The sequence below is a fragment of the Chionomys nivalis genome, chromosome 7, assembly GCF_950005125.1.
Source record: "Chionomys nivalis chromosome 7, mChiNiv1.1, whole genome shotgun sequence".
Classification (NCBI taxonomy): domain Eukaryota; kingdom Metazoa; phylum Chordata; class Mammalia; order Rodentia; family Cricetidae; genus Chionomys; species Chionomys nivalis.
This window is the reverse complement of record NC_080092.1, coordinates 12,057,122-12,200,901: the sequence shown is the minus strand read 5'-3', so window position 1 is coordinate 12,200,901 and position 143,780 is coordinate 12,057,122. Positions and strand designations below refer to the sequence as shown.

General features: G+C 45.3%; 2 protein-coding genes across 8 annotated transcripts in view; one reads left to right on the top strand and one right to left on the bottom strand.

Moving 5' to 3' along the window:
• Positions 1-46,674, bottom strand: part of Abca3 (ATP binding cassette subfamily A member 3) — a 58,758-nt gene extending 12,084 nt beyond the window's left edge. Inside the window, exons 1-24 of one of the 7 annotated variants that reach the window (XM_057773650.1) lie at positions 46,268-46,674; positions 43,856-43,894; positions 37,586-37,787; positions 35,456-35,600; positions 34,118-34,208; positions 33,745-34,009; positions 32,335-32,462; positions 30,747-30,912; positions 26,007-26,266; positions 24,222-24,338; positions 23,866-23,986; positions 22,650-22,823; positions 18,605-18,786; positions 15,764-15,907; positions 15,210-15,339; positions 14,307-14,461; positions 13,902-14,057; positions 13,517-13,727; positions 12,299-12,449; positions 8,345-8,443; positions 4,836-5,022; positions 3,279-3,582; positions 2,102-2,375; positions 168-372 (exon numbers count right to left, since the gene is read on the bottom strand). In XM_057773650.1, coding sequence (XP_057629633.1) covers positions 168-372; positions 2,102-2,375; positions 3,279-3,582; positions 4,836-5,022; positions 8,345-8,443; positions 12,299-12,449; positions 13,517-13,727; positions 13,902-14,057; positions 14,307-14,461; positions 15,210-15,339; positions 15,764-15,907; positions 18,605-18,786; positions 22,650-22,823; positions 23,866-23,986; positions 24,222-24,338; positions 26,007-26,266; positions 30,747-30,912; positions 32,335-32,462; positions 33,745-34,009; positions 34,118-34,171 — 3,483 coding nt within the window. In that variant the 5' untranslated portion in view covers positions 34,172-34,208; positions 35,456-35,600; positions 37,586-37,787; positions 43,856-43,894; positions 46,268-46,674. The other 6 variants (XM_057773656.1, XM_057773652.1, XM_057773653.1 and 3 more) reach the window with 6 other exon arrangements.
• Positions 46,675-50,880: 4,206 nt separating this feature from the next.
• LOC130878014 (ATP-binding cassette sub-family A member 17-like) lies at positions 50,881-132,425 on the top strand. The gene is made up of 30 exons (XM_057775763.1): positions 50,881-50,934; positions 52,043-52,304; positions 60,012-60,139; positions 61,384-61,546; positions 65,692-65,951; positions 68,101-68,217; positions 70,629-70,746; positions 75,805-75,978; positions 78,347-78,519; positions 79,922-80,047; positions 82,368-82,497; positions 91,108-91,262; positions 99,737-99,892; positions 100,078-100,288; positions 101,316-101,466; positions 102,960-103,058; positions 109,476-109,638; positions 112,799-113,105; positions 115,109-115,382; positions 115,488-115,692; positions 116,456-116,675; positions 118,289-118,447; positions 123,698-123,876; positions 124,675-124,803; positions 126,431-126,625; positions 128,521-128,708; positions 130,950-131,120; positions 131,378-131,568; positions 131,679-131,752; positions 132,171-132,425. The coding sequence occupies exons 1-30, from the start codon at positions 50,881-50,883 to the stop codon at positions 132,423-132,425; spliced, it is 5,187 nt and encodes a 1,728-aa protein (XP_057631746.1).
• Positions 132,426-143,780: the final 11,355 nt, after the last annotated feature.

Below are 143,780 nucleotides of genomic sequence, written 5' to 3'. Positions count from 1 at the left end.
TCCCTGCCTATCAAAGGGCAGGGAAGAAAACACTTGGTGTTTCCAACTGTCCTCTTGATCAGAATTCAGCTGCTACATGGGCTTCTCTGCTGGTCCTGGTTTTGCAAGGGGACCCCAGGTGTGTTCCTTGGGTGTGCAGGGCAGGGACCGGCACACCCAGCACTCACCAGAAGTAGTAGACTGGGAATGAGGAAGGAGATGAGGTCCCACAGCAGAGCGGAAAGCCAGAAAGTAGCCACACGGACACCGCTCACAAACTGAATGTGCTTGGCCTGGACAGCCCTCTCACTGACTGCCAGGACAGAAAACGTGCTGGCCAGAAATGCCATGGCGATGAGCAAATTGAGGGCGATGTCAAATCCCTTCCGGCCCCTGGGGAGGGCAGAGCACAGTGCGTCTGGGTAGTGGGAAAGATTGAGCCCTTGGTCATTACCATCCAAATCCATGGACAGTAGCCAAACCACTCAAGGGGGATAAGGAAGAACCCACTCCCTGAGGACGGCTCCTCCTGGTGTCCCGAATGAACAAGGACAGAGTTCTCCCCTAGGCTTCTCTGTGAGTTTCTAAACCACTGTCTCTGTGCACTCAGGGACACTTGCCTTTCTGTTTGTCACTGTGACTGCTGGGAGCTCCTGCCCTGCTCTCTGATCACCTCTAGCTAGATCTCGCTGCTAAGTTCCTGGGTCCCTATGGTAAACAAATCCCCCTTCCTATTACATTCTGTGTCCTATAGCGAGTCAACAGCAACACCTTCTAGAACTGGGCTCTGAAAGCTTTACTTCAGGGTTAAAAATCTTCAGATCATCTCAATAAATGGTACTGGGATAAAGAGCAGGATTAAGCTGGGTATGGTGGCACACACTTTTAATCCCAGTACTGTGGAGGCAGAACCAGTGGATCTCTGTGAGTTTGAGGCCAGCCTGGTTTAAATAATGAGCTTCAAGACAGCAGAACTACACAGTGACACCCTGTCTCAAAAAAACAAAAACCAGCCAGGGACTAGCCTTTAATCCCAGCATTTGGGAGGCAGAGGCAGGTAGGTCTCTATGAATTCAAGGTCAGCCTGGTCTACAGAGTGAGTTCCAGGACAGTCAGGGACAACACATAGCGAAACCCAGTCTTTGAAAAGCAAAACAACCCCCCCCCCAACCCAAAAAGTGTTTGGCAAGGAAAACCAAGGGAAGGCAGGGGAAGGAGGAGCGGTAAGACCTGAACACGGACAAACCCTAGAAACACCATGCTGATAGGTCATGTGCTGTGGGATGATGCTCTTGTATTCTGTAAAGATTTGTCACTCGTATTGGTTTAATAAAACGCTGACTGGCCAGTAGCCAGTCAGGAAGTATAAGTGGGGTGACTAGACTAGGAGAATCCTGGGAAGAGGAAAGTCAGAGATGCAGTCACAAGCCAGAGAATGCCTCACTGAGAAAAGATACTAAACCAATTGGCTAAACATAGGTAAGAATTATGGATTATTTAAGTTGTAAGAGCTAGTTAATAACAAGCCTGAGCAACAGGCCAAATAGTTTACAATCAATACTAGCCTCTGTATGTTTCTTTGGGACTGAACGGCTATAGGCCTGGGCAGGACAGAAACTTCCATCTAGAGGGATGAGTGACTATTGGAGAGTTCAGGACTGTTTTGGGGACAATTTAACAAAATGACACTGAGGTGAAGGGGCCACCTCTGGTACACAAACAAGTGGCTGACTGCATATTGCATGCTGTGGGTGACATGTTCATGAACAACTGGTATCTTCTAAGATTCTGTGCCCCTTAGCCTGCTCTTTGGGCCTTCTAGATGTAGTCTAATGGGTGCAATTGCCTTTCTAAAGCTCTAAGCACAGTCCCTGCTCTACTACCAAGGACCCTGCCAGGAAGAGAAGGCAAAAATGCCCACTGGATCCTCCAACCACAGACCCTGTGGGACGGGTGTTTGGAATCTGATTTGCTGAGCAGCTGAAGTGACCTTGCCAAGAAGCAGCAACATCTAAGGTAAATACATCGTCATTCTGCGATACACAAAGCCTTATTTCTGACACTGTCCCAATGGTGGTCCTGGTGCGGGACACCTGAGTGGGTGTGTAAGCTGTACACGTACTCATTGAACTGGTCCTTGGCAACTTGCAGGGTGCTCCGAGGCTGGGGATAGTTGGAGATCTCAATGGAGGCCCGAGGGCCACACAGCAGCTTGAACAGAAGATTGTCCACAATGGCCAGGGCAGTGGCTGGGGAGTGGTATGCCTGGTTGTTGAACAAGGCAGTGACCACTGTCTGCTCTCCTACATCTTTGAAGGATGCTGCTACCAGGCACCGCTCATTAAAGCCACCCCCTTCCACTGAGGCCCTGAAAACCAGGAACTCCTCCAGGTCACCTGTGGAATAATGCAGTGTCAGGTACCAGGTGGGACAAATAGGAGCACCACCATCATCCCAGTGACTCTCGGGGATTCAGTACAGGCACAGGTGAGATGGAACACTGGGTTCTCCTGGGACCTCCACTGGGCCAGCAGTGCCCACCATGGTGCTGACAGCTTCTCAACTGCTGATATTACCAAGAAGAAACTGTCATTTTGTCATCAATCAGTCCACAGAACCTCAGGGTTGCTGGTCACAATGTGGGAGGGAGCAATAAAAGGAAAAAACCTGCCAGGACACTCCATTTAACCAGAACATGGCAGTTCTAAGCCTGGGGCAATCCTGATCTAGAGCTACCAGAGACTCAAGGCGGTTTTAAATTCCAAGGTGCTGGATGAAAGTACCACATCTCATGACGATGTACTATCAGCAGCCTAAACTACACACAAAGATGAGTTATACAGAGATCACTGGATGTCTCATTTTGTTTTGCTGCATGTATATCTGGGTGTGGGTGTTAGATCCCCTGGAACTGGAGTTAGACAGGTGTGAACTCCCACGTGGGTGCTGGGAATTGAACCTATGTCCTTTGGAAGAGCAGCCAGTGCTCTTAACTGCTGAGCCATTTCACCAGACCCTGTATTTTATTTATAAAAGGTTCCGAAGACTGGGTGTGTCCAAGTCCTAACTGTGCCTGTGCCTCTGGTATCCCAGGGATATTTCCCCTGATTTAGGAGCATGAGCTCTGGCCTATGGGACATCTGGTGATGCTCAAAGGCAAGTTTGACTGTCGTGATAGAGGTGGGCCATCCCAGGGAAGCTGCTGTTATGAAGGCAAAGGACAGTGAAGGACGACCCACCCTAGAGACAGTACCGACGCTGTCAGCACCACCGGACCCCACACCCCGGCTACTCCTTACCCAGCACTTCACGGTGCTCCTGGCCCTCAGCCTGCAGCATGTCTTTTAGATGCTCAGACAACTGCTGGTGCAGCTGAGAGCTGCTGGAGGCTGAGAAGGGCACAACTGTTCTGCCATACTCATCCAGGCCCAGTTTCAGGAGAGGGTCATCGAGGATCTCTGAGGTGTAGTTGATAGCCAGGAGGGCCAGGGTGATGCAGGTCAGGGGGACCAGGACCTGAGCCGCTACCATCTTCCATTCCCGCCAGCTGTATGCAGCCTTCTTCAGGAACATGGCCCAGAACTGCTGGCAGTGGAGGGCAAGCTGCGGAGGAAGAGAGGAGGCAGATGACTTGGCTGTACATGGGGGCTGGCCGCAGGCCAAGTGCTAACCCAAGCAGCACCACTCTGTGGAACTCTGGGTGACACTGCCCCAGGCAGCTACACCAAGAACAATTTGTGGTGATGCGGGGCCATGGGTGGAGCTCAAAAACTGAGAGGGCACATGGGTTTGTAAGGTCTCACTGCAGCCACAGAAGCTTGGCAGATACTTTTCTCAGAGTACTGAGGGTCTGGCTGGGGCTCCCTGCCTTTCACCACAGAGAAGACTTTGGTCTAGTTTATACACAGCAGACAGACAACTCCCCTCACTGCCTCCCTGGACTCCCCTGCGCTACATCTTTCCTTCTTGACCTCCTAAGTGCAGGTCTCAGGACCTAGGGATCAAGCTCCCAGGCCCAGGCTTTGCACATGCTGGGCTATTTGAATTTGGGTTAGACCATTCTGGTTTTTATTGTTGTTGTTTTGAGACAGGGTTTCTCTGTGCAACAGTCCTAGGTGATAGTTGTCCTGGAACTACCTCTTGTAGACTAAGCTGGCCTTGAACTCACAGAGATCCACCTGCCTCTGGGAGTGCTGGGATTAAAGGTGAGCGCCACCACCACCAGGCTTGGATTAGACTATTCTGACTCTAAAATGGGTGCAGAGTCCTCCCTGCTGCACTCTGACCTCATTAGATGACTATCAAGGCAGGTAGCACAGAGCCTGGCATAAGGCAGGCTTCCCCAACAGGGCAATTTCAATGTTAAAAGCAAACACAGTTTTCTGTGAGTGCCCAAGCTAGATCATCAAGACATTCAGCCGGAATGGCAGAGCACATCTGTAACCCCAGCCTTTGGAAGCAGAGCCAGGAAGATCACAGCTTGAGGCCAGCCCTGGCCTGTCAACTTGGACAACAGAGTGAGCTCTTTTCTCACAAAATATAAAAAAGCCATTTGAATGTTTTCTCTCCCTGTCGACCTACTAATCTGCCCTCAATTTTCTACTGGAACTCCTGCTGTGTGGATGGCCCCCTGCCATGTGGAGCACCCCTGCCGTGTGGTGTGGATGGGCCCCTGCCGTGTGGAGCACCCCTGCCATGTGGTGTGGACAGCCCCCTGCCATGTGATGTGGATGGCCCCCTGCCATGTGGAGCACCCCTGCCTTGTGGACTGCCCCCTGCTTCCCCTAAGACGAGGAGTTCAGAGAATGATAACCTTCCCGAGCTGGTCTTGTGTGGTCCCAGCTCCAGGTGCTCACCCCTGTGTTGAGCTTGAGCATGGCTTCTTCTTCCTCTATGAGGGCTCCAATGCCGTTCGTTGGGTCCATCACTCCACACAAGTTACTATCCAAAGCCCAGTCACTTGCCCGCCTCTCATGCTGGTACTGCAGCGCAGGAAGCTGGATGGCTTGAATGTCCATGCTAGTGTCTACCAGCTTACCAACCCTGCACCAGATACAGTCACCAGTCATAACTCAGCTCGTTGGTAGGGGATGAAGCTATTCTACCCAGCAACAGATACAGGAAGAGGACTTTTTATAAAGGCTCTGAAGCAGAGCAACGTCATCAGTTTGTGTGCTCACTTGCTCACCCACCCACCAACACGTATCTCCAGAACATCATCCCTGTGTAGCCAGATGTAATGCCCATGGGAAAGAGACAACCAGCTGGGGTTCCACTGCAAAGGGAACTGCCCAGCATTTGTGACCAGGGTGTTTAGGGGGTAGAGAAGGGATGTACAGCAACGTGGCTTCACCATGTATGAAGGCAGCTCATCACACAACCTGTGCTGGGTCCCAAGAAGACAAAGTTCAGGGACACTGTCGGCCAAAGCTAAGCTGGGAGGCAGACAACTGTGCTTCAGGGGGCATGGCAGGGATAGACACTGTAGAGGGAGGCAGGCGATGGGGTTGCAAGTCCTGCAGCAGGTACTTGGGGCTACACTGCAGCCTGCTCCAGGCTGTCACATGGTTCACAGGCACATTCTCTTTGGGCTCCAGTTAGGGATATGAGCTGTAGACAGTCTCCCCACACACTGGAAAGTTCTTGGAGGCAGGGCCCTCTCTGGTTCTTTTTCTCTTCTGGCATTTGTGTGGTAGTGCCCATGCTGTCCCTTGATAAGGGATTCTCCTCGGTATGCTATGAATATGTTTTATTATCATTGTTTATTAAAGAAGCTGTTTTGACCAGTGGCTTAGTAGAGTAAAGCCAGGTGGGAAATCCGAACAGAGATATAGAGAGAAAGTAGGTGGAAAGAAGTCGTGTAGCTGCCAAAGGAGAAAGATGCCAGCCAGAACCTTACCTGGTAAACCACAGCCTTGTGGCGATACACAGATTAATAGAACTGGGTTAATTCAGATGTAAGAGTTAACTAAAAATACGCCTAAGTCATTGGCCAAACAGTGCTGTAATTAATACAGTTTCTGTGTGATTATTTGGGTCTGAGTGCCTGTGAAGCGAATGGGCACTCCCTGCCTACAGCCCCTATCTAGTCACTAAGCAGAGAAATGACAGGACAAACTAATGAGTAAAAAAAATGAGTGAATGCGAACAGACGAACAAAAAGACCAGGAAGCCAACGACATTCTTTTCTGTTTTAGTGCTTCTGACAAAAACCTTTAAGTGACCGCTGTGTGTCCCTAATGGAGCCACAAAATGGCTGTATAATCCATTCCAGGCATTTATCCAAGAGGAATAAATGCATGTAACCACACAGAAACTTGTATACAAAATGTCCACAGAAACATGACCGGTAAAAGGAAAAAGAGAAAGAGCACACATGTCCTTCAACTGAAATGAATAAACAAAATGAAGGCTGCTCAGTCACGACAAGGAACAACGCTCTTCAGACACATGCTACAGCCTGGATGGACCTCAATGGAAGTGTGCTAAGTTGAAGATGAGACAAAATACCATACACTGTAAGATCAAATTTACATCAAACGTTCACGACAGGCAAAACTTTAATGACAGAAAGCAGGTCTATGGCTGCAATTGATGGCAAGAAGGACAGGGAGTGCTAATATGTGGGTTTTGAGGAGTGGGGCAGAGAATGTCTAAAACACCTTAAATTTAGTACAGTGAAGACTGAGAAACTGTGAGCACATAAAAACCATATCAAAAAGGTGACTTTTAAATGTTATATAAATCATTTTAGTAAAGCTGCCATTTAAAAACAGAGTGCCAGGGATGTAGCTGAGTACACAGCAGTAGCCTAGCATGTCCCTGGTAGGATTCTCAGCCCTGCAAAAACCCAGCCTAACCCAACCCTACAAGCAGTCCTTGATCAGGAACAAGTGAGCCACTGAGCGGCTGAGGGGCTTTCTGGTCTACCCCAAGCAAGCTCGTTTCTGCCTGGCTTTGTTCTCTGAAGCTTTCTTCAGGCCTTGCTCTGCTAGCCCCTGCCTAGGCCCTCCTTCACTGATTTTCCCAAGCCCATTTATTTTATTTTATTTTAAATTTTGATACAAGATATTACTATGTAGCCCTGGCTGTCCTGGAACTCATTCTGTAGACCAGGCTGACCTTAAATTCACAGAGATCCACTTGCCTCTGTTTCCTGAGTGCTAGGAATAAAGGTGTGCACCACCATGTCTGGCCTTTTAAAAAATGTGTGTGTGTGTGTGTGTGTGTGTGTGTGTGTTACATGCATGTATGTGTGGAAGTCAGGACTTCCCTGGGGAGTTTTTTTCCTCTTCCATTGTTAGATGGGTCTCAGGGACCAAACTCAGGCTGACAGGCTTGTGCTGAGTCATCCCTGGCCCCAGACCCATTTATTTTTCAGAGTCAAATCACAGATTTAAGATAGAGCCACCAAGCCGGGCGGTGGTGAATTAAGAACAGGCCACCCACCATCTGAGTGTCTGCAGCGCTGCCCATCCTTACTGCTAACAGGGTCCTGGGCAGGCTGGCAGAGACCCAAGGCATTTTTCTCCTGAGATGAGTTACTCAGATAAACCACTGGCCTAGAGCTGAGGAAAAATGACAAGGTCAGAAGCTGGATGGGGTGGCCAAGTGGACCGGGGACTAGACAGGCACTAAAGCCCAGGAAACACAGAGATGCAGAGGCTTACCCGATTTCTGAGAGTCACCTGGAATTGTGCCCTCAGGGACAGTTGGCAGCAGATTGGCAGGTGGCTCTTTTATTCAACTAAGACACACCAAAAGCTGCTGATTTTCCCTTCTTCTCTCCCCTGGCTGTTCTCTTTCAAGGAGCACAAACTCTTCCTGTGCCTGGCTGTACTCACTGGTTTCCCTGCAGCAATGCTGGCCTTTCCTGTTGGTCTCCACAGTCCCTGAGGTAGATGCCTTTAAGCATACAGCACAAGATCTTATAACTTAGGCTGCCTCCTCTGACCATGGTTTCCTCAAGAAAAAAAAATTATTTCACAAAAAAAATATTTTACTTCCAGCTATAAGCACTATACCAGCCAGAGAAGCATTTAAGACACTCCCAAGAAATATGGGAATGGTCTGGTACTCTAAGGATCTGAGAGCTAACCTACAACCTTTAGTATAGAAGCACAAATCCTGTGGGGTGACCCATGCTGGGCTGACCTGTGTGTGGGGAGACAGGCCAATCACACTCCTCACACTGAGGCCATGGCTACGTGAGTGTACAGGTTTCTGTGAGACAGCTGAACTCTGCCTCGGAGCACCTGCCCGGCCCTGCTCGCTCTCCACCTTCGACAGTGGCCTAGGGCAGAACCCTTAAAGAAAATCATCCCCAGTGAGGGTCTGGGACAGATGGAAGCCCACACTTACTGACCGAAGGAAGACTTCCTCCATGGTGGTGACAGAGGCTCCGAAGCTGGCGATGCCCAATTCCTTCTGCTTCTTCTCAAGTTTAGCAAACAGACTTTCAAACCTGAAAAAGTGATAAGGCTTTTGCAGACACTTTCTAAGTAATCGCCTCTGTATACAATGCCAAAAAGATAGGGTAGAACTGTCTCTTGCAATGCTATTTTTCCTTCTTTAAAGACGAGTTAAACACATATTTGGCGGCTGAACCTGCAGCCTCCCAGTGTTGTGCAAGTGCTGTCGAGAGACAGCCAAGCTGACAGAGTTCTTACTTTTCTTTTCTTTTTTTTTTTCAATTTTTGCTATTATTTATTGAAGTACTAGAACCCTATCAGAAAGTTCTTGCCTTATACCTTCATCTTGAAATCTTTATTTATTTATTTATTTTTTTAAGATTTCTGCCTCCTCCCCGCCACCGCCTCCCATTTCCCTCCCCCTCCCCCAACAAAGTCCCCCTCCCTCGTCAGCCTGAAGAGCAATCAGGGTTCCCTGCCCTGTGGGAAGTCCAAGGACCCCCCACCTCCATCCAAGTCTATTAAGGTGAGCATCCAAACTGCCTAGGCTCCCACAAAGCCAGTACGTGCAGTAGGATCAAAACCCAGTGCCATTGTTCTTGAGTTCTCAGTCAAGTTCTTACTTTTCTTAGAGAAGTTTTAGGTTCATGGAAAAATTAGAGGAGATAGAGATTTATTATGTCATCCTACACATTTTTCCCTTCTGAGCACATGGACTTGGGCTCTGAGACCACAAAGGAACCACAAAACAACCTGAAAAACAGACAGACAGACCGAACCCTTCTGATGACTATTACTTGACTGGAGGGCTTTAAGAATAACACTGAAGGGGGCTGGAGAGATGGCTCACTGCTTAAGAGCACTGGCTGCTCTTCCAGAGGACCTGGGTTCAATTCCCAGCACCCACATGGCAGCTCACCACTGTCTGTAACTCAAGTTCCAGGGGATCCAACACCCTCACACAGACATACATGCAGGCAAAACATCAATCAATAGCCGGGCGGTGGTGGCGCACGCCTTTAATCCCAGCACTCGGGAGGCAGAGGCAGGCGGATCTCTGTGAGTTCGAGACCAGCCTGGTCTACAAGAGCTAGTTCCAGGACAGGCTCCAAAACCACACAGAAACCCTGTCTTGAAAAACCAAAAAAAAAAAAAAAAAAAAAAAAATCAATCAATGTATACCAGATTTTAAAAAAAAAAAAGAATAACACTGGAAGAATCACAGCAGAACAGATGTAATGTACAAAACATACAATTTCTATAAAAAAAAACCCCCACAAAATCAAACACACACATAAACCATGTATATGAAAGTGGCAACAAAATGGTTGATATGATGGTTCTGGGGCCCAAACCCAGATAGATATGAAGATCTAAAAGTGATCCATAATAGAGTTAAAGATATTACCCAGAGGCAACACCCCTACCATTCTGACCCAGGCTGGCAGAATGGAGAGAGGTGATGATCAAGTATTTGTGAGCTTCCCAACCCATTCAATAAATACTGGAAAACAAACGAAAAACCTTACTCAAAGCAACCATGAGAGAGGTACACACTTTCAGCTGGGTGTGGTGGTGCACACCTCTGATCCCAGCACTCAGAAGGCAGAGGCAGGCGGATCTCTGTGAGTTTGAGGTCCGCCTGGTCTACAAGAGCTAATTCCAGGACAGGCACTAAAACTACAGAGAAACCTTGTCTCGGGAAAAAAAGAAAATATTTATTAAAAAAGTTTTGAAAATGTGAAATGAATAGTGGAGTTTTTAAACTATGGTACACTTGAGTTATAGATCATCATGTTACTATAAAACTGCACTACTGGACTGGAGAGATGGCTCAGAGGAGCAATTATTGCTTTTGCAGAGGGCCTCGGCTCAGTTCCCAGCACCCTCTTCTGACCTTTGTAGGCACTGAGGACATGTAATGCTTAGACATACATACAGGTAAATTATCCACACACAATATAAAAATAAAAATTAAGCCCACATTTCATGGGCTGTGGAGTGTAACTTAGTGGTAGAGCAGTTGTTTAGCGTGCATGAGGCCCTGGGTTTGAGCCCGTTACAAAAAATGAGCATTAGAAAAGTCTTCAAAACCTTACATATGCATTCCTGCTGTGCTAGCTAGTCTTAAGACAACTTCACACAAGCTGTAGACATCTGAGAGGAGGAGGGGACCTCAACTGAGAGAATGCCTCCACACGGTCAGGCTACAGACTTAAGTCATGTCCTTAATTAGTTATTGATGTGACAGGGCCCACACTGTGGGTGGGGTCACCCCAGCTGGTGGTCCTGGGTTCTATAAGAAAGCAGGCTGAGCAAGCCATGATGAGCAAGCCAGTAAGCAGCACCTCTCCATGACCTCTGCATCAGATCCTGCCTCCAGGATCCTACTGTTTGTGTTCCTGTCCTGACTTCCTTCAGTGATGAACAGCCGTGTGGAAGTGTAAGCCAAATAAACCCTTTCCTCCCCAACCTGCTTTTGGCCCTTTCACCACAGCAAGAGTAACCCTAAGTGGGACAGACATTGGTGCAAGGATTGTGGGGTACTGATGAGAGAGACCTGACCATGTGCTTTTCAGAGGATCGTGGAAAGGACTCTGGAGCTTTGGGCTAGAAAAGCCATTGAGTTCACATTATATGTGTTGGGAGAAATACAGATGAAAGGTGTTTGTCTTGTGACATTCCAGAGGGAAGTCTGAGTCACTTAAAGACTCAGAGTTAAGAATCTGTGGTTCTGGTCACTGGAATGAAGAATTAGCAGTGGTCAGTAAGATACCAGAACCACTAACGTGAAACCTTTTCTTTGTTGGGATAATCGATGCTGGTCAGCTGGAGCTGAGAAATTAGCGGTGATTAAGAGAGCAGCATCACTGAGGGAAATCTTCAGGGAAGTGTTTCCTGAGGGTCAGCACACAGAAGCTGTGGTCCAGGGGTGGCCACGGCTGTACCATACGCTGACAGTCAATAAGTCATGTGCAAGTGTTTCTCAGCTGGTACTGAAGGTATTAGGGGTCGTAGAGAGCAGCTGAGGCTTGGCACTGTGTGGCAGGGCTGGGAATTCTTTTTTTTTTAAATATTTATTTATTTATTTATTACATACACAATATTCTGTCTGTGTATATGTCTGCAGGCCAGAAGAGGGCGCCAGACATCATTACAGATGGTTGTGAGCCACCATGTGGTTGCCGGGAATTGAACTCAGGACCTTTGGAAGAGCAGGCAATGCTCTTAACCGCTGAGCCATCTCTCTAGCCTCAGGGCTGGGAATTCTTGAAGAGAGCCCAGGAGAAGCTGCTGGTGAAAGTACAGTCCAGTTGCAGTGAGGACCATGGGATGAACACCCAGGTCAGCAGCAATAGTGGCGTGGAGCCAGCCTGTCACTAGGAGACAATCTGTGTGTGCTGCAGAGGGTAGAGCCAGAGAAGAGGCCCAAGTCCTTTTGAGGAGGCCTTGAGTGGATCTCAGACATTGGACGCTGCCTTATTTACACAGGTGAAATTTGATTTTGCTTTGATTTGATTGTGACTGTACCCTGGTTCTTCCCTCTTGAAATAAGAAAGTATTTAGTGAAGCCAGGCAGTGGTGGTGCATGCCTTTAATCTTAGCACTTGGGAGGCAGACACGGGGAATCACTGTGAGTTCGAGGCCAGTCTGGTCCACAGAGTGAGTTCCTGGACAGGTTCCAAAGCTACAGAGAAACTTTGTCTCAGAAAAAAACCAATCAACCAACCAACCAATCAAACAACAACAACAACAAAAGAAATACCAGACCAGTGAATGCTTCAGAACTCCCATTCCTGGGCCAGAGGATGAGAGATACTCAAGCAGTCATAACAGAGAGGGCACAGAGCCCTCCCAGCCATGGGACCTTCCTGGGTCTGTATCTGTGCACTCTCTGGGACACGTACCTGTGTGTGCTTTCCTTGGGAAGAATAAAGGACAGCTCGGCCCCAGCATGGCTCTCCAGCATGGCATTGGGGACATGGTGGAGTACTAGCTGAGAGATACCTTCGGGATTGCAGTGTGGCTCCTTCACCAGTGTCATGTGGTAGCCAGCTCCTGGAACATACGGACCAAGTGTCAGGCCCTTTGGTGGCCCCACTGCTTCTGACAAGCCACATCCCTGTGGCTCAAATCAGACATCTGCACACTGGGTACAACTGGACCAGGACAGGGTCATCTTGGGCTCTTCCATATAGTGTCACCTCCCACAACCTATGTGGGGAAAAGTGCTAGGGAAGCTGGGTCACTGAACACAGCTAGGTGCACCTACTGGGAGCCAGAGCCTTCCTGAGGATAAAACCTCCAGCAATAATCTAAGCATGCGGTGCATCTGTCTAGTAGGATTCATGCAGATCATAGCTGCAAGGAGGAGACACAGCAGGAACTGTGGGGCTATACTGCACACGTTGAGCTCTGTCTGGCTTCTTGTCAATAATGCTTTTCAGGAAATGGCCCTTTCTTGTTCCCTTCAGAGACAAGGGTGTTGGACCCAGGACAATCAATGGCATGGCTAATTGGGCAAACAGGCAAGAAGGAACAAGCAAAACTCTCGAGGCCCTAGTAAAGATGGACAGAAGACACTCTTGGTAAAGATACCTCAGTATCTTCACTAGGCACATGGCCACTCAGGATGACAGGGCCCCTCTCTAGCCTTGCATAGACTGGGGACATCTAAGGGGTGGGTGCTTGGCACAGGAGAGGTGAGGTGAGAACGCTGGGGCGTTTTGTGGGGAGAAGTACTCTTGTATGAGGGGAGGAGACAGGTACCGTTAGACCAGGAGGTGACAACAGAAAGCCACACATTCCACACAGCAGGGGGCTGGCTCGTGACTCAGCCTGCTGGACTGGGCTGTGCAATGAACACTGCTCTTAGTGCGAGCAGCATGAAGGAAAGCACCCACGTCTACTCCCATGGATTCCTGCCCTGGGCAGTCCTGCTGTGGATTAAACAAGAGCCCTACCACTCAAGTACTCTGCCCTACTATCCCCACTGGATGGACAAGAGAAGAGAAAGCTCGAAGATGGCCTTGCCCAGCCACTATGGGGACCCTTCGCAGGGGGTAGTGGCACTGGCCCTATCATTAGATGGAAGCTGACCTCGACTCCTGCTGCCCGCTACTCACCGTATTTCTGCTTGAGGAACAGTGATGACCCACAGCACTGTAGCTCCCCCTTGGCCAAGATGGCGATGCGGTCCCCCAGCAGGTCAGCTTCGTCCATGAAGTGAGTGGTCAGCAGGATGGTGCGGTCACTCTTCTGCTGCTGAAGAAGGTCCCAGATGGCCCTCCTGGACACTGCATCCATGCCCGAGGTGGGCTCATCTAACATCAATACCTGGAGGGCAGAGGTGAAACCTTGTGACAGTGACAGAGCCATGTCTCAGGCTCAGGATGGCTGTGCTGTGTGGCCTTCTGCAGCTTGACTTGGGGGTTAGTAAGATGTCCTCACCACCCCTTGTGTAGGAGCCTGACTTGGCTGCATCAAGAGGCCAGACCCCCTGCTCTATACCTTGGAACCGGCTACGAGGGCGATGCCAATGGAGAGCTTGCGCTTCATCCCCCCACTCAGGAATTTGGACCGCAAGTCCCGCTTGTCCTCCAGACTGAGGATGTGCAACATCTGCTTGACTTCTTCAGGACACTTCTGGAGAGAGAGGCCTTTCAACTGAAAGGCGGGGAGGAGAAATATGAGTCAGGTGGCGATAACAGGTGCCAAACCCTCTAGCAGGTTCTCTGGCCTAAGAGATATCTTCCCTTGGCACGAATGGTCTCTGCTCATCTCCCTAGGATCAGCCTTGCTTTCATGGACTAGCTCCTCAGAACAGACTGCTGAGAGGCTAATGGAATACTGGGACAGCTGCAGAATCCTTGGTAGAACAGTCCCTACCCACACATTTCTGTCACCCTAACTCACCTGTGCATAGAAGTAGAGGTGTTCTGCAACTGTCAGGTTGTCAAACAGGACATCGTGCTGGGGACACAGGCCCAAACTCTTTCGGATTTGAGCCATGTCTTGGGAAATTTCATACCCATGAATATATGCATGTCCACTGGTAGGGGGAAAGAGACCTGCAGCCAAATCAAAGACCCCCAAGTTCATCATGAAAATCTTGTTCACTTGTGCAAGGTACAATGACCTCCTGACTCAGCTAACTCAACTGCCCCCATTTTACTGAGGACCGTATCCAGAAGACAGTACTGGACCCCTGCACTCGGCTACATTAGGCTCTGTCCGGCAGAGCAGTAGGAGACGAAGGATGGGACCTCAAGCTCTGTTGCAGGGCACATCACTCTGTCATAAACAAGAAACTCACTCTCATGCGCACAGTGCAGATACTGGCTCCAGCACTATCACAAGCCCCGCTCTCAACGTCAAGGTGTGTGCTACTGACAAGCACCTCAGTGCTTCAGGAAGATGAGGAATAGTTCCACATGGGTGAAGCATACAGGGAATGAAGAGTCCCCTCCTTTCCTCCTCGTATCCCTTACTCTTTCCCATGGGTACTGGCACTGAACGTAGGGCCCAATGAATGCCAGACAATCACTCCACACGGATGCACAGCTCTCTACAGTCCTGTGTGGCTGGAGAATTAGCCATTCTTGTCTTTACTGACCCCACCAGGTTTGGGCATTCATAGACAGGCTGAGATCAGGGTGGGAACCATTTAAAGGTTCCCGTACGTTCCTCTGGGTCATGGGCCTAAAACTTTACTGGGTATGAATGAAAGTGATTTGAGAAAACAAATCCATGGCTGATGGGAAGTAGCCAGAGGGGAGGGGCCTGCCTATCACAGATGGACATGGAGCTACCTCTCACCTGTTAGCATGGACATGGTTGTGGTCTTGCCAGCACCGTTGTGGCCCAGTAGGACTGTTATCTGTCCTTCATACAGGTTCAGGTTCAGGTCTCTGATGCCCATCTTGTCCTTATTACCCACTTGGAACACCTGTAGGTAAGGCAGAGAGCTGCCTGACTTCCTGTGGCTCTCAGGGTCTTCCTTTCCCTTTAGGCCTAGTATCTCAGGACACTAAAGCAGGCACCATGAACCAACACCCAGAACAGAATTGTGGGGCGAGGCTACATGCCTCTGTTAGTCCCTACATGACTTTCTTCTTGTTACTGTGCATCCAGTGTAGCCTGTACTGAGTAGTTAGTGCAAGGAACACCCAGGACTAGGTGGTCACAATGCCACAACACCACAACGCTAGCCAACCTGGGGCCAAATGTGGAGGGATGGTCTGTACCCTGGAGAGTGGGTCAAGAGCAACTGTGGGGATCCCATCCTCCTCTTTCAGGTGTTCAGGATAGCTGGAGGGAGCCAGGCCTGGAGAGAGCACCTCTAGCTGACTGGTTTGCCTTCAAGGCCTCACCTTAGACAGATGCTTGATTTTGATCCCAGCTACCAGGTCCTCTGGCTCGGCTTCAAAGTACTCAGTTCTGAGAGCCTTTTCGGGGTCACTGTCTTCTTCTTCTTTCCCTACGACAGTCCTTGGGTTTCCGCACCAGTAGGAGGGCTGGGATGCAGGCACGTGGGTATCATAGTCATTAGTGTCAGTTCATTTTATTTGTGAGCAACAAAGTAACTACCAATGACACACTAAAGACGTGCAACAACGTGACGTCACTGCACCTTCACAGGGTGTATGGCTGAGGAAACAACACCATCTTTATACTGAGTCCCTGCATGTTTTCTGATTTGACTATACCTGGGAAAGCTCTATTTCTTGCCTTCCTAATCTCGTAAATGGGCACAAGAGTGGACTGCTGTGAAATTCAGATTTAACAAAGAAAAGGGAATTTGTCATTGTTCTGAAGAGACATCACTGAGCAGCCCTGTCCAGAGCACTATCAGAGCCTAAGAAGAACGGGGTTGTATCTCTGCCCTCTCTGTTCAGCAGTGACAAGCTCCCTGTGGATGGAGGAGGGGGAGTGGGAGACTAGAGGATGTGATGTCTGCTGAGGATCTGTTAGTTCTGTCCTCAGTTCTGATGGGCACATGGTACTGGTACCAGACACATCTCGTATGGAAAGTGACTGTGACGTCAGAATGGATTTCACATAACAAAAGCCCATAATTCAATGGCATTTTCCCTCCATAGCTATGGCCGGGTGGTGGTGGTGCATGCCTTTAATACCAGCACTCCAGAGGCAGAGGCAGAGGCAGAGGCAGAGGCAGAGGCAGAGGCAGAGGCAGAGGCAGAGGCAGAGGCAGAGGCAGAGAGGCAGAGGCAGAGAGGCAGAGGCAGAGGCAGAGGCAGAGGCAGAGGCAGAGGCAGAGGCAGAGGCAGAGGCAGAGGCAGAGGCAGAGGCAGAGGCAGAGGCAGAGGCAGAGGCAGAGGCAGAGGCAGAGGCAGAGGCAGAGGCAGAGGCAGAGGCAGAGGCAGAGGCAGAGGCAGAGGCAGAGGCAGAGAGGCAGAGAGGCAGAGAGGCAGAGAGGCAGAGAGGCAGAGAGGCAGAGAGGCAGAGAGGCAGAGGCAGAGGCAGAGGCAGAGGCAGAGGCAGAGGCAGAGGCAGAGGCAGGTGAATCTCAGTGAGTTCCAGGCCAGCCTGGTCTACAGAGCGAGTTCTAGACAGACTCCAAAGTTACAGAGAAACTCTGTCTTGAAAAACACTAAAAAAAAAAAAAAAAGAAAAAAAAAGAGTAATAATGTCTGTCTTCTCTAACAACAGGCGTCACCCTGCATTTGATGGAATACAATAGCCGACACTTGACAAATACTTACTGAATCAAAAAAAAAAAAAAAATCAAAAAGAACTGGACCTAACTATCAATTGGAAGTTGCTAGTGGATGATGGTGAACCCTGGCCTGGGGATGCTGTGTCACCACTACAAATGAAGTTCACTCATTAAAAACGCTATATATTTAAGTAGAAATACGCTTCCAAACTAACAATAAACTTATAAATACGGCTAAATAAAAGTCTAAGAACTATAAATAGATGCTCAGGCATATGCATTCAAAATAACAAAACACTGTTATAATAAAAAGCACATTTTAGGTCTGGTTTATAATATGGTTCACTTTTATCAAGCAAATTGTCTGCAAGAGTCAGGCAGGGGGCGCTGGAGAGATGGCTCAGAGGTTAAGAGCATCGCCTGCTCTTCCAAAGGTTCTGAGTTCAATTCCCAGCAACCACATGGTGGCTCACAACCATCTGTTACGGGGTCTGGTGCCCTCTTCTGGCCATCAGGCATACACACAGACAGAATATTGTATACATAATAAATAAATATTTAAAAAAAAAGAAAACATAAAAAAAAAGAGTCAGGCAGGAAGTACACAGGACAAATGTGCAAAGGCTATGAAGACTAGTACTGTCAAGCCAACAGTGTCTAGAATCACACAGGAGACAACCTTCTGGGCGTGTCTGTGAGCGAGTGGGAAGACTCACATTATACATAGGTTTCATCGTTCATTCATGACTGAAGGGAAAGGAGAAAATGAACGGAGCACCAGCATTCAGGATGTCTACTTCCTGAATAGAGACGCTATGTGACATTGTGTTCCTGCTGCCATGTCTTCCCTGAAAATGAACGAAATTTATGCCCTGGCAATGTTGAACTCAGGACCTTTGGAAGAGCAGGCAGTGCTCTTAATCGCGGAGCCATCTCTCCAGCCCCTCAACAGAATGTATCTTCCCTGCCCCAAACTGTACCCAGAATAAACCCATCTTTCCTTAAGATGCTTTTATTAGGTGTTTGTCAATGAGAAAAGCATTACAAAGGCACAACCAGGCATCAACAGTGCTCCTTTCTAGTAGTGGGAAGGGCTATCTATTTCAAAAGTGTGGTTCCCATCCCCACAAAAAAAGCTTCATTGTTTTGTAGGCAGAACAGTAAGTTATTTGTTTTTAATGCTGCAGACAGACCTCAGTGTTTATAGGTGAGGTCCCGGGCTTAAACCTTGACATTATTTCTAAAAATTAAAAGATTTTTCATGAACAAGGAAGTGCGTTTGGGGGCACCAGCGGCTGTGTGCATCAGTGTTCGTGTGCCTGCATCTCAGACCCTGGGGATAAAGTCTGTCTTTATCCTATGAACAAATTATAAGGGCCCTCGGGACAGAAAGAAACGCACAGGTCAGAGTTCCCTAAGCCAGCCCTACACAGGTGTCATGCACTGGAACTGGAAGGGGTCCCGTGTGAGTGCTGGGGACACCTCTGTCCCCCAAAGAAGTGACCTGCTTGAAGAACAGGGCATCAGCACTCACCATAAGGAAGAAGTACCAGGGCTGGGGCACGCCAAACTGGCCTGGGAAGACAGCCTCCACGTACCAGGTCACCAGGCCGTAGAGCACCGAGTCTAGCAGCAGCATCCCCAGCACTTGTCCAAAGCAGAAATCGTCATCCACGTTGACAGGGTTCAGGAGGTCACGCCACTGGATGCCAGTGCCTAAGGATGCACCAGGAGTAGTCCATAACCGTCTTGGCTACACCTCCCACGTGCTGGTATTACAAGTGTGTATCACCACACTCAGCTTATGCTGAGTTAGGGACTGAATCCTAGGTAGACACAACCAGCTGAGCTACATCCCACTCCTAGACAACTTCCTTCAAGTCTTGAAGACAGCAGTAAGTTTTAAAAATTAGTAAATTGGAATACTATCAAAAGCTCATGAACTTTTGGCTCAGAACTGAAGAGCAACGGTACTTCTTCCAGAGGATCTGGGTTTGATGCCTAGCACCATTTTGGTGACTAACAACCCTCTGTAATTCCAGTTCCAGGGTATCCAGCTCCCTCTTCTGGCCTCTGCAGGTAATGCATGTATAGAGCGCACAGAAGCAAATGCAGGCAACTCTCTCTAATAACATCTTTAGTTTTTTAAATTTATTTTTATTTTTTTAGATTTTCAAGACAGGGTTTCTCTGTGTATCCCTGACTGTCCTGGAACTCACTCTGCAGACCAGGCTGGCCTTGAACTCAGAGATTTGCCTAACTCTGCTTCCCAAATGCTGGGATTAAAGGCGTGTGCCACCAATCTTCTAAATTTTTAAAAGCTCATAAACTTTGCACTTTATTGGTTACATGTTTATATACACATACATATATGCATATGTATATACTTAGGTACACAAATGCATGCACACATGAGATCTGGTCAGCGTGAACCAATAAAACCGAGCAAACTTAGGACTATTATGAAGCTCTACAAAGCTCATTGGTGAGGAGCTACAAGGCACATCAGTGTCATAGCCCTGAAAGCCCGGACCTAAGCATCTAACAGTCTTCCGTTGGCCAGAGGACCCTGAATGAAATGTTTGCTCCACAGCCTTGGTGAATATGTACCCTCAAACAGCTAGAGTTGTCTGTTTTAAGGAAAGTCACATGCATAATGTGACAGTTGTGTAGCTTGGTTCTTGTGGGACTCTTAACAGAGGGAACAGGGGCTGTCTCTGACTCTTTTACTGGCTTTTGGGACCTTTTTCCTCCTACTGGATTGCCTTGCCCAGCCTTAATACAAGGGGAGATTTTTAGTCTTACTGTTTTGTTGGTATTATGAGAGGCCTGACCTTTTCTGAATAGAATTTGAGGAGGAGAAGTGGATGGGAGGCAGCAGAGGGGAGGTGGTGGGGAAGTACTGGAAGGAGAGGAGGGAGGGGAAACTGTAGTCAGGATGTAAAATAAATACGTTAATTAATTAATTAAAAAGAGAAAAGTCACTACACAACTTTGAAAAAAGGTGTCATACATTGAGATTCTTCTATGGAAATGATTTATTTTTATTATTTTTTTAAAAAGATTTTATTTATTTATTATGTATACGGTGTTCTACCTGCATGCATGCCAGGATACCTTATCTCATTATAGATGGTTATGAACTACCATGTGGTTGCTGGGAATTGAACTCAGGACCTCTGGAAGAGCAACCAGGGCTCTTAATCTCTGAGCCATCTCTCTAGCCCCATGCTTTTATTATTTTTAAATTATGTGTAGGTAGATGTTTGTGGCTGCATGTGGGTATATGTGTGAGTTCAGGTGCCAGAGGAGGTCAGAGGAGTCAGATCGCCTGTACCTGGAGTTAGACAGTTGTGAGCTGCCTGATGTGGGCTGGGAGTGAACCCCCCCGATCCTCTGAAAGATCAGTAGGTGCTCTTAAATAATGAGCCATTTCTTCTACCATTTTTTCCTTTTTTGTTTTTGTTTTTCGAGACAGGGTTTCTCTGTAGCTTTGGAGCCTGTCCTGGAACTAGCTCTTGTAGACCAGGTTGGCCTCGAACTCACAGAGATCCACCTACCTCTGCCTCCCGAGTGCTGGGATTAAAGGTGTGCGCCACCACTGCCCGATTCTGTAAAAGGCCTTTTAAAAAGTACTAGAGGGGGCTGGAGACATGGCTCAGTGATTAAGAACATTGCCTACTCTTCCAAAGGTCCTGAGTTCAATTCCCACCAACCACATGGTGGCTCACAACCATCTGAATAAGGTCTAGTGCCCTTTTCTGGCCTGCAGGGATACATGTAGATAAAATACTGTATACATAATAAATAAATAAATAAATAAATATTTTTTAAAAAGTACTAGAGGCCTTGGAAGTTTCTGCTATTTTACGACGTCTACACTCTATCAATAGGCTACTAATGATAGAAACACAGGTGTTCTGTTTTGACCTCTTGAACTCCCTGCCCCCACCTCCTTGGTGCTGGGATTACAGACATAAAGCACCACCTTGTCTGGCTTTATTCAGTGCTAGGCAACAACCCAGACCCTCATAAAAGGTAGTTGTTTTGTTCATGTTTGTTTGCTTGTTTTGTTTTATAAGACAGAGTTTCACTCTAGCCCATGTATGGAACTCACTATGTTTCCTGGGTGGCCTCAAATTTACAACAATCCTGCTGTGACTTTCTTAGTGCTAGGATTACCTTGTTCAGTGGTATGGTTTGAATACATGGCCTTATATTCATCTGTTCCCAGTTAACAGTGTGAGAGACAGCCCTCATAAACGAACCAAAGCGGCTGGGCTGTAGTGGCACACACCTTTAATCCCAGCACTCAGGAGGCAGAGGCATGCGAATCTCTGTGAATTTGAGGCCAGCCTGGTCTATAAAGAGAATTCCAGGACAGCCAGGACTACACAGGGAAAACCAGTCTTTGTTGTTGTTTTTGTTTTTTGAGACAGGATTTCTCTGTGAAACAGCATTGGCTGTCCTGGAACTCAATCTGTAGACCAGGCTGACCTCAAACTCACCTCTGTGAGTCCCCCTGCCTCTGCCTCCTGAGTGCTGGGATTAAAGAAAAGCCCTGTTATGAAAAACCAAAAATGAACAAACAAAAGCACCCCTCCAACACAACACAACACAACACAAAACAAAACAAACAGCAAAAGGACCAAAGCTATCATAAAAAGGTCGTAAGGAATGGTTTTCCCTTTCGGTCTCCTGCTCTGAGAAACTACATCCATGATACCGTCTTGGAAACAGGTGTCCCATCTCCAGACCTCCCAGCCTCCAGAGCTGTGAGAACACATCTGACCAGAAGGGCCTCATGCAGTGAAGGGAGAGAATGACTCCCAACAGCTGTCTGCTGACCACCACACATGCTCTGGGGCACATGGATGCTCCTGTGTGCACACATGTTCACAATAAAAAAAGTAGTAAAAAAGTTTCTAAAGGGAATGGTGAGACGGATTAAGAGTATTCGCTGCTCTCGCAGAGGACTGGAGTTGGATTCCTGCACCCACATCAGGCGATTCACAACCCTTGTAACTCCAGTTCCAGGGGACCTGATACTTTCTTCTAAATCTGTGAGACCTTCACTCACATGTGCACACCCCTTACACACACACACAGAGTTGAAAATAAAAATACACTTAGAAGGCCGGGCAGTGGTGGTGCACGCCTTTAATCTCAGCACTTGGGAGGCAGAGGCAGGCGGATTTCTGTGAATTTGAGGCTAGCCTGGTCTACAAGAGCTAGCTCCAGGACAGGCTCTAAAACTACAGTGAAACTCTGTCTCGGAAAAAAAAATACACTTAGAAAACTTTCAAATACAGAAGGAGGAAGAGAATCAAGCTAATTGGTAAAATCTAGTCACTGGCCAGAGCAGGTGGGGTGACCGACACCTCTTGTGTTGTGTTTGGCTCCTAGTGGCCTTATCTGAGTTTAGGGTCAAGCTAAACACCCTAGCGCAGGTGCTCCAATCAGTTTGCTTTCCACCTGATGTGAGTCTAACTGTTAGAAACACTTTTGGCAAGACGCTTTTTACAAAGCTGCAAGAATCAGCAAGGCATGACTTGACAACTTTTGAGGACAAGACTTACCTTTGGCTTCAAATTTTCCTATGAGCTGGGCTCCCATTGCCATGGCAACATTAGATAGGAGACAGGATAAGAGCTTTTGGCTCAGGGTCATCCAGTTGTACCGAGGAGCCACGAAAAAGTAGGGGATGAAGGTGAAGTAGTACAGGAAGCCACCCACGGCAGCTGCTATGTTGGCTGTGGGGAGAAGGAGGATGGGTGCCATGAACTTGCCAAGACACTTGCGTGAGCAACAGTGGTCAGACCCCACCCCACCCAAACCCAGCACGGGGACTACAGTGTCTTCTGCAGTATTAGCCCCTCATGCAGATCTTTACCCACCTGCAGCAGTACATACACAGAAATGTGTACACATAAAACACGCTGGCAACAGCTTGAATGTAAAATAGTAACCAAGCTACTATTTTGCATATTTTTTTAAAATATTTATTTATTTATTATGTGTACAGCATTCCTTCCATGTGTGCCCGCAAGCCAGAAGGGGGCGCCAGGTCTCATTATAGATCGCTGTGAGCCACCATGTGGTTGCTGGAAATTGAACTCAGGACCTCTGGAAGAGCAGTCAGTGCTCTTAACCACTGAGCCATCTCTCCAGCCCCTTGCATATGTTTTTTTAAAAACAATAAAATGACTTAATAGGGAGCTTGGGAATTCACAGTGTGGTATGCACTGACCTGAGACATACTCATTTTTCAGAAAAATTTAAAAGCATTTAAGCTTAAAATTAAGAATAATTACTAGGAGAAATGTAGTTTGTATATTACAAGCCATCAGACAGCCCAAAACTATTGTAAACTTTTTCTGTCCAACAGAAGTCAACAAGGAAGAACACATAAGCACAAAATGACAAGAAGTTGAACCTAAAATTCAGAGAGCAGAAACGACTTGAGGTTACAGGCAGGCAAAGCTTTTATTGCTAGTATCTCAGCAGTCCACACAGTCAGACTTGCCTTCTGTCAACTTCCTTTTCCCTGTAACATCCTGCCACTCCTCTCTGGCGCATGCTCTCTGCCCTCTACCCATCATCTGGCTCCTTCCTGGGGGATTCTAGGAGGTTCTGCTATGGCCTTTATTGTATTCCTTTCTGCCTTCCTCTCAAACTCAGCCTTGGGGTCATCAAAATACATCCCTTTGACCCTGTGACCATGCATAAACCCCCTTGTTTCCATAGACCTGCATGACTCCAGTCCTCTGGACTAAGGGGAACAACAGGACTCACCTTTACTGAAGAAGGTACTGACCATGAAGCTGAAGGAGATGGAGGAGGTTGCAAAGCACAGCAGGAAGACCAGCACCAGGGAGGGGTCGCTGTTCGAAAGGACTGCTATGTCCTTCTTTACCTGTAGAAGCCAGAGTGGCAGGGTGAGGCAGGGAAGGCAGAAATGAACAAGGAGGGGCCTAAATTTCCGGGTCTCAGGGACACTGCTGGATGGGAAGGGAGTCTTGTCTCAGCCAGTGGGAAGCCCTGCTTCTTTTCCCCTGGGGTCAGTGGCCATGAATGTTCTACGGCCTAAGTGCTGGGATCTCTGCACCCTCCCTTCTTCTTGCCAAAGTCCTCACAGAAACCACACTTACTTTGACACAGAACAGCAGGGTCATGAAAGAGACCATGATGAGGAAGAACAGGAAGAACATGAGGAACCACGCACTCCAGTGCAGCCAGCTGCTGAGCCCCATCATGCGCATGTACTCCTGTGAACGGGAGACGGCATCACAGAGTCAGGTTATTATCCTGTCTGCACGCTAGCAGCTTTTCCCCACAGTCCCATGTGTGCCAGTCTGCTTATAAAAACACAGTGCCATCTACAGAGGAGGGGGCAGACCAGCACACCTGTGCTGTACGCATAGGCAGGAATTACCCAGCATACGTGGTCTGTCATGCTAGTGCCTGTCCAACAGTTCTTATCCCTGCGGTGAGAATCTAGCTCTTTTCTGCATTTCATCAGTGTTACACACCACCCATCCGGGAGGCTACCCGACAGTCAAATCAGCATTAATTGCCCTTTCCTAAGTCACGATGGTCTGCCCCACTCCCTAGCCCACCACGTAATGTGGCCTGGTCTGTTCTGCGTCATGAGAGCTAAGACCATTGGGCCCACTAAGTTCTGTCATGCCGAGAAACCCCCTTCTCTGCTTGTGCCTCATTCAGGCGTGACACAGGTACCCAACAGATGTTAAGCTGGTGAATTCTCTGCGTCCCTCAGGGATGCCTTGTATGTCGTGGAGCACCCCACACTCCCAAGTCTGCAGGGATGTCCTGTATGCCGTGGGGCACCCCACACTCCCAAGGGACACTCCCACGTCTTCATATTACTTGAGCTGATTCTGAGAAGCCAGGAGTGTCAGCTGGCATTAAGATCCAGAGTCACCCAGTCTGGTCCCCTCCTAAGGTTGGCAGACTCTGTAGGCCACTGACCACACTGACAGTGTGAGCCTTGACCAGTTTGTGGCCAAGGACACACATTAAAAGACCTAGGCATCTGCTCATTTGCCTTCCCACTTTGAAGGAGAACCCCAAAACCCTTTTAGGGAAAGGTGCATCCTGTCTCTGTGGAAGAATAGGGTTAGGTGACCTACAGCAGCTCTGACCAGGTCTTTCATTCTGGCCTGTTTATCAAGCCGTCGGGAGCAGCTCCTCCACTGATCAATGCTGCCTATGGGTTCTGGGAATCTAAAGCTGCACAGAGGCGGAGTAAAGTGAAAATTCAGCTCTTGGCTGGCAGTGTTGCTCAGTGGTAGGGTGCTTGCATTCTTGAGATCCTGAGCTCCATCTCAACACTGACAACAGAAGCAAAACCAAACAGAACAAAACAAAAACACCAGGAGGGCCTTGGAGAGGTCAGGTAAGGGGGAAAATATTATCAAAATATATGAAAAGAACTTTTTTGAAATAAAAAGTTATAAAGATAATGTAACAATTAAAAGAAAAGGAAAGGAAAGAAAAAGAGATGTGATACACACTTTTAATCCCAGCATTCAGGAGGCAGAGGCAGGTGGATCTGTGAGCTCGAGGCCTGTCTGGTCTACAGAGTGAGTTCCAGGACAGCCAGAGAAACTCTATCTCAAAAACAAAAACAAAACAAAACAACAACAACCAAGCCAAACTAAACAACAAACTAAAACCCAAAGCAAACAAAACCTCCTTTAGTGCTGCACGGAGATTACAGGCAGAGGGCATGCCCACGCTCAGAATCTCAGCATTTCAAAGAGCTTGGACCATAGGGTGTCTACACTGCATCCAAGAGGGAGCCCTGGCTGACAGCAGCAGCCTTGAGACAGGCCAACTCTTCTGAGGAGTCTCCGGACCCACCACTGAGGCTGTGCCATTCTCAAACCGACCTGTCGCACACAGAGGGTTACCTTCAGCTTTCTCTCTTTCTCCTGCACCACTGCCCGGATGATGCTGAGGGAGGTGTAGGTGAAGCTCAGCATGACCAGCAGAGGAAGCTGGTACTGGATGGCGATGAGGAATGGGTCAGAGATGTACGGTGGGAACGGGAACCTCTTGGTGATCACGCTGAGCTTCTGGAACAGCTGATGTGCAGAGGCGTTGGCATGGTAATGCATGATGGCTTTGTCTACAGCATGTTGCACTGCCAGGAAGCCCTCACGGATGTACCCTGAGTCCAAAAGCAGAGGAACGCTGTGTCATGGCGCTGCTCACTAGAGAGGGATGTGCTTTAAACAGATAGGACTTTTCTGGGTCCACAGAGGTAGGGTCAAGGAGGCAAAGGGTAACTGATACCCCACTCTGCGGACCACTAACAGCATCCGACACCATTCAGAAATTCCCAGGGAAAAGAGAATGTTTGTCACATATTGCCAGGTGATACTTCTATTTCATAACTAACACAACCCACACATAATCACAAACATGATCATAGTTTAAAAATAGCTTAATAGCCGGGCAGTGGTGGTGCAAGCCTTTAATCCCAGCACTCGGGAGGCAGAGGCAGGTGGATCTCTGTGAGTTCGAGACCAGCCTGTTCCAGGACAGAGAAACTCTGTCTCAAAAAAACCAAAAAAAAAAAAAAAAAAAAAAAAAGCTTAATATAGGACTAGGGAGACAGTTTAGTAGGTGAGAGCACTTGTTACGTAAGCATAAGAACCTGAGCCGGGCGGTGGTGGCACGCACTTTTAATCCCAGTACTTGGGAGGCAGAGGCAGGCGGATCTCTGTCAGTTTGAGGTCAGGCTGGTCTACAAGAGCTAGTTCTAGTACAGGCTCCAAAGCTACAGAGAAACTCTGTCCTGAAACCTCCTCCCTCACCCCCAAAAAAAGAGAACCTGGGTTTGGATCCCCAGAACCCTCATAAAAGCCTACCATGTACACGCTAACTGTACGGGGAAAGGGCCAGCCAAAGAAACCCACCCTGGCCCTAAAACCAGAGCTAGTGAAAGAAACATGCTTTAGCCCTGAAGCCAGAACCAAAGAAATATACCCCGATTCTGAAACCAGGGTCAAAGATACACACTTTGGCCCTAGAACCAGAGCCAGTGAAAGAAACATGCCCTGGTCCCGAAACAAGGGCCGGAAAGGCTAGAAAGGGCCGGTGAAAGAAAACCAGTTTGTCTCTGAAACCAGAGCCAAATCTGTCCCTGAAAACCAACCAGATCTGAGCTCAAGGGACTGAAATCTGACCAAGTCCCACTCTGAAAATCTTCTCCCTGGAAAAACTCCACCCCTAAGAAGTCCTATATGAGCCCTGTGCCTGTTCAGTTTGTGGCTGCCCCTTTTCCACCCTGGCAGAGGCAGCCACTCTCCTGAATTCTTCCCTCCCAGTAAATCTGAGCTGAGAGGGAGTGAGAGGAGCAGGGCTGTGTAATGGCAGATCTCACTGGGGAAGCCCTTCCCCTAGCAGAACAGAGCTGTTGCTCTTATGCTCCAGAGCTTTGTAACAACTCAACTGGGAACCCCTCTCCTGCTGGAGCAGAGCTGTTACATTGGGGAAACCTTCCCTAGAGCAGAGCTGTCGGCTGCCATGCTTACTGTGACCTGTACTATTTCCTGGCTCCCAACTGCCAGAATATTCTCCCATCTGAGCTGTAGCACCAGGATTCCCTGGCCCCCGACTGCCAGGATCCCTTTCCGTCCGAGCTGCAAAGCTTACACTAACCACGCCCGTGGCACAGGTCACCAAGTGCTGCCATTCTTCTGTCTCTGGTTTTATGACTGTAACGTCACTGATAAGTGTCAAGGCCAGTGCTGGCGGAGCAATAATTCTCATCCTTACAAGGACACTTCACAGCAGCGAATGCTGTCCTCATTGGAGAGACAGACAGGCCCAGGAAGCCACAGAGCTGGTGAGGGTTTCAGGTGAGCATGGGACACCATAAACTTTGTCTTCGAAGTCAAGCTTAGTCACCACGACAGTACGGTTTTCCCCACACATAACTGCCTGCTACTTGCTGGCGTATTGTTTCCTCAGGAGACTACCAAGTGATGCAGCCATTTTTATCATTACAACTTTGTGGGGACTTGATAGTCTAAGTAGTGGTTCTTCACGGTCCACAGCCACTTTGTTGGGGTCACACGTCAGATATCTCGAATATCAGATATTCACACTGTGATTCATTAACAGTAGCAAAATTACAGTTATGAGTAGCAATGAAGTAATTTTATGGTTGGGGTCACCACATGAGGAACTGTATTAAAGGGATGCAGCACCAGGGAGGTTGAGAACCACTGGTTTAAGGCATGAAGCCATCACTCTGCAATCTAATCTACCACTTTCCCACTGGAGGAATGTTGTGGGTTACCTTGTTCTTTCAGAGTATTCTGGGCACAGCCTTTAATTTAATTTTTTTTTAATGAGAATGGGTATTTGGGAGATATATGTCTATGTACCACATACACGCCTGGTCAACTGAAACAGGAGTTACATAAGGTTGTTAGCTGCCATGTGGGTACTGGGAATCAAATATGGGTCTTCCGGAAGAACAGTCAGCGCTCTTCACTTTAGCCATCTCATCACCCCTGGGGACACACACTTATCAGGATGACGTTAGTGAGTCTGAGGCATGGACATCTGGGACAAAAGTGAGATTAGAACTGACCTGCCGACACCAACGTTGTAACCTTCCTACCTACTTCTGTGGCTTTTACAAACTCCTAAACAACTCGGGGAAGTCTTTCAAGGGTTTGAACAACCACATCTGGCTGACATTTTCCCTTTGTCAACTGCTGCAGTTATTTTTCCGAGTCTTCTATTAGTGATTGGGCTTTTTCTTCTGGGGGCAATTTTTTGAGATTGCACTCATTGATATCTGTCAGCCTTTCCTCTAAGATTTAAATTTTTACTTTTTAAAAAAATTTTTTCTTGCCGGGCGGTGGTGGCGCACGCCTTTAATCCCAGCACTCGGGAGGCAGAGGCAGGCGGATCTCTGTGAGTTCGAGACCAGCCTGGTCTACAAGAGCTAGTTCCAGGACAGGCTCCAAAACCACAGAGAAACCCTGTCTTGAAAAACCAAAAAAAAGAAAAAAAAAATTTTTTTTTCTTAAAGATTACTTTATGTATTTGGATGTTTTGCCTGCACGCCTGTCTGTGCATCACATGATTGCTCGGTATCTGCAGAGGCCAGAGGACACTGGAGCTACAGTTATCAGACATCATGTGGGTGCTGGGAATTTACCCAGGGCTTTCACCTCTGAGCCATCTCTTTAGCCCTAGGCTTTTATTTTGTTTTGTTTTTGAGAGAGGATCTCTTAGTTGTCCTGGAACTTACTATGTAGATCAAGCTGACCTCGGACTCAGAAATCTGCTTGTCTCTGCCTCCCAAGTACTTGGATCTGAGGTGTGTGCCACCATCCCTGGTTTAAAGAGATATTTCCTACTGCTTTCAAGAAACAAGACAGAAACAAACAAACAAACAAGACAGGCTTGAGGAGCTACACGGTAGCATCTGTCAGCCAGCGTGTCCAGCTGGTTGACATGGCAACTGATGTGGTAGCTGGCTGCAGCTTCTCCTGAGCTCCAGGTCTACTCACTGGTGTAGAACCTCTCTCTATCGCTCCTTGTTCATTTTAGTTCATTTTCCAGATTTAAGACCCCAACTCAGAGTGTTAGCCTTAGGATGGGTCCTAGAACCAGTGAGAGGTGTCTCTAAATGCTGCTGGTCGGATGCCTCCTGCCTGCCAGGTGTACATTCTGAGTCCTGTTCCCCGGAGAGACTTGCAGGAGACAGTGTTCTCCAGAACTTCTGGACATCTGCCAATCTTGGTCAGACTCAGCTATATTTCACCTTGGATCACTGGTCCTAGCCACCTCTTACCTCTCTCTAGCTTGGGTCCAAGATGTTCCTGTGCTTCAGAACAGACAGACCTATGAACAACAGAAAGCTCCACCACACAGACCACAGTATGCATAGACAGGGAACTGGAATAATCAACATGAACTTCTATGCAAGTTACTGAGTTAAATCAAGAACCTGCAGCCTTTCAAAATGTTATAAAATCCAACACAGAGAAGGCCAGGGAAGGGACACAAAAAACAAGCCTGAAAAGTTGGTTAAAATGAGGCTTTTAAAAACCTGAGTGAAAGCTGGGTGGTGGTGGCACATGCCTTAATCCAGCACATGGGAGGCAGAGGCAGGGGGATCTCCGTGAGTTTGAGGCCAGCCTGGTCTATAGAGTGAGTTCCCGGACAACCAAGGCTACCTAAAGAAACTCTGTCTCGAAAAACACAAGACACAAAAACCCGAGTGATGAATGTCTCACTCAAGGACCCTTGTCTTCTGAAGTGGGGCGGGATGCTAATCTTTCTAAGGCTTGGACTTGGCTCCTTTAGGAGCCAGCCTTATTGACTGTTTTTCCTTTCACAATTGAGAAGTTTATAAAAATAATTTCCTGGCTGGGCAGCGGTGATACACGCCTTTAATCCCAGCATTCAGGAGGCAGAGGCAGGCAGATCTCTGTGAGTTCAAGGCCAGCCTGGCCTACAGAGTAAGCTCCCGGATAACCAGGGCTACATGGAGAAACCCTGTCTCACCACCCCAACCCCCCAATTTTTTTCTGTAGAGAAGGTGAGGTGGTTTGGACTCCTTAGAGTGATCAGGAGTTAGCAACCTGGGGTTAGAACTATGGTCCCTAAGTGTCTCTCACCTGGCTCACCGCCATCAGGTGACGACGGTTCCCTTGGCCCCGGGCTTGGGAAAAGTGGAAAAAGAGAAGTGGTGTGCCAGCCTTCACTCTCTCTTAGGAAAACACTTCCTGTCTGGGTCCACATGTAATTTCTTCGTGTGTAACTGAAGCGTAGGTGGTATTTTACCTGTGAAAACAGAAGAGAAAATCAACCATTCTGAAGGATTCATCTGGAAGAGTAGACGCCAGAGTGCCCCGTGGGTGTGTTTCCTCACTAGGATGGTGTCACCAGGAGCTTATCATGCCCTGCCCTGCAATTACCCCAACTGCCTCAAAACATCAGAGGGAGACATTCTTTATTTTTTTTTCTCTCTTCTTGAGATAGGATTTCTCAGTAGCTACAGAGCCAGTCTTGGAACTCACTCAGTAGACCAGGCTGGCCTCAAACTCAAAGAGATCCACCTGTCTCTGCCTCCCAAATGCTGGGATTAAAGGCCTGTGCCACTACCTACATTCTTTTTTTTTTCATGATTATTTATTTTTATTTAATGTGCACTGGCTTTTGCCTGCATGTATGTCTGTGTGAGGGTGTTGTGTCCCCTGGAACTGTAGTTACAGACAGTTGTAAGTTGTCATGTGGGTGCTGGTAATTGAACCTGGGTCCCCCAGAAGAGCAGCCAGTGCTCTTACTGATGAGCTCTCTCTCCAGCCCCAGAGGCAGTTATTCCTCCCAGCAGGGACACAGGGATACACAGGGTACTTATGCGATATTGTAGCCACTTCTCTTCCGTTACTTAGCAACACAAATACTTTTTTTCTTTTTTAGACAGGGTCTCACTGTGTATCTCTGGCTGGCCTAGAACTTGCTATGTAGACCAGGATGGTCTTGAACTCACGGAGATCCATCTGCCTCTGTCTCTCAAGTGCTGGAATTAAAGGCATGCACCACTATGCCCAGCAATATCACATTTTCAATGCTACATATGCAGGGACAATGGCCGGGCACCACCATCGTGTGAGAGAGTTGCTCAGTTTTGTTTTCCTGAGGCAGGATTTCTTTGTGTAGCCTTGGCTGCCCTGGAACCTGCTTTGTAGACCAGGCTGGCCTCGAACTCACAGAGATCCACCTTTCTCTGCCTCCCGAGTGCTAGGGTTAAAGGTGTGAGCCACCACTGCCCAGTCAGTTTGCTCAGTTCTAAAACCGTCTAGAAAGCAAAAAGCTTCCTTCATTTTTTTTTTAGCTATTTTTTTTTTATATTTAAGTCCAAAACACCTATTTTCTTCCTTATCCTAGTTGGTTTTTATCTAAAGAGGCCCAGAGACCTTTTATAAAATGCAAAAGTTAAGTGATTGTCCATGGGCTGGCAGATTTTTTTAAAATTGTTCTGGACTGACAGGTTAACATCACCAAGCTCCCTCAGAGGGACTGAGTACCACGGTTCCCAGTGACAGCTTAAGGTTGACTTTTAGGCAGGGGGCAGTTGAGGAAAAGCATCCTTATTTGTAAGCATAGTGAGTAGTGAGGGGAAATGAGGCTCAGCACAGTGTGTGTGTGTGTGTGTGTGTGTGTGTGTGTGTGTGTGTGTGTGGAGGGGAATCAAAGTCTCACCGCCAGCGGCAGGGGGTCCTTGCTGTGGTTGAAGGTGTGCTCAAATACCACAGCTGCCAGCACGTTGGAGGAGCGGTTGTCGTACCGAATGTAGTCCTCAAAGTCATCCTCAGAAGAAAAGCCGTGCACTGTGGACAAAGCAGCAAACCACACATTGCCTAATCATCCCTCTCCTTGAGAAGCCTGGGAAGACCAGGACACTTCAGATAAAAGACAGCACACTGACAAGGCTGTCCAAAGCTGTGGGAACCCTCAAGACTAGAGTGGCTTTTGTCTTGGCAGAGATTTAGGCTGCTACAGACAGTAGAACTGCTCAGTCATAGAAGCCCTGGTAGCATTTAGTCTTCCTGCTGCAGTCTGAATCAGGCTGGGATACCAGGCCAGCAGCAGGGCCAAGTCACAGAAACCTATAACAAAACAGGGTCAGGGGCTGCAGTCTATGGCAACAACCCCACTTACTCCCCCAATCACGGCAAGTCTTATTTTATTCATTCATTCATTCATTTATTTATTTTTAAATATTTATTTATTTATTATGTATACAACACTCTGTCTGTGTGTATGCCTGCAGGCCAGAAGAGGGTACCAGACCTCATTACAGATGGTTGTGAGCCACCATGTGGTTGCTGGGAATTGAACTCAGGACCTTTGGAAGAGCAGGCAATGCCCCATTTATTTATTGTTTAAGACAGGGTTTCTCTGTGTAACTCTGTCCTGGAACTTACTCTGTAGACCAGGCTGGCCTTGAACTCACAGATCCACTTGCCTCTGCCTTCCAAGTGCCGGATTTGAAGGCATGCGCCACCATGACCAGCCATGGCAAGCTTTAAAAATTGGAGGTGCTCAAATGACCTCTGTCCCCTGACTCTCCTTTTAAGTACAGAGCTTTGTTGTAATCCTTTGGTGGGGTGAAACAAGCTATAGGCAGTCTGTGCCAACAGGAAGAGGGAAAGGGACAACAGCTTTATCTTGAAAGCAAAGATACAGAAAAGAAGGCTAGCACACATTACCCGGGTGGCTCCCTCCACAGGCCTCCTGTGACTTAATTCAGAGCTGTCCCCTGAAACCCACCCCAGGAAGGTTGTTGGTTCCATGTACTCAAACCATGCTCTGCTCTCTCAGAATTAAATGGCTTTCCTGGACTGGGTCCACCCAGCTGCTCGCTATCACTAGGTGTGACCGTTGAGCCAGATATGACCAACACTACCACACGTTTCTTCATTGGTCCCCTCTGTCCAATGCTGAGGGGCTCTTGAACCTCATTTTGTACTGAGATAAGGTAGTCCAGGGATTAATAAAGGTATTTAGCCAACATGACGAGTTTCTGAGTGTGGACTCAGCTTTTCCTGTGCCCTGGAGGAGGCAACACTGTCACAAAGGCCCAAACCACAAGCCCCTCCCAGGTCTCACCTTTCATGCTGATCACTAGCTCCCTTTGCACAGTCTCCGCGATGGTCTTGGCAGCATCACTGTGGGAAGGGATGTAGGCGAGCTCCCAGCTCCCGCCAGGTGGATGGAATGTGAAGAACAGGGGCAGCTGCTGGATGGACTGGCCCGGGTAAACTGTGGCATTGGGCACATTCTCTGACTGGATTTTCAAGCGTAGCCAAATCAGGATCCCGGAAAACAGCAGGGGCAGGAAGAGTTCTAAGACTGTCACTAGAACTTTCCGCTTCTACAAGAGAAACGACCACCCTGTGGACCGCGGCAGATGTTCCGTCCTTGAGGGCTTTCCCTGGGCATCAAATGGACGATGGCCACCCTTCCTCGGGGCTGGACTCACCTTCAGAGTATAGTTCTTCCAGAGTAGGAGCGCCAGCTGCCGCAGCACTGCCATCTTCCTGCAGGCACAGGGCCAACACCAAGATGGAAAACTAAAGCGCCATGGAAACACAGACCAATCACCTTGGGAACTGCTACAAGCTCTTTTCCTCCGCATTTTCTCACCTTCCTTTCTGCCACCTTAATCCCAAACACTCCCTTGGAAGGAAGCATGCCATCCTGATGCTCCAGACACACCATATCCAGAGACAATGCACATGCTTTGGGGCAACTGCCATGTTTTTCAACAACATGCTTTACTAATTCTATTTATTCACTTTTGTGTGTATGCACATCCAAGTGCCATGGTGTATGTGTGGAGGTCAGAGAACAACTTGTCAGAGTCTGTTCTCTCTTTTCCTCCATGCAAGGCTGGAGGATCAAAATCAGGTCCTCAGGTTTGGAGCCAAACTGCTCTCCCCACTGGGCTCTTGCCCACCCAACGACGAGCTTTTTATGTGCTCTCCACTGCTGCTGCGCTTTATCATTGTTCCAATGCTTTGTTTACCATGCATGTCCCATTTAATCGCAAAATAATGCCTTTTCATTAACCAATGTAGAATCAGTAAAAGGAAATTCAAGGCTGGAGAGGGGGCTAGCAGGTAGAAGTGCTTGCAGCCAAGCTTGGCACCGGGTCACTGGGACACAGGTGAAGGTGGAAGGAGAGAACTGATTCCCACACATGTGCCATGCCATGTGTGTACACAGGCACTAAGTTAATCAACTAAAAAGAAAACTTGGTGTCCTGGCTACAGGTAGTTTTTAGGACTTGAAAGGACTGTGAGGAGGAAGAGAAAAGCAGAGGCCTAGGACTGGGGCCTTCAGTGGCTTTGCTGACCCAGGAGCCCAAAGGGTCAGGAGCTGTGTAAGTCAGTCATTCTCTCTTGAATCTAAGGCCAGTTTTTCCTATTGTTATTAGAAATACTGGAGTCCAAGGTTTCACTGTGCATGGCCCCTCCCTCACACCCCCCTTATGAGACAGGGTCTTGCTCTGTAGCTCACGCTGGTCTCACTAGGTAGCCCCAGGCTGCTGTTGACTCATAGTGATTCTCTGTCTCAGTCTCCTGACAGAATTATAGACACATGCCATCACACCAGCCATAAGAAATTCATCCTAAAAGTACCTCTTCTACATTAAACATAAATCGAACATAATCCTGGCACCCACAACCAGAGGAAAAGTCTACAAAGAGTTTATCAAACACAGGCAACAGCAAAAACAACATTTATGAAGGTTGTCAACTTAAGACAAATTTTACTGCATTTCAGCTACCAGAAGCAGAGACATTGAGCTGCTAACCTGGAAAAGTAGGTGGTCCGAGTAAACTCAGGTAAGGCTGGCAACACCCAGTCAGGAGGATCCCATTCAGCAAACTGAAGGCATGGAGGTCCAGATGTGAAGACCCGCAGGAAGGGAAGGAAGGGAGCAGCAGGGCTCCTGAGAGCTGCAAGCAGAGAGAAGCACTTCCCAGCCTAAGTCTCCAAGTGGGGAAAAGCCTTGGTGACTCACAGTGGGGACTTTAGTTCAGTTAATGAGCTCTATGGGCATGGCTAATACTAACCAAACACCAACTCTTAGTCAGATGAGGGCAAAACAGGGTTTATTGATAATTCCTGAGTCACTCACTAGTGATCAAAAGCTAACATGCGTCTAATATGAATAGCTGCAGATTATAAAATATATGGGATAAAGAGGTTTTTTGTTTGTTTTAAAGAAGCCCTAGCTGGGCAGTGGTGGCGCACACCTTTAATCCCAGCACTCAGGAGGCAGAGGCAAGAGGATCTCTATGAACTCCAGGCCAGCCTGGTCTACAAAGCATGTTCCAGAACAGCCAAGGTTACACAGAAAAACCCTGTCTCAAAACAAACAAACTCCCCAAAACCAAAACAAAACAAAACAAAAATCCTTATTTTTACTTTTACAGTTAAATATTTCCATAAAGATCTTTCCAGGGCTGGAGAGATGGCCTGGAGGCTAAGACTGCATGCTGCTCTTGGAGAGGTCAAATTCGATCCCCAGCATGTACTCTGGACTCCAGTATGGGGATCCAGTACCCGGGGCCTCCGTGGGCACCGGTACTCTAGTGATACTCTCACAGATACACACACACATAATTTAAAAAAGAGAGGGAAATCTAAAAAAACCTTTATTTTAAAAACTAAAAATCTTACCTTTTTTAAACAGATATTAAATGGCACTAAATATCTTGCCTTAAAACATAAATTCAAAATTCATGCATTAAAGGTAGTAGAGAAATTTCACAAATTAATTTAAAATGGAATTGTTTTTGAGACAGAGTCCTGCAGTTAGCTAAGGTTGGCCTCAGAATAGTGGTTATCAGCCTTCTGACTGAGGCATGAGCTGCCACACCCACTTTAAAAATATGACTTTTAATGACAAAAAAACCTATAACAACTAACCATCCAAACCTAAACAACAGCAAGTAAAACCTCCTATCAATAATGTCTTAAAAACAGTTATGATGATTGATAAAGGAGCAGCAATTTAATGACATTTGTTAAGGCCCGTAGTAACTTTTAAATTTTTAATGTTAACACATTTTTAGTTATTTATTGTGTGTGTGTGTGTGTGTGTGTGTGTGTGTTGTTTGTGGGTGTAGGTCAGAAGACAACTTAGAGGAACAATTCTTTCCTTCTATGCCAGCTCTAGAGATCAAACTCAGGTCACAGTGTTTAACAGCAGCGCCTTTCCCCGCTGAGAATTCCACCACCCCAGATTGGTGTTATGAAAGGTTTTCATAACAGTCCATCTGGAAGGGAGACCAGATGGCTCTGGTCAAAGCTAATCCAGACCAGCAGCTAGCTTAACCTAGATGAACTTTCTCCCTCCACCAGAGAGGAATATGAAAAGGTCACAGTTCAGAAAGGTTTTGGGGCTCAGGATGCAGCTTGGTTACCTGCCTATGGGCTCAATCCCACGCACTGTATAAACTCAGCGTGATGGCAAATACCTGTAATCTTAGCTCCTGGTAGGCAGGATGATCAAAAGCTCAAATTCAATCTCCTCCACCAAACTGTAAGTACAAGGCCAGTATGAGCTACATCCGACCTCGTTTCAAAAAGGAAATAAAATGATCTTCTGGTAAAGAAGTAGATGGTTAGCCGGGCGGTGGTGGCGCACGCCATTAATCCTAGCACTCAGGAGGCAGAGGCAGGCGGATCTCTATGAGTTCGAGGCCAGCTTGGTCTACAAGAGCTAGTTCCAGGACAGGCTCCAAAGCTAGAAAAACCCTGTCTTGAAAAACAAAAACAAAAAACAAGAACAATAACAAAAAAGTTTTGCTTTTTGACTATTGTTCAAGAATATATAACACTCTCTTGCTATTCCCACCCCTTTCAGGTCCAGAGCAGCAAAGCCCACACAGTTTAGACACATAGGCAAACTGCAGAGGCAGCACCAGAAACTGACCTTAGTCCCAGGCAAGGCTGGCTGAAGGTGTTGCTCCAAGGCTACAGGTGAAGTGGCCTGTTGGCAGCAGTGCTACACACACAACTCTGGGGTGGAGCCAGTGGGTCCCCAGAGAGAAGCAGTAGCCCTAGGGAGCAGGAATGATGAGATCTCGAGGGACATCTGGAGGAACCTGGGGCTCACAGGCATGACTCTCTGGCACCTTTGGGTAGATGAAGGGTGTTTAAGTTTAATTTGAAAAATAACCACAAAACAGCTACTAAGTTAGAAAGTAAGAGAGCAAAATGTGTTCCGAGGATGTTTCTCAGGGACTAGGGAGCGCAGATCAGTGGCTAGCACTTGCCTGACAGTCACCAGACACACCGAACAGGATAGTGCTAAAACAGAGCAGCTGGATAACGGAGAGGTGCAGATTTACACACACATATCCACAGCAGTGCCTGGCACTTTATGCTGATGGCCTCCTAATGTGGCCCCGGTTCCTAGTATTATCATCCTTCACAGACCGAGACCAAAAGGAAGTACTGGCCAAGACCAAACTGTAAGTAAAGCTGTGTCAGCACTTGAACCTCAGCCTGTCTTGACAGCCTCGAAATCTGAGCTCCTAGGCCCTGCATGCCTCTATCCTTTATACACAGGGTATATACCATGTATATGTTACACATTTATATATAAAGTATATATATCTTCTATATTCTAGTCACGGTGAGCATCCTTCTAACATCTTCATCTATCGCTCCTAGAATGTAGCATTAGTCAGCCCACCACCTCTTTAGTGCTTTAATTTGTTCCCATTCCCCTCAATACCCTGTTTACTGCTTTGCCCTTGCTAAGCCTTATCTGAAGTCTCAGTGAAGGCTACATTCACACTTGTGCATGTTCTGTTTGAGCAAAGGCATTTAAAGGAGGAGATCCTGGAATTACAAAATCTGGAACACTTTCTGGTTACGAAAACCAATGCACGCAAGAGAAGGAAGTTAAAGTTCCTCAACGCACTTATTAACACTTGAGTGGCACTGGAGATACTCAGAAGTGGTGATGGCTGAGAGCTGAGACTAACCTCAGGGGAGGAAACAACTGCCAGCTACTCTAAGGCAAACACCAAGAGCTGGTCACTTTAGCCTCCCCACCCCCTGCAAGAATCCTCTAAGAAGGTCCCACTGAAGAGGGCTCAGCCTGATCCTGAGGAAACAATGAGAAAGAAAAGGCAGCCCCCACCCTGGCAAAGGCTTGTTTGCTTCCAGTTAAAGTATCAAACATTGCACAAGGCAATGAGTATTTCAATGTTTGTATTAAAGTGAACAATCAAATGGTTATGTATAAAGCAAATGCTGATTTCTGAGAACTCTGCGGGCAGACCGTAGGACTCCTGTAAAATGGTCTTTCTCACAATTGCTCTTAGCTTAGGGACTATGGGTTGTGACAGTCCCTGCGCACTATGGTGCCCCTAATCAGCAGCATCTAGAGGAGTCCCAGCCAGTGCCAGGGGTAAAACTAGTGCCTCATTCGTACCAGGCAAGAACTCTACCACTAAGCCACCATGGCAGCTACACTGAACCCCATCATCTGGTTTCTTTGTTCCACATGAATATCTGCAAGCACAGAGCAGGGCAGGGCCAGTGCTTCGGAGAGGGTGCTAAGGGGCCTTCGAAACCAGTAAATCACGACAGGGACCTGGTATCAAGCAGAAAACCCTTTGCGCCATGTGTCTGTCATGTCCCCAGAACTGGTGCATCTCCCTCCATGGAGTCACAGGCCTCGAGAAGAAAGGAACCCTAATAAGGCCACAAATAGGCTGCTGAGGTTGCTCAGAGAAAGCTGATGACCATGGTGCTTCATATGCTACACAGGTGTGTGACACAGAGGTGTCCTGGTGGGCAGCGCTGGCCACACTTCGTGTTCTTCCTTCAACTTGAGGAATTGCTTTGCCCTACTTGAGATGCTTTTAGGAAAGCATTTTATTACCAGAGCTAGAGAATTTCCAGCAGCCAGCCAGGACCAAAGGTCTGTGTGTGTACATAGAGAGTGCTGACAGACTCTGTGGCTTTTTAAGACACACAAAGCAGAAAACATTAATTCATTCAACAAACATTTGCCAAATGCTTACTGTGATGTGTATTTGTACAACATGCTAAGGATTTACTAATGGACACATAATGTTCTTACAGTTTACAGTCTGTAATACTTCTCTCTCTTGTAACTGTTGAAATTAAGCTAAGGCAGGTAAGTTGCTGTGAAGAGATACCATAACTATGGCAACTCTTATAACAAAAAAACATTTAATTGGGGCTGTTTTTTTTTTTTTTGGTTTTTCGAGACAGGGTTTCTCTGTGGCTTTGGAGCCTGTCCTGGAACTAGCTCTTGTAGACCAGGCTGGTCTCGAACTCACAGAGATCCGCCTGCCTCTGCCTCCCGAGTGCTGGGATTAAAGGCGTGCGCCACCATCGCCCGGCTTGGGGCTGATTTTCAGTTCAGAGGTTTAGACCATTCCATCATGGTGGCACGGACATGGTGCTGGAGAAGAAGCCAAGAATTCCACATCTGGACCAGCAGGTAGAAGACATAGTGACCCACTGGGCCTGGCTTGAGCTTCTGAAACCTCAAAGTACACCCACTTCCTCCAGCAAGGCCAACCTATTCCATTAAGGCCACATGTCCTAGTCCTTTCAAATAATGCCACTCCCTATAAGCCATTTTCATTTAGACCACCAGAGATAATATCACACAATCCTGGAGAAGACAGGAATTAATTGTACGTATGTTGACAGATGGAGGGCTGGGTGACCACGGTGCTCCGGCTGTTTCATCCTGTGGAATTACCGGAGGATCCCGAAGAAATGGAAGGATATTGGTGGAAGAGTCACCCTAAAACTGAACATGAGCCTGACAGCAGCGAACAAGGAGACACAGATGAAAACAGACCCCAAGGCTTAAATTCTTAAAATTAAAAAAAAAAATTCTTTTCAAAGATAGGGTCTGTCTAGTATGTAATCCTGGTTGTTATAACTCAGTCTGTAGACCAGGCTGGCCTCAAATTCACAGAGATCCACCTGCTTCTGCCTTCCAAGTGCCAGCATTAAGCCATGTGCTACCATGCCTAACATACACAAAGCTTTGGATTCTGCCCCAAGAAAGCATTGACGGGCACATGTATGTATGTGAGCTAAAGCACACATAGCTTACGTCTGCTCTGACTTTGTTCAGTCTTTCTCTGAGGCTATTTAAATACTGGGAAATGTCAAAGGCAATGGATTCTGCAGACGGAAACCGCAACATGAATTAAAGGGAGAAGAAGAGGCACATTTTTAGGATACGGCCCTCATCTGTGAAGCTCACCAGCTGTTTTCGAGTCGGGTGAACAAGACAGTACATGACAGTGGAGGGGTAGTGAGCAATTTCCTTGTATTCCCTAAAATAAGAAAAAAGCTTCCTGAGTATTTAATACATGACGGACTCTGGTTTTGTCAGTTGTGAGGCAGTGACTGTGGGTCCTGATAGTGAGCCTGTAACATGGGTGGTGGTGGGGTCTCTCTCAGGAGTTTATTTAAGCATCTCAGACATAAAGTGTATATGTTTCAAGATATCATTTTTAAAATTATCTATATGGCGCTCTGTCTCCATGTATGCCTGCAGGCCAGAAGAGGGCACCAGATCTCATTACAGATGGTTGTGAGCCACTATGTGGTTGCTGGGAATTGAACTCAGGACCTCTGAAAGAGCAGCCAGTGCTCATAACCTCTCAGTTATCTCTTCAGCCTTCAAGATATCATTAAAAAAAAAGGGTATCATGGATAACGTTTTTAAAAAGAGGGCCAGAGAAATGGCACAGTATATAAAGGTTCTTGCTCTAACCCTGGTGACCTGCCCAATCCTTAGACAAGAAAGATGGAATCAACTCTCATAAGTTGTCTGTCCTTTGATCTTCGCATACATATGCACATATGTGCACACATACACATTAACGAATGTAATAAACGTTTAACAGAGACTACCCAAAGGTTTCCAAAGTTTTGTAGCTATCTGGGAAGTGTCGACAAGCACCTCCAGGGTTCACTGGTTAGCGCGGGACTTACTGGAAAATTTAAAGAATGGTATAGAGTTCTTTGATAAAATTTCTAGTCCTAGATAGCTTTAAAGTTTTTAAATAACAAGTGACTGCAACAGTGCATGAAACTGCCTAAGCGAGGAGAGGGCAGAAAGATGCTTCAGCAATGAAGAGTACTGCCTTCTCTTGCAGAGGACCAGGTTCAGGTCCCAGCACCCATGGGGCAGCTCACAATGTTCTGTAATGCAATGTTCTCTAGTTCTAGGGGGTCTGATGTCTTCTGCTGGCTTCTGTGGGCACCAGGTCTACACACAGTGCACATACATACAGACAGACAAACATTCATACGTATAAAATAAAAATATTTAAAAAAGCAATAAACATACACAGGCCGAGGAGATGTTATTGGGTAAACTGCCTGTTATGTAAGCAGAAGAACCTGAGTTCAGACCCAGCACCTATGTGAAAAGCTGGGCATTGGAACGTGTCTGTAACCCCAGCACCGGAATGGGAGCCAGGGCAGGAGGGGGTGCAGGGACAGGAAACTGCTGGAGCTTGCTGGCCAGCCAACCCAGCCAAATTAATGTGCTCCAGGTTCAATGAAAATAAGGTGGAAAGCAACAGAAGAAGATACGTCTGGCCTGCACACACACACACACACACACACACACACACACACACCTATGGATATACCCTCCTTGAAAAAAACACTCTCCCTCAGAAAAACCCCACACGCAAACCTGTCTCTTCAAGGAAAAGATGACAAGATATGAGAATCATAACTATCAAACAATTCATGCTAAGAATAGAAATCTAGTGAATATGAATCTCTGAACACAGATGTGTGGTGGATCTTGTGTGTCCCCTGAAGGCTCATATGTTAAAAGCTGAGTTCCAAGCTTGATACTATTGGCAGAAACTTTAATAGGTGGGGCCTGGCAGGAGGTCTACATCACCAGAACATCTGTGAGAACTCTTTCTGGACACAACCATGTGTGCGGTTTTCATTTGCCACCATGGTGTGCGGCCTTACTATAGGCCGCAAGGCTATGGTCAATTATCATAGGCTGAAACCTCTAACACTATGAGTCAAAGCAAGTCTTTTTCAAAAAAGCTGCCTCAAGAATTTGTAATAGAGCCGGGCGGTGGTGGCGCACGCCTTTAATCCCAGCACTCGGGAGGCAGAGACAGGTGAATCTCTGTGAGTTCGAGACCAGCCTGGTCTACAAGAGCTAGTTCCAGGACAGGCTCCAAAGCCACAAAGAAACCCTGTCTCGAAAAACCAAAAAAAAAAAAAAAAAAAAAAAAAAAAAAAAAAAAGAATTTGTAATAGCAATAAAAAGCTGATAAGCGTAAGACAGTTCAAAATCACAAGATATTGCTACAGCTGCTATATGAGTGCCACATATAAAGGTATATACCACAAAACATTCAAGACCAGAATTTGCATCTTTCCTTTTACCTGTAAACATGCACCAACCCAAATCTGCCCAGAGCATTTGTGTGGCAGGTAAATGAGCTCAGACCCAGAAGCACAGCATCTGTGCCTACACAAGGTTTATCATGCTCACGTAAGCTCAACAAGACCTGGTTCCTGAAATGAACAGACCAAGAACAAGCATGTTCACGCGCTAGGACATGAGTTTCACTTCAGCGATCTGAGTCTGATCTCATGGCTTTTCCTGTACAAGGCATGTTTATACTATAATTTTTTTTCTGTTACTACATTGGAAATGTTTTCATCACGTTAACTTTACCTTTATCTCTTTGCTTTTTTATTTTTTGAGACACAATTTCTCTGTGTAGCCCTGGCTGTCCTGGAATTTGTTCTATAGACCAGGCTGGCCTCAAACTCAAAGATCCACCTCCCTCTGCCTCTCAAGTGCTGGGATTAAAGGTGTGTGCTACCACAGCCTGGCCTCACCTTGTATCTCTCTAAAAAAATCCCTATTCATCTATAATTCTGGATTTATTTGTTAGGATTTATTATTTGACTATATATATATATATATGGACACTCTCAAATTCTTTTCTATATAGCAGTACACATGGAAAGTGTATGGGGATGATTTGCTTACACAGTGGTCCTTATGCAAATGAGGTGATCATGGCCTACAAGCCAGAACCTGTGTCTTAGAGCTGTAGGAAGCCAAGTCTGAGACTGGGTGATTCGTTCTGCAGGCCCAGGTAGATAGACGACTGTACTTTCTGGAACAAACACTCACCATTATCTGGTCTATCCAGAGCTGGTGGCAGTGGTCTCCCTAGAAGAGGAAGCTCTTGGTGAGAACTGACAGGGTATAATTTAGGACAAATATATGACCTATAGAAAGTTCTCTGAAGAGAATTCCACAAAACTTATACTGTTGCTTGCTTTCCTGCCTGATTCCCATGCTGCAGCCTTGGTTTCATTCCCTGGATAGCTAGCTTTTCTGCCTTTTTAGGCATGGGAAATGAGGTAATGAAGCAACAGGAGTCCCCAGAGAGGTAACCATGGATCTTCCATAATAAGCAAAGCAGCAAGGAGAGCATTATGGTCTCTGTGAAGGTGATCACAACCTGCTGACTCCAGGCCTTGTGCCATTCAAGGGGAATGGGCATCAATGCATGGATGGGCCCCACGCCCCTCTTTCCACACCCAGAATGGGCCTTCAGCACTTCACCCAACATATTGCTCTACCTGGTGAAACCCTACCATTTCCTGGCCTACTCCGATATCAGGCCCTCTGTAACGGTCTCTGGAAAGCAGGAGCTTGTCATCTTAGCTGCAAAGCAGAATCTTCTAGGGCTGTTTTCTGACAGACACTGAAGCTGAGGCTCACCCATGAAGACTGTGGGCTCTGGTCTGAGCAGTTCTAACACGCAGCCTTGGTTCAGATCTCCTGCTCCTAATTGAAACCACTCCCCTGGACACCTGTGGCACTTATTCTGGATGTGCCATGTGCCAGCCACCTCGTCCTTTAATAAAAATACATTATTTATTATTTGTGCCGTGGCAGGGGGATGCTTGCACTATGGTGTCTGTATGGAGGTCAAGGACAGCTTGAAGAAGTTGGTTCTCCCAGTCTGCCAGTTGGGTTGTAGGGATCTAACTCAACCTATCAGATGGGACTGTCAAACGCCTTTACCACTGGTCCAAAACTGTTTCTGCTTTTTGCCAGCTTTTTTTTTCTTTTTTCTTTCTTTCTTTTTTTTTTTTTTTGTAAATCAGTGCCATTCTAAGATCTCTAAGACCAGGGACAACCCCTAGTGACTCAGAATCATGCCTGGAGCCTGGCCCATTTGAAGAATGATAGGCATACCTAAGAGTTCTAGAATGTAGCTCTAGACAGACTCAGTAGCAAAGGAGCCTCCTGCCAATTGCCAAAAGCAGGGCTGGCGGAGAAACCATAGACTCCATAAAGGCCAAATCAAGCCTTTTCAGTTAAGACTAAGTCAAATAGTTTCCATGGGACTACCTGGACAATATAATATGGAAAGCTAGTGACTTGCTAAAACAATTACAACTACCTTGTCGTGCTCCAAAAGGCTGTTCGCTCAGACTGGGGGTACAGCATCTTAGAGGAAGATGATGTTCTGTTTGCAAGGGCTCAATTCAAACCAATGTGGGTGAGGGAGATTCCCATGGCATCCATTTTTATTCACTTTTCCTCTCCCTTCCCTCTTCACTTCCCATGAGGCAAGTTTTCTAAAATGGTTTCAGTCTTTTCAAGCTTAATAACGGCAACACCAAAACTTTCTGAACGAAATAAGGCTGCTTAGGAGTCAAGGGTGGAATTCATTTCCTTAAACTCTGCCTGGGTCTCCACATTGTTACTACAGAGCCAACATCATTCATTCTGGAACATTTCCCGAGGGCTCCTGATGTGCAAACACTAAGTCCCTAAACCAGAATTCAAGAACCTTCCGGGCCTGGAGACAAGGGGCCAGACAGAAATACCTTCTAAGACAAGGCCCAGAAGGGCCACACACAGGGAAAGCGGGGTCTCTCAAGCATGCAGCACCAGGGAACACCTGCCCTGGACCCGGCTCCGAAGGCGACCCTAGCCCTCAGGTGCTGGTTGAAGTCCAGAGCACCAGCCCCGAGACACCTGACCCTAGGCACAGTGCTGCAGGAACATAGCCCACACCGATGAGTCTCCCTTCCCTGTCTTGTCCTGCACACTGGGGGCTTCGCCAACTTCAACCCCTATGGAAGCACCCCTTGAACCTTACGCTGAAGTTCGTGAAAATAAAGAGGGTGGGGCTTGAAGGACTCTGATTCGGGAGGAATCTCATCCCGCACCAGTACTGGCTGTGTGCGCCTGGAGCACTCCACCTGCCCGCTACCCCGTAGCCAAGAACGCACCGAAGGGCGGCGGCTGTCTGTCCACTTGCTGGGCCCGCATAACGACCCTGGTTGTCTGAGCAGGTTCCTGCGCGCCCAGCGGTCCTGCTATAGCGGGGACACACCCAGTCTCGCCGTCGCCGCGAAAGCGACACCTGCGGCAACACACACGGACTGTCCGGGAGCCGGCGGGGACTTGGAGGCCCCGGGCTGGGGCGCTGCCCGCAGGCAAAGCGGAGACACGGGCAAGGACGAGCAAACTCAGACGCCGGCGCTAGCACGCGAGGGGACCGGTCCTAGTGGCACTCACCGACCCCCAACGCCAGAGTGGCGGCGCTCGGCGCGGCTCTCTCGCCAGGTTCCCTCCCTTAGATTCCCGGTTCCGCTCCAGCCTCGCAGGGGCGGCTGCGGCCGGCGCTGACAGCTGAGGCCGCCCCGCAGGGAGGAAGCACCGGAGACCGGCGGGGTTGGGAGAACGCACCAGGAAGCTCCGGCTCCTCCAGGGGGCGCGGCGGATCGCGCGTGCGCAGTGGGCCGCCCCTGCAGGTGCCCGGGGTTTGCTCCCGGCCGGCTTAGCCTCGCCTAAGCTCCGGCTTCAGCGTCTGCGCAGTGCCTCGCACATGTTGCCCGGCTCTGACAGAGGGCTCTCCGCGTCGCCCGCGCGTGCACCCGCTCCTAGGTCAACATTCCGGACCGTGCGTCTGCGCAGTACTTCACGGAGGGCGCACCTCCTGCAGGCGCGTGCGCGAGTGCGGGTGGGGTGGGGCGGGGCCGTACTGCGCGTGCGTGATGGGTTGCCCCTGCGGGTTTTGGGCCGCACTCAGGCGACCGAGAGTGCGGCGCCCCCTGGTCCGTTGTCCAGCAGAGGGCGTTAGTCTGGGGTTCTGCTTCGCCGAATGAGCGTGCGATGCCAGGGGACAGAGCCCCGGGGCCGTGGGCCTGAAGCTTGTCTCAGCACAAATGTGTTTCAAAGCAACTGAGGCTGGAATATTAAGTATTTCACTTTCGCGGCGGGTTTTACTATTTCAAGTTCCTCTTTCTCCCCAGGGCTCTCGCTCCATCTCACTCCCGTCACCAAGGGAACGTGCTACTTTCCCGCTCCTGCCTGAGCAGAAGAAACCCAAGCCCTGGGGAGGTTAGGTTGAGGAACCTGACAGCGTCGACAGCAGGCAGCGAGTAAAGCGAGAGTCACGACCCAGCCCAACAGCATCGAGAACGGAATCGGAGTAGCCGGGTGGGGTGGGGCTAGGAGGAGGGAATCAGGGTTCTGGGTCCCCTCTAGGAGGGAATGGCGGTGAGATCGTAAGTTCCTGGATCCAGGTCTGTGCAGCCGCGCGGCTGGCCCGTGGGTCACTGGGTGGAGCGTGGGCGACTTCGCCGCGGGGCCAACAGTCGCCGCGGGTGGTCCGGCGGGTCCCTGAATGCCCGCGGCCACTGGCTGGGTGCGGGCGGTGAGTGAGGCTCAGCCTTCCCCGGCATCCGGGCTGCAGAGGTGCCTAAGGTAACCCGGGACTTCCGAGTCGAGATGCCAGTTTCACTGTGGTCACGACCTCTAGCTCTCTGAGGTCCAATATGGTTACCCCAGAAGGTGGGCTCCCAGGGAAAGAGCCCTTGCCTGGCACACAGTCAATCCCCTGGGATCCTAGAACACCTTCCACAGAGAGAGCGCTGGCCAAGTTTGCCGGATAAAGGAGTCACTGAGACCTGACTTCAGGCCTTGAGTTCTTCAGTAGTGTAGTCAAGTCATTTTACTCTTTGGAATCTTAATTTCCAACTCCTAAAATTGAAATGGTAACAATAACAAATTTAAAGGTTGTTGTTCCCTCCCACTCCTCGCCCTTTTTGAAAGTGAAATGAGAAAAAAAAGCATATTTAAGTGATTATAATGCCTGGCACTTAAATTCCAATTAAATGGTAGTATGATGCATGCCTATAATAATAAGCATGCGGCGGGGCAATTAATGGAAGGCGGGGATTTGGATTATTAGTGTGCTGCAAGCATCTCCATCATTCCTCCAAACAAAATGTCTTTCCCATTCTCTACTTCACGCCAGAAAAGTGTGTGAGCCTGACTGACTATAACTTTAGCCTGCTTCTTCCTTAATTACTTTTCTTTCAAACCAGTACTTGTCATTTCCAGCTTAAATTGATTAAAGCTTGCAACTCTTTAGTCTTTTCCAAACCGAATCCTAGTTCTGCAGAGCTAAATCTAGGAACAGAGCTGGATGACTTAAAATTTCCCTTACGTAAACGAGGCTGGGAGTATTGATGAAAAACGTTCCTCAGCATCTCACAAAATAGGCGTCTTGTGTTAAATTTACATTTTTATTGTGTGCTGACTGCACAAATACAACTGGAAATGTAAGTATTAAAACACCCACTTAACAAAATTCAGAGTCCTCAACAAAGTATCGTTAGACTAGTGAAGCTATTGTAATTTGAAAATAATATAAGGCCAAGCGGTGGTGGCGCACACCTTTAATCCCAGCACTCGGGAGGCAGAGGCAGGTGGATCTCTGTGAGTTCGAAGCCAGTCTGGTCTACAAGAGCTAGTTCCAGGACAGGCTCCAAAGCTACAGACAAACCCTGTCTTGAAATTCATCCCACCCCCCAAAAAGAGAGAGAGAAAAAAAAACCCAATGTAATGATTTTGTGTGTTTATTTATTTTTGCAACCATAATTATGCTCTCAGTAATTTAATTTTTTCCCTCACAGCCATTAATCAATTTTTTTTAATGTAGGTGTAGCTGGTTATGGTGGTACCTTCTAAGTACTGCATCATATTTTTTTAATTTGTTTATTATGTGCAGTGTTCTGCCTGCATGTACAGCTGCAGGCCAGAAGAGGGCACCAGATCTCATTACAAATGGTTATGAGCCACCATGTGGTTACCGGGAATTGAACTCAGGACCTTTGAAGAGCAGTCAATGCTCTTAACCCCTGAGCCATCTCTCCAGGCCCTGCATCATTTTTTAATAGTTATTTTATAATTATATGTATTTGTATGTCTGGCTCAGTCTTTCTGTCAATCCTCCCCCCCCCCCGTGTGTGTGTGTGTGTGTGTGTGTGTGTATTCGTGCACGTGCGTGAGTGCCTGTGGAAGCCAGAAGAGCACATCAGATCTTCTGGAGCTGGAATTGCAGGCAATTGTCAACTGCCCCGTGTGGCTGCTAGGAACTAAACCTGGGTCCTCTGGAAAGTAGGATGGACTCTTAAATGCTAAGCCAGTTCTCCAGCCCATGCATCTTATTTTTTTAAAAAATATTTATTTATTATGTATACAATATTCTTTCTGCGTGTATGCCTGAAGTCCAGAAGAGGGCACCAGACCTCATTACAGATGGTTGTGAGCTACCATGTGGTTGCCGGGAATTGAACTCAGGACCTTTGGAAGAGCAGGCAATGCTCTTAACCGCTGAGCCATCTCTCCAGCCCCGCATCTTATTTTTTTTAAGGCAGGGTCTATCACTGAACTTGGAGCTCAGTGTTTCAGGTCAACTACCTGGCCAGTGAGCCCCCAAGATCTAGCTACCTCTCTGCTCAGCCAGTGCTAGGGTTACAGGCATGTGCCGCCATGCCTGACTTTACATGAGTATTGGGGACGGAACTCAGGTCCTGCGAGCATTTTGTGCAGCAAATATTTTACCCACTGAGCCATTTCTTGATCCATCTCCCCAGTCCTGAAGTAAAGAACATTCCTTTACTTAAATATGCTAAGAAGAAAACCATGAAAAGTAGATATGGATGTTCCAAGAGACTGAAATTTTATTTAGAATGGTAATGAAAAGCTCACTGGGAAAGTAACTTCTGAATAAATATCCAAAAGAAACTGTAGAGTTATCCATGTAAAGACATGAAGGATTTGTGTACTTGGCAAAGGAAACCCAAATGTTGATGCAGTGTGGGTTTATTGTGTTTTGGAACAGTAGTTAGGCCTGTGATGTTGTAGTAGGAACAGTAAAGTAGACGGGTAGCTGATGAAATAACAGGAACTATCTACTGCAGGACTTTGTAGGTCATTATAAAGCGCAGCTTTTTCTTGGAGATTTTATGGTGGAAGGGTCATCTGGCTTCAACCGGCTGTTCTTGTTAGCTCGTAGGAGTGCGTTGTAAGGTGACAAGATCAGATGCAGTGTCTGTACTGCTGCGGCTAACCCTAACCGTCAAATGTCAGGAGAGGTGAGGGCTGATAAGAACTGGGGTGGTGGAAGGTGCCAAATTCTGGGACTGTTCTAAAGTCTGAACCAGCAGTCTTGTGACAGTCTGCGTTTCAGAAGAAAAGGCAGTAAAAGGCCTTTATCTCAAGAGTGGAGCTGACAGGACCGGAGGTGAAGGAGACCCCAGGGCAAGTTGTTTCAGGAGAGCCACAAACAGGCCGGGCCAGTTTTGAGCTAAAGCACAGTGGGGCAGGGGCAGGCAGCCTTCAGTTGGACATTTGGGAAAAGTCCAGACTAGAGAAATCCAAGGAGACATTGTCTGAGTGCCTGTGGATCCGCCATGGCTGTGTGAGGTCATGTGCTGCTATGAAAAGGAGTCCAGAGACTGAGCCTGTAGCACCTTCATGTTTGCAGGCTGTGGAGAGGAGGAGGCAGCGGCCCAAAGAGCCGGGGAAGGGGTGACAGTGAAAGGACAGTGTTCCGAGCACCCCAAGAGCAACGTTTTCAAGGATGAAAAGAATACTTCTGTTTTTGTTTGTTTTTCTCAGGGCAGGGTCTCACTATGTAGCCCCAGCTGTCCTGGAACTCACTTTGTAGACCAGGGTGGCCTTGAGCTCACAGAGATCCTCCTGCCCAAGTGCTAAAATCAAAGGTGTGTGCCATTACACCTGACTGAAAATACTTCTTGGCATATTTGTGTTATACATCCTGTTTTCTCAACCTGTTTCTTGACTAGTGGTGAGCGTCTTTTTCAACTGGGGGGAAAATGGCAGTGTTCAAGAAACTAAAGCTTCTCCTCTGGAAGAATTTCGTCTTAAAGGTACGGATATGCTTATCCATGGGGGAAGATGTGGGTCCTCTGGAGCAGCTGCGTGTTTGAGTTAAATAAGTTACAATCTTAGCTTCTCTTCCTGTGGTAAGTCACCTTGACAGAAGCAGCTCAAGGGAGAAGGGGTTTATTCTGGCTCACAGCTTAAAGGTGGGGACATCATTGTGCCAGCTTGAAGCACATGGTCACATCACATCCACGGTAAGGAGCAGAGGACAGTGGGTGTTATTCCGTCCCATTTTCCGCTTACACAGTCCGAGATCCTAGCTACAGAGTGGCCCCGCTCATGCTGAGCCAGTCTTCCCCCACAGGCATTCCCAGAGGCCTGTCTCTAGGTGATTTTAGATTCTGTCAAGTTGAAGTTACAATCACTACTAATGAGTTGAAGAACAATTAAGAATTTCATTTCTAGCCGGGTGGTAGTGACCGCACACCTTTAATCCCAGCACTCAGAGGCAGAGGCAGGCGGATCTCTGTGAGTTCAAGGCCAGTCTAGTCTACAAAGCAAGTTCCAGGATAGCCAGGGCTATTACACAGAGAAGCCCTGTCTTGAAAAACAAAACAAACAAACAAACAAAAAAAGAATTTCATTTCTATAAGTTCACACTCCCACAGTAATTCTGTGAGGTCTCATTATGAAACACAACTCTTGTTTATTTCTAACTCTTCATGGTTTAGAAACAGTATTAAATGGAGATGCCTAGCTAGCTCTTATTCTGTCTTTTACCTTTTTTGTGTGTGTTTTGTATAGGAAGGCTAGAAGAAATGAAAGAGGTCTTTTTTTGTTTGTTTGTTTTTGTTTGTGTACTTGTTTTGAGACAGGGTCTCAATGGTATATCAACGGGTGGGCTCAAACTTCCTAAGTAGCCAAGGGTGACCTTGAATTTCTGATGGGTCTGCCTTTAAACCTCTTGAGTGCTAGGATTACAGATGTGAATTGCTACATTTGGGTTATTAAATACTGGGGATCATGCTTCATGTATGCTAAGAAAATACTTAGAAGGTTTCTCCAGCTTTCTAAGTAGAAGAATGCTTACCCCATAGAAATCACACTTGAGTTTCATCTGGGATTGACATGCAGCTGTTGTTTCTGTTTCAGAAGCGGAAGACTCTGATAACAGTTCTCGAAATCCTGATGCCGTTACTGTTTTCTGCAATTGTACTGTATCTTCGTTTCAGTAGTATGCCAAAACATGTGTCGACTACTCAGTACCCAGCATTTGATATCAGTTTTCTGCCAATATATTTTCATTATTATCCGGTGAGAAATAAATATCAGTTGGCCTATATCCCTTCCAAAAGCGAGACTTTGAAAGCCGTTACTGAAATGGTGGACCAAGCCTTCACTGTTGGCTTCGAAGGTCAGATATAAGATGGAGTAGGGAGGGCATTTCACTTTTCCTTGGGGCACTAAAATGTTTTATTACACTGATTTGTTGTGGGTGTGAGCAGAGGTGCGTGTATGTGTGCATTCTGTGACGCACAAAGTGGAAGTCAGAGCCCTCCCTGTGGGCCCTGGGGATTGAACTCAGGCTATCGGGTCTGCTGGAGACATTGTGCCGTCACCACGCCGTCCTGGAGGGCATTTTTATAGTGTAGTTTGAAGGTGGCTTTTTTTTTTAATTTTTCCTGAGAGTTCTTACAAAAGTGATGCAAAATCTGGAATCTCCAAGTGTTTGCGGTGGTAGTTGAAGGAAAGCCGTCCTCCATGTGTTCTTATTATTTTACAGACTGCACTGAAGGCTTGCATTCTTGTATCACAAGGTTTAAATGCTAATTAAAGTGTTAAATACATTTTTTGTTTGTTTGTTTGTTTGTTTGTTTGTTTTTTAAGTCAGGGTTTTGCTGTGTAGCTTTGGAGCCTGTCCTGGAACTAGCTCTTGTAGATCAGACTGGTCTTGAACTCACAGTGATCCTCCTGCCTCTGCCTCCCAAGTGCTGAAATTAAAGGCGTGTGCTACCACCGCCTGGTCCTAACTGCTCCTATAATTTAAATTAACCCATATTCTTAGATCTACGTTCTTTCACGTGCGTATTTTCTCATCTCCATTATGCCCATTCTGGTTCTTCCAAGGCAACTTTGCCTTTCTTCTTCCCAGCGTCCTCCCTTCCCCAAAATCCTCCCTAGCTATTGGCCATCGGCTTTTTATTGAACCAGTCAGAATGACACATCTTCACAGTGTACAAAAAAGATTATTCCACAACATGCTCATAGGTTTCTCTGCTTCTCTTTTCGTATTGTAACCCAGTCTCCAGACAGAGGCAGAAAGATAACTCAAATGGTCATTAGGATTTTGCCCATGCCCTGCTTACACCCTTCTATGGTTTCCCAATACACAGACTTCCTAGACTATGCCCCTGCTGTTTCCTCTCTAGCTTCCTCTGTCAGTACTTTTCTCTGTTTTCTTCAGTACCCTATTCATGTGGGTCACTTTGTGCCAGCCATTCCTATGCCAGTCTGTCTTGCTTTTAGGAAGGCAGCTAAATAAATAGGTTGAGTTTCTCTCTACTGCCTTATTCTCCTTTACAAAGTCCAGTTTGCCATTTTATCAGTATTTTCATTAAGTGTCTTAATTACACATTTATTAGCTTTCTGTGTATTGTCTACTTTCCCCCACTGTGCTCAGGGCAGAGGACCATGTCTGTTTGGTCATCACTGTGTCCTTTAGAGTGCCTGGAACATAGTAGGTGGCCCAGTAAATATTTATTGAACATAACAGTCTAACTAAATGAATAAAAATTTTCCAAATGGGAAGTTCATATAAAAGTTTCAACATTACTGTGATTGTTATATTGTCCCTTTATGTGTATTTAATCTTTTTCTCTTGCAGCTTTTAATACTCATTTTCCTTAAATTCGAGAAACTCCTTGATTTCTTTCTTAATTTCTGTATTGACACATTTTTCATTCAGGAGTGAGTTGTTTATTGTCCATGAGTTTTAAGCTTTTTCCTGTTTCTGTTGTTATTGATATGTAGCTTTAATCCATGGTAGTCGGCTAGGCTGAGGGAGTTATCTCAGCTTTCCTGTGTCTGTTGAAACTTGCTTTGTGTCCAAGTATGTGGTCAGTTTTGGAGCGAGGTCTGTAAGGTGCTGAGAAGAAGGTCTATTCTTTTGTGTTTGTGTGAAATGTTCTATAAATATCTATTAGGTCTATTTGGTTTATAACAGTTAGCTTCAGCATTTCTATGTTTATTTTTTTTATCTGGATGTCCTGTCTATTGGTGAGAGTGGAATACTGAAGTCTCCGCCTATATAAGTTGTTGTGATAAAAGCAGCGGGGCTGCGTCCCCGGCACGCAGCTGCCCGCATGGCTAGCTTATGCCCCAAAATAATTACATGGAAACTGTATTTTTTTAAACATTGCTTGGCCCATTAGCTCCAGCCTCTTATTGGCTAGCTCTTATATATTGATTTATTTTATTTTTAATATTTTGTGTAGCATCACGAGCTGGCTTACCAGGAAAGATCTTAACCTGCGTCAGTCTGGAGTGGGAGAATCGTGGCGACTCACTGACTCGGCTTCTTTCTCCCAGCATTCTGTTCTGTTTACTCCACCCACCTAAGGGTTGGCCTATCAAATGGGCCTAGACAGTTTCTTTATTAATTAACCAATGAAAGCAACAGATTAATACAAGACCCACCTCCATCAATAAGTGTGTGAGGTTTGATGTGTGATTTAATCTGTAGTAGTGTTTCTTTTGTGAACTTGGGTGCTCTTGTGTTTGGGGCATAGATGTTAAGAATTACAATGTTCAATCTGGGTGGGGGTGGCACAAACCTTTAATCCCAGCACTCAGGAGGCAGAGGCAGGTGGATCTCTGCGAGTTCAAGACCAGTCTGATCTACAAGAGCTAGTTCCAGGACAGGCTCCAAAGCTACAGAGAAACCTTGTCAAAAACATAACAACAACAACAAAACAAAAACAAAAAATAAATTGCAGTGTTCTCTGAGTGGGTTTTCCCTTTGATGAGAATGTAGCATCCTTTCCTATCTCTTCTGATTCGTTTTGGTTTGAAGTCTATTTTGTCAGATATTAATATAATTAAATGAGCTTGTTTCCTCGCTCCACCTCCATTCACCTGGAATATCTTCTTGCCCTGAGGGATGTCTGTCCTTGATGTTGAAGTGTGTTTCTTGGGTGCTGCAGAAGGACGGATCCTGTTTTTGAATAGATTTTGTTAACACTGTCTTTTTATTGGGGACTTGAGGCCACTGATGTTAAGAGATATCAATGAGCTGATGATGAGAGTATCAATGATCAGTGTTTGTTGATTACTGATATTTTGTTATGTTGTGGTGTGTGTGTGTTTTCCCTCTTGATTTGCTTTCTGGGATATTTATTCTGTGGGTTTTCTTGGGTGTAGTTAATCTCTTTGTGTTAGAGTTTTTCTTCTAGCAGCTTCTGAAGGGTTGGATTTAGAGATAAATATTTTTTAACTTTGATTTTATTATAGAATGTTTTATTTTCTACATTTTTTTTTTGTGACCAAAAACTTTGCTGGGATAGCTCTGAGCTGGCATCTGTGGTCTCTTAGTGTTTGTAGAGCATCTGTCATGGCCCTTCTGGCTTTTAGAGTCTCCACTGAGAAGTTTGGTGTTATTCTAATAAAACTTTTCCCCTTTCAGCTTTTAATATTCTTTCTTTATTCTGTATGTTTGGTGTTTTGAATATTATGTAGAAAGAGGGAATTTCCTTTCTGGTTCAGTCTATTTGGTATCCTCTAAACTTCTTGTATCTTTTTTTTTAAAGAAATATTTATTTATTTATTTATTTATTTATTTATTTATTTATTATGTATACAAGATTCTGTCTGTGTGTATGTCTGCAGGCCAGAAGAGAGCATCAGACCTCATTACAGGTGGTTGTGAACCACCATGTGGTTGCTGGGAATTAAACTCAGGACCTTTGGAATTAACCTCTGAGCCATCTCTCCAGCCCAACTTCTTGTATCTTGCTAGGTATCTTCTTCCTTAGGTTAGGGAAATTTCCTTCTATGATTTTATTTAAAATACTTTCTGTGCCTTTGACTTCGGTTTCTTCTACTTCCTCTATTCTCACTGTTTTTAGATTTGGTCTTTTCCTAGTATCCCGGATTTCCTGGAGGTTTCATGCCAATATTTTTTTTAGATTTAATATTTTCTTTGACTGATGTATCATTTCTTTCTTCCGTGCCTGAGATTCTCTCATCCATCTTTTGTATTCTTTTGATGAGACTTGCCTCTAAAGTCCCTGTTTCAGTCCCTCAATTTAGGTCTTCTTTATTGATTCTGTTTCCATTTTCAGGTCTTGTTTTTATTTATTTCCTCCCACTGTTTGTGTCTTCATAGTTTTATATAAGGGTATTATTCATATCCTCTTTAAGGACCTCTATCATTCTTATTTATGATTATTTTAAGGCCATTGTACTGTCCTTCAGCTATGTTGCAATTCTCAATTCTTAGAAATCTGCCTGCCTTCCTCTGCCTCTAGAGTGCTGGGATTCAAGGGGTGCTCCACCACCCCCTGGCTAGAGCAACACACACTCTTAAGCACTAAACCATCTCTCCAGCCCCATGAATCCTCTCTCTCTCTCTCTCTCTCTCTCTCTCTCTCTCTCTCTCTCTCTCTGTGTGTGTGTGTGTGTGTGAGAGAGAGAGAGAGAGAGAGAGAGAGAGAGAAGGGGAAGATTGAAAAAGAGATTGGAGTGGGGAGAAGAAGAAAAAGGGGAATAAATTTAGGTGTGCACATGCTATTGTACATGTGGAGGGCAAAGGATAACCTCAGATGGTGGGTCTTTCCTATTTTTTTTTTTTTTAAATGTGTAGCTCTCTTGCCTCTGCCTCCTTCAGCAAATTTTACCGGCGGGCACCACCACAACCGGCCCTTCCATCTTTTTGAAATAGGGTTTCTCCATTGTTTTTCTGCTATATACACCAGACTAGCTGGCATGATAGATATCCTCAGTTGTCAACTTGATGACATCTAGAATTAACTAAAACCCAAATGCCTGGGTATGTCTGTGAGGGATTTTTTTCTTAAATCATTTGAAGTGGGAAGACTTGCTTTTAACCCACATCTTCTGAGGTGGGAAGGTCCACTTTAAATCTGGGCCACACCTTCTGGTGGTAACTGAAATAAAGGACATGGAAGAAGAAAGTACTTGCCCTTTGCCTACTTGCTCTTGCTGGCAAGTCCATTCCTTCAGTGCCTACTTCTCTGGGATTCTGGCTTATACTGAAGACCAGCCGAGACATCAGCCTTGTAGACTGAACAGCTGCTGGATCCTTGGCCCTTACATTAATAGACAGTCATTGTTGGACTAGCTAACCACCCTGTTAGCCATTATAATGCACCCTGTTTTTATGTGTGATTTTATAAAGTTCTGTTTCTCTAGAGAACCCCAATACACTGGCCCATGAATTTCAGGGGATTTTCCTCTCTCTACCACTTCTTCATACTATTGCGTCTGACTTTTCTTTTTTTTTTGGTTTTGGTTTTTGGTTTTTGGAGACAGGGTTTCTCTGTACAATAGCCCTAGCTATCCTGGCACTTGCTCTGTAGACCAGGCTGGCCTTGAACTCAGAGATCTGCCTGCCTCTGTCTCCCAAGTGCTGGGATTAAAGGCCTGCACCACCTCCGCCTGGCCTATCATTTTATTTTTTATGTGTATGGATGTCATGTATCATCAGATGTGTACCTAATGCCCACAGAAGTCAGAAGATGGCATGTGATCCCTTGGAACTGTGAGTGGCCATGTGGGTGCTGGGACTCAAACCCAGATTCTCTGGAAGAGCACCCCATGCTTTTAACCACTGAGCAGCTCTTGCCATCCCTTGTTATGACTGGTCCAGGGTCAGCACTTAGGGGTAGTGAAACTACAAGAGAATCCTAGGAATTTCTGAAAAAGAGGTAACTGTGGGTTGATGTTTCTCTGCTGGCTTCTCGGCTGCACATGAAATCTACTGATGTTTTAACTATTGTCTATGGCCCCATGTCTCCAAAGTCAGCAGCCTACCTGTCACTCAGGCTGCAGCCTGGAAGGACCCCCGGCTCTGCAGTGCTTGCAATATGTGGGTTTAACCTGGCTGAGAAACAAACAGCTGACCTTGCTTTTTGACTGGAGTCCCAGCAAGAGGCGAGTCTCTTCACTTGTTCCAAATCAAAAGGAAGTGTCAAACACCAAGTCCCAGCCTAACTTTCCCATGAGTCTTCTCTATCCCTATGGCTTCTCTATGGCTAATTCCCAACAACTAGTCTCTGACTCTGCCCCCTGATTCAAGGTTAACTTTATTAACACAATCTCAGAGTGTCACAATTTGGTCAAACATCCTGAAACAGTTGGTAGACAGGTTATTTGGATCAACCCTTCAGTAATAAAGGCAATATGGATAAACTACTAAGTACATGTTCTTCAGTTCATTAAAGAACTAATTAAGTAATAAACTAAGTTCTAAAAATCTGGATATTTCTTGATCAAAGAGGTAGATCCCTTGGCGGTTATAACTTCATTAAACAGAATGGTTGTTTCCTGTGTATGCATATAATTTTCACTTTAAGTGTGAATGTGTTCAACCACTAATGGGACACCTGTGTCACTCCAACGCTCAGGGACCACCTTGGAAGAGATGGAGAAGGATTCTAAGAGTTGGTGAGGGAAGAAGGGATTGAAACTGTCTTCTGCACACGACAGGACCTCACAGTGATTGTCTGCACAAACCTAAGCCAGTCTCCACCCTGGCTTAGGAGGAGAAGAGGTTCAAAAGCCTCATCCCAGCTAAGGGGCTAGGAACAACTGATGGATTCTAAGGGAGGAAGAGTCCGTCTACCCTGGTGTGGTGGCCCACATCTTTAATCCCAGCACTCTGGAGGCAGATCTCTGTGAGTTGGAGGTCAGCCTGGTCTATACAATGAGTTCTAGGACGATTGGGCTACATAGTCAGAGCTACCCTGAGTTACCCTGTGTAGCCCTGAGAAATTGACTTTAGCCACACTCAGGAGAATATGGACAGCATAAATTGGATTCAGTGGGCTATTAAAAAAATAAAGATATAAATTGGGTTGGGTAGGAAGGTAGGGTGGATCTGGAAGGCCCTGGGGGAGGAGTGGGAATAAATATGATCAAATACACTATATGAAATTCTCAAAAATTTAAAAAAATTCAGTTTTTAAACCCAGAACAATTGAACATAGAAACTCTATAAAAACTGTTTTTGACTTTTTTTGTTTGCTTGGTTTTTCTTTTTGAGACAAAGCCTGTCTAATATATAATCCTGGCTGCTCTGGAACTCACTATGTAGATCAGGCTGGCCTTGAACTCACAGAAATCCATCTGCCTGCTAAGTCCTAGGAGAGCTGTTGCACCACCATAGCCAGTGAAAAAAATTTAAAAAAAATAGAAAGGAAGAGACCTAAATATGCTAAGTAAAGAAAAGAACAATAACCTTAAAACAACAACAATAATAATAAAAAACATTTTATATGACAGCTTTTCTATCCTTTTTTTCTAATTATGTAAATATATAAATACAGCATTTACTATTATGGTCAGCAACATGGCTCCGTGGCTTGCCACATAAATATGACAGCTTAGTTAGTCCTTGGAGCCCACATAAAGAAGAGACCCGACTGGGATTCATGCCGGGACCTCCACATGCTCTTGCACTCACATAGCACACGCGATAATGAGTGAGAGCTAGCCCTTTCCCCTCCTCAGCATCACTTCCGGGATTCACAGACAGTTGTGGACTGCACTATACGTTCCGGACTGAATAACAACAACAAAAACAAAAGATGGGGCTTCTCTGTGTAGTCCTGACTCTCCTGGAAGTCACTCTGTAGGCCAGCCTGGCTTCAAACTCTGCCTCCAGAGTGCTGGGATTAAAGGCGTGTGCCACCTGGCTAAAAGCCATGCCTTTTAACTAATTTCATCTTGAGTGTATGTCTCTCTCTCTGCTCGTGTGTTTGCAGAATGACTGAGTAAGTGAATGGCGAAACAGACTGGAATCTGAAATCCCCTTAGGATGACGGTTTGTGGCACCACTTGCTTTCATGCCAGCTAGTCACTAACTGGATTTTTCTCTTTGTAGTTGTAGGCTTTCCTTCAGTGCCTTTATTTGAAAACTATATAATTAAGGATCCCAAGTCTTTCTTCATACTGGTAGGAATTGTTTTTGACCACAGCTTCAATAGCAGCAATGAACCTTTGCCACTTATGGTAAGATAACCTTCCTATAACAACCTATAATGATTTTGTGTGTGTGGCGGGGAAGGTGATTTTCAAGACAGGGTTTCTCTGTGTAACAGTCCTAGCTGTCCTGGAACTTGCTTTGTAGACCAGGCTGACCTCGAACTCACAGAGATCTGCCTGCCTCTGCCTCCCGAGTGCTGGGACTAAAAGTGTGCACCATCACACCTGACCCAGTTTTCTCCATTTTTGACTGTGATCCGCAACAACTTTAACCTTCCAAACCATCTGTGACCTGACCTCGTCATCCCACAAGACTCCACGGGTTCTCCACTGCCCATGGGATAAGCTCAGTGCTGGGATTAAAAGCGAGCGCCGCCACCACCTGGCCCCCTATAACAATTTTACTATGTGGTTACATCCTGAGTGGGTCAGTCAGGTTCTCCACCCTCCAGCTTTCTTCTATGGCAGCTTTGTTGACTTATTCCAGAAGAAACGAGTGGATATTCCACATTCACATCTTACAGCCCACTCAATTGTTACAGACTGTTTAAAAGAAATCTGTTCTAGCTGAGCAGTGGTGGCGCACGCCTTTAATCCCAGCACTTGGGAGGCAGAGGCAGGTGGATCTCTGTGAGTTTGAGGCCAGCCTGGTCTACAAGAGCTAGTTCCAGGAAAGGCTCTAAAGCCACAGAGAAACCCTGTTTCGAAAAACAAATACAAAAAAACGAAAACAAAAGTAGTATGTTAAACAAGAATATTTGATTTATGTTTTGCTATGGGTGAAACACTTGTGTGTGGCTTTTGTGCTATACAGGCAGCTTAATGACTTTTAGAACTTGCACCGTGATTAATAAAACCCAACCATATTTTACAAGCGTGTGTTAATGTTACATACATGTCAGATACCATATCGTGTAACCCTCCAGGCAGCTAATGGGTCAGAGACTGTTTCCATCCCCTTTCACGCTGAAGGAGCCGAGGAAAAAATGATTGAGATTAAGTAACTTGACCAGGGTGACTGCATTTTAATAAGAAATTTGGGGCTGAGGTCTAGGTGACCTGGTTCCAGAGTATTCTACAGTTCATTGCTCCTTTCCCAGGTTGGTCACAGGGATAATTTGCAGAGAAATACAAGGAAGACCATTATGTGATTCCAGGAGGGACACCTGTCTGTGTGGCCTTAAAGAGTTAAGAAATAGTTTTGCTCTGTCGTGTCCCATTGCTGAGTTCCAGGATCTCGTGGCCAAATGTTTTCTCTCTGTTTCTCGTAGGTTAAGTATGACTTGCGCTTCAGTTATGTTCAGAGGAACTTCGCACAACGGAGGCATTTCATTTTTCAAGAGGAAATAGAAGGCTGGTGCACAGCCTTTCTTTATCCTCCTAATCTAAGCCAAGAACCCCGGGAATTTGCATATGCTGATGGGGGAAGCCCTGGTGAGGAAACTCTGAAGTCTGTAATATTACCGTGAGCATAGCCACATTTGTCCTTTACCACATATTTGTGATACTATTTGGCTAACTGAATGCTCGCCTAAGGTTAGCATTTCAGTAGAGGTCCAAGGAGCTACCTTTGGAAAATGTGGCATTCAATAAAATGCTTATATTCCAGTATAAGGTAAAACAGCAGGTATGTATTTTAATTGTTTATAATGGCATTGAATTGCTTGAAAGAATGAAAGCATTTTACAAGATCAGGGACGTGTGCTTCTAGTCTCTATATTTGTAACACTTTGCTTTTTAAAATATGTTTGCCACTGTTCCCTGTTGAAGGAGCTGCGGGCTGTGTTCCTGCCGCCCCAGCTCATGGTCACCTGGCTAGCTTATGCCCCGAAATAACGACACACAAACTGTATTCTTTTAAACACTGCTTGGCCCATTAGCTCTAGCCCTTACTGGCTAATTCTCATATCCCGATCAATCCATCTCGAATAATCTGTGTAGCACCAGTCTTACCGGGAAAGATTCAGCATGTCTGACCTGGTTGCTGGCTGCATCACGTCTGCCTCTGAGAGGAGCTGCCCTGCATCTGAGCTCACTTCCTCTTCCTCCCAGCATTCTATTCTGTCTACTCCACCCACCTAAGGGATGGCCTATCAAATGGGCCAAGGCAGTTTGTTTATTGACAAATGACCTTCCTCCATCAGTTCCCTACAAACAACTCAAGTGAATTTCTTTAATTTGTTGAAATTCCTGTAAAATAACAACTCCTCTACCTTTTTCTTTTCATTTTAGAAAAATTACTCCCAGGAAGGAGGCATACCTCAGTGTACTTGCCTAGCGTGAGACCCCTCATGTTGAGTCTCTAGTACTGCCAGAACTAACAGGCGCTGCTGACTGTTAGAGATGTATGGGAATTCATCTTGGTACAATGGTTGCTTCCGAGGTTACTGACAGGAAAGGCCTCCCAGAGGCTAGAGAACACAAGGTCCCCAGATGCTGCTTTCTGCCACACCAGCCTCTGCCTGATGGTGTGGTTAGGGACCAGAACTAAGCCAGAGAATTAGGGAGACACCAGTGCATTTACCTTGAGGCAGCCACCGGTCCCTGTTGAGAACCCAAGGGCATTATCTTTGTTTCAAGCGTGCAGGACCAGAGTGGAACCATAAGTATAACAAGAATGGCCAGTTATTTAGGGAAGATGTAGCCTTCATCATGACAGAAACATGACTTACATTTTGTGAATATGTAATGTTTATGTGACCTCCCTTCTCTACCTGTTAGTAGCACTCTTGTTTTTCTGCCCCTTCCCCAAGCCCTACAGTTTTGGGGATCAAACCCAGGACTTTCCACACATTAGGCTAACACTCTACTAATGAGCTATACCTCTAGGCCTGTGCTGTTGTTTATTCACATTTATTTATTTATTTATTTATTTATTATATATACACAATATTCTGTCTGTGTGTCTGTCTACAGGCCAGAAGAGGGCACAGACCCCATTACAGATGGTTGTGAGCCACCATGTGGTTGCTGGGAATTGAACTCAGGACCTTTGGAAGAGCAGACAATGCTCTTAACCTCTGAGCCATCTCTCCAGCCCCTGTTTATTCACTTTTTAAAGATGATTTATGGCAGGCGGTGGTGGTGCACGTCTTTATTCCCAGCACTCGGGAGGCAGAGGCAGGAGGATCTCTGTGAGTTCGAGGCCAGCCTGGTCTACAAGAGCTAGTTCCAGGACAGGCGCCAAAGCCACAGAGAAACCCTGTCTCGAAAAACCAAAATAAATAAATAAATAAATAAATAAATAAATAAATAAATAAAAATGATTTATTTATTTAGTATGCATAGTGTTCTGCCTGCATGTATGCCTATACACCAGAAGAGGACACTAGATCTCGTTTTAGATGGTTGTGAGCCACCATGTGGTTGCCGGGAATTGAACTCATGATCTCTGGAAGAGCAGCCAGTGCTCTTAACCTCTGCGCCATCTCTCCAGCCCGTTTGTTTATTTTTACAGCACCGAGGAAAGAGTTTAGCATCTCACATACGCCTGCCAGATATCTCAGTCCTGGGAGGCAGAGACAGGCTGATTCCTAGGGCTCACTGGTCAGGCTAGCCTAATTAGCAAACCCCAGGTCCCAGTGAGAGACCTTGTTGATGACTCTTGGGCAACACACCTGAGTTTGGCCTCTTCCTGTGCACACATGCTCATGTGCACACACGCAGGTGGTGGGGGCAGGGTGGAGTGGGTGCTGAACACATGACCTCTGCATTGGCTAATACTTCATTTGAATTTACTGCTCTTTCTGAATCTTTAGATCTCTCGTTGGTTCTAATTCTATCCACTTTGCTCACCCACAACTAGCTGGAGAATGCTAGCTGCCCCTTTTTCAGATCGCATGACAAGCTCCACTCTTTTGTCTCCCACTTTGGAGTCATACCCTAAGAAAGTGCCCTTCCCCTTACTGTTTTGCTCAGGATAAGCAGATAACATTAAAATCAGAAGGTGAGGTGTTCCTAGGGGCTCCTGTATCCTAATGCATAGATAAACTGAGGCTGTTCTTTTGTTTTCTGACTGCTCAGACCCAAATAATCACACAGAAACTATATTAATTACAACACTGTTTGGCCACTGGTTCAGATATATTCCTAGCTAGCTCTTACATTTTAAATTAACCCATTTCTATTAATCTGTGTATCACCATGAGCCTGTGGCCTACCAGTAAGGTTATGGTATCTTTCTCCTTGGGCAGCTACATGGTGTCTCTTGACTCTGCCTTCTTTCCTCCTCTATCTCTGCTTTTATTTCCTGCCTTGCTATATTCTGCCCTCCCATAGGCCAAAGCAGCTTGTATATTAACCAACGGTAATAAAGCATATTCACAGCATACAGAGGGGAATAACAGGCATATGCCACATCAGGTATAACACATGGCTCCAAAGCTGGGTTGTAACTCCCAGACTCTGTAATCTTTCTGTGCAAGAAGCGCGGCTGACTTTCTTCTTGTAGCTCTCCAGTAAGAGTAGGGAGAGCTTTTCTTAGTGTCTGCTTCCTGTCATCTTGTTTTCTGCTGTGGAAATGGACACAACTGTATCTAACAGTGCAGACATCCCTACTTGGCACCCACTTTCCCTGGACCCGCCCCTTCCATGGCCGCCCCCAGTTTCCTCTCTGGCAATTCCAGACTTATGGAGAAGTGATGGCCCATAACTGAGATGCTCTCCACATGAAACAGCATATCCCCGAGTGGGGGCCCAGGAGCCACTCCTCACATGCAGGATACACGTTCTCCAATTCATTTCAGGTTTCTTGACTTCCCACCAGTCAAGCAACTGTTCTTCCAAAATTGGTCATCAGCCCCTCGTTATAGGATGACCAACACAATTGTCTTTCAGTCTTGTGCCTGCATGCCCACCAACTAGAATCCAATCCTAAGTACCCAAGTATTTACTCTGATTCTAGGAAATACCCTATAATTGTTTAGTGAAAACACACATACAAACCAAATAAGAATGCATAGCAATATCCAGGGCTCATTGCCAGCAATTTGCCCTTTCCTATTCCAGCTTGACAGATCTGGAGGTCTGCCTGTGTCTAGACAATGGGGCACTGTGGTCGCTTCTACTGCAGGGCTCTGTACTACTCTACTGCCCTTCCATGGAGGTTGGTAACCCTTGCTTGGAACTAGATAACCACTCGGGATCCTTGCCTTGCAATCTATTTTTATTAAAAGTTGATCCTGGCACAGCAACTACACTGATAAAATGAGTGTTGCTTGTGATAAAGATAGTGTTTGTGGATTGCCAGCAAAATACAGCAGTCACAACACAGGAAGTCCGCGTCTTTCAAGTGCTTTGAGTCTAACTGTCCTGTACTTACTGTATAATCAAAACTACAGAACAGGCGCTCCGTCCACAGAGGTGGAGAATGAAGGGAGACGATCCCGCGAAGACCCTTGTCATTGCTTCATTCCCTTGACTCTCCAAAGTGGCTCCTCTCTGACCTCTGTGGTATCACGAGACCCTCTAAGAATACCTGCTGGTTGTTGTCTGTCTTAATGACTAGCCAGGATCCACCTGAATTTTCGGTCATTTTGATCATCAGCCTTTCTTATGCTTGATATTCTGCTTTCTTGTAGGATACAACGGAGAAGGCTTCCTATCAATACAGCATGCAGTAGACAGAGCCATCATGCGGCACCATGCTCCCAATGCAACACAAAACATGTTCAAGAATCTCAAAGTACTGTTGCAGAGATTCCCGTTTGGGCCCCATATCCAGGACCCATTCTTAGTGATCCTTCAGAATGAGTTCCCTCTGCTGCTCATGCTCAGCTTCATCTGTGTCGAGCTCATAATCATCAGTTCCATTTTACTGGAGAAGGAGAAGAAACTGAAGGTAGCTCTGTCTACTCAGAGGGGAAGGACAGGGCTATGGGGAGGATGCTAATGAAATATCTCGGGGGACTGAGGCCCAAGCAAGTAGAAGGATTCATCAGCCTCGGATGAACTGAAAAGCAGAAGTGCTTTCATATTTTTATCCTGCTAGTCGTTTAGGGAGCCCCGTCTCTTATCACACATAGTCTTTCTTTTAGGTTGCCCAGCCTAGTAGGTCTGCTCGGTTAGCACACTGTCGCTAGCAGGGCAGGCGTTCAGACAGTGTCCACACAGAGGGGATTTTTAGCTACAGTTAACCCACTACTATTTTGTGGCAAGATATTTGAGAAGCATCTTCTAGGAAAATACAACCGAAGACAGGATTTGTTCCCTGAAACTGGTTTCACTACTCACTTTCTGTGCTCGTCTGTTTACACAACCTCTATTACTTCTTTTCTCATGTTCTAACCTTTAAAAAGTATCTTGTATTGGTTAGGCTCTTGTTTCTCAGACGTGGTCTCATTTGGTAGCCAGTAGTGACCCGGAACCCACTGTGTTATCCAGGCTGATCATGCATTCATGGTCCATTTGCTTCGGCCTCCCCAGTGCTAGAGGTTCATCTGGATAAAATCTTCTCTTTAATTTTTTTCTCTCTCTTTTTTTTTTGGTTTTTCGAGACAGGGTTTCTCTGTAGCTTTGGAGTCTGTCCTGGAACTCACTCTGTAGACCAGGTTGGCCTTGAACTCACTGAGAGTCGCCTGCCTCAGCCTCCCGAGTGCTAGGATTAAAGGTGTGAGTCACCACTGCCTGGCTTAAAATAATTTTTAAATTTATGTATTTTATGTATAGGGTGTTTTCACCTGCATGTACATCTGTACACCAGAAGAGGGCACTGGTTCCCCTACAACTACAGTTAGAGATGGTTGTGAGTCACGATATGGGTGCTGGGAATTGATAGAGATGGTGTGACCCACAAGGTGGGTGCTGCAAGTTGAACTCAGTAACTCTGGAAGAGTAGTCAGTGCTTTTAACCAATAAGCCATCTCTTCAGCCCAAATTTCCTGCTCTTTTTTTTTATTGATTATTATGATTGCATATTAAAATCTTTTTTGAAGCTTTTCTGGGCCTCTGACGACATCTGTAGCTGGAGAGCTGTTTGCCCTGGCCTGCCTTGTCTCTGCAGTCAGAAGGAAGAGGCAGACCGACTAGGGTGCGTCTCGAGGCTGCCTATGGGATGGATGCTCTATCCAACTTTATACTCACGGAAAAGCCCTGGGAAACTTCTGTCATGCGTCCAGCACACCCACTTAGTTCCCACTCCTGTGATGTAATTGGATCTTCCCTGGTTTTTGCTTCAACAGCAAATTTGTGTAGAAGCTGATAGGCATAAAATGTCTACACTTGCTTGGCGCACGCCTTTAATCCCAGCCCTCGGGAGGCAGAGGCAGGTGGATCTCTGTGAGTTCAAGGCCAGCCTGGTCTACAAGAGCCAGTTCCAGGACAGGAACCAAAAGCTATGGAGAAACCCTGTCTCGAAAACTCCAAAAAAAAAAAAAAAATGTCTACACTTTGGTCATGTTTTTGTTCTTTATACTCGAATCTTCTTTTCAAAGATTAATTTAACATTGTGGAAGTTAGGTGTGCTGGCTCAGGCCTAGAATTTCAATGATAAATAAGTTGTTAGTTCATTCATTTACTGAATGTCTCCTGCAAGTAATGGCCCTGAGAATAAAGTCTAAACTTAGAAAGTCCAAATTTTTTTTTTTGAGACAAGATCTCAATATAGAACCCCTGACTGGCCTGTAACATAGACTAGACCGGCCTTGAACTTCTGACAAATTCGGCCGCCTCCGTCTCCCAAATGCTGGCATTATAGCCATAGATTACTATACTTTGCTTTAAAGTCTGAACTCCTTATGTGTCCTACTTCTAAGTTCTCCTAGCAATTGGTTTTAAATTTAAAATTGGTTTATGCAGTGCCTCCTCTGCCGTAGCTGAGCCAAGCACCCTCCCTGTTTATTCTCTCGCCTTCTGGCTGCGTCAGTCTCCATCAGCCCCAGTAGCTGTTTCTCCCCAAGACCCTCATCCTAACCTACTGAGTCAGTGATGTCCCAGGCTGAACCTAGGATGAGTGACAAGACTCTAACACTTGGCTCTTTCCCTGCCTCCAGGAATATATGTGTATGATGGGCTTGGAGAGCTGGCTGCACTGGGTTGCCTGGTTCATTACCTTCTTCATTTCTGCCTTAATTGCTGTTTCTGTTATGACCATTCTTTTCTGCACAAAGGTATGCTTATTCTTTAGAATATGGTGAGCTCTGAATGGATAGGAGAGAACCTGGAATGGTATGGGTGATACTGTTATTGGTGACCATTTGGAAAATCTCTGATGAATATTCAGTGGTATTGGCTGAAATTCTGGGAATTAAGCATCCTTCCTCCTCCTCTTCCCATTTCTTTTCCTTTTCTTTTTGAGAAGGAGACTCATTACAGAACCCTGACTGGCCGAGAACCCACTGTACGAACCAGGCTGACTTGAATTGTGTTCATTCTCAGCCTTACCCTAAAGTGCGGCGTTTCACCCTTGTCCTATCATACCTGATCTAGTAGTAGGAACTTGAGGATCACAAAATGCATTTTTACAAACTTTAAAGATTTTTTTTTTAAAGATTTATTTATTATGTGTACAGTATTCTGCCTGTATGTATTCCTGCAGGCCAGAAGAGGGCATTAGATCCTATTACAGATGGTTGTGAGCCACCATGTGGTTGCTGGGAATTGAACTCAGGACCTCTGGAAGAGCAACTAACTAGTGTTCTTAATCCTTGAGCCATCTCTCCAGCCCCACATTTTTTTTATTGCTTTATAAATAATACCATTCAAATTTTCCACTTCCTCCCCTCCTCCCACTTCCCTCTCACTCCTCCACTCACCCTCCCCCCCTCCAGTCCTAAGAGAGGGCAGGATACCCTGCCCTGTGGGAAGTCCAAGGCCCTCCTCCCTCCATCCAGGTTTAGGAAGGTATGCATCCAAACAGACTAGGATCCCAAAAAGCCAGTACATGCAGTAGAGACAAATCCCAGTGCCATTATCCGTGGCTTCTCAGTCAGTCCCCATTGTCAGCCGCATTCAGAGAGTCCAGTTTGATCACATGCTCGTTCAGTCCCAGTCCAGCTGGCTTTGGTGAGCTCCCATTAGATCAGGTACACTGTCTCCGTGGGTGGACCAACCCCTTGTGGTCCTGACTTCCTTGCTCATCTTTTCCCTCCTTCTGCTCTTCAACTGGATCTTGGGGGCTCAGTCCAGTGCTCCAATGTGGGTCTCTGTCTCTATCTTCATCCATCACCAGACTGAAGGTTCTATGGTGATATTCAAGATATTCATCCGTGTGGCTATGGGACAAGGCCAGTTCAGGCACGCTCTCCTCTGCTGCCTAAGGACCTAGCTGGGGACATCCCAGTGGACACCTGGTAACCCCTCTAGAAATAGCCAGAACAGCCCCACAATTTTACAAACTTTAAAAGATAAATTTCATGCTGTACAATAGTTGAAAATAGCTGGGCAGAAAAACAAAACAAAAAACTGGGTGGTGGTGGCACAGGCCTTAATCCCAGCACTTGGGGGCAGAGGCAGCAGATTGTTATGAGTTCAAGGCCAGCCAGTCAGGGCTACACAGAGAAACCCTGTCTCAAAAAAAAAAAAAAAAAAAAAAGACGCACAAAACAATAGATAAAAATAGTTACTGTAAAACATTATTTTGCTTCCATGGTATCATGCTTTTCTTTTATGCTGCCAATGGGTTTTTTTTGGGGGGGGGCGGTTGGTTTTGTTTTTATTTTATTTTATTTTTTCGAGACAGGGTTTCTCTGTAGCTTTGTAGCCTGTCCTAGAACTAGCTCTTGTAGACCAGGCTGGCTTCAAACTCACAGAGATCTGCCTGCCTCTGCCTCCTGAGTGCTGGGCTTAAAGGCGTGCCAATAGGGTTTGATATTAACATTTGCCTGCTTGAATTTAATAATCCACAACTTGGATATATAAAAACTTACCTTTTAAATTGTTAATGTTGTGTCAGTTTGGTGAAAGAAAGAAAAGCTCAGGCTAAATAGGAAACTATTTCAACAAAGGAAATAACCAGAAAGCATTAAAACAGAAGACATGAGGTAGCAGAAGGAGCACCAAGTGTATGTCACAGCAATCATGTGACACACACCTCGACTTTTGCTGGCGGTGTAACTCAGTGGTAGAACACATGCCTGGTGTATTTAAGGCCCTTAGCTCAATACTCACGATAACACCCCCAAAGGAAAAAAAAATCCACATTAGGGCAAAAATTGAATCCAAACTTATTTTTTCCTTGAAAAATGCTCATAGCATAACTTTTTAAAAATAATTTACTGATTTTTATTTTATGTGCATTGGTGTGAGGGTGACAGATCCCTTAAAACTGGAGTTGCACACAGGTGTGGGCTGCCGTGTGAGTGCTGGGAACCTAACCAGGCCCTCTGGAAGAGCAGCCCGGGCTCTTAGTTGCTGAGCCGTCTCTCCAGCCCCCATATAGCATAACTGATAAATTATAACAGATGGCAGATCATATGTCTGCCTTAAAAATATCTATGCATAATTCTAAATAATTTAAAATATTTTCTGCAGTGTTTTATTGATACATCATGCTTCCTTCACATCTGTGGCTGTCTTGCAGATAAACAGCGCGGCTGTGTTCGGGAACAGCAATCCTTGCTTGATCTTCATTTTTCTGATGTGTTTTTCCACTGCCACAATTTTCTTTGCATTCATGATGAGCACGTTCTTTCAGCGAGGTGAGCACTGCTGTCATTTTCTGTTGGGGGGTGTTAATGACTTTTTCTGAAAGCATCGTCATTCTCATTACTTAGAGCATTTAGTTTTCTTCCTCCACAGCCAAGTTTTCAGTTTGATGGTTATCTCAGCAGTGGGAAAATCCAGTCCCTGTTAAAAGCTTGTTAAAACACATGAACAATAGAATCTTTTGGTATATTTAAGCCCTTAAAATAATTTCAAATCGAGGTATATAATCAGTGTCAGTTTGTTTTTATTTGTGTCTCTGTGTGTGTGCCGTGTGTGCTGGTGTTCTGGAGGTCAGAAGAGACCCTTGGGTTCCCTGAAGCTGAAGTTACAGGCAATTATGAGCCCCCTGACGTGGGTGCTGGGGATCAAAGCCAGGTCCTCTGGAAGAGCAGCATCCACACTTACCTCCTGGGCCATCTCTCCAGCCCCACTAAGTCTCAGTTTAAAAGACATTTCAGGTAGCAACTCCTCCACATCATGAGTATGAAGTTGGGGCATAAGAATGAAGAGGTTTCTAAGATATCACAAAGTGTTTCCTGTGAATCTGTTGCCGTTGGTCTAAACCTATAAATAGAGCTTGGAATAGAGGATAGAAACGGGAGGAGAAGAAGGGAAGCGTGAGCCACCCTCTCCAGGTCAAAACATCCAGAGAAAATGAGCTCCGCGGTTGCCCCTGAGAAGACAGTGTTAACAAGAACCAGGAAGAGAAAAGTATTATTCATACTTGTGAGTGCTTTATATCAAATAGCACGCTCTAAAATGTGATTCCTAGAAAATACTGACTCTGCTGAGATGGAGACGGATTCAGACTTTGAATTCCACCTCCCTTCCGTAGCTTTATATCAAGTCAGAGAAGTTAGGACACGAGCGTGAAAGGATGCCTGAGAGTGCTCAAGGCTGAGCCGGCGGTGGTGGCACATGCTTTGATCCCAGCACTCAGGAGGCAGAGGCAGGAGGATCTCTGTGAGTTTGAGACCAGCCTGGTCTACAAGAGCTAGTTCTAGGACAGAAACCCTGCCTCACCACACCTACTAAAGTTCTCAAACTTGAAGCCTTAAAAGTTAAACTTTGGTCAAGTGTAGTAAATAAGCAGATATTTAAAAATTAAAGGTGACCAGTGAATTCAGAAGCACAAATCATAATCAGAAGGAAGCAATCCTAGGGGCAAGTGACAAATGAAAGCAAAAGTAGATCATGTAACCTAACGCGGTAACAGGCTGGTTTTTACCAATGGAGCCTTTTCAACAAGAGATGCTGGAACAACTGGAGATCAGCCATCAGAAGAAGGCCTGTGGGGATAACATTACATCAGGTACAAAAATTGACTCAAATTGGATTATAAATCTGAAATAAAATACAGGCGCTGAAGCCGGGTGGTGGTGGCGCACGCCTTTAATCCCAGCACTCGGGAGGCAGAGGCAGGCAGATCTCTGGGAGTTCGAGGCCAGCCTGGACTACAAGAGATAGTCTCGGGACAAGTTCCAAAGCTACAGAGAAACCCTCTCTCGAAAAAAAAAAACAAAAAAAACAGGCGCGGAGGAGATGGAGATGGTTCAGTGAAGTGTTTGCCAACTCTGCAGGACCTACGCTACAAAAGCTGGGCACAAAATATCCCCGCCCTAACTCTGAGGAATTAGACACTGTCGCTGCGGCTTGCTGCAGGTTCAGCGAGGGACGCTTAGCAAAGAAAACCAAAAGACGAGAATGATTACATATCAACTCTGGCCTTCACATGCATACACATATAAATCCACATGAACACATACATGTACAAAAAATGAAAGAGATGAAAGAAGACATGAAGCCAAGAGGGGCATAGGCTGAGGATGTCCCAATGGCTGGTGGATATGATCAAAATACATTAAATATTAAGTATGAAATTTTCAAAGAATGATCAAAATACATTAAATATTAAGTATGAAAATTTCAAAGAATAAATAATTTTTTTAAAAGATAAGAGAAAATCTTCATGGTTTTGTATTACACAATGACTTCTTGGGACACTTGGGCCGATAAGAGACAATTGATAGTTGAATTTCAGACAAATTTTAAACTTTGTATTATCAATGTTTCCATCAAGAAAATTGTAGTGCCATGTGTGGTGTCACACACCTTATTTATTTGTTTGTTTGTTTATTTATTTATTTATTTATTTTTGTTTTTCGAGACTGGGTTTCTCTGTAGTTTCGGTGCGTATCCTAGAACTAGCTCTTGTAGACCAGGCTGGCCTCGAACTCACAGAGATCCGCCTGCCTCTGCCTCTCGAGTGCTTGGATTAAAGGCGTGCGCCACCACCACCTGGCATCACACACGTTTAATCCCAGCACTTGAGAGGCAGAAATCAGTGGATAATTATTTCAAGGCCAGCCTGCTCTGCATAGTGAGTTCCAGAACAGCCAGAGCTATATAATAGAGAGACCATGCATCATCAACAAAAAAAAAAAAAACGTGGTGGTGTATGCCTATAATTCCAGTGCTCAGGATGCTGAGACAAGACAATTGCTCTGATGTCAAGGCCAGTCTTTGCTACAAACAGTGTCAGGTCAGTCAGTGCAACATAGCAAACACATACAGAAAAAGAAAGCAAGGAGATTTGATCTATAGCCTAGAAAAAGACATTTTAAAAATTAGGAATAACAAGAGACTTGTATCCAGAATAAATAAAATAACCCATGCAACTCAAAAATAAAAAAACAAATATTTCTATCTCACACCAAACTTAGAAAAGGCACCACCATAAGACGATAGACCAGGGAGCTGCAGAGATGGTTCAGTGGTTAAGAGCACTCAGTGTTCTTGCAAAAGACCCAGGTTTAACTCTAGGTCCTAGAGATGTTCCTGATCTTCTCTTCTATGTTCTGTAGGTACTGGCACATATGTGTTGCATGTAAGCACACAAAGATACACATAAGTTTTAGAAAATCTTTTTTAAAAAGGGGAATGACTGAAGAAAGGGCTCAGCTGGTATGTCTAAAATATCCAGGAAATCTGGAACACCATGAAAAGGCCAAACCTAAGAATAATAGGGATAGAAGAAAGAGAAGAAAGCCAAGTCTTAGGCACAGAAAATATATTCAACAAAATTATGGAAGAAAACTTTGCCAACCTAAAGAAGGATATGCCTATAAGCGTACAAGAAGCTTACAGAATACCAAATAGGCTGTCCCCCAAAATGTCCCCTTGCCACATAATCAAAACACTAAACATACAGAATAAAGAAAGACTATTAAAAGCTTGACAGGAAAAAGGCCAAGTAACATATAAAGGCAGACCTATCAGAATTACATCTCACTCTTCAACAGAAACAGTGAAAGCCAAAAGGGTGTGGTCAGGCATTATTGCAGACACTAATCTGCAATCACAGGTCACAGATGCAAGCCCAGACTACTATACTCAGCAAAGCTTCAGTCACCATAGACAGAGAAAACAAGATATTCCATGACAAAACTAGGTTTAAACAATACCTATCCACGCCCGGCGGTGGGGGCGCATGCCTTTAATCCCAGCACTTGGGAGGCAGAGGCAGGCGGATCTCTGTGAGTTCGAGGCCAGCCTGGTCTACAAGAGCTAGTTCCAGGACAGGAACCAAAAAAAGCTACGGAGAAACCCTGTCTCGAAAAATCAAAACAAAACAAAACAAAACAAAACAAAACAAAAAAACCTATCCACAAATCCAGCCCTATACAAAGTACTAGAAGCAAAACTCCAATCAAAGGAAGTTAGCTACATCCACAAAAACACAAGCAATAGTGAGTTCGAGGCCAGCCTGGTCTACAAGGGCTAGTTCCAGGACAGGCTCCAAAGCTACAGAGAAACCCTGTTTCGAAAAACCAAAAAAAAAAAAAAAAAAAAAAAAAAAACCCACAAGCAATAGATGATCTCACAGCAGCAAATCCCAAAGAAGGGAAAACACACACAATAATATCACCAACAATGAAAACTAAAGTAACAGGTGCTAGTAATCACGGTCATTAATATCCCTTAATATAAAGAGACTCAATTTGCCTATAAAAAAGACACAGGCTGACAGAGTGGCTATGAAACAGAATCCATCCTTTTGCTGCATAAAAGAAACACACCTCAACCTCAAAGACAGACATCGACTCAGAGTAAAGGGCTGGGGAAAAAAATTTACCAATCAAATGGACCTATGAAACAAATGGGTGCAGCCATCCTAAAAAAAAAAAAGACTTCAAACTAAATTCAATCAAAAGAGTTGAAGAAGGACATTTCATATTTGTCATAGGAAAAATCCATTAAGAGGAAATCTATGCCCCAAATATAAGGGCACCTTCATATGTAAAAGAAACACTACTAAAACTTAAATCACACAATAAACCCCACACACTAATAGTGGGAGACTTTAACACCCCACTCTCACCACTGGACAGGTCTGTCAGACAGAAACTTAACAGAGAAATAAGGGAATTAACAGAAGTTATATGACTCATATGGACTTATCAATAGAACATTCCACCCAAACACAAAAGAATAAAACTTCTTCTCAGCACCTTATGGAACCTGCTCAAAAACTGACCACATACTAGTGACAGAGCAAACCTCAACAGATACAGAAAACCTAGAATAAGCCCCTGTATCCTATGGGATCGCCACGGATTAAAACCAGAATTCAGCAGCAGCACTAATTGCAGAAACCTTCATTTTTTTTTAATTTATTTTTATTTTTATTTATTTATTTATTGGTTTTTCAAGACAGGGTTTCTCTGTAACTTTGGAGCCTGTCCTGGAACTAGCTCTTGTAGACCAGGCTTGTTTCGAACTCACAGAGATCTGCCTGCCTCTGCCTCCCGAGTGCTGGGATTAAAGGCGTGCGCCACCACCGCCCGGCTGAAACCTTCATTTTTTAAAGTGCCGTAAATACTTTCATGTTTCACTAGTAAGGATGCAAATATGAAAAGAGATTGCTTCCTTCCTGAAATGCTGAAACAGTCGCAGAGACACTTTCTTTCCCGGCAGGGAAACAAGGCTTGTATTGTAGTAACTTGCTGTTACTGATGAAACACGCCATCTTTCTTCCTCTGACTCTGCAGCACATGTCGGAACTGTGATGGGAGGCATCATCTTCTTCTTCACGTACCTCCCCTACCTGTACATCACTTTCAGTTATCACCAGAGGACCTATGTTGAAAAGATAGCCTCTTGCCTCTTCTCAAATGTTGCCATGGCAATGGGAGTCCGATTCATCTCTCTGTTTGAAGCCAAAGGTAAGATTGATTGTCCTCAAACTGTTTAGGCTGCCTACGTGCTTTGAGCTGGGCCAGGCTGTCCTTCGTTTCTAAATATACATTATTGACATACTCTTTTTATTTAGTGTTCTGAGTATTTACATCATGGTACTCTGTGGGATGCTAAAGGCTTCACAAACCTTAAAGAGCTGGGGGTGGGGTGGGGGGTTGGGGAGTGGTGTGGCAAGTCTCTAATCCCAATGCTTAGGAGGCAGATCTCTGAGGCTGAGGCCAGCCTGGCCATAGATATGGATATGAGAAGGGAAGCCAAAGCGTAGTAAGTAAAGAAGGAAATTAGAGCTAAACGTGTTGGCATGGACCAGTAGTCCCAGCGGCTTGGAAGGCAGGAAGATTACTGGAGACCAGGAATTCCATCCAGACAAACTTGGGCAACAGAGTAACTTTGTTTGAAAACAAATGATTAGATATTATATGCTTATAATAGCTCTATAGATAATGAAATATATAACCTTATGACTAGAAGCTCAGAAAACACTGAACGTTACTGGGAATGTAGCAGTTTTCACGTGTATTAGTCTCGGTGATTTGCTGTCCCCTCTTTCTCAAGTTTGTCTAGGAGATTGTATTAGTCAGCCTTATCTTATTATAAAGAAATACTTGAAATAATTAACTTGTAAAGAGAAAGACTTACTTTGATACAAATATGTAGAGTCTAGTCAAAGATTAGGTGACCTCCTTACGTTGGACCTATAGGTGTCCAACCCTTCATGACCTTCTTGAGAGACATATACAGCAAAGCAAACTGCCAGGGAATGAACAAGTCTCATGTTCTCCTAGAATACTCCTCCAAATAACCTAAAGCCCTCCTCTAAGCCCCGCCTCCTGCCAAGCCCCACCTCCTGCTATGCCACACCTCCTGCCAAGCCCCACCTCCTACTATGCCACACCTCCTGCTATGCCTATGAAGTTTCTGCCTACTCCCAGCAGCACCACTCTGGTGACCAAACCTTTTAATAGATTCTGTTAGTCAGATTTCCATCATCGTAGCAGATACCTGAGATGATCAGAGTTGAAAGATCCCAGCCTTAATTTGTTTGAAAAGTTTTTAAGGTTTCAGTCTATGGTTTGTTAGTCTGGTGGGGGAAAAAACACAAAATATCAAATTGAAATTATGATATGACAAACCCTGGCACTTATCTGGCTTTTGGGAACCTGTTCCCCATCCTGAATTACCTTGTCTGGTGCGGGGGGGGGGGGCAGGGGGAGCAGGGACCGGGAGGAGAGGAGGGAGGAGAAACTGCAGTCAGTGTGTAAAATAAATAAAATAATATGTAGGGCATGTTAAGATAAGAGACGGCCCATACGGTACATGTAGCTAGCAAGCGGTTTATTCTAGAATGTTGAGAGAAATCACTCACTTCATTAGAGATTTGCTCTTGTAACTTAAAATAATGCGGCAAAAACACTGTCACTTATGGGGAAAGGGACATTCAGAAGGCTAAGAAACACATGGGTGGTGGGAATCAAACCTGGGTCCTCTGGAAAATCAACCAATGTCTAAACTGCTGAGCCATCTCTCCGGCCTCACTGCATTTCTTTTTAGAAGACAGTAACCAATCAAAAGTGGAGAAAAAAAGCTGTGAGGGGGCTTGGTGGTTTCAGCTTCGTCCCTTCAAGCCTGATGACCAAAATCTGGTCCTCAGAACCTCTATGGTAGAAGCAGGGAACTGACCTCCTCCCTCTTCTGACCTCCACACATGGACCATGGTACACATGCACCCCCCACATACATACAAATGAATAAATGGATAAAAACAGAAATTTAAAAATTATTCATTTTTATTAATTGGGCATGGTGGCATGTATAAGTAATCCCAGCTACTAGAGAGGCTGAGGCAGGAGGAATGAGAGTTTATGGTCAGCCTGGGAAACTTAGAGACTTGTCTATTAGACAAAAAAAAAGTAAAGGCTGGGAATATAGTTCAGTGGCAAAGTGCTTGCCTATTGCGTGCAAGGTCATAGGCCCAATCCCCAGTACTATTGAAACAGCTCTTTTCAAGGTCTTTGTGGTGGTTAGCATTGTCTGTATACATCACTGCAGCTGGCATCAACGAAGAGACATGTCTCTGGATATATACATGAGGGTGCTTTCTAAGGATAGCTGTAGGAGGAAGGACCTCTAACTCCAGGGTGGGGAGCACACTCTCTTGATGGCTCAAGTTTAAAGACATTAGGGCCTTGCCACCCTGTTGGTAAGTGAATTGTTGTTGCTATGGCTGCTGCTGCCATCCATTGCCAACATCAGGACCCCCAGGCCCTCGTCTCTACGATTAGGACTGCTGAGTCTTGTGGACTGAGCAGGTTTTGTCTTCCTTCCGTGTCACAGGCTCAGGCATCCAGTGGAGGAACATAGGCAGTGTCCGAGGAGACTTCAGCTTCCTCCAGGTGTTGCTGATGCTCCTGCTGGACTCCCTCCTGTACTATCTGATAGCCTTTTTGGTGGAGTCTCCCTTCTTGAGAAAGTTTAGAACGCCTAAGTCTTGGTACTTACTTGCCAAGGTAAGTTCTGATTCTATTTTAGAGACAGATGTTAAGATTTTTATATTTGTCACCAGATAGTGTTGGTGCACACCTTTAATCCCAGCACTCAGGAGGCAGAGGCAGGCGGATCTCTGTGAGTTCGAGGCCAGCCTGGTCTACAAGAGCTAGTTCTAGAACAGGCTCCAAAGCTACAGAAAAACCCTGTCTCGAAAAACCAAAAAAAAAAAAAAAAGATTTTTTTTTTTTTTTTTTTTTTTTTTTTTTTTTGTTTTTTTGGTTTTTCGAGACAGGGTTTCTCTGTGGTTTTGGAGCCTGTCCTGGAACTAGCTCTTGTAGACCAGGCTGGTCTTGAACTCACAGAGATCCGCCTGCCTCTGCCTCCCAAGAAAAAAAGATTTTTATATTTGTCATCTGTGTTCCTCCATCTCCCAATAATGTACTAATTGAGATCCCAAACACCTGCTCTGGGGAGATGGCTTGGCCTTTAAGAGCACTGACTGTTCTTCCAGAGGACCTATGTTCAATTCCCAGCACCCACATGACAGCTCACAACTGTCTGTAACTCCAGTTTCAGGGGATCTGACACCTTCACACCAATGCACATAAAGTAAAGTTAAATAAATTATTTAAAAAAAAATATCCAAATACCAGTAAGTCTTTACCCTGGATTTACCTCCTAACTATCAGCCTGTGGTTGGCAGTGGAGTTTCGGTTTCTCTGAACTTGCCTCATGGCTGATGTAATGGACTTGAGGGTGAGACCAGGAGGATGACGTCATACAGTGCACCTGGAGGTGCCTTCGGGTTCCTGTGTATGCCTGTTGAATACCAGGCCCGCATTATCCCGCAGAACTCACTCCCAACATGCTGGAGTTCTCATACACCCTTCTCCATTGAGCTGCACTGGTAGAGGGCCCTTCAAGACCTCTGAGATCACCGCAGTGTCACGATGCCAGAAATTCACAGACTAAATTTTTCTCACCAATTGAACCTTTGGTGCTTCGCTCAGCCTCTCCCAGTGGCCTGTGCTGGCCTGTGCTGGCCTGTCCAGGGGCCGGGACCTCTGCAGCATGTGGAGAGACAAGCACACTGTAACACCAGCATCCTCATCCAGGTCTCACCCCCAAGAACACGACAGATGGTAAGGCAGCTTTCCAAGGACAGTGAGAGCCTGGAGGCCACTTCCTAAGCTCCTTGGTACCAGGGATTCTGGGGGTTACAGATTGAACTGTAGTCAACCTGTAATGAGTCCATCAGTGAGCTGATTAACTTCTCCAGGTGCCATTAAATATTTGATTCAAAAAGTAACTTCCTGTGGGACTGGTGTCTAATTTACCAAAATTTATCTTCCCTAAGAGAAAAACCACATAAATGGTTAGTACGTAAGTTGACTTCTCGTGCAGTGCCTGACCTGTCTCAAGAGACCTGTTCCGGTAATACTGCCACTTCTGGACATGGGGGATCCGGAGAAACCTTCAAGGAGAGAGTTCATGCAGGACGAGCCAACTGAGCAAATAAAATCAATTGAAATCCTACATCTGTATAAGGTATGGGCTTTCAAATTTTCTTATAGGGACTTGAGAAACAACCCTTTAAGATAACAGTGCTTGTAGGCTGCTCTTTGGAATCAAGAGTTGTAATTCCCTACGTGATAGATCCTGCTCTCCAAAATTGGAAACATGGCTTGAAATGGTCTGTTCCTATCATGAAGTTACTGATCTGGTTTTTGTTTATCCGCTCAACCTCCACCACCGAGCATCTCCACTGGAGATAAACCAGAATGCATCCATTTGGTGGATGTCATATCCACCAAATCAAAATGTAAACCAGATCTCACCGTTAGTTTCCAAATACAGAAGCAGGCAGTTGTTCTTCCATGGGTGCTTGCAGACCGGCTCTGGACAGAGCCCTGCAGCATGGTGTACTCTCAGTACTCATAGTGTCTATGGTATGGTTGTCTGGGCTCCCTGGTCTGCAACTATAAAAGAAAGCGGTGGGACCTTCTCTACTTTGGCATTGCCACCTTAAAACTCTAACTCGGCTGGGTATGGTGGCACATGCCTTTTATCCCAGAGTTGAGTAGGCAGATGCATACAGAGCTCTGTATGTTTGAGGTCTCCCTGGTCTACAGAGGGAGTTCTAGGCCAGTCAGGAATATATAATTAAACTGTCTCAAAACAAACAACCCACTCAGCCTTGTGTTGCCTGGGCCATCAGTGGGTCATATCCCAGCCCAGGACACTTGTGGCGTGTGTGCAGCTCCTCTGTAATAGTAGTTAGGAGTCTCCCTAACTTTCTCTGGGGATCCTCTCTTGTTCTCTCTCTCCCTTACTAGCTCTAGCTCTCCCTTCATAACAGGCAGTCTTGGGACAAATGGTTCTGTGTGATTTCAGCTGATCCGTAGAGCCAGCTCTCAGCTCTTTCTGACTAAGTAGTGTGTAATAATTGCTTTTCCCGGGACCACCCATTTCATGAGCTTTCGTGATTGCAAGATGCCTGGAGTAAGTCGCTCATTTGTGGTGAAGGACCGAGTTAGACCACTTCCTTTGGCATTTCTTTTCCTTCTTTCCTCCCTTCCTTCCCTCCAGTTCCTCTCAGCAGACTACCCATTATCCTTGTTGGGAATTTGGCCACATGGGCACCTCTACTGGAAGGGAGACAGAAGTCAGAGAAGAAGACTGTCACACTTGGGAGGCCTAGCACTTGGGGGGGTGTGCCAATTCCTCCTCTAGCACCTGTCGCAGGCACCATTGGATGACTTGTGAAAAGTGACATCTGAGTCCCAGCCAGCAGCAGTATCGGCATTTCATACCCAAAGTCCAGCCCAAATGCTGTCAGAGAGGACAGAAATAGTCTAAACAAGACACTGAAACGCAATTGCTGTCTCTTGCGTTAGAGCTGCATTGTAGATGGTTTTTGTTTTCTTCCTTATTCTTTTGGGGGAAGGGTTATTTTGTATTTATTTAATTAATTTGTGGATATGAGTGCTTGCTACAGACCAGAAGGGGGCATTATAGATGTTTGTAAGCCACCGTGCCACTATAAGTTTGTTGGGAGTAGAACTCAGGACAGCCAGAAAAACAGCCAATGTTCTTTATTATTGTTGTTATTATTGTTATTATTATGAATTTTTAAAAAGATTTATTTATTATGTATACAGTATTCTGCTTGCATGTATGTTTGATCGCATTATAGATGGTTGTGAGCCACCATGTGGTTGCTAGGAATTGAACTCAGGACCTCTGGAAGAGCAGTCAATGCTCTTAACCGCTGAGCCATCTCTCCAGCCCTATTGTTGATTTTTATTGAGCTCTACATTTTTATCTGGTTCCCTCCCTGCCTATCCCCTTCCCTCTTCAACCCTCCCCCAAGGTCCCCATGCTCCCAATTTACTCAGGAGATCTTGTCTTTTTCTACTCCCCATGTAGATTAGATCTATGTAAGTATCTCTTAGTGTCCTCATTGTTGTCTGAGTTCTCTGGGATTGTGTTTTGTAGGTTCTTTTTGCTTTATGTTTAAAAACCACCTAATGAATAATGTGATAATTGTCTTTCTGTGTCTGGATTACCTCACTCAAAATAATGTTTTATAGCTCCATCCATTTTCCTGCAAAATTCAAGATGTCATTATTTTTTTTCTGCTGTGTAGTACTCCACTGTGTAAATGTACCACATTTTTCTTATCCATTCTTCAGTCGAGGGGCGTTTAGGTTGTTTCCAGGCTCACAGCCAGCGTTGTTAACTGCTGCACCGTCTCTCCAGCCCTCGTCCTGCTTGGTGGACTTTCAGAGGGTGTTGCCCTGGATATGAAGCTCATCACACTCTATGTGTGGCCTTACCCTGCCGTCACACCCTGACTCTCCTACAGGTGTTTTATAGGGGCCGGAGTAAACGCATAGCAGTCAAGGATCTGAGCTTGAACCTGTACAAGGGGCAGATCACTGTTCTCCTGGGACACAACGGAGCAGGGAAAACCACGGTCTGCTCCATTCTTACAGGTACCTGTGTGGGTCAGCTCTGCAGAGGAAGCCCTTAATAAAGACCTAGATTTTGGACTTCTCTGTTAAATTTCATTGACACTTTACTATTAAACTTGGTGTGTTAGTTGTGCCATCTTTGTAGTGTCTGGTTGTATATAGCTATAGTTATATAACTGCACCTAAAGAAGGAAACCTTTGCCCCTTTCAGTCTGCAGAACTCAGTTCAAACAGTTCTTTCTAGATAAACTTTCCTGTTCAGTGTGAGGCACTGTTAGTCTCTCAACATCTCAGACTTCTCAACAAAAACATCATCTTTGGATTTTGATTGCCACAGGGACTTTTAGAATGAATCCTGCGAGTTATTCTGAAATACCCATCTGGAATAATTTCTATGTTTAAATAATTATTTCACATCCTATCAATTAAAATAATATTCTATGACATTCGAAACCTCACCCAAGAAACATTCTTTTAGAAGTTTAACATGTATAAAACTATGGACAAAATCGAAGTGTGCATATCCAGCTTTGAAGGAGCTCCAAAAACCCAACCCATTCCTACACACAGAATCCCACAGGTCTGGGGAGCTGTCAGCACCTCAGTCAGCCGGCGGTGAGTCTCTTCACATTTCCAGGGGTGAAAGACCTCTGCAGATGAACGCCATTCCTAACATGTTAGGTTGAGGAATCTGTCTCCCCCAGTAGAAGTGCATGAAGTTCTCACTGCTGGAAAAGAAGTCCTCTGTGGTCTAGGCTAGGTGTCAAGGAGGCAAGTCCTCTGCTGGATTGTCAAGGAAGGCCATGAGTCTGTTTACCTCCCACGTTCTTCCTATTACAGCTCCTTAGGTCTGTGGCCAGGGTTCCTCAAAGTCTGTATCCATTTGCCTGTGTTTATGTGTATGCTATTTCTGTCTCATTGCCTAAGAAACTGTCCTGTTTACTGGACCCACAATGCCAGAACAATGTGTTTGCACAGAATACACATTCAATTTGATTGACTAAATAGCTGAATTGTAAATACTGTCAATACTCCAGCTATGAATGTAGAAGCACTAACACAGACTTCTAACAAAATGATACAACACACACACACACACACAAAATTAACTCCGGCTTGGTGAAAGAGATGCCGCTGGGGGTCATATAGCAGTGTTCGTGAGCTCTGGAGATACTCAGTGGAGAAGCAAAGTCTGGCTGCTTCCTCAGGACATTGGCTAACAAAGGGCTTCAACCATAATTTTTTTGCAGATAGGACTTTAAGTGCCAAGTGCTGAGATTATAGGTATGTGCCAACTCCATACTATATTTTTTTTTGGCAGAAAAGCCCCAAACATCATGTGTTTGTTTCTCTACTTAGTGAAGTTTGGGTTTTCTCGAAAGTTATTTAGTTCTTCTGTTATTATAAATTTACATAAAGACTTTCTTTTTTTGGGGGGGGTTTGATTTTTGGAGACAGGATTTCTCTGTGTAGCTCTAGCTGTCTCTCTGTAGACAAGGCTGGCCTCAAACTCAGAGACCCACCTGCCTCTGCCTCCTAGGTGCTGGGATTAAAGGCGTGCGCCACCACCGCCCGCTATGAAGACTTTTTATAATTACTCTACAACAGTGTCGCTTTTTACCCTTGGGGTGTGTGTGTGAGTGCCTGTGGCTGTATGGTCGTTCCTCAGAGCTGCCCACCTTGTTGTGTGGCTCACGCACAGGGACCTGAGGCTCACTGGCTAGCAGAACTCCGCCTCCCCAGCATTGCTGAGGACTGGACTCAGTGCTCACGCCGGCACGGCAAGCACGTTACCATCTACCCCCCCACCCGTCCTCTACCTTTTTACCTTTAAAATGATTTATCTTTAATTATGTGTATGTGTGTTTGTCTGCATAGGTATGTGCATGTGAGTTCAGTTGCCTGAGGGGCTAGAGAGGACATCAGACCGACTGAAGCTGGTGGTTGTGAGCTGGGAACTGAATTTGGGTGCCCTGTAAGAACGGTATGTGTTCTTAACCTCTGAGCTGTCTCTCCAGTCCCTGGACTTGGTCTTGGATTTCTATTCCACTGCCGTTTCCCTTTGATGCGGAAGCCTGTGGGGAGGCAGCAGCGATCGCTCTGCTTCCCGCTCTTCCACACCAACTCGAGTTTTGTGGGCTTTCCTGCAGTGAGAAGTTTGGTCCAGTGTGTTCTTTCTGAAGAACTCGGGCTGTAATTCTTTCCCAACACCAGGATCGATGTCTGGGATGCGACTCTCCCACAGGTAGGGGGGCTCTAGAGAGTCTCTCATCTGAGTCATCGGCACATCTATGTGAGCTGCACCTGATGCAGCATTCCAGGCCTCCAGAGGGCACAGTGACATTTAAAGGCAGCTTGACATTTTGAGTTGGGGATCCTTTGTCTTGTTAGGTGAACTGTTAAGCTGCATAACTGTAGCGGGCCCTTTTGGAGCTCAGTGTCCCCTGATTTGGTTTTCGCAGTTGGAGTTGGGCCACCTGGCACAGGTGGTATTTGAAGTGGTTTTACTCATAGATTAATGGACAGTATCTGGAATGGAAACTGTGGTGATATTTTGTTTCTGATCTAACAAATAAAGCTTTCCAGAAGATCAGAGGGCAGAGCTAAGTCACTAGTTAGCCATCAAGGCCAGGCAGTGGTGGCAGACACCTTTAATCCCAGCATTCAGGAGGCAGAGGCAGATTGATTTCTGAGAGTTCAAGGCCACCCTGGGCTGCAGGAGATTGATCCAGTCTAAAAGAAAAACAGAACCAGGCAGTGGTGGCCCACATCTTTAATCCCAGCACTAGGGAGGTGGGGCCAGAAAGGAATATGACTGGGTAGAGAGAAGCATACAAGGCGGGAGGAGACAGGAGTTCAAGGCATTCGGTCTGAGGATCTGTAGAGAGAGTCTTACCTCCTTGGTTCTGAGGATTTTGTAGTGATAAGGACTAGTATCTGGCTGCTCCGCTTCTCTGGGTTTTTATTATTAAGACCAATTAGAATTTGTGCAATAGGAAACAGCTTCGTCGGGTCTCCAGATGAGTTTTAGGAGCTGGGCGGATAGCTCAGTGGGTAAGGTAAGCAAGTGCCAGGCAAGCATGATGGCTTAGTTCAACCCCAGCCCCCATTGCAATCCCAGCACTGGGGAGGAAGGCAGGGGAATCCCTGGGGCTCACTGGCCAGCCAGCCTAACCTGATCAACACGCCTCCAATCCCTGTAAGTGAGCTTGTCCCACAAAACAAGGTAGACAGTTCCTGAGGAATGACACTTTAGGATGACCTCTGGCTTCAGCATGCATGTACTCAGATATGCATTAAAACTCAACACAGGCCAGGGAAGATATCGGATCTCTTGGAGCTGAGGTTACTGTTGTAATAAGAGCGGCGGGGCTGCTTCCCACCGCCACCTGGCTGCCCACATGGCTAGCTTATGCCCCGAAATAATTACACGGAAACTGTATTCTTTTAATCACTGCCTGGCCCATTAGTTCCAGCCTCTTATTGGCTAGCTCTTACATATTGATCTAACCCATTTCTAATATTCTGTGTAGTACCACAAGCTGGCTTACCAGGAAAGATCTTAACCTGCGTCTGTCTGGAGTGGGAGAATCATGGCGACTCCCAACTCAGCTTCTTTCTCCCAACATTCTGTTCTGTTTACTCCACCCACCTAAGGGTTGGCCTATCCAATGGACCTAGGCAGTTTCTTTATTATTTAACCAATGACCTTCCTCCATCATTTCCCCTTTTTCTGTTTAAACAAAAAAGAAAGGCTTTCACTTTAACATAGTAAGATTACATATAGCAAAACAGTTATCAAGCAAGAATTACAGTTATAATATTTATATCTATTTTATCATAACTAAGGAAAACTATAACTATCTATCCATTCTTCAACTCCATCAAAGACTCCAGAAGGATATAATATTACCTAAGTAAACAAGAAATAAGAAACTTCAAACTCTAGAAATGACAGAGACATCTTGCTGCCTAGACAGTCACCCAAAGTTCTTTTGTACCTTTGGGGCATCCATCTTCGGCCTACAGGCCCATAGTATCCAGCAGACATTTTCATGAAGCAGGAAATTCCAAAGACAGTTCAGTCACTTTCTGCTGTGTCCTGCAGAATGTCTCGCAGACTCTTTCATGAGTCAGGAACCCCGAAAGACCATCTCACCTTTAGGCAAGTTCAGCAGTCCTCTCTCTGCGGGTTCTTTGTGTCCAGTTTATGCATCAGTCCATGCAAGAGCAGTTTCTTGCCCAAATGGCTATCAAACTCCATAAGGAGCCTCTTCAATGCCCATCTTCCTCTTGAAGTGGCTGGTGCTGCCAGAAGCAGACGTGTCTCATTGTCATGAAAAGCCCTAAGTTATTAAAACATTAAATGCCATATTCTGCAGTCTTTGAAAGATATGAAGAATGCCTTTCTAGCTGAAATATATCTCTATATATCTAGAAAATCTAACTAACACGACTACAAGCTTGACAATTATTGATGATTATCCATTAACAACCTATATTTCCTAATTATACATTACATTCTTAAGTGAACTACACAATCACAATACCTTAATCAAGAGCAGAAATACATATACATATAACAAAATTGACCTTAAAATCCATACCAATGCAAATTATTCATATCTATATCATTTCCCCCTTTAAATGTAAAAGAACATTTATAAACCATATTTGGGAACATGGGTGCAGTTTTTCTCTCCAAACTGCTTCCTGCTGAATGGGGGCGCTGTTATTTAGGTCTTTCATGGTATAACCTGTGTGCCAGGGTCATCTCAGTCGGCAGTTGAATGAAGTAATTTTCTGAAGGTGTTCACAGCAACCTTTCAGGAGGGCGTGGTCTATCATACCATATTGGGATAGACGCAATTAACAGGGTCTCGTCCTCTGTGAAAACAAAAGAAGACCCTCTCCAAAGCATCATATCCTTAGACCCATATTCTGAAATCATAATACCCTTATATCCATTCTGGTTTAGCTTGGCAGCCCATATAGTGAAATGTCTCTCTGTACTTAGCTCCTTCACAGTCAAAAATTTTAAAGAAAACACAATAATACAAAGAATCCAGACTCTCTGTGAATTTTCCATTTTTACGTGGCTTATTTTTCTTTATTTCTTTTAATCTATAACTATCTGTACTCTGTCTCTTTAAAGACTTTATCCCCCCTTTTTAAGGGCATTAACTTTATTCTCTCTCTATATATATTTTTTCCTCTCTCTCAAGCCTACGTACATTCATCCAACACTGTGACCCATAGAGGTCTTTTATGTCTGAATCTGTTTTATTGTGAATCTGTAATTTCTCTTTTCCAGGAGCATTTCTTAAAATGTTAAGCAGTTCTTAAAAACTTAAGTTGCACCATGTAGGGGTAATACGGTACCACCTGTGTCAGGCTCAGTTTAAACCTTAACTGCGCTGTTATTATGGTAATTACGGTAGTTCCTGCCTGAGACCAGCAGAGTTTAGCATGGGGGAGTTGAGCCGCTCCTGCCTCAGAGCCATTTGGTGCCCCTGAGCCACACATAGTTCCAGGCACACAGCAGTCCACATTGCCATCAAGCAAGCCTTAGTAGCACTTTACTCCAAATGATCCATTCAAAGATTCTGTATCCTGCAGGAGCCAGACAGAGATCGCGATAGCTGCACAGCCCAGAAAGCCGGCATTTTAAAACAGCCAGTTTTTTCCTGCTGCTGAGTCAGGACAATTTCTTTGCTGCATGCAACCCACAAACAGCAAAAAGCTGTCTTAAATTCTCTCTGTGTCCTTTTTAAGCCCTCTTGGGTTTTACGTGGAGTTCATTAGCACGTTGGGTGCCACTCTGTTGTAATAAGAGCGGCAGGGCTGCTTCCCACCGCCACCCGGCTGCCCACATGGCTAGCTTATGCCCCGAAATAATTACACGGAAACTGTATTCTTTTAATCACTGCCTGGCCCATTAGTTCCAGCCTCTTATTGGCTAGCTCTTACATATTGATCTAACCCATTTCTAATATTCTGTGTAGTACCACAAGCTGGCTTACCAGGAAAGATCTTAACCTGCGTCTGTCTGGAGTGGGAGAATCATGGCGACTCCCAACTCAGCTTCTTTCTCCCAACATTCTGTTCTGTTTACTCCACCCACCTAAGGGTTGGCCTATCCAATGGACCTAGGCAGTTTCTTTATTATTTAACCAATGACCTTCCTCCATCAGGTTACAACTAATTGGGTCACTTACAGTTCCGAGGGGATAGGTTTCCCCAAAGCAAGTATTATAGCTCTGAGGGTAAAGGCTTCCCCACAGTCAGGAGCCAAGGAATACCACAAAATCACACCACACAAAAACTTTACAGCAGAGATTTATTGGGAAAGACACAAGAGGGTGGCTGCCTCTTCTCTGTCAAGAATCAGCAAAGAACGGGGGGGGGGGGCAGGCTTTATATAGGGATTTTTGGGGGTGGAACTTTCCAGGGTGGAGATTGATGGGATTTCAAGCCCTGAGTTTGGGATTTTTATTTTGTAGGATAGAGGTTGGCCCCCTGCATTTGGAGGAACTGGGTCAGGCCATTGTAGCTGTTAGAGTGTTCTGTGGGTAGAGCCTGGTGGTTGGAGGTCCTCAAGGGTAGGGCCTGGCCACCTGCCTAACTCGAGGGGCTTATAGGTAATAGGAACTGAACTTAGGTTCTCTACAAAGGCAGTATGTGCTCTTAAATGCTGCACTATCTCTTCAGCCTTGTCCTTTCCTATTAGTCACAGCCAAAGTAGATCTGCTTCAGAAGACAGTATCAAACCTTCCAAAATGTTGTCCCCTGCCCCGGGGCTGGAGATATGGCCTCGTTCCTAAGAGCACTTGTTTGTAGTGATATTTCACTTGTATTTTAATAAATAACGCTTGCCTGAATACCAAAATGCAAAACAGCCACACTAGTCAACCATATAGGCCAGGCAGTGGTGGCACACGCCTTTAATCTCAGTACTGGGGAAGCAGAAGGCAAGTAGATCTCTTTGAGCTCGAGGCCAGCTTGGTCTACAGATCAAGTTCTAGGACAGTCAGAGCTACACAGAGAAACCTTGTCTTGGAAAATCAAAAACCAAAGCCAAACCAACCAAACAAACAACAATAACAAAAAGCCCCAACAATTTATATTTTCCTATTTTAGTATAAAAGTAATACATAGGGTTGGGAGCCTAGCTCATTGGTAAAACTCTTGCCTAACCTATGTGAGACCCTACATTCAATCTATCACTACCACAGCAAGTATAAATAAACATAAAACGTGTATAAAATTATGTAAGACAGGGCCGGGCGGTGGTGGCACACGCCTTTAATCCCAGCACTCGGGAGGCAGAGGCAGGCAGATCTCTGGGAGTTCGAGGCCAGCCTGGTCTACAAGAGCTAGTTCCGGGACAGGCACCAAAGCTACAGAGAAACCTTGTCTTGAAAAAACCAAAAAAAAAAAAAAAAAAAAAAAAATTATGTAAGACAATGTATTGAAATGGTAACTGTAGTTATCTTTTCATGGTGGAACTTATTAAACAACATATATTTCTTTTTTAAAGTAAATTTTTGTTGATTGCTTGTTTGTTTGAGACAGGGTTTCTCTGTGTAACCCCAGCTGTCCAGTAACTCGCTCTGTAGCCAGGCTGAGCTAGAGTTCACAGAGATCTGCCTGCCCTCTGCTTTCCCAGTGCTGGGACTACAGGCGTGCACCACCACCATCACCACCTGGTTTAAATTTTTTTCTATGTATGTGTTTTGCCTGCCTGCATGCATGCATGCATGCATGCATGTATGTGCCTGGTACCTGCAGAGGCCAGAAGAGGGTGCCAGATCTCCTGGAACTTGAGTTACTGGCATTGTAAGCCACTGTGAGGGTTCTGGGGACTGAACCCTAGTCCTCTAATAACAGGTGACCTTAACCACTAGACCATCTCTCCAGCCTGTTTCTGTGGTCATACCTTTTCCTCCTTTTTTAAACCTTTTGTGATAAGAATGTATCATTCTTGTCATTCTAAGAAGAATAAGGATAAAGATAGTATGTAGGGAGTCAGGTGGCCAAGTTACATACTGGCATACATTTGTCAGTAATGTCACTCACTCACTCATTCATTCATTCAGGAAACTGATATTTATTGGCAATAAGAATAAAGTCAGACCTTGCCTTTGGGGATCATATTTCATAACTCTTAGATTCCCAAAGTGCTCTTGTCTTCACTGTATTTACTAAGCATATAAATTTACTATAATCCCTGCAGTCATGTGATTTACTTTATAAAGACCCATGTTATTAAATTCACTTAACCAGATTGGGATAGCTCAAGTTCCCATCAGGAATTCCAAAGCAGGAAGGGTTTTTCCTGTGTGTCCTCAAGCGCTGTCTCACACAGAAGGAACACACACACAGAGAAGGAACACACACACAGAGAAGGAACACACACATAGAAGGAACACACACAGAGAGAAGGAACACACACACAGAAGGAACACACACAGAGAGAAGGAACACACACACACAGAGAAGGAACACACACACAGAAGCGTTCCTAGGATGCTGCTGACTGACGGCGCACAGGAGGATGAGGGTGTCTTTGGGAGATTGCTCGGCCTCGCCTGAGGATGACCTTTGGGTGTCTTTTCTGTTTGGTTCTAGGTCTTATTTCTCCTTCAAAGGGACAGGCATATGTCCATGGACGGAACATCTCAAAAGACATGGTTTATATTAGGAAGAGCCTGGGCTGGTGCCCACAGCATGACATTTTGTTTGATAACTTTACAGTAGCCGACCATCTCTCTTTCTATGGTCAGGTGAGTTGGTGGGCAGGGTCTGTGTTGGTGCCTAAGAACGGTGAGACAGACTGCAGTTCTCTTACCGTGTGTGTGTGTGTGTGTGTGTGTGTGTGTGTGTGTGTGTGGTGGGGGTTCCTTTAAGGGAGCACACCGAAGTTTCTCAGGATGCTGACACCAAATGTGGGGAGGCAGCGTCTCGTTCCGTCCAATTCTCGACACCCTGACTGGGTGTCCTGCAGTTCAATTCTAACAGTGCCTGGAGTTAGTGTGACTTTCCCCTCCAGGTCAAGAGCCCACGCAAGACTACTTTCCACGTCAGATGCCGCTGCAAACCCAAGTTCTTTTCATAGCCCACTCCTCAGATTCAATATTTTCTGTGACTTCTCACAAAGCTCAGGGAAACATTTACTTATAGTGACCAGTTCGTTGAAAAATCATGGATGATGCAATGAGCACTTGGAGGCAAATGGAGCAAGGTCTCTGGGAAGGGGTGCCTCCACGCACCTTAGGAACACAAGCCCTTCCAGCTCTTCAATGCATTTACCAACCAGAGACTTCAAGCTTAGCTGCTAAGAAATTTTTATACAAGGGTTATTATGTAGGCATGATGTGTTATTTATCCATTTTCCCTGGAGGACGGGGAGTAGAGCTTTGGATCCTGGCTTAAATTTTCTGATGACCAGCCCCAAATCCTAAAGCTACGCAGTGGCATGCTGAGAGTCATTTCATTAGAGCGAGAGATACCCTTTCATATAGATAATTCTAGGGAATTAAGGTTCTCTCTGTAGCAGGGAAAATCGAGTGTTAAAGTCAAATATGAGGACAAAAGAGACTTCTAGAATGCTTATCAATTTTTGTATTTAAGTTTTTACTTTTTAAAGATAAAATGCACATCACATAAAATTGGCCATTTCTTTTTTTGTGTGTGTATGTATTGAGACAGAGTCTCACAGTGTGGAACTTGCTGTGTCGACTGGACTCACGCGATCCGCCTGCCTCTGCCTCCTGAGTGCTGGGATAAACGGTGTTTGCTCCCATGCCAAGAAATATTGCTGTTAAGTTTCTGGGGATTTCATACAATGTACTCTTCCATATTCACCACTCAACCCTCCTCCCATCTCTACCCTCTCCACCTAACACAGAGTTCTAACCTAACACCTAACACCTACCCACCCAACACCGAGTTCTTCCCTTTTCCCACTCCCGCCGTCCCCAGAGTCCACTTTGTGTTGCCCGACTACTCCTGTGAGTAGGGTCTTCCCCGGAGCAGAAGAGCTGCACATACAAACTCGTAGCAATTATGACAGTGTGAGCAAGACCAGCACTAGCTCATACCAGACAAAATCCCAGCATAGAGGTGGGAAAGTGGGCACGAAGTCCCACTACTTGGTCTTTCTGAGACCCCGACTATGATGTGAGATGCTCTGGTCATCTCTATTTGAAGTTCTATGTACCTCTTGTGGTTGAATATCTACTTCTGTGTTTGGAAAGTTTTCTGCTATAATTCCATTAAATGGTGTGTTTAATACATTTGATTTACCTTTGTTCCTTTTTCCATACCATGAATTATTGTGACTGACTTTTTAAATATCCAGATTACTTTGAAATTCATCCATGTTCCTTAGTTTCCACTCCCTTAGCTTTTTTATTTTTTTAATTAATTTTTATTTAATGTGCACTGATGTTTTTCCATTTGTGTCCGGTCCCCTGAAATTGGAGTTACAGACAGTTGTGAACTGTGATGTGGGCACTGGGAATTGAACCCTGGTCCTCTGGAAGAGCAGTCAGTGCTCTTAACCACCAAGCCATCCCTCCAGTTCTCCACTCCCTTATCTTACTGCTGGTATTTTTGTCTCTAGTTGGTTCTCCATCCCTGAAATCCATCCTTCTATGTGGTCTCCTGTGTTAATGATGGTATCTAAATGATGATATCTATGTTGATTTTCATTTGATCATCTCCTTAATTTCAGGAATCTCTATTTGGTTCTTCTTTACTGTTTTGATATCTTTGCTGAGTCTTCCTCCAGTTTAGTGACTGTCTCACTCATTTGAAGACTATATTGTTAAGGTCTTGGATAGATTTTATAAGCTTATGCATCTGTTTGAATCTTCTGTATGATTATTAATTTTTTTAAAAAGTAAGGCTCTGGGGGCTGGAGAGATGGCTCAGAGGTTAAGAGCACTGATTGTTCTTCCAGAGGTCCTGAGTTCAATTCCCAGCAACCACATGATGGCTCACAACCACCTGTAATGACATCTGGTGCCCTCTTCTGGCCTGCAGACAGACATGCAGACAGAACACTGTAAACAAAATAAATAAATCTTAAAAAAAAAAAAAAAAGTAAGGCTCTGGCCTGGTGGTGGTGGCACATATCTTTATTCCAAGTACTCAGGAGGCAGAGGCAGGCAGATCTTTGTGAGTTGAGGCCAGTCTGGCCTACAAGAGCAAGTTCCAGGACAGGCTCCAAATCTACAAAGAAACCCTATTGCAAGACGAAAAAAAAAAGTCTCTGAATTCTTTCTCAGATATTTCAGTTTTGTCTGCAGTTTTAGGTTCCCTTAGAGGGGCACTGGTTGATTGGGGATGGGTTATGGCTGTTGGTTGTATTATATTCTTTGTTTTGTTTTATACGTCTATTGGAGTGGGATTGTCTCTAAGTTTTGACTTCCCCTTCTTCCAAGCTTATCTGGATGTTTTATCTTGCTAGAGGGCTAGCCACTTCAGGCTTGCTGTTGATTGTTGGATGGAGTTGCTGAGGCGATTTCATCTTGACTGTGTGCCAATAGGGCCAAAGATGGGGCTGTACACTAAGCCACAAGACAACCAGATGGAGTAAAAACCTTGACTATCCCTTGAATTCTCTGGCCCCACTGGGGACAGGATATCAGACATCAGACTCACTGAAGCCTATGTACTATCAGGAGACTGAGGTTAAAGCCACAGGCCTATTAAAGACTCCCCTCAGCCCTCAATGAGCACTGGAGCCTCAGAAATCAAGACTGACCATAGGGATCCCTGGAACCAAAGCCCCAGTGTCTCAGGGAACCCAGAACAGCCTGCATTAGCCTCTAAGGCCACTGGACATGAGGCCTGCCCCTGTATTTCTCCCAGGTCCTCTGCTGGGGTTGGGTTCTAGCTTCAAGGGGATCTCAGGGCCCTCTAGAGAAGTCCAGTTCCTTCAATGCCTTTGGGTCCCACAGAAACCAGAGGCCTGATCCCTTAGAGTGAAGAAGCTATTTGTATACTTCTGTGAAGAAATCTTTCTCCATACGCTTCATTTTTCAGTTGTTGTTTATCCTTTTGTAATTTAATTGTGGGACATTTTTATTAGACACAAGGTGTTATAACTCTGCCAAATAGATATGGTCTGCAGAAACTTTCTCCATACAATCCATTATCTTAATTTCCATTTATTGATAGCAATTTTTTGATACACATAAGTTTGTTTTGATTGTTTACTTACTTCTTTAGAGACAGAATCTTGCTGTAAAGCCCAGGCTGACCTGGAACATATAATCCTACTACTTTAGCCCCTGGGTGATAAATTCACAGGAGTGTGTCACCATGTCTGCTTTAGCCCCTGGGTGCTAGGTTCACAGGTGTGTGTCACCAAGTCCTGCTAAAAGCTTTAATGCCCTGTTTGTCTAATTCTAAAATTTGTTACCTGTGCATAAGAAAACCATCCAGTATCTACATCTCTTTCTCTCTAACATTTCATAGCTATAAAATGTGGTCCTCTGGTCCAGTAAGACGACTCAGTGGGTAAAGCATTTTTCACCAAGTTCAGTGCCAACTGAAGTTCAGTGCCCCAGGTCTCACATGGTAAAGAACCACCTCACAAGAGTCGTGATCTTATTGCTACATGTGTGCTCCTGCGTGTGCATGTGTGTCACACACACACACTGAAATGACTCTTTTCATAGCCTGTCTAGGAACTTGAGTGGTGGTTCAGTGATTAAGAGCACTTGTTGCCCTTGTAGAGGACCCAAGTTGGGTTCTCAGCACCCCCATTGTGGTTCTCAACCCCCATCGAGGTTCACAACCATCCATAGATCCAGTTCTGGAGATCTGATTCCCTCTTCTGATCTCTGTGGACACCACACACACACATGGTCTACATACACACATCCACGCAAAACACCCACACATAAAATATATAAATCTAAAAAAAACAAAGAAAAGACTCTTCTAGCTGACCATGGTGCACATATCTGTAATCCCTGCAGTTAGGAGGCAGAAGGATTACTGTAAATCCAAGACCAACCTAGGTAGTCTACCAGGCTACCAGAGCTATACAGGAAGAATTTACCCTAAAATAAAGTTTCAATCTCGTTTTGTCCTTGAATGGGCATCACTGTTCTCAGAATCTCAGTTCTATTCCATTTTTCTGTATGTCTGTCTTTACACAACTACCTTAATATCATGTTAGCGCAGCTTTATAGTAAGTGCTAAAATCAGAAATTATGGTTTCAGAAAGTCTTCCAACTTGATTCTTCTTTTTTTTTTTTTTTTTTTTTTTTTTTTGGTTTTTCGAGTCAGGGTTTCTCTGTGGTTTTGGGGCCTGTCCTGGAACTAGCTCTTGTAGACCAGGCTGGTCTCGAACTCACAGAGATCCGCCTGCCTCTGCCTCCCGAGTGCTGGGATTAAAGGCGTGCGCCACCACCGCCCGGCCCCAACTTGATTCTTGTCTTCAAGACTGTTTTGATTATTTTGACTTCATTGAATTTCCAAATACATTTAGGAACATCAAAGTTTGCAATCTTTGAATATGAAATCTTTCCATTTATTTGGTCTTCTTTAAATTCTTTCAATGTTCTATAGTTTTCCACAGTTAAATTTATTCCTTAATATTTTTGTGATGCTAATATGAAGAAAATGTTTTTAGATTCCTTATTGCTAGTGTAAAGAGACACAAAACTGTAGCCGAGGGTTGTAGCTTAGTTGATAGAGCACTTGCCTAGCCTGCACGAGATTCTGGGTTCAACCCCAGCACTACATAAAATCACGTTGTGGTGGTGCAAACCTGTGATCTCAGTGCTCCAAGAGGTAGAGGCAGGAGGATTCGTGGTGAAGCAGGGTCGAGAGTGATACAGTATACTCAAGGTCAGCTTGAACTACAAACTTCAAAAAACCAAAACACGGGCTGGGGAAGAAGCTCAGTAGATAAAGTACCGTGGACCAAGCCACCCACATCAAAGCCCAGCATAGTTTGTAACCCCCGGTCTGGGGTGAGGCGGCGGTGGCTTTGTAAGTGAAATGCCATCGGTGGATCCCTGGTGCTCACTGGCTTGCTCGTCTAGCCAATGGGTAGCTCTAGATTCAGTGGGAGACTCTGTCTCAAAAGATAAGATAGATAAACAAAGCAGACAGAGAACACAAAAAGATAGGTGGAAGGCACTCGTGGAAAATACCAACATCAATCTCTGGCCTACATACACACGTGCACTTGCTTGCATTCACGTACATGCACATGTGTTAAACACATATGTAAGTACAAGCACATGTGCTCGCACACACAGACACAGGCACACAGATACACAGACACACATACAGATGGAGAGACAGACAGACAGACACACTCCAAACAATGACAGAAAACTTGCACAAAGCTGGCTTTTCAGAGTGGACCACCTCCACTGTGTGACCTCTAACATGACCTGAGGCCCTAATGGTAACAAAGATGCTTCTGTCAGTTGGGAAGTTCCAAGATTCAGAGAGTCCACGCCAGGAACTAGGGACAAAAGCTACATAAACTCTTTACTATAAACAGTGAGCCGGGCGGTGGTGGCGCACGCCTTTAATCCCAGCACTTGGGAGGCAGAGGCAGGCGGATCTCTGTGAGTTCAAGGCCAGCCTGGTCTACAAGAGCTAGTTCCAGGACAGGAACCAAGAGCTACGGGGAAACCCTGTCTCGAAAAATCCAAAAAAAAAAAACAAAAACAAACAAACAAAAAAAAAAACAGTGATTTTTTTTTTTAAATCAAGAGATAGTGGTGCACACCTTTTATACCAGCACTCAGGCGGCAGAAGCAGGCGGATCTCTGTGAGTTCGAGACCAGCCTCGTCTGTAGAGTGAGTTCCAGGACAGCCAGGACTGTTACACAGAGAAACCCTCCTTTGAAAAACTAAAACAAAACAGAACAACAACAACAAAAAAAAACCCAAAACAAAAATCCAGTGATTTTTAAAAACATATTGAAAAATCTTATTTAGTCATAATATGTGTTGGGTTTTTGTTTTGTTTTTAGGGTTTTGCTCATTTGTTTTAAGACAGAGTTCCTCTGTGTAGCCCTGGCTGTCCTGGAACTTACTCTGTAGACCAGTCAGTCTAGTCTGGAACTCAGGAGATAGGTCTGCCTATGCCTCCCAAGTGCTGGAATTAAAAGTATGCACCTCCACCAACTGGCTCAGAATGTGTTGGTTTTTTTTTTTTTTTTTTTTCGGGGCTGTTTTTTTTTTATTATTTATTTATTAAAGATTTCTGCCTCCTCCCCGCCTCCCATTTCCCTCCCCCTCCCCCAATCAAGTCCCCCTCCCTCATCAGCCCAAAGAGCAGTCAGGGTTCCCTGCCCTTTGGGAAGTCCAAGGACCCCCCACCTCCTTCCAGGTCTAGTAAGGTGAGCATCCAAACTGCCTAGGCTCCCACAAAGCCAGTACCTGCAGTAGGATCAAAACCCAGTGCCATTGTTCTTGACTTCTCAGCAGCCCTCATTGTCTGCTATGTTCAGCGAGTCCGGTTTTATTCCATGCTTTTTCAGACCCAGTCCAACTGGCCTTGGTGAGTTCCCGAAAGATCATCCCCATTGTCTCAGTATGTGGGTGCACCCCTCGCGGTTCTGAGTTCCTTGTTCGTGTTCTCTCTCTTTCTGCTCCTGATTTGGACCTTGGGATTTCAGTCCGGTGCTCCAAGGGTCTCTGTCTCTGTCTCCTTTCATCGCCTGATGAAGTTTAATATCCAGGAGAATGACTATATGTTTTTCTTTGGGTTCACCTTCTTATTTAACTTCTCTAGGATCACGAATTATAGGCTCAATGTCCTTTATTTATGGCTAGAAACCATGTTCCTCTTTTTGGGTCTGGCTTACCTCACTCAGGGTAGTGTTTTCTATTTCCGTTCATTTGCATGCAAAATTCAAGAAGTCATTGTTTTTTACTGCTGAGTAGTACTCTAATATGTATATATTCCATACTTTCTTCATCCATTCTTCCATTGAAGGGCATCTAGGTTGTTTCCAGGTTCTGGCTATTACAAACAATGCTGCTATGAACATAGTTGAACATATACTTTTGTTGTATGTTAGGGCATCTCTTGGGTATATTCCCAAGAGTGGTATTGCTGGGTCCAGGGGTAGGTTGATCCCGAATTTCCTGAGAAACCGCCACACTGCTTTCCAAAGTGGTTGCACAAGTTTGCATTCCCACCAGCAATGGATGAGTGTTCCCGTTACTCCACATCCTCTCCAGCAAAGGGTATCATTGGTGTTTTTGATTTTAGCCATTCTGACAGGTGTAAGATGGTATCTTAAAGTTGTCTTGATTTGCATTTCCCTGATCGCTAAGGAAGTTGAGTGTCTTTTGGTCATTTGAACTTCTTCTGTTGAAAATTCTCTGTTCAGCTCAGTGCCCCATTTTATAATTGGGTTGATTAGTTTTTCACAGTCTAATTTCTTGAGTTCTTTATATATTTTGGAGATCAGACCTTTGTCCGTTGCAGGGTTGGTGAAGATCCAGAATGTGTTTTTTAAACAAGCTGATATATTTATTTTGAAGTCATTTACTGTTGGAAATGGGTCTGAGGGCCCAAGGCCACAACCACACAACCCAAAGTATTTCACCAAGGCCAAATGTTTTAATTCCACAGAAGGGTGTGTATCCCTATCAAATCAAGCAAACAAACACACAGCAGTGTGTGTCGGGGGGGGGGGGGGAGGACAGGGGGTGGCTCTGCCTCAGCCTGAGTGGTCAGAAGCTAGCCTCACATTCTTACGTAGCTGGCTAATTCAAAATGACAAGCAAAGTGCGACTTTTGAGAACAGGGTTCAACTCTGATCCTAGAAAAGTGTTGATTTGCTGGGCATGGTGGCACACGCCTTTGATCTCGGCACTGGGAAGGCAGATCTTTGTGAGTTTGAGGCCAGCCTGGTGTACTTAGTGAATTCCTGAACAACCAGAGCCACATAGTAAGACCCTGTCTGAAAGTACGCAGGGCAGGGAGAGGGAGGGAGGGAGGATGAGGTGTTGATTCTGTGGAGGAATTTTTCCCAGAAGGTGTCTTTAGATTTCTCTAAAGACGAGATCTCTTTAACCCTTTGATAGGCTGTACATTTCATTTACATTTTCACTCACATAGCTTTGTTCCTTGTTCTGAAAGTAATGTTTCTTACGTATTTTTCTTCTCCTTATTTTCTGTCTATACAAACAAAATGTTGATTAGACATCCCAGCTCTCATCAGTAACACTTGCCTTACATCCCCTCATTTCCTGCCCCCAGTTGAAAGGCCTGTCTCCCCAGAACTGCCACGAAGAAATAGAGGAGCTGCTGCCCCTCCTCGGCCTAAAGGACAAGTGGAACTCGAGGTCCAAGTTCCTGACTTGGGGGATGAAGCGGAAGCTCTCGCTTGGCATCGCCCTCATAGCCGGTTCTAAGGTATAGAGCAGGGATCTGGCCTCTTGATGCAGCCAAGTCAGGCTCCTACGCTAGGACAGACCTGGGGTGGTGAGGACATCTTGTCAAACCCCCAGCTGCAGCTGCACAGAGTCCCTCAGCATGCCTAGTCTGGGCCTGGGATGTGGCTCTGTCAGTGTTTAAAGACTGCACCTCTGCCCTTCTAGGTCCTGATTCTGGATGAGCCCACCTCAGGCATGGACTCCACTTCCAGGAGGGCCATCTGGGACCTTCTTCAGCAGCAGAAGAGCGACCGCACCATCCTGCTGACCACTCACTTCATGGACGAAGCTGACCTGCTGGGGGACCGCATCGCCATCATGGCCAAGGGGGAGCTACGGTGCTGTGGGTCACCAGCGTTCCTCAAGCAGAAATATGGTGAGTAGCGGGTAGCAGGAGTCCAGGTCAGCCTCTGTCCTGTGACAGACCAGTGCCACTTCTACCGCCCTTGTGAAGCGCCCTGGTCTTCCCTAGACTTCCTGTTGTCAGTCCAGGAGACGAGCTTGTGAGAATGAGGAAGAAATGAAGTAAAAAGCACCTTTGAGACTTAGGACCAGAATACCCATGTGTTTATTCCAGTTTGTCAATTTATTGCCTCTCCATCCAGGCACCAAGTTAGTTTATCCTTTCTTAGAATTTTTTTTAAAAAAAATCTAATCTATGAAATGGAAGCAAACAAAGCCAAAGTCTCACAGCCCATGTCTGACCCATCTGCAAACATTGCTGGTCTTAATTTCAAAATACATATAGGAGTTGGGCGATGGTAGCGCGTGACTTTAATCCCTGCACTCGGGAGGCAGAAGCAGGTGGATCTCTGTGAGTTCGAGGTCAGGTGGGTCTACAATCAAGTTCCAGGACAGCCAGAGCTGTTACACAAAGAAGCCCTGTCTCAAAAAGAAATGAAGACTATATATATGTTCTACCTGTCTCTTTCAAATTTCTGGCTACATTCTAGCATTCTGGTGTCTGGGTCACCATCTCCTCCTACTTGGATTATTATTATTATTATTATTATTATTATTATGCCTCCTCGCCTATCCCTCTCTCTCTTATCTTACATCTTCACACTCTGTTGTCAACCCAGTTATCCAAGTGAGTTCTTGGCAATGTGGACCATTCTTACATTCAGAATTCGGAGGATCACCCTTGTTGGCACCCTTACTGTAGTTCTTCATCACTGCTTAGCACTTAGATTGGCCATCATTCTATCTCCTAATTCTGAAACAGAAGGGAAGTCTCTAGAATGGCATTGCAGAGTTTCTGAAGCCAGGTCATTATGGTTTAAACTGACTTCACAACATTTCTTTGTCTTGCTGTGACCTGTCCATGCTGAGATACAGAATATGGCCTAAAAAGAATGTTTATACAATAAGCTGATTTCATAGTCTTCTGCATGGTCTTCCAGGTGGAGGATATTATATGACTTTGATAAAAAGGCCGATCTGTGACACCGTGAAGCTTTCTAGTGTGGTTTACCAACACATACCAAATGCAATTTTGGAGTCCAGCATTGGAGAAGAAGTGGTATTCATACTTCCTAAGAAGACCACATCCAGGTATGGACCAAGACGCCAGCACACTCCACCACAGCCACAACAATCCTCAGCCTTCACACATGCCCACACGCAAAGTACAGTGTCTCCTGTTGCGGAGTCAGCATAGGATTCAGAACCCCGTTATCTGAATTATGTCTAGCATGGAACTTGGGTTCACCTCATTGGCCATGGCTCTTCTTGAAGACTTGTAAAATAATGAGGTGTTATCTGATCCACATACACCCAGTGAGCTGAGCAAGTAATGGCAATCACAAGAGACAACACTCAGAAACAAAAATAAAGACAAATAACACATTAGTCTTCAGAAATCCTAAATTCTAGGTGGACATGCGTCTCAAATTCCTGTTTTTTCTGAAGCAGGGAATGCATATTGATGGTTCCAGTTCATGAGAACAGTTTCAGACAGCCTTGACGTCACCCACTGGCTGTTCACGCTGACTTTTGAACACTTATTTCTTCCTAAAAGCTGGCTTCATTTGCCTGATCCTTGCTATAGAAGAGTATCCTAGATGGTATAATATAAGTACTTTGTCGGGGTCCTCTGCATCAAATTATGAAACACACCTTTTTTAGACTGAAGCCATACTCACAGTCTTGAAAAGATGTCCTGCCATATCACGCATATTCACAGATATGCTTTTGGTCTCCTGTTACTACAGCTGAATGTGCTGCCAAATTCTGCCACTAAGTAACAGTCCTCACGACTCTCCCAGTCTGTCTAGACTTCTCTTGAAGCCCTTCTTGCCTTCGCCTTTGTCTTGTCCCAAAAACATGACACCTGCTCTCAGATCTGAGGGTTTTATAGTGCTGCAGTGCTTCTAGTTTCAAATTCTGGGTCAGTTGTATATTACTGAATAACAGCATAACTCAAAACATTCTGGCTTAAAGTAGCAACTATTTAATGTTTTTTTCCCAGTACTGGGGATTCAGTCCAGGGCCTTGCGCATGAAAGACAGGGACTGTAACTCTTGCCTCCCCTGCCCCGTCGGTTTCTGTCTGTTGCATACACTGAACTGAACAGATTTTATGCCCCACATTAATTTTTTTATGGACCTAGAGTGTTCTGGAATATCCAGGATGGCTCGTTCTCACATCTGGGAAAACAATGCTGGCTAACAACTGGGTGCTACTGGAACTGCTGAGTGCTCCTCTTGGTCACTCTCAGTTGCCTTGGGCTTCTCATAGCGTGGCAGGTCAAATCCAAGAAAAGGTATCTCAGGAGGGACTGAGAAGGAAGGTGGTAGTTACTCCTCGTTAGGCCTGGGTTCAGAAATACTAAAACTCCATTTTTGTACTAGATATATTTTAGACTTAGCCCCATAGGAACTTTCCAAAGTAAATACTATTACAAGTTCGAAAGTGATAGCTATGAAACTAAGTGATAAAGCTGAGATCTGAGCAGATAGCTCAACAACAAACTCCATGTCTTCTCTGATGTAGAGAGCTCAGGGTGGAATTCCATCTTTCAAAAATAAAACGTTTTTCCCTTCTAGGTTTGAAGCTCTATTTACTGAATTAGAAAAGAGACAGATAGAGCTGGGAATCTCCACTTTGGGAGCCTCTGTCACTACTATGGAGGAAGTGTTCATACAGTAAGCAAAAATAAAATAACTGGAAGGCTGGGGAGGTGGCTCAAGTGGGTAAGAGCACTTGCTATGCAAGCTTGAAAATGGGCTCGCTGGCTGACCAGCCCAGGAAAACCCCAGTGATCATCAGGTTCACTGAGAGACCCTGTCTCAAGGGACAAAACGGAAAGGAATAGAGGAAGACATTAGGCATCTTTCTCTGTCATTGAAAGTACCTGTACACACCCACATACACACACACACTAACAAAACTGACAGCTTCAAACATCTTACCCAATGCTTGACTCTTGTTCCTAATTGTCTTGTTGAATGGCCTTCTAGTCTCTGAACAATACTTTTGATCTAGTAGGGTATTAGATAATAAAAAATTGTGTTAGATGTATTATCATTCAACAAACTTATTTTTGGTGGGTGGTGAGAACAGGGTCTCTTTGTATATGAGTATCCTAGACCTCACTATGTAGACCAGGCTGACCTCAAACTTACAGAGATCCACCTGCCTCTGCCTCCTGAGTGCTGGGATTAAAGTTGTATGCCACTACGCCTGGTCTAACAAATCTATTTTTTTTTTTACTTTTTTTGAGACAAGGGTCTCATTATATAGTTCTAAATATGTCTGAAAGTACCTGTATGTATCAAGCTGGCCCCAAACTTGGGGTGATCCTCCTGCCTCTGCTTCATAAGCACTGTGATTATAAGTATATGTTACCAACTGGCAACAACCATTTTATCAATTGAGATGCTTTTGCCTGCAGGTATCTTGACAATAATCTTGACTTAGCTGTTTTTAACAATATGGAGAATTTATTACTTCCCTTACAAAGAATCCCCCTGATTGCGCAGTTGTTGGGCTAAGTGGTTTATCTACCAATCAGTTTGTACACCCTGAATCGGGAATACAGGCTCGGTTCTAGGAAGACCTTGGTGGAGTGCTGCTATCTAGGGAGCTATACCAGGCCAGAGCTTGGCAAAGAGCCCAGGGGTAATTTTATCCAGTCTGGCATTTGTCTTTTTATTTGCATGTGCAGCTGTTTATGATTATTCATAAAATATTCAGATTTATAACTATGATTTTTCTTGATGTGTTCTACCGTTGACAAGTACACATTGCATATAATTTTCTCTTTCAATTTTGTTTTCCTCCTATTTTCAACCATCCGTCCATACTTGTTGCAAATTATATATTACAATTTTATTATTTTAATGATCAGTCTAGATGAAGAGATACAATATCTTTGTCAAAGGCTAAAAGGAACTGGAATCTTTAACCTGCTCTTGGAAAATGCTGGGACCTTTAATCCCCATGTGTGCCACCATTGTCAACTTACATATTATTGTGCATTTTATTTTTTTGTTTTATTTATTTTTTTATTGATATTTATTGAACACTACATTTTTCTCTGGTCCCCTCTCTGCCTCTCCCATCCCCCTTCAATCCTCCCCCAAGGTCCCCATACTCCCAATTTACTCAGGAGATCTTGTCTTTTTCTACTTTCTACTTCCTATGTAGATTAGATCTATGTAAGTCTCTCTTAGTGTCCTCATTGTTGTCTAAGTTCTCTGGGATTGTGGTTTGTAGGCTGGCTTTCTTTGCTTTATGTTTAAAAACCACCTATGAGTGAGTACATGTGATAATTGTCTTTCTGTGTCTGGGTTACCTCACTCAAAATAATGTTTTCTAGCTCCATTCATTTTCCGGCAAAATTCAAGCTGTCGTTACTTTTTTTTTCTGCTGTGTAGTACTCCATTGTGTAAATGTACCACATTTTCCTTATCCATTCTTCGGTTGAGGGGCATTTAGGTTGTTTCCAGGTTCTGGCTATGACAAACAAAGCTGCTATGAACATAGTTGAGCACATTACCTTGTGGCACGATTGAGCATCCTTTGGATATATACCCAAAAGTGGTCTTACTGGGTCTTGAGGAAGGTTGTTTCCTAATTTTCTGAGAAATCACCACACTGACATCCAAAGGGGTTGTACCAGCTTGCATTCCCACCAGCAATGCAGGAGTGTTCCCTTTTCCCCACAACCTCTCCAGCATAAGTTGTCATCAGTGTTTTTGATCTTGGCCATTCTTACAGGTGTAAAATGGAATCTCAGAGTTGTTTTGATTTGTATTTCTTTGATGACTAAGGATGTTGAACATTTCCTTAAGTGTCTTTTAGCCATTTTAGATTCCTCTGTTGAGAGTTCTCTGATTAGGTCTGTACTCCACTTTTTTTATTGGATTATGTGATCTTTTGGTGTCCAATTTCTTGAGTTCTTTGTATATTTTGGAGATCAGACCTCTGTCTGATGTGGGGTTAGTGAAGATCTTTTCCTAATCTGTAGGCTGTCATTTTGTCTTGTTGACCTTTGCTTTACAGAAGCTTTTCAGTTTCAGGAGGTCCCATTTATTAATTGTTTCTCTCAGTGTCTGTGCTGCTGGGGATATAGTTAGGAAGTGGTCTCCTGTGCCAATGCGTTCAAGTGTACTTTCCACTTTCTCTTCTATAAGATTCAGTGTGGCTGGCTTTATGTTGAGGCCTTTGATGTATTTGGACTTTGAGTTTTGTGCATGGTGATAGATATGGGTTTTTTTTATTCTTCCACATGTTGATATCCAGTTATGCCAGCACCACTTGTTAAATATGCTTTCTTTTTTCCATTTGAAATTTTTTGCTTCTTTATCAAAGATCAGGTGTTTGAAAATGGGTGGATTGATATCCAAATCTTCTATTTGGTTCCATTGGTCCTCCTGTCTGTTCTTATGCCAATGCCAGGCTGTTTTCAGTACTGTAGCTCTGTAGTAGAGTTTGAAGTCAGGGATTGTGATGACTCCAGAAGTTCTTTTATTGTACAGGATTGTTTTGGCTGTCCTGGGTTTTTTGCTTTTCCAAATGAGGTTGAGTATCGTTCTTTCGAGGTCTTTAAAGAATTTTGCTGGGATTTTGATGGGCTATTGTGCATTTTAATTCTGAATCTTTTTAGCCTTCACAAAACATCATTATTTGTCTGGGACACAAAATGGTTTATCAGTGTTGTTTCTCTGCCTTGTGTGCTCCACCACTAATCCACACCCAGCCTTCCTGTAGCATGTTTACTCTGTGCCAAGCCCTAGGTGTTTTGTTCTTGTTTTCAAGCTAGGAAACTTTTTTTTTTTTTTAAATAGGGTCTCACTCTGTTGCCCCGACTGCCCTGAGGTTAATATATGTAGACCTGAATGGCCTTAAATTCACAAAGATCACCTGCCTCTACCTCCAGGGTGCTGGAATTAAAGGCATGTGCTACCATGCACAGCAATATATATATATATATATATATATATATATATATATATATATATATATATCTGAAATAAAAAAATTTATCTCGTTCCCTTTTTTGTGGTAGTGGGGACTGCCTAGGGTGTCTCATATGGTGGTGAGTGCATTATCACCGAGCTACCGCTCTAGACATTTCTTCATAGTTTTATGATCAGGTGTGTGTGCTTACTGGGGACTGAATTTATGGTATCATGCATACTAGGCAAGCATTCTACCACTAAGCTATGTTCTCAGCCCTCTCTCTATTTTACTGTGAGGCAGAGTTTCACTAAGTTGAGCAGGCTGGCCTCGGTTTTATTCCCGGGGCTCTGAATTTATGAGCCCCTTCTCCAGGTTGCCATACAGCTGGGATTACACCTGTGTGTGGCACACTAGCAGGCTTTTGTTTTGTTTTGTTTTTGTTTGATTTTGGTTTTTGAAGAAAAGATTTCTCTGTTGTAGCCCTGGCTGTCCTGGAACTCGCTCTAAAGACCAGGCTGGTCGCAAACTCAGACATTCCCCTGTCTCTGCCTCCTGAGTGCTGGGAGTGAAGGCGTGCACCACTACCTGGTATCACTGGCAGTTTGTAATGAAAGCATTTTCATCTCTATGGAAGTTAATTTATACATTTCTGTCTTTCATGGGTTTTAAAAAATCTATTCTATTTTTAAAATATTTACCTTAGGTGATCACAAATATTTCCCCTGCCTTTTCTTCTGGGAATGTTATTATTTTAGCTTTAAATTAGGTATATAATTCAACTAGCAATTATTTTGGGATGTGACTTGATAAAGTGTCCGTATTCATTTTCTTATATATGGCTATCTTGTAGGGATACAAGTATTTGTTGAAAAGATTTTTCAACATTGAATTATTTGGGTTTCATCACCAAAAGTCAACTGACTTTAATTTTTCTACATTTCCAGTTCTGCTTCAAGGATCTATTCTGTCTTGATGCCAGTATTATATTGTTGGGATGGCTGCTGGGGGTTGCTTTAGTTTTGCAGAATGTTTAGCTTTGTTCTGTGTTTTTTTTTTTTTTAAGACTATTTTAGTTATTAAAGGTACTTTGATATAAGCTTGTCAGTTTCTATTTACGAACCTGCTGGAATGCCAGTGCATAATTTTTAAGAATGTACTACACTAATACAAGAAGTTAATCATAGGGAAAGAGGAGGTGTATGAACAGCTCTCTGCACTTCCTGCCCTTATAAGTGGATCCAGCAGTTCCAATCTAACTCCAGGTACCTGCAGCCCTTGCCGATAGCTAGAAAAAATGCAGCCTCATGAAAAGCTTTAAGAAAAAATAATAGTTAATCCATTCTCCACTTCTTCACCTACAGAAACTGAGATAATAAATGTTTACAGTTGCTGGGCTGAAGAGGTGGCTCAGAGTTCCTGAGTTCAATTCCCAATAACCATGCAGTGGCTCACAACCATTTGTAATGAGATCTGGTGCCCTCTTCTGGCTTGCAGGCATACATGCAGGCAGAACACTTTATACCTATCTTTAAAAAATAAATGTTTACAGTTTTTTTAAGATGCCCAACTTTGGTGACAATCTGTGTTGCAGTATGAACAACAAATGTACCAACCTCTATAATCCTCCTGAAAGAAAAATTAGCCACAAGTAATAATGACTTGTGTTAGGATAAGTTCCCAGGAATAAAACAGTGACTCAAGGGTTATGAACAGAAATACATCACCTAACCAGGCGGTGGTGGCACACGCCTTTAATCCCAGCACTCGGGAGGCAGAGGCAGGGCCAGCAAACTATTCTTAGAAAGCCAGGTAGTGCACTTATGCCCATGTCACAGAACCCCCAGAGAAGACCACCACAGAGCCGTTATCCAATGCAAACACACTGGGGTTTATTGATTACAAGGTAGCTCAGACCATAATCCAACACACCGATGATGCAGCAGGTCAGCCTCCAGCCCTTGAGATAAGGGGTTTTTAAAGTGAAAACTGCAAGCAGGGTGATGCAAATCTTGGCATTTCGGGATTGGGCAAAGGCATACAACCTTTGAATTCCTTGGTTGGAGTATAAGGGAATTACAAAACAGTGGCTGTCAGCAGACAAGAATTTCAAAACAGCAGTTAATCGGATACCCACAGGACATTTGAAGCAAGTAGATGTTGTTTGGACACTCTGATGGGTCACTTTGACCAGGACAGGCTCAGTTTCTTGAAAATGTTTGTCTTTGCTGTAGCTGCATTTACACACACACACACAGTTAGGCCCTGTCTAAAATGAAATTCTTTATCATAATGGAATTTGTTCTGCTCCTTCCGTACTTGGGAGGCAGAAAAAGGCAGATCTCTGTGAGTTAAGGCCAGCCTAGTCTACAAAGTGAGTTCCAGGACAGCCAGAACTACATAGAGAAACCCTGTCTCGAAAACAAAAATAAACAAACAAACAAAAACGCCAGATAGCATTTTATACTATATAAGCTTAGACAATCAGGATATTATGTAGGTACTTATGTACTCAACATGTAATCATTTCAAAATGCAAAACCATTCTAAGTTCAGGACCAGGGAAAAAGTAGGCCTTGGCTGTTCTAAACTACTAACCAGTGCTTGTTAAGCTCCTGGTCTATAATCTTTCCTTCCTTTTTTTTCAGTATTTGGTTTTCGTTTTTTGGAAACAGGGTTTCTCTGTGTAGCCTTGGCTGTCCTGGAACTCACTCTGTAGACCAGGCTGGCTTCAAACTCACAGGATCTACCTGTTTCTGCCTCCTGAGTGCTGGAATTAAAGGTGTGTGCCACCACTGCTTGGCCATTGTCAATAATCTCAATGTTTTTTTTTTTTAATTTTTAGTTTTGCTTATAAGATTAACTAACATATTATTTTGTTTTAGTTTTCATGTAGTACTTTTTAAAACAAAGTAACAAACATCTAATCACAATAGTGTTTCATGCTATCTTTAAAAAGACATTGGTGAGTTAACACGGTGCTCAGAGCCCATGGAGGCCCATGCTCCCCACTGTACAACTTAGACATAGCACCCTTCGCCGTCATTGTTCTTAGTCTAGTTTACGTCTTCCCAAGTAGTGTATGAATCTCATTGTTTAAATACAAACAAAATGAAATGTGTTGTGATTTTGAGACTTTCGTTTTTGCTTTGGTTTAGAGTTTGTAAGTTGGCTGATTCTGGCACAAGTGTCTTAACTGAGAAGCGACCCTCTGCTCAACATTGTCCCCGAATTCACAGAGTTCCTGTTGACAGAATTAAATGTCTTCACTCAAGAATCTTTTCAGTGCAGTCTGGCCTGTCAATCAAATTAAATACTGGAGTAAGCAGCATATTTCAAATACATGGGGAAAATGTGGTTTAATAGATGGAATCATGCTATTGTTCTATCAAAAGCTGGGTTTAGAGTGGGTGTGGTGGCATATGGCTTTAATCCCAGTACTCAGAAGCCAAAGGCAGACAGATCTCTGTGAGTTTGAGGCTAGCCTGGTCTACATAGTGAGTTCCATGATAGACAGGGCTAGGTAGAGAGATGCTGTCTCAAAAAAAAAATAAAAGTAATAAAAGAACTGGATTTGGTAGCACATGCCTATAATTCCAGTGCTTGAGAGGCTGAACCAGGAAGACTATGAGTTCATGGACAGCCTTGGTTACATGTAGAGATTCCGTGTCAATAAAATAAGATAAAGAATGGGTCTATGACGTTTCAGCAGGATTACACAGCCTGCTCTAGTTCAAAGGCAGAAGTGTCTTAGTTAGGGTTACTGTTGCTGTGATGAAACGCCATGACCAAAGCATCAGCTTATAAAGGAAACATTTAATTCCCAGGAGACCTGCCCTTTCCTGGGTGGAGACAGAAAAGGAGGGGATTGGAAGGGGGAAATGGGGAGTTGAGGAGAGGGCCTGGGAGGGGAGGATGGGGGAAAAGCTGTGGTTGGGATGTAAAACAAATAGATGAGTTTTAAAAGAGAAAGCATTTAATTGGGGGATTGTGTACAGTTTCAGAGGATTAGCCCATTTCCAGCATGGCAGAGAGCATGGCAGCCGCAGGCAGGCGTGGCCCTGGAGTAGTCACTGAGAACTTACATCCTGATCCGATCCGTGGCAGGAGGCAGATAGAGGGAGAGGGAGAGAGAGAGACTAGACCTGGCAAAAGCCCACCCTCAGTGACACACTCCCTCTGACAAGGCCACACCTCCTAAGCCTTCCTAAGAAGTCCACCAACTGGAAAGCAAACATCCAAATATATGGAGCCTATGGAGGCCATCCTCTTTCAAGCCACCACAGTGGTGATTAGCCCAATTGAGGAACGGTATCCAAAACATCCTAGCAGGGGGCTGCCCTTTCTTCCTCAGCTAAGAGACTGAAAGAACTTGAACTGCTGAAATTCATACTCTGTGCGGTGTAGTTGCTCATGTGCTGCACCACCAAGAACTTAAATTTTAAGGACCAGTGGTGATGGCGCACGCCTTTAATCCCAATACTTGGGAGGCAGAGGCAGGCTGATCTCTGTGAGTTCAAGGCCAGCCTGGTCTACAAAGTGAGTTCCAGGACAGCCAGGACTGTTACACAGAGAAACCCTGTCTTTTTTGTTGTTGTTATTGTTTGTTTGTTTGTTTTTCGAGACAGGGTTTCTCTGTAGCTTTTGGAGCCTGTCCTGAAACTAGCTCTTGTAGAACAGGCTGGCTTCGAACTCACAGAGATCTTCCACCTGCCTCTGCCTCCTGAGTGCTAGGATTAAAGCCGTGTCCCACCACCGCCTGGCGAGAAACCCTGTCTTGAAAAACAAAAAACAAAACAAAAAAAAAGATTTAAAATTTTAAAAAGCGTATTTATGCAGTAATGGGGAAGTTCATCCATAAAGTCCGTGTCTGGGGTTGGGGTCAACCCTCTGCTGCTCAAAATCCTTAGCAAGGCATTACCTGGTGCCCTGTGTCCATGATGCACCTTTGAAGGTCCCTCCCTAGCGCTGCTTGTGAAGTCCTTCTATGTCCACTCTCAAATTAGGTGTAGCAGACCTTTGGAGAGCGTTGAAGTAGGTGTCCAGCACATCAAGGGTAGAAACTCATGATTGCTTGAGAGCTCTAGTGATTTGTTGATATTTGGCCAGGGATATGGGTGCCTGATTCAAACGAGGCCTCTTTCCACAGTGCTCCTGGAAGGGGCTGTGCAATAGGCACTAGAGCTTGGTCTGGAAGGCCCTTTCACATGTCCCGACATGCTGCCCCAGAGAAGCCAAGTGAGCACACACAGCGCTGACCCCGAGGCTTCCCACACCAGGCTTATGTCAGCCCCTAGGACCACGGGGCATATAACTGTAGACTGATTTTGACTGTCACGGCCACAAGGCCATGCTATGGGTCCTCCCTAATTATACAAATTATCTAACTAGAGGTGGAACATGCAAGTTAAAGATTACTTCAAAATTAAGTTGTATCCATCATCTAGAGATTTTGTTTTTATTTTTGTTTTTGTTTTCATGGCAGGGTTTCTCTGTGTAGTCCCGACTGTCCTGGAAATCACCCTAGACCAGGCTGACCTCAAACTCACAGAGATCCACCTGTCTCTGCCTCCTGAGTGCTGGGATTAAAAGTTTACGTCACCACCCTGCAATAATGTTCCACTCCGTAGCCCTGGCCGGCCTGGAATTCACTGTGCAGACCAGGATGGCCCTGAGCTGATACATATACTCCTGCCTTTGTCTCCTGAATGCTGGAACTAAAAGTGTGTGTTACCCGGCAAGAATTTTTTTAAAGAGTTATTTATTTTTATGTGTGTGATATTTTCCCTCTGTGTACGTCTGGTGCCCCTCATGTGAGCCTGGTGTCCGTGGAGGTCAGAGGAGAGTGGCAGATTCCCTGAACTGGAGTTATAGTTGCTGTGAGCCGCCATGTGGGTCCTGGGAATTAATAAACCTGGATCCTCTGCAAGAGCACCCAGCGCTCTTAACTAATGTGCCATTCTCCCAGCCCCCAATAATTTTTTTATGTTGTAACAAATGAAACATCCACCAATCTGCCATATTCTCCCATCAAATTTAAATTTTTACAAGTCAGGGGGGAAATGTTATTGTTTGTATCTGGTATCCGAAGTGCGGTAGGTTCTACCCACAGAAGTGTTCGGGTCGGAGCTCCTCTTGCTGCTCCTTAGCAGGATGAAATCATAAGGTGTCCTAACCTGAAGCAGAGGGAAGTGGGCCGTGCAGTGGAGGACTGTAGGGGGGAGTGAGGTGGGCCACGCAGTGGAGGACTGTAGGGGGGAGTGAGGTGGGCTGCGCAGTGGAGGACTGTAGAGGGGAGTGAGGTGGGCCGTGCAGTGGAGGACTGTAGGGGGGAGTGAGGTGGGCCGTGCAGTGGAGGACTGTAGGGGGGAGTGAGGTGGGCCGCGCAGTGGACTGTCGTGGGTGTGAGCAGATGCTGCTTCAGTGCGTCCAGCTTCCTCCTCTATGTTGACACAGCACCTGCCTTCTTTTCCAACCCTAGCTCCGTCTTTTCTGCCAACAATTCTATGCCATGCTCCTGAAGAAGGTCGCATATTCTTGGCGCAACTGGAAGTTGATGTTATTTGTGCAGATTCTGCTGCCTCTGGTGATCATTATGTTAAGTCTCACTTTTTTTGACTTCAAATTAAAGAAAATGGAAAATGTACCCTTGGAGCTAACTTTAAAAACATATGGTCAGACTATTGTACCATTTTTTGTTTCTGAGAATTTCCACTTGGATCCTCAACTTTCAGATAATTTTAAAAAGATGCTCGTGGCTGCAGGACAGATTCCTTTGCATCTTCAAGGTAGGCACCAGGACCAGGAGCTTAGCGGGAAGTAGACCCGTTTTTCTTTTCAGGGAAACTGCGTGTTTCTGGACCCCATGGTGCACTCTGAAGTCAGACTGACTATCTAAAGCTAAGGAAGACGTCGTTTAGACTCTGGATAACAAGAAGGGGAGAACGTCTAGAGATGAGACCATTGTCTCTCCAGAGGTCGTGGAGTCTTTTGTTTGTTTGTTTTGCTTTATCAGGTCAGGGTTTCTCTGTATCTTTGACTGTCCTGGAACTCTCTCTGTGGACCAGGCTGGACTCAAACTCAGAGATCAGCCTGCTTCTGCCTCCAGAGAGCTGAGATTATTGTGTGTGGTGCCACTGCCTGGCCGAGGTTGTGGATTCTTTAAGAAACTGATCGTAATGGAAGGTCCGCAGGTAGCTGATAGCATATTCCTGAAGGGGGTGCAGAGACCCAGACCCGCCCTCATCCTTCTTCCCTTCCCACCCATGAGGCGACATGTCTGCATTTCCACACATTCCGTTCACGATGCTTCACCACAGGCCCCAGCGCAGCGCGGCCGACAGACCAAGAACTGAGCTGTTAGCCAAGACAAATCTCCCTCTGGGATATTCGTTACAGTGACCGAGAGCTGTCTTAACACACTGTCCTTCTCAAAACTTGTTTCTTCATACATCAGATTGGGAGAAGCCTGCTTTGCATTGTTGCTAACAGTTTGGTAATGATCACTTTGTATAGTTGAAGTCCAATGCAATAATGTCAAGATTTTTTTTTTTAAAGATCACTAAAGGTCTTTTTCAACTTTAAAGCATAACGATGTGGCACTGTGTACTGAGAATATAGAGAGAACAGAATTAGTACAGCCCTCACGGAACTTCTAACCCAGAGGCCTATCGACAACAAGGTCAGAGTCTGTGGGAGGGAAACCCCACGGTCAGAGCCTGCCACCTGAGGAGGACTGGCTGGTGGGAAGGGAAGATCACTAAAAGACATTCCAAACAATATGGAGATCTGCAAGCTTAAGGAACCCACAGGTACAGAGAGAATCTAAAGACACGAGGCCAAAAGTCTGGAGAGTGACTAAATAGTTTTCTCTTCCTCTGTCAGAATGCACCAGGAAAGAAAATAGGGATTATCCTGGCACATGGTGCTAAGAGGAAGAGTTCAAGAGTGAGGGCCTCTATTTGGCTTCCGAGAGAGCTTCATGTTGTGTGTTGGAACTTGGTAGACAGGAGGAAGGAATTTCAGGGTAGGAAGAGAACGCTTAATCCACTATCATAATAGCTCACTGCTTCCAAAACTAACTACCTCCAAAGAGAAATAACCCACTCTTGAGCAGCGATGGCCACTAAGGGTCAAGCGTGTAACCCACACAGTCATCCGCAGCAAAGCTCTCACCGCCTTTCTGTGTATTACACTGGGGCTGACTTTCTATAACATAGAAAATGGGTTCTAAGCCAGGCAAGGTTGCACATGGCTTTTAGTCTCAGCACTCAGGAGGCAGAGGCAGGCCAGTCTCTGTGAATTTCAGAACAGCCTGGGCTACATAGTGAGACATCTCAAAAACAAACAACAAAACAAAACAGAAAGTACATTTTATAGTATTTGGATATGTGGCTTTGCCTAAAGGTCAGAGTCCCAGCAAGTTGGTAGGTCTGAGTATACTATTATTAAGTACAGAGAAACTATATAGAAGGTGAAGGGTTTTGTTTGGGACCACATGATCCAGAAAGACATTATGGGGCTAGACCTGGTTGAGGTGGTAGTAAGGGGAAAAGTAGTTGGAATCAAAAGGACTTAAAAGATGGAAATTTGGAGATCATCTGGAATTCGTATAGAGCAGGGCAGGAGGGGTCTAGCTTTTGGATGTGTGTGAGGTTGGTGGTAGGGTACCCAGAAGGAATGGAAGACTGGAGGCGTTGGGGCGGGGAGGCTCATGATGAATGCTGTGTGCCATGGGGTCTGATGTGATATTTTCTCAGCAATTCTTTGTGTACCTTTGACTCCCTTCTAGGTCCTGTAGAGGACTTCCTACTGAAAAAGGCAAAAACGTCTCCTGAGGATTTTGATAAGCTCTATGTGGTGGCAGCTTCTTTTGAAGACGTGAATAACCGCACCACGGTGAAGGCACTGTTCAACAACCAGGCGTACCATTCCCCTGGCCTGGCTCTGGCTCTGGTGGACAATTTTCTCTTCAAGTTTCTTTCCGGTGCCAATGCTTCCATTACCACAACCAACTACCCTCAACCTCAGACCGCCAAAGAGCTCTCCGAGAGTATCTTGTACCAGTACGTTAGCTTCCTTCCCCCAGCTTCAAGCTTCCCCATCTGTAGGGACTTTTGCTGCTCTTCACAGGTTTCTTGAGCTGTGGCCTCATGTTCTGTCTTTCACAGGGGCCCTAAAGGACATTACCTTGTTGTCAATTTTCTTTTCGGAATAGCTTTCCTGTCGAGCTCTTTCTCCATCCTGACCGTCACAGAGGAGAACACTAAGTCTAAGCACATCCAGTTTGTCAGTGGCGTCAGCGCAGCTGCTTTCTGGCTCTCGGCGCTGCTGTGGGATCTCCTTTCTTTCCTTGTCCCCACTCTCCTGCTAGTGGTGAGTACTGGGTGGTGCTGGGCTCATGCTCGTGGGCCGGGGGCTCCCCTTAAAGTGCGGTATACAGAACCAGAACCAGCTGGGAAGTTGAACTTTGAGTCAGTCCTGGCTAGAAAGGCAGGTACGAAAGCTCTCTCATCACCAACTGTGGTCAAGTTCATTTAGGTTTAATATCTTCAGAAATGGGCTGCCTTGAGTTAGGGTGTTTATGTAACACCCACAGAACTGCTGCCTCCAGTCAATGAGAAACAGTGTTTTGGAGATGTGTGTGTATTATTCAGAAGTAGGTAACCAGAGAACAGGGGTGAAGAACTTAGATGTAGTTGAATCAAGTAGTCCGAGGGTTCCCCGATTATCCCGTGCAGAGTGGGTCATCCCCTGCTTTGTTCCGTGTGTTTTATCAGCATCTCTTGGTCCTTTATTTGCTTCACTGTTTCTGAGACTCAGGGCGGCTTTAGTTCACAAGCGAATGCCTGCGAAGGACTCTTAATGCTTGTTTTACATCCTGAGATGACGGGCCTGTGAGAGGGCTCGGTGAGTGAAAGTGTTTGCTCGCAGTCCTCATGGCCTGAGTTTAATCTCTAGATCATATAAGATGGCAGGAAGAACCAACTGGAGAGTGGTCTTCTGTCCTCCACCCACACATCCCTGGCACACACGCAGCAACTCCACCCCACCCCCACAAATACATAAATTAATTAAAGCAGAAAGTACTGTCTTCCTGGCACTCACTGACTTTTCCAAAATTTTTCTGTTTCTTAAGCTGGTGTGTTTGTGGTATAAGGAGGAAGCGTTTGCACATCACGAGGGCACCACGGCGGTGGTCTGGATCATGATGCTGTATGGCTGGGCCGCCATCCCCTTCGTCTACACAGTCAGCTTCTCTTTCAAAAGTCCCGGTAACGCATGCGCTAAGCTGGTGGTAATGCTCACCTTCCTGAGCATCTGCCCTACTGTGCTTGTCACGGTCACAAGCGATAAAGGTGAGATCACATCTAGGTCTTATCTAAATCTCTGCTCTAACAACCCTGGTCGTTACACACTCAGAAATGTGTGTCTACCAAAGACCCGTGAGGAAATGTTCACAGGTGCTAGAGGCTGAAGATTCCCACCTGGAGTGTGCCAAACACATCTCCACAGGGGATGGACAAACAGTTCAATCAAATCCACTCAGTAGATTATTGGTCAGTTTAAGAATGGACTACATTGAGCAGAAGAGTCTGCTACGTCTTGGGTTAAATCCATGAATAGACAGAGTTAATCCTGGAAACAGACTCAGAGAAGGGGCTGCCTCTGGGTTGTTGGGAAGGGGCTGACTAGACAAACAACCCGCCAGGGAACTTTGAGAATGAAGAGTGTTCTTGATCTTGAAGGGGTACTAGTTTACATGAACTTACGTATTTACTAATCGTTATTCACCTGTGATCCATGCATTTCACTAAAATGTAGTGTTCTTTACTTAAAAAAAAAAAAAAAAAAAAAAAGATGAGTAAATTAATGAGCCAGCATTGGAGGAAGGGCTCCTGGTAAGAAAGAAACTGAGTCGGTTTACAACCTACACCTGAAACTGACATCATCATATCTGCACTACCATGTCTGGATCGGGGTGGACAAAATGCCTGAGAAGTTACCTCTGCAATGCTCTTTCTATTAGGATTTATTTTATTATCATGGGTATGTGTCTGGGTTTTCTGTGTGAATGTGCGCATACGTGGGGGTTCACATGGAGGTCAGAAAAGGGCATCGGATCCCCTGGAACCAGGCTGACAAGTGACTGTGGACTGTCTGACACAGTTCCCGGGAGTCAAACCCCAGCCCCAGGAAGAGCAGGAGGTTCTTAGCTGCTGGCTTCCTTTCAGCCCTACAGTGCTCATTCGCTTTCATGCCTCACTTCAGACTGAGTTTTCTTCCCTTCCTCTTCTTTCTTTATTTTTAAAAGTAATTTTTATTTGGGGGCTTGGCGAGATGGGTCAGCAGTTAAGAACACTGGCTGTTCTTCTAGAGAACCCAGGTTTTACTCCCAGCACCCACATGATAGTTCACAAATATTTGTAACTCTGGTTCCTGAGGTCAAGGTACTAAAAATACACACAGGCAAAACACTCATACATATAAAAATTAAGAAAAATTATTTTATGTGCATAAGTGTCTGCCTGAATGGCTGTATGTACATTGCTTACATCCTGGTACCCAGCCAGAAAGCTGTGTCAGACTCCTCGGGACTGGACTTCAAATGCTGTGAGCCGCCATGCCGGTGCTGTCTGTCTGTCTGAGCTCACCTCCAACCCTTCCACCTCTGTTCACACAGCCCTCCTGTAGCCATGCCCCCCTTGGATGTTCTCAGACACAGTGTGCTCTTCGGGCTCACCTGCAAGAACAAGGCTATGCAGTGACAGACAGAAGGAACCAAGCAAAGAAAAGTACTCGTGGCTTAGAGTTTGAATGGATAGGGAGTCAACGCCAGGAGAGGAGGAAGCCAGGTTTCTGCTGGAGACCTGGGAGTACGATGGTCTGGACTAAAGTGGGTTAGGAGGAACGGTGAAGTGTGCACTTTGACTCATGCAGGTAAAACCAGTGCTTTCTGTTCTCTCTGCAGACCTTGGCTACGCGGAACTCTCAGACTCCTTGGATCATTTGTTCCTAGTACTTCCTGGACATTGCCTGGGGATGGCTTTTTCCAATTTGTACTATAACTTTGAGCTAAAAAAGTTTTGCGATGCTAAGAACTTGAGTGATATTAAGTGCAATGATGTTTGTAAGTATTATGAATGAAATTAGCCAATAACAGTTTTATTTATTTTTGTTTCATGTGCTTAGGTGTTTTGCCTGCAGCTATGTCTGCATAAAGGTGTTAGATGCCCTGGAAATGGAGCTCCAGATAGTTGTGAGCTGCCGTGTGGGTGCTGGGAATTGAACCCAGGTCCTCTGGAAGAGCAGCTAGTGCTCTTAACCATTGAGCCATCTCTCCACTCCCAATGCTGATGACATTTTAATACTGATACAATTTACATAATATGATTTTATTTTTTGGTTTTTTGAGACAGGCTTTCTCTGTGTAGCACTGGCTGTCCTGGAACTCGCTCTGTAGACCAGGCTGACCTCCAATTCACGGAGATCCATTTGCATCTGCCTCCCGAGTGCTAAGATTAACGGTGTGCACAACCACTACCCAGATGATTTGTCTTTTTTGAGACAAAGTCCATGTATCCCTGGCTGTCCAGGAACTCACTATTTAGACCAGGCTACTCTTGACCTTGCAAAGATTTACCCAGTTACAAGCATGTGCCACCCCACCAAGATGTAACTCATTGCAACATTCACCTTTTGTATGAAATGACATGGTATTTGCATATAAGCTATGCATATCTGCACACCCCCCCGCCCCCGTGCATAAATGTGTGTGTGTGTTGCTTAGGATCTAACACAGAGCCTTGTGCATACTAGACAAGTGTTCTGCCATTGAGCTATACCCTAGTCTGTTCCCACATACTTTAAATTATCATTAAATTTCTCTAAAATAGTTAATATAGTGTAACTGCTATGAAAATACATGCTATGTAAATAGCAGTTACACTATATTTAAGAATAATGACAAGAAGAAAACTATAGATGCTTAGTACAGATACAGTTTTTATTTTCTGAGAAGTTTTGACACCCCCAGTTTCTCATTGATTGAACCCATAGATACAGAACCTAGGAATACAGAAAGATGACTGTAGTGTGCAATTTTGTATGGGACTCAAGAATCAGTAGGTTTTTTTCAGCCAGGCAGTGGTGGTGCCTGTCTTTAATCCCAGCACTCGGGAGGCAGAGGCAGGTGGATAACTGTGAGTTCGAGGCCAGCCTGGTCTACAGACTGAGTTCCAGGACAGGCTTCAAAGCTACAGAGAAACCCTGTCTCGAAAAGACAAGCAAACAAACAAACAAAAGAATCTGTAGGTTTTTGTGTTGATGTGAACCAGTGCTTTGCTAGGGGAAGACAGTAACCTACAAGTATACCAAAAGGAGACTAGTTAACAAATTGTAGTACTCTATACAATAGAAAATGATAAGCCATGTGGTGGTGGCACACACATTTAATCCCAGCAGAGGCAGGTGGATCTCTGTGAGTTCGAGGCCAACCTGCTCTACAAGAGCTAGTTCCAGGACTACAAAGCTACAGAGAAACCCTGTCTTGAAAAACAAAAACAGGACTGAATAAGCATGGGTTGAAACTGGACTCTCTGAACATGGCGGACAATGAAGGCTGATGAGAAGCCAAGGACAATGGCACTAGGTTTCGATCCTAATACATGAACTGGCTTTGTGGGAGCTTAGCCTGTTTGGAGGCTCACCTTCCTGGACCTAGATAGAAGTGGGAGGACCTTGGTCTTCCTGTAGGGCAGGGAATTTGGACTGCTCTTCAGTATCGAGAGGGAGGGAGAATGGACTGGGGGGAGGAGAAGAGGAGTGGGGATAGGGGGAGGGGAGCGGGGGGAGGGGGCAATATGTGGGAGGAGGGGGAGGGAAATGGGAAACGGGGAGCAGTTGGAAATTTTAATTAAAAAAGAATAAAAAAATGAGGAAAAAAAAAAGAGTTAGCCACAAATATGCTTAAGCTATTGGCAAGACAGTATTGTAAATAAAAAAAAAAGAAAAACAAAAACAAAAACAAAAAAATTTAAAAAAAAGAAGATACAAGTATCAAAAGTGATTTTATCTGTATATTCTTTTTTTTAAAAAAGAAAAGACTTATTTAACTTTTAATTTTATATACATTGGTGTGAAGGTGTCATATCCCCTCCAACTGAATCTTCAGACAGTTGTGAACTGCCATGTGGGTGCTGGGAATTGAACCCTGGTCCTCTGGAAGAGCAGTCAGTGCTCTTAACCACTGAGCCATCTCTCCAGCCCCCTTATCTGTATATTCTTATGTGGTCAATGTCCATTATATATTAAGTGAAGCAGTACATTGGAGAAGATAATGCATAGTATTATTCCATATTCATTTTAAAAGATACTATCTGAGCCGGGCGGTGGTGGCGCACGCCTTTAATCCCAGCACTTGGGAGGCAGAGGCAGGCGGATCTCTGTGAGATCGAGACCAGCCTGGTCTACAAGAGCTAGTTCCATGACAGGCTCCAAAGCTACAGACAAACCCTGTCTTGAAAAAACAAAAACAAACAAACAAACAAACAAACAGATACTATCTAGGTCCGTGAGATGGCTCAGTGCTTGCTGCCAAGCCTGATTACCTAAGTTGTCTAACCTCCTAACATGTATAGCATATTTGCCCCCTGCCCTATGCACACGCACACACACACACTCATGCACACACAAATAAGAAAATAAATAAACATAATTTTACAAATTAATGGCTAGAGAGGTGGCTCAACTGTTAAGGGCACTGCCTGCTCTTCCTGAAGCCCTGAGTTCGATTCCCAGCACCCACAGAGTGACTAATAACTATTTATAATTTTGATTTTAGGGGAGACTAATGTTTTCTTGGCACCAGTAAAATGCATGATGATATACAGACATGGCACGCAGGCAGGCAAAACACCTATCTACAGAAAATAATTCTAACAAGATAATACCTGTGGGTTGAAACTTGGTAGTGATTTGACTAACATGCATGATGCCCTGGGGTGGAGCACCAATAGTGAACAACAAATATAAATAAAAGTATGAAAGAATTATGCACAAAACTATGCAGTCATTACAATGTTTAAGCAAGTGAAAAGTACTCTAATTGCCTACTTCATTCTTTTTATTTTTCCTCAATGAGCATATATTTATTGTATAATTTTCAAATATATATAGTTACAAACATTTAAGACAGATAAGATTAAAAAAAGAGACTAGAACCCTTCAGAGCTGATCTGGTCTGGTTTGTAGTACTGGATGAAACGCCTAAGGTCTTCTGCACGCTAAACAAGTACTTTCCCACTGAGCTAACCCCCACGTCTCCTCCTGAGATTCTTCTACATGATTGAAAATAAGGAAAAGCCTTTTATTATTATTGTTGTTGGTTTTTTATCTCAAATATAATAAGCATGTTTTACTGTTGAGTTACATTTTTTTGTTGCTTTTTTTTTTTTTTTTTTTTTTTTTTTTTTTTTTTTGGTTTTTCGAGACAGGGTTTCTCTGTAGCTTTGGAGCCTGTCCAGAACTCGCTCTTATAGACCAGGCTGCCCTTGAACTCACTGAGATCCACCTACCTCTGCATCCTGAGTGCTAGGATTAAAGACATGTGCCACCACTGCCCAGCCCTTTTATTTCTTTTTTATATTTGTTTTATTTATTTGGTTTTTAAATTTTATTTTATGTGCATTGGTGTTTTACCCGCATGTATGTGTAAGTGATCAGATCCCCTGGAGCTGGAGTGGAGGAGTGGTGCTGAGAATTGAACTCAGATCCCCTGAAAGAGAAGCCAGTGCTTTTAACAGCTGAGCCATCATCTCTCCAGCTTCTCTCTCTCTCTCTCTCTCTCTCTCTCTCTCTCTCTCTCTCTCTCTCTCTCTCTCTCGGTTTTTTGAGACAGGGTTTCTCTGTGTAACAGTTCAAGCTGTCCTGGAACTAGCTCTATAGACCAGGCTGGCCTGAAACTCATAGAGATCCACCTGCCTCTGCCTCCCAAGTGCTGAGATTAAAGGTGTGTGTCACCACCATCTGGCCCCTTTTACTTTTTAATTGACAAGAATTACATATATTTATACAATACAGCTTGAGGAAAGCCTCTTATTACACTTTTTCAAAACAATGATTTGTTTGTTCTTTTTTTTTATTTATTTATTATGTATACAATATTCTATCTGTGTGTATGCCTGAAGGCCAGAAGAGGGCGCCAGATCTCTTTACAGATGGTTGTGAGCCACCATGTGGTTGCTGGAATTGAACTCAGGACCTTTTGAAGAGCAGGCAACGCTCTTAACCACTGAGCCATCTCTCCAGCCCGATTTGTTTGTTCTTTGAGAATTTCGTAATTTCGTGAAATGTTTGATTTTATCCTTTCCCCTCCCCCAACTCCTTCCAGCTCGTCCCCATATTCTTATCCATCCAACTTCAAGTTCCTCCTCTCTAAAAGCAACACAAGCATGGAGTGGGGTCTGTGCTGGTCACACGTGAGCAGGAAGCCTGCCCTGACGTGTGGTGCTGGGTGCTGTGCCAGTGCCACTCCACGGAAAAACTCATTTTCCTTCTCCCAGCAGTTACCTTCTGCGAGTAGCGTCCCGGTTAGGGCTGGAACTCCGTGCCCCCTTTTCCACGGCTGGGTTGGGAGTTTTTCTGGCTTGAAGTTCTGAAGATCTTATGTACGCTGTCCCCATTGCGTGACCACCTCTAGCTCTTAAGATCTTTCCGCCCCTTGTTTTGCATGGATGACCGAGTCTTGAGAAGGGTGTAGTATGGGCTTCCCAGTTAGGGCCAAGCCTTCCAAAGTCTTTTATTTTCTGCAGAGGCTGTGATAGGCTTCTCTGCTAGTTATCATCTACTGCGAAAAGAACCTTCTCTGGTGAGGGTTGAGCAATGTGTTGATTAATGTGTATAACAATATGTCATTAGGAGTCATTTGATTGCTACATGCATTTAGCAGAACAGCGGTAGGTTTTCCCCCAGGGTTCATGACCCTACTGAGTCACAACTTCTTGGAACTGTTTTGTTGTTGTTTTTAAGACAGTCTCTCTCGTATATTACAGGACTCTCTGGAGTTGCTAAGTAGGCCAGACCAGTCTCATGTTTATGGCCATCTGCCCACCTTAGACTCCTGAGTACTGTGGTGACAGGTGTGGTTACAGGTGTGCTCTGTCGCGCTCAGCTAATCGCATTGTTTTTATAGAGCGGTGGGTTAAAGCAAGGGAAAATACTGTTGCTTACTATTTGCTGGAAGTCGTGATGGCGTTGATAACAGTGATGCTTCTTTTAGTAATACTCGTCACTGTGGGAGTTTACCTGCCGTACATAAAGATGAGGAACACCTTTGAAAACCTCCAGAAGGGGGAACTAACCCCTGCTTGTTTCATATTAGATGAAGGCTATGTGGTCCAGCGGAACATCTATGCCTGGGAGTCTCTGGGGATAGGGAAGTACCTGACTGCTCTGGCTGTCCTGGGACCTGTGTACATCATCCTGCTTTTCCTCATTGAAGCCAATGCATTTTGCAAACTGAGATCCCTGCTTTCTGGCTTTGTTAGGAAGGAAAAATTGGTGAGTAAATAGAGGTGAGAGTCATGTAAAAACAGGTCAAGGCCTGGCTCTAAGGCAGTGGTCCTCAGCCTTCCTAACGCTGCGACCCTTTACTACAGTTCCTCGTGTTGTGTGACCCCAACCATACAATTATTTTCATTGCTATTACATAACTGTCATTTTGCTACTGTCATGAATGGTAATGTAAATGTCTGATATGCAGGATATCTGATATGCGACCCCTATGAAAGGGCTGCTCTACCCTCAAAGGGGTAGAACCCACAGGCTGGGAACCACCGCTCCAGAACTTCCTTACTGTGTTCTTTAGCTACCTTGATATATCAGAGGGATCCCAGGGCAGAGAGGTGACAGCCCATGTCCAGGGACCCTCAGAGGAAGAGAAGAACTTGACTCAGCCCCTGAGACCCTGCTCCATAGATGGACACCTGGGGTGTTTTAAAGGCCAGCTTCTCGGCTGAACAGGAACAAGTCCCTGGCTTGCTAGAACACCTTGTGAAACACCTTCTCCGCAGTCAGCTATGAGCAGCCTAGAGAAAGGTCTGTTGTGTTAGCTCGTGGAACCAGCATCCTCTAGAGGACACTGGAGGGGGTGGGCTTTTGTTTCATCTTCCCTTTCCTGGGCTTTACGTTGATTTCTTCTGAAAGCTGATGGTTTATGATTTGCGTGCCTACCTCATCACGGATGCAGTACCTTCAGGGTGCACCACAGAGGCCTGGTTCCTTGACGCCAGCAGCCAAGCTCTACCTCCTACCCCTTACATGTCCAGTTACATGTCCACCCTTGTCTTGGGAACACAGGGAATATTCCTCGATGTAACAGAGCCGGAAGATGAAGATGGAGATATACTAGATGAGGCAGAAACCATCAAGTTTTATTTTGAAACATTACTAAAGAAAAATCCACTTATTGTTAAAGAAGTGTCAAAGGTAAAGTTAGATTCGTCTTTACTCCTTTAGGTGTTTTTGTTTTGTTTTGTTTTGTTTGTTTGTTTTTTGTCTTTTATCTTTTTGTCTGTTTGATTTGGGACAGGGTCCTGCTATACGGCCTACGTGGACCTACTTCTGCCTCCTGAATACTCTGGTTACAAGCATATGTCATGCCTGGTTCTTATAGATGGCTTTAAAAAGCCAAGGATACTTTTCTTGTGGGCATTTTACACACAGAATCAGTCTTCTGCTGGGCTTGTGGACGGTCCACGACGGCAGACAGGCTTCCAGGGAAGATAGACTTAGTGAGGTTTCTCTGTCTGAGAATGAAACACACCTGCGTTCATTTTTATACTCAGAGACAGAGATCATTGTACCTTTATTGTCTCTTCTGTGGTCTCCTGGTTAAAGGGAGGGCTTGAGAATGAGAGCCATGCTTGCTAAAAGCCTGGGAAAGAATAGAAGGATGAAATAGGCTTGACCTTTCCTTTATCCAGATAACAACTGTGGAGGCGCCAGGTGGGCAAGGGCTCTGGAAACCAATAGAGCCTCCCGCACTTATGAGATTCCTAGGAAGAATTTCAAAGGCACCTTTCAAATATCTGGGTATTTTATAGGATTCCCCCACCCCAGGTTTGTTAATCATGTTGTTTTCCTTCCGTATCTAGTGATTAAAACACACAAAAAAATAGGGATCTGGAGAGATGGCTCAGCAGTTAAGGGCACTGGTTGCTCTTCCAGAGGTCCTGAGTTCAATCCCCAGCAACCACGGGGTGGCTCACAACCATCTGTAATGAGATCTGATGCCCTCTTCTGGCCTGCTAGCATATATGCAGGCAGAATATTGTATACATAATAATTAAATCTTTAAAAAAAAAATAAAACCAGCCCAACATGCTTTTGATTCCAGTACTGGGGTGCTGTGGAACAATCTGCACACTGCAAATATTTATTGCTCTCATTGCTAATAAAACGATGATTGGCCAATGACTAGATGGGATTTTCAGGGCAGAGAGAACACTGGGAAGAAGGACAGAGTCAGAAGAGTCACCAGACAAAAAGGACATGCAGGAGAGGTAAAAGCCACAAGCCTCAGCGCAGCACATAGGTTAATAGAAATGGGTTAATTTGAGTTTTAGGAGCTAGTTATTGATAAGCCTAAGCTATCTGCTGAGCATTTATAAATAATATTAAGTCCTTGAGTGGTTATTTTAGAAGCAAGCTGCTTGCGATCCCGAATGACAAAAACTCTGCCTATGCTGTGGAGACAGAGGCGGGTGGATCTCTAAATTTGAAGCCAGCCTGGTTGGCAGGGTGAGTTTCAGAACAGCGAGGGCTACACAGAGAAACCCTGTTTTGAAAAACAAAAACAAACAAAAAACCAAACCAAACCAAAAAAATTAACCCTTAAGCAACATCAAAGGGTTTTATTTGCTCAGAGACAACGAGAAATGGTGAACCAAGATGCCGATGAGCAGGGGCTGTAGGAAGAAAGGGAACTTTGTGGGTAGTGGCCGGAAGGAGAAGGTAGTCTGAGCTTGGGTCATAAGAGGCAGCTCAGACCTGCTAGACAGAGTGTGCAGTGGCTGCTGGCCTCCTCTCTTCATCTCTGCCTCGTGTCTCTCAGGTCTATAAAGGGAAAGTACCTCTGCTGGCTGTGAACAAAGTGTCCTTCACCGTTGAAGAAAAAGAATGCTTTGGCCTTCTTGGCCTCAATGGAGCTGGGAAGACTTCCATTTTCAACATGCTGACTGGGGAGCAGCCCATCACTTCAGGGGATGTCTTTGTCAAGGGTTGCAACGTCAAGTCTGACCTGGCAAAGGTGGGTACGGTGCACAACCAATATCGGTGACTGGATTCAGGGTCATGAAGCTTGGAGCTTGATCTCTAAAAAGTAATCCCCTGAATCTAAATGCACCCTAGATGCTTCTGTGAACTCTCAGTCAGATATAGCACTAGCTCTCAAATGCCCACAGGAACCACGGGGATGAGGGAACACACATCCTCCTGTCATTCGAGGTACCATCCAGGTGACCCAGTTGGCAGCCATGGTCAGTGGAGGTTCCCACCACTGAGGCTCCTCGGATGTTCTCTTAGCTCATTTCTCCTACAGCCACCCTAGTCTGTATCTTCCCTGTTTCTCTGTAGAATCTAGTAGTTCTGGCTTTTCCAACTTCTGCTTATCCCACAGGTTCCTCCTCTTTGTTCATCTCTGTCCCCAACAACTTTTCTCAGACTCTTATTTATTTATTTATTTATTTATTTATGTTTTTTTCGAGACAGGGCTTCTCTGTAGCTTTGGAGCCTGTCCTGGAACTCACTTTGTAGACCAGGCTGGCCTCGAACTCACAGAGATCTGCCTGCCTCTGCCTCCCAAGTGCTGGGATTAAAGGCATGTGCCACCAAAGCCCGGCTCTCAGACTCTTTTAGTAACTCTTTTGTCTTGTTTTGAGACAGGATCTTAAGATGTAATCAAAGAACAAATTTTACTAATTTAAAAAAAAATTAAAAACCTTCTCTGGGTATATAGCAGCTAAACTGAGTTGGGAGAAGGGTTGTATGGTGATCTATAGAACATAACATTCAGTTAGAAAGGCACATTAAGCAACAGTAAATATGGGATGGTGCCATTTGACAAACTTCATGCAAACAATCTGTTCTAGGAGAGCATGTCTGTGTGGGACCCTACATTAGCACAGACGTCTGGAGGATACATACATTCCAGTCAGACCACAGGCCCTGGTGGAGACTCCAGGGCTCTTTATGTAAATGCTCCATGAAGGAAATCTACTGATAGATTACATGTCTAATAGAAAGTATTTCTAACGTGAGAGCCAATGAGATGGTTCAGTGAGTGCAGGCACACTGCAAAAGCCCAAGCTCCATCTCTGAAACCCATCTGAAGGGATAAGGACAGAACAACCCCAAAATTGTCCTCTGGTCTCCAGTTATGAACCCTGGCATCCTTGCACCCATTTCCACCTCTGCACATAGAAGAAGAAGGAGGAGGAGGAGGGGAAGTAGTAGTAACTTCTTTTTTTTTTTTTTTTTTGGTTTTTCGAGACAGGGTTTCTCTGTGGCTTTGGAGCCTGTCCTGGAACTAGCTCTTGTAGACCAGGCTGGTCTCGAACTCACAGAGATCCGCCTGCCTCTGCCTCCTGAGTGCTGGGATTAAAGGCATGCGCCACCACCGCCCGGCTAGTAGTAACTTCTTAAAAAAGAAGAAAAGTAAAAACCAAGATGCTTCTCCTGACTCCTAAAATAAGGGGCACTAAGCGCTTCTGTTTTTGGTACGTGTGGAGCAGGAGGAGGGAACCAAGCTGCACCCCTCCTCTTCCATTCTATTTTTTTTTTAAAGATTTATTTACTTATTATGTACACAGTGTTCAGCCCCATGTATGCCTGCAGGCCAGAAGAGGGCACCAGATCTCTTTACAGATGGTTGTGAGCCACCATGTGGTTGCTGGGAATTGAACTCACAACCTTTGGAAGGGTAGTCAGTGCTCTTAACCTCTGAGCCATCTCTCCAGCCCTCCTCTTCCATTCTTTAGCAGCCTGTTCACCAACACTACCAGCATTGCCATCCTCACACTCCTGGCTCCCTCACGCTGCACGTTCCTCATGTAGACAAGCCTGAGGCGGTGTCCCGGAACTGCTGGGTTGGCAGACGGGAAACTGGCCCAAGAGGCTTCACTCTGATGTGTCTCCCTCCCTCAGGTGCGCCAGTATATTGGTTACTGTCCTGAATTTGATGCCCTGCTAAACTTCATGACAGGAAGAGAGATACTTGTCATGTATGCCCGTATCCGGGGCATCCCTGAATGCCACATTAAAACCTGTGTAGACCAGATCCTTGAGGACTTACTCTTGCGTGTGTATGCAGACAAGCTGATAAAGACCTATAGGTGAGATCTGGGGATTCCCTCATCCTTCCCACCTCCATTTGCAAGATAACCGCAGTTCTCAGTGCTGGGGTGTAGGGTTAAACCCATCAGCTCAGGCATGGAGGAGCTGTGTAGTCCTTGCAACAGAAGATGGGGTGAAGGGAAGCTGGCTTCTATCCCAAGCCAGAGGGAGTTTTTTGTGCTGAGAACAGGTATATGTTATCAAGTGTGATTGTAACCGCTAGATGGGCAGATCTTTGTGTCTGCTTGTTCATGGCAAGCTTCCTAGTGGGTAGGTTTTCATATTAGACCCATATTTACCTCATCCTGATATGTCTCCCAAGAAGTCTGAGGTGGTTTATCACTGTTGCCAGTAACAGAATCCTAACTCAGGTTAATCAAAGCAAGGCAAAAGATTGATTTACGTTTTAAATATTTATTTATTTATTATGTATTTATACAGTGTTCTGTCTGCATGTATGCCTGCAGGCCAGAAGAGGGCACCAGACCTCATTACAGATGGTTGTGAGCAACCATGTGGTTCTTGGAATTGAACTCAGGACCTTTGGAAGAGCAGGCAATGCTCTTAACCGCTGAGCCATCTCTCCAGCCCCACATTTTTACAAACTTTAAAAGATAAATTTCATACTGTAAAATAGTTGAAAATAGCCGGGCAGGAAAACAAAAACAAAACAAAACAAAACAAAACAAAAAGTCAGGCGGTGGTGGCGCACACCTTTAACCCCAGCACTCGGGAGGCAGAAGCAGGCGGATTGCTGTGAGTTTGAGGCCAGCCTGGTCTACAAGAGCTAGTTCCAGGACAGGGTCCAAAGCTACAGAGAAACCCAGTCTCAAAAAAAGGGGGGGCACCAACTATCCAAATCCACAGGCTCTCCTCACACTACACACTGTGCTCCTGTAGGCAGGTGTCCAGCAGTACCCCAAGTTTGGAACTGGAGAGCGGAGAGATGCTGCTGACTGGCCAAATGAATCCAGGTGTCCGATAAAGAGTCCCTGCCCCCAGGCGGATCTCTGTGAGTTCGAGGCCAGCCTGGTCTGCAAGAGCTAGTTCCAGGACAGGAACCAAAAAAGCTACAGAGAAACCCTGTCTCAAAAAACAAAACAAAACAAAAAAAAAAAAAAAAAAAAGAGTCCCTGCCCCTTCCCCTGGTCTGTTGGCTTGAGTCTTTGGCAGCTTTTTATATTTCCTTCCATATTTAGAGGATCAAATAAATTTACATTTAAAAAGTTTAGAAGCCAGGTGGTGGTGACGCACACTTTTAATCCCAGCACTCAGGAGGCAAAGGCAGGTGGATTTCTGTGAGTTGTCGCCAGTTTGCTCTACATAGAGAGTTCCAGGACAGCTGAGGCTACACAGAGAAACCGTGTCTTGAAAAGTCAGAAAGAAAAAAAAAGAAAAGTTTAGACTGGAGTTTTGCACACAGTGAATGCTATGCGAGTTTAACGTGGGGAGGGCCTGGAAGGATGGCTCAGCACTCGAGAGTGCTTCCTGCTCTTTCAGGGGACCCGGGTTTAGTTCTCCAGCACCCACAAAGCAGCTCAAAACTGCTTGTAACTCCAGTTCTAAGAGGATCTGATGCCCTCTGGCTGTCATGGGTACCTGCATGCAGGCACACACACACATATACATAAATTTTATAAATTAAGAAAAAAAATAAGCAAAGCCAGTATAGTGGTGTGCATCTATAGTCCCATGCTTCTTTTTTTTTTTTTTTTTTTTTTTTTTGGTTTTTCGAGACAGGGTTTCTCTGTGGTTTTGGAGCCTGTCCTGGAACTAGCTCTTGTACACCAGGCTGGTCTCGAACTCACAGAGATCCGCCTGCCTCTGCCTCCCAAGTGCTGGGATTAAAGGCGTGCGCCACCACCGCCCGGCTAGTCCCATGCTTCTTGACAGGCCGAATCAGGAGGGTGAGAAGCCAAGGCCAGCTGGGACTACATAGTGAGCATCTTAAGAAAAACGGCTAACTAAAATGGTCTTACACCCTCACTCTCAGATGGGTGGTGCCCTACCCCCAGTACTCACAGAGACCCTTGAAGGGTCTCAACCCTTCAACCTGGACATCTAGGTCCATTCAGACCTTCAGTGAACAAACCAAGTCACAATTCAACCTGAGTGAAGCCGCACCAGAGTAGGCATCACCTCAGAGAAGGAAAGAGTCGGGGGCTGAACAAGTGGGCTTCAACACCGGAGGCCACAATCACCATTCTTCATGTCCCCACCTTTATCCCATCCACACCCAGTGGTGGCAACAAGCGCATGCTGAGCACCGGCATCGCCCTCATTGGAGAGCCTGCGGTCATCCTCCTGGATGAGCCGTCCACCGGCATGGACCCTGTGGCCCGACGCCTACTCTGGGACACTGTGGCCCGGGCCCGTGAGTCTGGCAAGGCCATTGTCATCACCTCCCACAGGTAGAGTTGCATCTGTGGGTCGGGGCAGAGCCAGAACAGGTGGCTGGGGTGGGACCAGGCGAACAGAAGATACGGCAGCAGCCAGCGTAGGCTCTGCCAGGACACTTCCCAGGCTCTGCATGTGGGTACACTCAGCGGGGGGAATCAGGAATGGCCTGACCTGGGCACAGATGCCCTCCTGTCTGCACAAGCCTTTGACATCCAGGGTGGACATCAGACTCCTCCAGCGCTGTCTCGGGCTCTCTCCCTTTCCCCAGTATGGAGGAGTGTGAAGCCTTATGTACCCGGCTGGCCATCATGGTTCAGGGCCAGTTCAAGTGCCTGGGCAGCCCACAGCACCTCAAGAGCAAGTTTGGCAGCGGCTACTCCCTGCAGGCCAAGGTGCGGAGTGAAGGGAAGCACGAAGTCCTGGAGGAGTTCAAGGCATTTGTGGACCTGACCTTCCCAGGTGTGTCATGGTGCTGGACACCCTGCCTGGACCTGTTAGCTGTCACACTCGGGCTGCCCTTTCTAGCCCTCCAGTCCAGCCCTCACAGAAACAGTCTCTCTTTTGTGCAGGCAGCAATCTGGAAGACAAGCATGAAGGTATGGTCCAGTACTACCTCCCTGGCCACGGCCTCACTTGGGCAAAGGTGAGTGCACCTCTTATTTCTCCTGCTCTCTAGAAGTAGCATTCATGTGTCCTCTGCCAACACTGGATATGTTTGTGTGCAAGTCATGAGGCATAAGGTTGAGCTGGAAGGAGCCTCGGAAGTCAGCTCTTCCCACCCCCAGGTTTCAGGGAGCAGGGAGCAGGCCTAGAGAGGAGCTACATGCCCAGCGCCACATAGCAGGCCTCAGACCCGGTGGGACACCGTTTCCTGCCACCATTCCCACAGGCCTGACTCCTTTGGAGGTACTCTGTAGTAGCTGCCTGAGACCAGCACTCTGTGCCTTGTCACAGCTCCCAGAGGATGGCTGTCTCTGCACTTCCCCAGATCACCCGTCCCTGTGGCCACCCCATCACCTACGGGTGGACTGATCTGCAGCAACTGGCTTCCTCTGCTACAGGTGTTTGGCATTATGGAACAAGCCAAGAAGGATTATATGTTGGAAGACTATTCCATCAGCCAGGTGTCTCTGGAGGACATCTTCCTGAGCTTCACCAGCCCTGTGTCCTCCACGAAAGGAAATTTCCAACAAGGACAAGCTGTGCTAGCCAACCCCTCTTCACCCTCTCACTCTGTCTCACCTCCTTCCTCAAGTCCTTCTTATCAGCCTCCCCCGCCTCCATCTCCACCTCCCTCAGAGCCTGTCCTGCTGTAATAAAGACCCTAGTGCAGGGTAGCGTGCTGTGCACAGCCTGCCGTGTTAGTCACTCTGACACTGTGACAGATTCCCTACAGAAGCAGCTTAAGGGTAATGCGGTTTATTTTGGACCATAGTTCAGCGATACAGTCCCTCCTGACATGGAAGTAGTGCAGGAACGTGAAGCAGCTGGCACAGGACATCCTCAGTCAGGAAACACAGAGCAATGAATGCCTGTGCTTGGCTCACTTCCCCTTTCTGTACACTCCCAGATCCCCACAGTGAGTCTTCCCACCCCGACCTAATCAAGACAATCCCCCACAGGCATATCCACGGGCCAGTCTGTTCAGCGATCCTAGGTCTCATCAATTGGCCATCCAAATCCCATCCCTTGGCAACTCAACACCAAAGCACATTACTTAAATCATAGCCTTTCTCTTTGTCCTCGCTCATCTCATAGTGCAAGGTACAAAAGTCCCCATAGACTAACAGCTTTTTTTTTTTTTTTTTTTTTTTTTTTTTGGTTTTTCGAGACAGGGTTTCTCTGTGGCTTTGGAGCCTGTCCTGGAACTAGCTCTTGTAGACCAGGCTGGTCTCGAACTCACAGAGATCCGCCTGCCTCTGCCTCCCGAGTGCTGGGATTAAAGGCGTGCGCCACCATCGCCCGGCTAGACTAACAGCTTTAACAGTGAAAAGTCCACAGCTCACATCTCATCTGAGACTCAAGGCAACCTTTTTTTGGTGTGGCGGGGCGGGGGGGGGTGCTTCAAGATAGGGTTTCTGTGTTGTAACAGCTGTGGCTCTCCTGGAACTAGCTCTATAGACCAGGCTGGCCTTGAACTAAGGGAGATTCTCCTGCCTCTGCCTCTGCCTCCCAAGTGCTGGGATTAAAGGTGTGCGCCACCACTACCCGACTCAAGGCAACCTCTTAACTGTTAAATTCTATAAAGCCCAAAACAAGTTATATAATTGCAACATACAATGGCACAGAGTAGACATTCTCTTTCCAGACTGGGAAAATAGAGCTTAGCAAGGAACCACCAGGCTAAAGTGTAAACATGGAGATCACTGTGTAGACAAGGGTGGCCTCTAACTCAGAGATTTGCCTGACTCTGCTTTCATACTATCAGGTCAATGCAGCGGAATTCTGTTGTGGGCTCAAGCCTCAGCCACGCCCCCCTGGACCACAGCTATGTGAGCTTCCCGGGCTGGCCGTGGAGCAGCTCCTAGGGGATTGCTTTCGAGAAGCCAGGAACCCTTTCGATTCATTCACTTTCAAATAAATCTGGATCTCGACAAAATAGACAGGGATTACCCAAAACAACTCTGTTACTGCCTGCACAGTGCAGAGACTTCTTTTCAGTGGGGCTGACTTAGTTACATTGCTTTCTCTGAACAGCTCAGATATTCGCCTGTCTTCCTAACAAATGAATTCATCACCTTTACATCCATCACTCCAACTCTCACGGTGTGGGAACCAGATTCTAGGTGAAACTATCACATGACTGGCCCTTGGTCGAGTCCATGTCCACCTCTGAGACTCTGCGAACTGAGTTTCCACGGTCCAAAGATGCCATCCTTGCCCCCCAAACTCCCACCGGAACGGCTCACTAAGCTCTGCTCACAGCATTCCGGAGCTTCTCTGGCCCAAAATTTCAAACTCTTCTACACTTCCCCACTTCCAAAGGTCAGGTTTATGACAGTAACGGCAGTGCCTCTTGTCTGTATAAATGTTTTTAGTTGTTTACCTTGCACTGTAAAATATCTTGACAAAAGCATCTTCAGAGTTGACTCAGGTCACTGTCCACTACGGCGGAAAAGACTGGTCTCATCATGTCCACAATCAGGAAGCAGAGATCATGAGTATTTGGCTCCACGTTCTGTTCTTTTTAAACATTCTGAGACTTCCAAGGGAATGGTGCCTCCCACGTGGGTGGGTCTTCCCATCTCAGTCAAGATAAACAATGCTCCACAAGCTGACAAGTGAGATTAGCATCAACCTGCCAGGGTTGCAAGGCTAGTTCACAGCCCAGTAAACCAAAACCGGGGCATCGTCCCAAGTTGCATTCACTGGGCGGAGTGGCACAAGTGCTCCAGAGCCTGGTGCAGAACCCCGGTGCATTTCAGAGGCAGTGAATGCCCCCGAAGTCCGTCTGCGGGCCTGTGGGCTCATCGAGACCTGGCCATGGGAATGTAGGAAGCTGGCGGAGACCGAAGCAGGTGGGAGCACCGAGAATCAGAACCCACGTCTGAGTCCTCTGGACAAGTCACGCTGTCTGGAAGGAAGCAGTGGAAGCTGTGGGGATGGTGTGTGTATATTTATTTCCCTATTTCATCCCACCTCATAATGATGTTAGAGAGTTACCTCTTCAGAGGGGAGGAATGTACGGTTACATTGTTGAAGGTCCATTAAGGGAATGCTATAACTTACTAGCCAAATGGTTGGAATCTCTTTCTGAGTGGAGACATGCCATTGCCTCCTCCCCTAAGAGTTCATTATAGCCAGCATGATGGCACATGCCTTCTTTTTTTTTTTTTTTTTTTGAGACAGAGTTTTTCTATAACTTTGGAGGCTGTCCTGGAACTAGCTCTTGAGACCAGGCAGGCTCGAACTCACTGAGATCCACCTGCCTCTGCCTCCCAAGTGCTGGCATTTAAAGCCACCACTGCCTGGTGGCACATGCCAGCTCTTGAGAGGCAGAGACAAGCAAATCTCTGAGTTCGAGACCAACCTGATCCACAGAGTGAGTTTCAGGGTAGCCAGGGCAGAGAGACCTTGTCTCAATATAAAACAAAAGGAAAAGTTAATTCAGTTGAATAAGTTACCTGACCAAGGTGCAATCCTTCAGGAAGGCAGGCTCACCTAAAGCCATGCCAAAGAGATGGGAGGTGTCTTCATTGCTTTTCTGTTGTCATGAAACACTGTGACCAAGCCAGCTTAGGAGACGATGGGGGCCTTTTCACCCAAACCACCACAGGAGGGGTATTTTCGTGAGATATTATACGTGTCTCTCTCAGAGTCCCAGCCCTCTTGGGGGTGCTTACAGCCATGCAGCTTTGTTAGCTTGACCTTTCCTTTTCTCTCTCTCTTATGAGCATGCTCTCCCTAACACTTTGAACTCCCTCACTTTGGCTCTAAAGCCCCACAACCCCACTCTTTGCTCTATGGCTGCTTTCTGTGATGTGGCTTCCTGCTCGCCAAACTTCCTTGAATAACTCTAAAGGCCATAGCTTTCTGTCTTCGTCTCCTTCATCTCCCTCCTCTGGGCAGCTTCTGATATTTATGGTTTGCCTGCTCTGCAGTTTTTCTTTTAAACTCTAATAAAATTGTGTGTGAGCTTCAAAAAGAAAAAGAAATGTTAAGGGACAGGCTGCTGCTCCTCGTGTACCCTGGACCTGCAGGAACAGAAGAGACCTCCGGAGGAGCGTGGCTCCCACTCGGCTCTCCCCCACACCACACTGAATGACCTCTGTCAGAACCAGAGGAATCCGAGAAGGCCATCTCTTGACCCCGTGCAGATGTGCCAGCGATTCACTTCCTAAGTATGCTTTTTATTTCTTACTTTCTATTATTTAATCTCCATTCTTGCATATATGTGTCATGATGGTTTTTCTTTACTGTGTATATCGCTCAGTTAGATTTTAAGATTGTTCTGTATGTTTCTCCACTCGGTCTCCTCTAAGGCATTCTTTACTAGACATTTTCCCCCCCGACAGGGTCTCTTCACATAGCCCTGGCTGTCCTGGATCTTGTTACGTTGACCAGGCTGGCCTCCCACTCACGGGATCTGCCTGCCTCTGCCTCCTGAGTGTTTTACTGTGCTTTTCAACCATATTTCATATACTTTCTTATTTCTATGTCTTTTCCTCTTCCAGCCTTTTCCTTTCATTGCTTTTACTTTTTAATTGTAATTTTCTATGGCTTTAACAGTCCCTAGAATCTGTGGATTCTAACAACATCCCATACTCCCCACACCTTACTTCCTCGGTTTTTGTTGTTGTTGTTGTTTGGTTGTTTTTTTTTTCCTTTTCAAAAATCAATCTAGCCTTTAATCCAAAGACTCAGGAGGCAAAGGCAGGCGAATCTCTGTGAGTTCAAGGCCAGTCTGGTCTACAGAGTGAGTTCCAAGACAGCCAGCCAGAGCGACACGGAGAAACCCTGTCTCGAATGCCTCCTCCAAAAAAAAAAAAAATCAATCTAAACTGGCAGTGGTGGCGCACGCCTTTAATCCCAGCACTTGGAAGGCAGAAGCAGGCAGATCTCTGTGAGTTCAAAGACAGCCTGGTCTATAATAGCAAGTTCCAGGACAACACAGAGAAACTCTGTTTTGAAAAACAAAAATCAACTAATATCTATCCCATCCTCACCCACCTAATATTATTAATTAAAATACCATTATACTCTGTACTATCCTTGGGTGTTTATCCTCCAGTTGTTATGGAAACCACATGGGCTGCCGCCGTTAATTAGCTGGTGTACGTGCACAGTGGGGCTCCGGCTGTGGTCGCTCTCACACTCACTGTTCCACCCAGAGAATAATGTCCAGGTGATACAGGCACCCTGAGCTGCTGGACTGAGGAACCGACTGCTGAATTTCTACTCCTTCCAAGACCCTCTCAGCTGAAAGAATGCAGCTGATTTTTTTAAAAAGCAACAAAATAACCCCTGATAAACACCAATGCAGTTGCATAATAAACATAAAAAAAACAAAAACAAAAGCGACATAACTCATCCGAAACTCACTAATCCTACAGTAACAGTGCCCGGTAATGGTATTCTTTGAGCATACCCTTCAAAAAGAAATCGAAGAAAAATTAGACTCCCGTGGGTCCAGCGTGGTTCGGCACATAAAGGCATTTGTTGCGCAAGCCTGATGACCTGAGCTGAATCCATGGATCCTACCTAGTAAAAAACACAGAACGGATTCTTGGAAGTCACACTCTGGCTTCCACATGCTATGCTGCGTACACACACACACACACTTTAAAGAAAATAAGCTCCTGATTGGAAACACAAATTACTGAAATAAAGTGGAACAAGTTATCAAATGTGAATTCAATAAAAAGAAATACTGAAAAAAACTGAAATGCTGGAAGTAAATACATAAGTAAAATCAAAAGCTCTATGAAGAAAAATAAATATTAGCTAGCTAGTTTTTGTCAACTTTGTACAAGCTGGGGTCATCTGGGAAGAGGAACTTCAATTGAAAAACTATCAGATCTGCCTGGCATTTTCTGGATTAATGATTGTCGTGGCAGAGTCCAGCCTGCTGGGGGCCATGTCACTACCAGAGCAGGTAGCCATGAATTGGGCGAGAAAGCTGGCTGAGCAGGGCAGTGGTGGCACACACCTCTAAGCCCAGCACTTGGGAAGCAGAGGCAGGTAGATTGCTGAATTGGACGCCGACCTGGTCTACAGAGTGAGTTCCAGAACAGCCAATGCTACACAGAGCCCTGTCTCAAAAAAACAAAACAAAATAAAACGTAAGGAAGGAACAGCAAAGAAAGAAAGCAGGCCGAGGAAGCTCTGGAGAACAAACCGAAAGGCAGCGTTCCACCACAGCCCCTGCTTCTGTTCCTCCCCGACTCCGTTCGTGCTGAACTGTAACTTGTAAGCCAAGCACACAACCCCTTCCCTTCACAAGCTACTTGGGTCACTGTCCTTATCACAGCAGCAGACAGCAAACTAAGACATGCTACAAGCCCCCAAAAGCTCTGTGGGAAGTCTTAGATCCAACAAAAGCAAAGATTTAACTAAGGCGGTATGAGTAGGAATTCCAAGACACACAAAACATTATGAAAGGACTAGATAGAAGGAGGAGAATCTTGTTCTCGGGGCACTGAAAACATGTTCGAAAGAATCATGACAAAATTTCTCAGAGTTAGAGAAAAGGACTCTAATACAGAAGACCTTCAGAACACCAAACAGTCAAGACCTCCCCCCGAAAAAAGAATCTCCATCATCACATTGAAACACTAAATATACAATACAAAGAAAGTTTATTGAAAGCAAGATAAAAATGCCAAAACACATATAAAAGCAAGCCTATCATGGATTCCATAGCTAACAGCAGACTCACTGCCATAGGTACTGGAGTTGAGTCCATGAAATAAGACTCGGAGTAGCAATGTGAATCTTCACAGAGGAGCTGGGGACCCAGAGAGCATGCACGGAGCTCTAAAGGGCCAGAGTGCCTCTTATAGTGAGTTCATGCAAAGATAGTCATAATGCAAAAAAAGAAAGGAAGTCATTAAACCATGTTTACTGAAGAGTCCAAGAATAAGAATATAAAAATGTAGATTTCAGAAGTAAGAAAGTAGAAATAAAGAAATATAAAGTTGTAAGCTTAGGAGAATGAGAACAGCTGTCAGCAGCTTTCTCAGTAGCTCAAGGATTAACTATTGACAGTGGGCTTGGCCGGGCGGTGGTGGCACACACCTTTAATCCCAGCACTCGGGAGGCAGAGGCAGGCGGATCTCTGTGAGTTCGAGACCAGCCTGGTCTACAGAACTAGTTCCAGGACAGGCTCCAAAAAACCACAGAGAAACCCTGTCTCGAAAAACCAAAAAAAAAAAAAAAAAACAAAAAAAACACAAAAAACAAAAAACAGTGGGCTACTCTGCTTTACAACCCATAGCTCTATTTGTGAGACTGAAGTGGCCCTCTGCAAATTTAGGGTGGCACCACAATCTGAGGGTCAGCTTTTAGATAACATTCCGGCCATCCGTGATTAACGATGGATACAAGCTGAGTTAACTTTAAGGAGATGGATATACATGACCTCTGGGTTGTGCATTACCCCTGAGAACAGCGCTTCCGTAAACACCACCTGGGAATACCAGGGAAGACAATAGATTAAGTACAACCCACTAGTTTAACTGAAAAACTCTGTTAATGGGAATTGCAAAGAAGAACAATTTGTATCTGAGTTTTACCTTGAGACTGTAAAAATTCCTTTGTTCAGACCTAATACTTGGTGGCCCTTACTATAAAAAGGTGAGATTCAGTGGCCAAAATCAAAAACACTGATGACAACTTATGCTGGAGAGGTTGTGGAGAAAAGGGAACACTTCTGTATTGCTGGTGGGAGTGCAAGCTGGTACAGCCCCTTTGGATGTCAGTGTGGTGATTTCTCAGAAAATTAGGAAACAACCTTCCTCAAGACCCAGTAAGACCACTTTTGCTCAATCGTGCCACAAGGACATGTGCTCAACTATGTTCATAGCGGCTTTGTTTGTCATAGCCAGAATGTGGAAACAACCTAAATGCCCATCGAATGAAGAATGGACAAGGAAAATGTGGTACATTTACACAATGGAGTACTACACAGCAGGAAAAAATAACGACAGCTTGAATTTTGCAGGAAAATGGATGGAACTAAAAAACATTATTTTGAGTGAGGTAACCCAGACACAGAAAGACAATTATCACATGTACTCACTCATAGGTGGTTTTTAAACATAAAGCAAAGAAAGCCAGCCTACAAACCACAATCCCAGAGAACTTAGACAACAATGCAGACACCAAGAGAGACTTACATAGATCTAATCTACATGGGAAGTAGAAAGTAGAAAAAGACAAGATCTCCTGAGTAAATTGGAAGCATGGGGACCTTGGGGAGGATTGAAGAGGGGAGGCGAGAGACAGGGAGGGGAACAGCGAAAAATGTAGAGCTCAATAAATATCAATAAAAATGTAAAAAAAAAAAAAAGAAATCCTAAGGCAGCACTCATACATAAAATGTAAATAAATAAGAAGCTGTACTTTGCCACAACCTTACAAATCCATCTCTGGCTGTGGTCTCAGCTAGCTGATAAGCTTTTTGTGCCCCATGGAGTTTTTTGGTTTTTTTTTTAACTTTTTCCTGGAATCGTTTGCTTCTGGTTTACTACACTTTGGTGGTCTGTCCCCATCTTTGGGCAACCCCTGTGAACCCAACATACAAGGAACAGATGTTTTGCTTAGTAGATCACCAGAGAGAACAAAGAAAAAAGGACAAGGAAGTAGAGATAGAAAAACACAGGAACTTGCAAGCCTGTGCATCCTAAAAAGGCACACATTCCCAGATCCCTGAGGCAGAAACGTGTGTCGTGCAGATCTTTCCCCCAGACGCGTGTGTCAAGGGTCAGAGTGCTCTTAGACAAAGGATGTTTCCTTCTCAGACAAGGCTGCTGGCAAAAACTTACAGCTAAAACCGTAAAACACAGGAAGGCCTAGGAGGCTGAATTTCAAGTTCTGGAAGACAAGAACCAATAATCCAGAACTGCCCAGCTATACTAGTCAAAGTGGTGAAACAAAAACTTTACTTGATTTAAAAAAGAAAAAAAGAAAAGAGCTGGGCAGTGGTGGCGCATGCCTTTAATCCCAGCACTTGGGAGGCAGAGGCAGGCGGATCTCTGTGAGTTCGAGACCAGTCTGGTCTACAAGAGCCAGTTCCATTACAGGCTCCAAAGCTAGAGAGAAACCCTGTCTCGAAAAACCAAAAGAAAAAAGAAAAAAAGAAAAGAAAACAGGCTAAAGGGCTTTATGATCGCTAAGCTGTTACAAAGATAGCTGAAGGAATTCTTCGATTTCAGAGGGGAAAAAATCATGCACAAGACTGCAAAAAAGAATAGACTGGGGTTGGAGAGATGACTCAGCAGGCAAGAGCACTTGTTCTTGGGAAGGACCTGGTTTTGGCTCCCAGAACCCACCTGGCAGCTCATAACCATGCATACCTCCAGTTTCAGGAACCCAACTCTCTTCTGACCTCAGAGGGCACCAGGTACATATACATACACGTAGGCAAAGCACTCATACACATGAAAATAAAACACTTTTTTAAAAGTAATTTTATGTGCATTGGTGTTTTGCCTGCATGTATGTCTGTGTGAGGGGTCGGGTCCCCTGGAACAGGAATTACAGACAGATGTGAGCTCCCATGTGGGTGTTTGGAATTAAACCTGGGTCCTCTGAAAGAGCAGCCAGTGCTCTCTTAACCCCTGAGCCATCTCTCCAGCCCCCCAAAAATAAAATAATTTAAAAGAAATAATAAACCATGGTAGATTAATAATTAAAAGCAAGAGGAGGGGGGGAACCAACATTACAAAACCATCAAAATGACAGAAATCAACACACACCTTTAATAAGAACTCTAAGTATCTGGACTTGAAATGTTGCCCCTGAGAAACTCGTCTCACCGCAGAGGATGGACGTTACCTTCCAGAGACGGGACTGGGAAGCCGTCAGGGGCTGCTCTTCTAACACCTGACAAAACAGACTTCAAACCAAAGCTAGTGGGAAAAATAATAAAGACCACTTCTTACTGACTACAGGCCGTCAAAAGGACTTTACAGTTCTAAACCTATGTCTCACAGGTGCACCCAATTCCATAAACCAAACACTATTAAATGTAAAGTCACGGATTAACCCCGGAATCATAGTAGTGGGTGAATTACATGCTCTTCCCACAGCAGCTGGAAGGTCATCTTGACAGAAGCCCTGAATGACATCACAGGTGACAAGGACTTGACATTGGTAGAACACGGCAGAGTAGACCTTCTTCTCACCAGCCTATGCAACTGTCTCAAACAAATGTGGGAAAGGTAAAGCAATTCCTTGTGTTCTCTCTGAATACAACAGAACAAGAAAAAGCCTAGAATATGCACAAACGGAGGGAGATTAAACAGCTCGCAACTGAAGGGGTCCTTGAAGAAACCAGGGATTTAAGAATTCTTAGAACTGAATGAAAATGAAAACGTGGCATATCAAAACCATGCAATGCAATAAAAGTAGTCCTAAGAGGAAAGTTTATAGCTCTAAGTGCCTACATTAAGAAAGAAGAGAGCTGGGTGGTGATGGTGCACACCTTTAATGCCAGCATTCGGGAGGCAGAGGCAGGTGAATCTCTGTGAATTTGAGGCCAGGCTGGTCTACAGAGTTCCAGGACAGCCAAAGCTACACAGAGATCCTGTCTCGAAAAACCAAAAAAAAAAAGGGGGTGGGGTGAGGGGAATGGAGAGGCAGCTTAGTGGTTAAGAACACTCATTTGTAGGTGTGTATTTACGTGGGGAGGGGGGCGGAGTATGAATACAGATGACCAAGGAAGCCAGAAGAGGGCATTAGATGCTTGGAACTGGAACTGCAGGTTGCTGGGAACTGCCCTACCCGGTTGCCGGGTACTGAACTCCGCTCAAACTGCTGAGCCATCTCCCCAGTCCCATGATTACCTTTTGTCTAAGGATTTGGGATTTAGCTTGTTCTTTCTTCAGGGCTCTAAAATATATCATTAAGTTATTTGAAATCTCCTCTTCTTTTTTCATCTTCCTCCTCCTCTTCCTTCTAAGACAGTATCACTTTATGGCCCTGGATAGCTTGGCACTCAGATGCAAAGACCCACCCTCCCAGTTAAAGGCATACTCCACTCTGATCTCCTCTTTTTAAAACTACTATTTTATGCGTATGAACACTCTGCCTGAGTGCGCGTCTGGACACCACTTGTGTGTCTGGTGCCCACAGAGGCCGGAAGACAGCACTGGATCCAGTAGAGGTAGAGGACAGTGCGGGACATCATGTGGGTGCCCGGGAACTGGCCAGAGCTTCTACAAGAGCAACATGATCTCTTAGCTGCCGAGCCATCTCTCCAGGTCCACACACACACAATTTTAACAAATAAGATAGATTTAAGCCGAGCGATGGTGGCGCACGCCTTTAATCCCAGCATTTGGGAGGCAGAGGCAGGCGGATCTCTGTGAGTTCGAGGCCAGCCTGGTCTACAGAGCTAGTTCCAGGACAGGCTCCAAAGCCACAGAGAAACCCTGTCTCGAAAAAACAACAACAACAACAACAAAAGATAGATTTAAAAAAAAAAAATCAGGGCAGAAACTAATGGGAAGGAAATAATTTAAAGACTCAATGAAAGAAAGACTTAAGTTTTTTTTTTTTTTTTGGAAAATAAACAAGATTGACAAACTCTTAGCTGAATTAACAAAAAAAAAAAAAACAAAACAGAAATAAGACCCAAATTAATTAGAGAGAAAAGGAACCACCGTAACACACCAACGTAATTCAGAAAACCGTCAGCTCTGACGTTAGAAACACGTTCTGAGACTAGAGAGGTGGCTCAGGCACTAAGAATTTTGATCCAAATCCAGCAACCAAACTCTTTCCATGAGACCTTTAGCAGAGTGGGAGAGGCACACGAACCCTACCCCTGGCTGTTACTGACTGCTGGGGACGGGGCAGTTAGCCAGATGTGAGAATAGCGGGGATCTACTGGGGAGATGCTCCGGGGAGTAGGATGGGAACAAGAGGTGACACTGTTCTTAATTCAAACCTGGACCAATACAGGGATGATACTCTTCTTCCAAAGGAAGGAAGAACATATTAACCCA

What these genes read in the sequence shown, in the direction of transcription:
- LOC130878014 (XM_057775763.1), top strand. Translation starts at nt 50,881, where the DNA reads ATGGCAGTGTTCAAGAAACTAAAGCTTCTCCTCTGGAAGAATTTCGTC. An exon ending in TCCGAGAGTATCTTGTACCA is followed by an intron (nt 115,383 to 115,487) that starts GTACGTTAGCTT and finishes TGTCTTTCACAG; the next exon opens with GGGCCCTAAAGGACATTACC. An exon ending in CACGGTCACAAGCGATAAAG is followed by an intron (nt 116,676 to 118,288) that starts GTGAGATCACAT and finishes TTCTCTCTGCAG; the next exon opens with ACCTTGGCTACGCGGAACTC.